Genomic DNA, 144,179 nt, shown 5'->3' on the forward strand with positions numbered 1-144,179 from the left:
AATGAACTTATTTCAGTCAGCTAGATCTTTCTTCTTCAAAGCAAAAAGATTTTATCTTAAAATACAAGAACTTTTCGTGGTTTTGTTGGTTTTCAGCAAATGAACAGATTTCAGCGAGCAAGAAGTTTTTTCTTTAATAGCGTAAGATTTTATCTTAAAATACAAGAACTTTTCGTGGTTCTTGTCAATTATTGTTCGTTTTCATCTAATGAACTTATTTCAGTCAGCTAGATCTTTCTTCTTCAAAGCAAAAAGATTTTATCTTCAAATACAAGAACTTTTCGTGGTTTGGATGGTTTTCAGTAAATGAACATATTTCAGCGAGCTGGAAGTTTTTTCCTTAATAGAGTAAGATTTTATCTTAAAATACAAGAACTTTTCGTGGTTCTTGTCAATTTTTGTTCGTTTTCATCTAATGAACTTATTTCAGTCAGCTAGATCTTTCTTCTTCAAAGCAAAAAGATTTTATCTTCAAATACAAGAACTTTTCGAGGTTTTGATGGTTTTCAGCAAATGAACATATTTCAGCGAGCTGGAAGTTTTTTCCTTAATAGAGTAAGATTTTATCTTAAAATACAAGAACTTTTCGTGGTTCTTGTCAATTTTTGTTGGTTTTCATCTAATGAACTTATTTCAGTCAGCTAGATCTTTCTTCTTCAAAGCAAAAAGATTTCATCTTCAAATACAAGAACTTTTCCTGGTTTTGTTGGTTTTCAGCAAATGAACAGATTTCAGCGAGCAAGAAGTTTTTTCTTTAATAGCGTAAGATTTTATCTTAAAATACAAGAACTTTTCGTGGTTCTTGTCAATTTTTGTTCGTTTTCATCCAATGAACTTATTTCAGTCAGCTAGATCTTTCTTCTTCAAAGCAAAAAGATTTTATCTTCAAATACAAGAACTTTTCGTGGTTCTTGTCAATTTTTGTTGGTTTTCATCTTATGAACTTATTTCACTCAGCAAGATCTTTCTTCTTCAAAGCAAAAAGATTTTATCTTCAAATACAAGAACTTTTCGTGGTTTTGTTGGTTTTCAGCAAATGAACAGATTTCAGCGAGCAAGAAGTTTTTTCTTTAATAGCGTAAGATTTTATCTTAAAATACAAGAACTTTTCGTGGTTCTTGTCAATTTTTGTTCGTTTTCATCCAATGAACTTATTTCAGTCAGCGAGATCTTTCTTCTTCAAAGCAAAAAGATTTTATCTTCAAATACAAGAACTTTTCGTGGTTTTGATGGTTTTCAGCAAATGAACATATTTCAGCGAGCTGGAAGTTTTTTCCTTAATAGCGTAAGATTTTATCTTAAAATACAAGAACTTTTCGTGGTTCTTGTCAATTTTTGTTCGTTTTCATCTAATGAACTTATTTCAGTCAGCTCGATCTTTCTTCTTCAAAGCAAAAAGATTTTATCTTAATATACAAGAACTTTTCGTGGTTTTGTTGGTTTTCAGCAAATGAACAGATTTCAGCGAGCAAGAAGTTTTTTCTTTAATAGCGTAAGATTTTATCTTAAAATACAAGAACTTTTCGTGGTTCTTGTCAATTTTTGTTCGTTTTCATCTAATGAACTTATTTCAGTCAGCTAGATCTTTCTTCTTCAAAGCAAAAAGATTTTATCTTCAAATAAAAGAACTTTTCGTGGTTTTGATGGTTTTCAGTAAATGAACATATTTCAGCGAGCTGGAAGTTTTTTCTTTAATAGAGTAAGATTTTATCTTAAAATACAAGAACTTTTCGTGGTTCTTGTCAATTTTTGTTCATTTTCATCCAATGAACTTATTTCAGTCAGCTAGATCTTTCTTCTTCAAAGCAAAAAGATTTTATCTTCAAATACAAGAACTTTTCGTGGTTTTGATGGTTTTCAGCAAATGAACATATTTCAGCGAGCTGGAAGTTTTTTCCTTAATAGAGTAAGATTTTATCTTAAAATACAAGAACTTTTCTTGGTTCTTGTCAATTTTTGTTGGTTTTCATCTTATGAACTTATTTCAGTCAGCTGGATCTTTCTTCTTCAAAGCAAAAAGATTTTATCTTCAAATACAAGAACTTTTCGTGGTTTTGTTGGTTTTCAGCAAATGAACAGATTTGAGCGAGCAAGAATTTTGTTCCTTAATAGCGTAAGATTTTATCTTAAAATACAAGAACTTTTCGTGATTCTTGTCAATTTTTGTTCGTTTTCATCTAATGAACTTATTTCAGTCAGCGAGATCTTTCTTCTTCAAAGCAAAAAGATTTTATCTTCAAATACAAGAACTTTTCGTGGTTTTGATGGTTTTCAGCAAATGAACATATTTCAGCGAGCTGGAAGTTTTTTCCTTAATAGAGTAAGATTTTATCTTAAAATACAAGAACTTTTCGTGGTTCTTGTCAATTTTTGTTCGTTTTCATCTAATGAACTTATTTCAGTCAGCTAGATCTTTCTTCTTCAAAGCAAAAAGATTTTATCTTCAAATACAAGAACTTTTCGAGGTTTTGATGGTTTTCAGCAAATGAACATATTTCAGCGAGCTGGAAGTTTTTTCCTTAATAGAGTAAGATTTTATCTTAAAATACAAGAACTTTTCGTGGTTCTTGTCAATTTTTGTTGGTTTTCATCCAATGAACTTATTTCAGTCAGCTAGATCTTTCTTCTTCAAAGGAAAAAGATTTCATCTTCAAATACAAGAACTTTTCGTGGTTTTGTTGGTTTTCAGCAAATGAACAGATTTCAGCGAGCAAGAAGTTCTTTCTTTAATAGCGTAAGATTTTATCTTAAAATACAAGAACTTTTCGTGGTTCTTGTCAATTTTTGTTCGTTTTCATCTCATGAACTTATTTCAGTCAGCTAGATCTTTCTTCTTCAAAGCGAAAAGATTTTATCTTCAAATACAAGAACTTTTCGTGGTTTTGATGGTTTTCAGCAAATGAACATATTTCAGCGAGCTGGAAGTTTTTTCCTTAATAGAGTAAGATTTTATCTTAAAATACAAGAACTTTTCGTGGTTCTTGTCAATTTTTGTTGGTTTTCATCTAATGAACTTATTTCAGTCAGCTAGATCTTTCTTCTTCAAAGCAAAAAGATTTTATCTTAAAATACAAGAACTTTTCGTGGTTTTGTTGGTTTTCAGCAAATGAACAGATTTCAGCGAGCAAGAAGTTTTTTCTTTAATAGCGTAAGATTTTATCTTAAAATACAAGAACTTTTCGTGGTTCTTGTCAATTTTTGTTCGTTTTCATCTAATGAACTTATTTCAGTCAGCTAGATCTTTCTTCTTCAAAGCAAAAAGATTTTATCTTCAAATAAAAGAACTTTTCGTGGTTTTGATGGTTTTCAGTAAATGAACATATTTCAGCGAGCTGGAAGTTTTTTCCTTAATAGAGTAAGATTTTATCTTAAAATACAAGAACTTTTCGTGGTTCTTGTCAATTTTTGTTCGTTTTCATCTAATGAACTTATTTCAGTCAGCTGGATCTTTCTTCTTCAAAGCAAAAAGATTTTATCTTCAAATACAAGAACTTTTCGAGGTTTTGATGGTTTTCAGCAAATGAACATATTTCAGCGAGCTGGAAGTTTTTTCCTTAATAGAGTAAGATTTTATCTTAAAATACAAGAACTTTTCGTGGTTCTTGTCAATTTTTGTTGGTTTTCATCTTATGAACTTATTTCAGTCAGCTGGATCTTTCTTCTTCAAAGCAAAAAGATTTCATCTTCAAATACAAGAACTTTTCGTGGTTTTGTTGGTTTTCAGCAAATGAACAGATTTCAGCGAGCAAGAAGTTTTTTCTTTAATAGCGTAAGATTTTATCTTAAAATACAAGAACTTTTCGTGGTTCTTGTCAATTTTTGTTCGTTTTCATCCAATGAACTTATTTCAGTCAGCTAGATCTTTCTTCTTCAAAGCAAAAAGATTTTATCTTCAAATACAAGAACTTTTCGTGGTTTTGATGGTTTTCAGCAAATGAACATATTTCAGCGAGCTGGAAGTTTGTTCCTTAATAGAGTAAGATTTTATCTTAAAATACAAGAACTTTTCGTGGTTCTTGTCATTTTTTGTTGGTTTTCATCTAATGAACTTATTTCAGTCAGCTAGATCTTTCTTCTTCAAAGCAAAAAGATTTCATCTTCAAATACAAGAACTTTTCGTGGTTTTGTTGGTTTTCAGCAAATGAACAGATTTCAGCGAGCAAGAAGTTTTTTCTTTAATAGCGTAAGATTTTATCTTAAAATACAAGAACTTTTCGTGGTTCTTGTCAATTTTTGTTCGTTTTCATCCAATGAACTTATTTCAGTCAGCTAGATCTTTCTTCTTCAAAGCAAAAAGATTTTATCTTCAAATACAAGAACTTTTCGTGGTTTTGATGGTTTTCAGCAAATGAACATATTTCAGCGAGCTGGAAGTTTGTTCCTTAATAGAGTAAGATTTTATCTTAAAATACAAGAACTTTTCGTGGTTCTTGTCATTTTTTGTTGGTTTTCATCTAATGAACTTATTTCAGTCAGCTAGATCTTTCTTCTTCAAAGCAAAAAGATTTTATCTTCAAATACAAGAACTTTTCGTGGTTTTGTTGGTTTTCAGCAAATGAACAGATTTCAGCGAGCAAGAAGTTTTTTCTTTAATAGCGTAAGATTTTATCTTAAAATACAAGAACTTTTCGTGGTTCTTGTCAATTTTTGTTCGTTTTCATCTAATGAACTTATTTCAGTCAGCTAGATCTTTCTTCTTCAAAGCAAAAAGATTTTATCTTCAAATACAAGAACTTTTCGTGGTTTTGATGGTTTTCAGCAAATGAACATATTTCAGCGAGCTGGAAGTTTTTTCCTTAATAGAGTAAGATTTTATCTTAAAATACAAGAACTTTTCGTGGTTCTTGTCAATTTTTGTTGGTTTTCATCTTATGAACTTATTTCAGTCAGCTAGATCTTTCTTCTTCAAAGCAAAAAGATTTTATCTTCAAAGACAAGAACTTTTCGTGGTTTTGTTGGTTTTCAGCAAATGAACAGATTTGAGCGAGCAAGAAGTTTTTTCTTTAATAGCATAAGATTTTATCTTAAAATACAAGAACTTTTCGTGGTTCTTGTCAATTTTTGTTCGTTTTCATCAAATGAACTTATTTCAGTCAGCGAGATCTTTCTTCTTCAAAGCAAAAAGATTTTATCTTCAAATACAAGAACTTTTCGTGGTTTTGATGGTTTTCAGCAAATGAACATATTTCAGCGAGCTGGAAGTTTTTTCCTTAATAGAGTAAGAGTTTATCTTAAAATACAAGAACTTTTCGTGGTTCTTGTCAATTTTTGTTCGTTTTCATCTAATGAACTTATTTCAGTCAGCTAGATCTTTCTTCTTCAAAGCAAAAAGATTTTATCTTCAAATACAAGAACTTTTCGAGGTTTTGATGGTTTTCAGCAAATGAACATATTTCAGCGAGCTGGAAGTTTTTTCCTTAATAGAGTAAGATTTTATCTTAAAATACAAGAACTTTTCGTGGTTCTTGTCAATTTTTGTTGGTTTTCATCAAATGAACTTATTTCAGTCAGCGAGATCTTTCTTCTTCAAAGCAAAAAGATTTTATCTTAAAATACAAGAACTTTTCGTGGTTTTGTTGGTTTTCAGCAAATGAACAGATTTCAGCGAGCAAGAAGTTTTTTCTTTAATAGCGTAAGATTTTATCTTAAAATACAAGAACTTTTCGTGGTTCTTGTCAATTTTTGTTCGTTTTCATCCAATGAACTTATTTCAGTCAGCTAGATCTTTCTTCTTCAAAGCAAAAAGATTTTATCTTCAAATAAAAGAACTTTTCGTGGTTTTGATGGTTTTCAGTAAATGAACATATTTCAGCGAGCTGGAAGTTTTTTCCTTAATAGAGTAAGATTTTATCTTAAAATACAAGAACTTTTCGTGGTTCTTGTCAATTTTTGTTCGTTTTCATCTAATGAACTTATTTCAGTCAGCTAGATCTTTCTTCTTCAAAGCAAAAAGATTTTATCTTCAAATACAAGAACTTTTCGAGGTTTTGATGGTTTTCAGCAAATGAACATATTTCAGCGAGCTGGAAGTTTTTTCCTTAATAGAGGAAGATTTTATCTTAAAATACAAGAACTTTTCGTGGTTCTTGTCAATTTTTGTTGGTTTTCATCTGATGAACTTATTTCAGTCAGCTCGATCTTTCTTCTTCAAAGCAAAAAGATTTCATCTTCAAATACAAGAACTTTTCGTGGTTTTGTTGGTTTTCAGCAAATGAACAGATTTCAGCGAGCAAGAAGTTTTTTCTTTAATAGCGTAAGATTTTATCTTAAAATACAAGAACTTTTCGTGGTTCTTGTCAATTTTTGTTCGTTTTCATCCAATGAACTTATTTCAGTCAGCTAGATCTTTCTTCTTCAAAGCAAAAAGATTTTATCTTCAAATACAAGAACTTTTCGTGGTTTTGATGGTTTTCAGCAAATGAACATATTTCAGCGAGCTGGAAGTTTTTTCCTTAATAGAGTAAGATTTTATCTTAAAATACAAGAACTTTTCGTGGTTCTTGTCAATTTTTGTTGGTTTTCATCTGATGAACTTATTTCAGTCAGATGGATCTTTCTTCTTCAAAGCAAAAAGATTTTATCTTCAAATACAAGAACTTTTCTTGGTTTTGTTGGTTTTCAGCAAATGAACAGATTTCAGCGAGCAAGAAGTTTTTTCTTTAATAGCGTAAGATTTTATCTTAAAATACAAGAACTTTTCGTGGTTCTTGTCAATTTTTGTTCGTTTTCATCTAATGAACTTATTTCAGTCAGCTAGATCTTTCTTCTTCAAAGCAAAAAGATTTTATCTTCAAATACAAGAACTTTTCGTGGTTTTGTTGGTTTTCAGCAAATGAACAGATTTGAGCGAGCAAGAAGTTTTTTCTTTAATAGCGTAAGATTTTATCTTAAAATACAAGAACTTTTCGTGGTTCTTGTCAATTTTTGTTGGTTTTCATCTTATGAACTTATTTCAGTCAGCTAGATCTTTCTTCTTCACAGCAAAAAGATTTTATCTTCAAATACAAGAACTTTTCTTGGTTTTGTTGGTTTTCAGCAAATGAACAGATTTCAGCGAGCAAGAAGTTTTTTCTTTAATAGCGTAAGATTTTATCTTAAAATACAAGAACTTTTCGTGGTTCTTGTCAATTTTTGTTCGTTTTCATCTCATGAACTTATTTCAGTAAGCTAGATCTTTCTTCTTCAAAGCAAAAAGATTTTATCTTCAAATACAAGAACTTTTCGTGGTTTTGATGGTTTTCAGCAAATGAACATATTTCAGCGAGCTGGAAGTTTTTTCCTTAATAGAGTAAGATTTTATCTTAAAATACAAGAACTTTTCGTGTTTCTTGTCAATTTTTGTTGGTTTTCATCTTATGAACTTATTTCAGTCAGCTAGATCTTTCTTCTTCAAAGCAAAAAGATTTTATCTTCAAATACAAGAACTTTTCGTGGTTTTGTTGGTTTTCAGCAAATGAACAGATTTGAGCGAGCAAGAAGTTTTTTCTTTAATAGCGTAAGATTTTATCTTAAAATACAAGAACTTTTCGTGGTTCTTGTCAATTTTTGTTCGTTTTCATCTAATGAACTTATTTCAGTCAGCGAGATCTTTCTTCTTCAAAGCAAAAAGATTTTATCTTCAAATACAAGAACTTTTCGTGGTTTTGATGGTTTTCAGCAAATGAACATATTTCAGCGAGCTGGAAGTTTTTTCCTTCATAGAGTAAGATTTTATCTTAAAATACAAGAACTTTGCGTGGTTCTTGTCAATTTTTGTTGGTTTTCATCTTATGAACTTATTTCAGTCAGCTAGATCTTTCTTCTTCAAAGCAAAAAGATTTTATCTTCAAATACAAGAACTTTTCGAGGTTTTGATGGTTTTCAGCAAATGAACAGATTTCAGCGAGCTGGGAGTTTTTTCTTTAATAGCGTCAGATTTTATCTTAAAATACAAGAACTTTTGGTGGTTCTTGTCAATTTTTGTTGGTTTTCATCTAATGAACTTATTTCAGTCAGCTAGATCTTTCTTCTTCACAGCAAAAAGATTTTATCTTCAAATACAAGAACTTTTCGTGGTTTTGTTGGTTTTCAGCAAATGAACAGATTTCAGCGAGCAAGAAGTTTTTTCTTTAATAGCGTAAGATTTTATCTTAAAATACAAGAACTTTTCGTGGTTCTTGTCAATTTTTGTTCGTTTTCATCTAATGAACTTATTTCAGTCAGCTAGATCTTTCTTCTTCAAAGCAAAAAGATTTTATCTTCAAATACAAGAACTTTTCGTGGTTTTGATGGTTTTCAGCAAATGAACATATTTCAGCGAGCTGGAAGTTTTTTCCTTAATAGAGTAAGATTTTATCTTAAAATACAAGAACTTTTCGTGGTTCTTGTCAATTTTTGTTCGTTTTCATCTTATGAACTTATTTCAGTCAGCTCGATCTTTCTTCTTCAAAGCAAAAAGATTTTATCTTCAAATACAAGAACTTTTCGTGGTTTTGTTGGTTTTCAGCAAATGAACAGATTTCAGCGAGCAAGAAGTTTTTTCTTTAATAGCGTAAGATTTTATCTTAAAATACAAGAACTTTTCGTGGTTCTTGTCAATTTTTGTTCGTTTTCATCTAATGAACTTATTTCACTCAGCTAGATCTTTCTTCTTCAAAGCAAAAAGATTTTATCTTCAAATACAAGAACTTTTCGAGGTTTTGATGGTTTTCAGCAAATGAACATATTTCAGCGAGCTGGCAGTTTTTTCCTTAATAGCGTCAGATTTGATCTTAAAAAACAAGAACTTTTCGTGGTTCTTGTCAATTTTTGTTGGTTTTCATCTAATGAACTTATTTCAGTCAGCTGGATCTTTCTTCTTCAAAGCAAAAAGATTTTATCATCAAATACAAGAACTTTTCGTGGTTTTGTTGGTTTTCAGCAAATGAACAGATTTCAGCGAGCAAGAAGTTTTTTCTTTAATAGCGTAAGATTTTATCTTAAAATACAAGAACTTTTCGAGGTTTTGATGGTTTTCAGCAAATGAACATATTTCAGCGAGCTGGAAGTTTTTTCCTTAATAGAGTAAGATTTTATCTTAAAATACAAGAACTTTTCGTGGTTCTTGTCAATTTTTGTTGGTTTTCATCTAATGAACTTATTTCAGTCAGCTAGATCTTTCTTCTTCAAAGGAAAAAGATTTCATCTTCAAATACAAGAACTTTTCGTGGTTTTGTTGGTTTTCAGCAAATGAACAGATTTCAGCGAGCAAGAAGTTTTTTCTTTAATAGCGTAAGATTTTATCTTAAAATACAAGAACTTTTCGTGGTTCTTGTCAATTTTTGTTCGTTTTCATCTAATGAACTTATTTCAGTCAGCTAGATCTTTCTTCTTCAAAGCAAAAAGATTTTATCTTCAAATAAAAGAACTTTTCGTGGTTTTGATGGTTTTCAGTAAATGAACATATTTCAGCGAGCTGGAAGTTTTTTCCTTAATAGAGTAAGATTTTATCTTAAAATACAAGAACTTTTCGTGGTTCTTGTCAATTTTTGTTCGTTTTCATCTAATGAACTTATTTCAGTCAGCTAGATCTTTCTTGTTCAAAGCAAAAAGATTTTATCTTCAAATACAAGAACTTTTCGAGGTTTTGATGGTTTTCAGCAAATGAACATATTTCAGCGAGCTGGAAGTTTTTTCCTTAATAGAGTAAGATTTTATCTTAAAATACAAGAACTTTTCGTGGTTCTTGTCAATTTTTGTTGGTTTTCATCTAATGAACTTATTTCAGTCAGCTCGATCTTTCTTCTTCAAAGCAAAAAGATTTTATCTTCAAATACAAGAACTTTTCGTGGTTTTGATGGTTTTCAGCAAATGAACAGATTTCAGCGAGCTGGAAGTTTTTTCCTTAATAGAGTAAGATTTTATCTTAAAATACAAGAACTTTTCGTGGTTCTTGTCAATTTTTGTTGGTTTTCATCTAATGAACTTATTTCAGTCAGCGAGATCTTTCTTCTTCACAGCAAAAAGATTTTATCTTCAAATACAAGAACTTTTCTTGGTTTTGTTGGTTTTCAGCAAATGAACAGATTTCAGCGAGCAAGAAGTTTTTTCTTTAATAGCGTAAGATTTTATCTTAAAATACAAGAACTTTTCGTGGTTCTTGTCAATTTTTGTTCGTTTTCATCTAATGAACTTATTTCAGTCAGCTAGATCTTTCTTCTTCAAAGCAAAAAGATTTTATCTTCAAATACAAGAACTTTTCGTGGTTTTGATGGTTTTCAGCAAATGAACATATTTCAGCGAGCTGGAAGTTTTTTCCTTAATAGAGTAAGATTTTATCTTAAAATACAAGAACTTTTCGTGGTTCTTGTCAATTTTTGTTCGTTTTCATCTTATGAACTTATTTCAGTCAGCTCGATCTTTCTTCTTCAAGGAAAAAGATTTTATCTTCAAATACAAGAACTTTTCGTGGTTTTGTTGGTTTTCAGCAAATGAACAGATTTCAGCGAGCAAGAAGTTTTTTCTTTAATAGCGTAAGATTTTATCTTAAAATACAAGAACTTTTCGTGGTTCTTGTCAATTTTTGTTCGTTTTCATCTGATGAACTTATTTCACTCAGCTAGATCTTTCTTCTTCAAAGCAAAAAGATTTTATCTTCAAATACAAGAACTTTTCGAGGTTTTGATGGTTTTCAGCAAATGAACATATTTCAGCGAGCTGGAAGTTTTTTCCTTAATAGAGTAAGATTTTATCTTAAAATACAAGAACTTTTCGTGGTTCTTGTCAATTTTTGTTGGTTTTCATCTTATGAACTTATTTCAGTCAGCTAGATCTTTCTTCTTCAAAGCAAAAAGATTTCATCTTCAAATACAAGAACTTTTCGTGGTTTTGTTGGTTTTCAGCAAATGAACAGATTTCAGTGAGCTGGGTGTTTTTTCTTTAATAGCGTAAGATTTTATCTTAAAATACAAGAACTTTTCGTGGTTCTTGACAATTTTTGTTGGTTTTCATCTTGTGAACTTATTTCAGTCAGCTAGATCTTTCTTCTTCAAAGCAAAAAGATTTTATCTTCAAATACAAGAACTTTTCGTGGTTTTGTTGGTTTTCAGCAAATGAACAGATTTCAGCGAGCAAGAAGTTTTTTCTTTAATAGCGTAAGATTTTATCTTAAAATACAAGAACTTTTCGTGGTTCTTGTCAATTTTTGTTCGTTTTCATCTAATGAACTTATTTCAGTCAGCTAGATCTTTCTTCTTCAAAGCAAAAAGATTTTATCTTCAAATACAAGAACTTTTCGAGGTTTTGATGGTTTTCAGCAAATGAACATATTTCAGCGAGCTGGAAGTTTTTTCCTTAATAGAGTAAGATTTTATCATAAAATACAAGAACTTTTCGTGGTTCTTGTCAATTTTTGTTCGTTTTCATCTAATGAACTTATTTCAGTCAGCGAGATCTTTCTTCTTCAAAGCAAAAAGATTTTATCTTCAAATACAAGAACTTTTCGTGGTTTTGATGGTTTTCAGCAAATGAACATATTTCAGTGAGCTGGAAGTTTTTTCCTTAATAGAGTAAGATTTTATCTTAAAATACAAGAACTTTTCGTGGTTCTTGTCAATTTTTGTTGGTTTTCATCTAATGAACTTATTTCAGTCAGCTAGATCTTTCTTCTTCAAAGCAAAAAGATTTTATCTTCAAATACAAGAACTTTTCGTGGTTTTGTTGGTTTTCAGCAAATGAACATATTTCAGCGAGCTGGGTGTTTTTTCTTTTATAGCGTAAGATTTTATCTTAAAATACAAGAACTTTTCGTGGTTCTTGACAATTTTTGTTGGTTTTCATCTTATGAACTTATTTCAGTCATCTAGATCTTTCTTGTTCAAAGCAAAAAGATTTTATCTTCAAATACAAGAACTTTTCGAGGTTTTGATGGTTTTCAGCAAATGAACATATTTCAGCGAGCTGGAAGTTTTTTCCTTAATAGAGTAAGATTTTATCTTAAAATACAAGAAGTTTTCGTGGTTCTTGTCAATTTTTGTTGGTTTTCATCTAATGAACTTATTTCAGTCAGCTAGATCTTTCTTCTTCAAAGCAAAAAGATTTCATCTTCAAATACAAGAACTTTTCGTGGTTTTGTTGGTTTTCAGCAAATGAACAGATTTCAGCGAGCTGGGTTTTTTTTCTTTAATAGCGTAAGATTTTATCTTAAAATACAAGAACTTTTCGTGGTTCTTGTCAATTTTTGTTCGTTTTCATCCAATGAACTTATTTCAGTCAGCTAGATCTTTCTTCTTCAAAGCAAAAAGATTTTATCTTCAAATACAAGAACTTTTCGTGGTTTTGATGGTTTTCAGCAAATGAACAGATTTCAGCGAGCAAGAAGTTTTTTCTTTAATAGCGTAAGATCTTATCTTAAAATACAAGAACTTTTCGTGGTTCTTGTCAATTTTTGTTCGTTTTCATCTAATGAACTTATTTCAGTCAGCTAGATCTTTCTTCTTCAAAGCAAAAAGATTTTATCTTCAAATACAAGAACTTTTCGTGGTTTTGTTGGTTTTCAGCAAATGAACAGATTTCAGCGAGCTGGAAGTTTTTTCCTTAATAGAGTAAGATTTTATCTTAAAATACAAGAACTTTTCGTGGTTCTTGTCAATTTTTGTTGGTTTTCATCTAATGAACTTATTTCAGTCAGCGAGATCTTTCTTCTTCACAGCAAAAAGATTTTATCTTCAAATACAAGAACTTTTCTTGGTTTTGTTGGTTTTCAGCAAATGAACAGATTTCAGCGAGCAAGAAGTTTTTTCTTCAATAGCGTAAGATTTTATCTTAAAATACAAGAACTTTTCGTGGTTCTTGTCAATTTTTGTTCGTTTTCATCTTATGAACTTATTTCAGTCAGCTAGATCTTTCTTCTTCAAAGCAAAAAGATTTTATCTTCAAATACAAGAACTTTTCGTGGTTTTGATGGTTTTCAGCAAATGAACATATTTCAGCGAGCTGGAAGTTTTTTCCTTAATAGAGTAAGATTTTATCTTAAAATACAAGAACTTTTCGTGGTTCTTGTCAATTTTTGTTCGTTTTCATCTTATGAACTTATTTCAGTCAGCTCGATCTTTCTTCTTCAAAGCAAAAAGATTTTATCTTCAAATACAAGAACTTTTCGTGGTTTTGTTGGTTTTCAGCAAATGAACAGATTTCAGCGAGCAAGAAGTTTTTTCTTTAATAGCGTAAGATTTTATCTTAAAATACAAGAACTTTTCGTGGTTCTTGTCAATTTTTGTTCGTTTTCATCTAATGAACTTATTTCACTCAGCTAGATCTTTCTTCTTCAAAGCAAAAAGATTTTATCTTCAAATACAAGAACTTTTCGTGGTTTTGTTGGTTTTCAGCAAATGAACAGATTTCAGTGAGCTGGGTGTTTTTTCTTTAATAGCGTAAGATTTTATCTTAAAATACAAGAACTTTTCGTGGTTCTTGACAATTTTTGTTGGTTTTCATCTTGTGAACTTATTTCAGTCAGCTAGATCTTTCTTCTTCAAAGCAAAAAGATTTTATCTTCAAATACAAGAACTTTTCGTGGTTTTGTTGGTTTTCAGCAAATGAACAGATTTCAGCGAGCAAGAAGTTTTTTCTTTAATAGCGTAAGATTTTATCTTAAAATACAAGAACTTTTCGTGGTTCTTGTCAATTTTTGTTCGTTTTCATCTAATGAACTTATTTCAGTCAGCTAGATCTTTCTTCTTCAAAGCAAAAAGATTTTATCTTCAAATACAAGAACTTTTCGAGGTTTTGATGGTTTTCAGCAAATGAACATATTTCAGCGAGCTGGAAGTTTTTTCCTTAATAGAGTAAGATTTTATCATAAAATACAAGAACTTTTCGTGGTTCTTGTCAATTTTTGTTCGTTTTCATCTAATGAACTTATTTCAGTCAGCTAGATCTTTCTTCTTCAAAGCAAAAAGATTTTATCTTCAAATACAAGAACTTTTCGTGGTTTTGATGGTTTTCAGCAAATGAACATATTTCAGTGAGCTGGAAGTTTTTTCCTTAATAGAGTAAGATTTTATCTTAAAATACAAGAACTTTTCGTGGTTCTTGTCAATTTTTGTTGGTTTTCATCTAATGAACTTATTTCAGTCAGCTAGATCTTTCTTCTTCAAAGCAAAAAGATTTTATCTTCAAATACAAGAACTTTTCGTGGTTTTGTTGGTTTTCAGCAAATGAACATATTTCAGCGAGCTGGGTGTTTTTTCTTTTATAGCGTAAGATTTTATCTTAAAATACAAGAACTTTTCGTGGTTCTTGACAATTTTTGTTGGTTTTCATCTTATGAACTTATTTCAGTCATCTAGATCTTTCTTGTTCAAAGCAAAAAGATTTTATCTTCAAATACAAGAACTTTTCGAGGTTTTGATGGTTTTCAGCAAATGAACAGATTTCAGCGAGCTGGGTGTTTTTTCTTTAATAGCGTAAGATTTTATCTTAAAATACAAGAACTTTTCGTGGTTCTTGTCAATTTTTGTTCGTTTTCATCCAATGAACTTATTTCAGTCAGCTAGATCTTTCTTCTTCAAAGCAAAAAGATTTTATCTTCAAATACAAGAACTTTTCGTGGTTTTGATGGTTTTCAGCAAATGAACAGATTTCAGCGAGCAAGAAGTTTTTTCTTAAATAGCGTAAGATCTTATCTTAAAATACAAGAACTTTTCGTGGTTCTTGTCAATTTTTGTTCGTTTTCATCTAATGAACTTATTTCAGTCAGCTAGATCTTTCTTCTTCAAAGCAAAAAGATTTTATCTTCAAATACAAGAACTTTTCGTGGTTTTGATGGTTTTCAGCAAATGAACAGATTTCAGCGAGCTGGAAGTTTTTTCCTTAATAGAGTAAGATTTTATCTTAAAATACAAGAACTTTTCGTGGTTCTTGTCAATTTTTGTTGGTTTTCATCTAATGAACTTATTTCAGTCAGCGAGATCTTTCTTCTTCACAGCAAAAAGATTTTATCTTCAAATACAAGAACTTTTCTTGGTTTTGTTGGTTTTCAGCAAATGAACAGATTTCAGCGAGCAAGAAGTTTTTTCTTTAATAGCGTAAGATTTTATCTTAAAATACAAGAACTTTTCGTGGTTCTTGTCAATTTTTGTTCGTTTTCATCTAATGAACTTATTTCAGTCAGCTCGATCTTTCTTCTTCAAAGCAAAAAGATTTCATCTTCAAATACAAGAACTTTTCGTGGTTTTGTTGGTTTTCAGCAAATGAACAGATTTCAGCGAGCTGGGTGTTTTTTCTTTAATAGCGTAAGATTTTATCTTAAAATACAAGAACTTTTCGTGGTTCTTGACAATTTTTGTTGGTTTTCATCTTGTGAACTTATTTCAGTCAGCTAGATCTTTCTTCTTCAAAGCAAAAAGATTTCATCTTCAAATACAAGAACTTTTCGTGGTTTTGTTGGTTTTCAGCAAATGAACAGATTTCAGCGAGCAAGAAGTTTTTTCTTTAATAGCGTAAGATTTTATCTTAAAATACAAGAACTTTTCGTGGTTCTTGTCAATTTTTGTTCGTTTTCATCTAATGAACTTATTTCAGTCAGCTAGATCTTTCTTCTTCAAAGCAAAAAGATTTTATCTTCAAATACAAGAACTTTTCGAGGTTTTGATGGTTTTCAGCAAATGAACATATTTCAGCGAGCTGGAAGTTTTTTCCTTAATAGAGTAAGATTTTATCTTAAAATACAAGAACTTTTCGTGGTTCTTGTCAATTTTTGTTCGTTTTCATCTAATGAACTTATTTCAGTCAGCTAGATCTTTCTTCTTCAAAGCAAAAAGATTTTATCTTCAAATACAAGAACTTTTCGTGGTTTTGTTGGTTTTCAGCAAATGAACATATTTCAGCGAGCTGGGTGTTTTTTCTTTTATAGCGTAAGATTTTATCTTAAAATACAAGAACTTTTCGTGGTTCTTGACAATTTTTGTTGGTTTTCATCTTATGAACTTATTTCAGTCAGCTAGATCTTTCTTCTTCAAAGCAAAAAGATTTTATCTTCAAATACAAGAACTTTTCGTGGTTTTGTTGGTTTTCAGCAAATGAACAGATTTGAGCGAGCAAGAAGTTTTTTCTTTAATAGCGTAAGATTTTATCTTAAAATACAAGAACTTTTCGTGGTTCTTGTCAATTTTTGTTGGTTTTCATCTTATGAACTTATTTCAGTCAGCTAGATCTTTCTTCTTCACAGCAAAAAGATTTTATCTTCAAATACAAGAACTTTTCTTGGTTTTGTTGGTTTTCAGCAAATGAACAGATTTCAGCGAGCAAGAAGTTTTTTCTTTAATAGCGTAAGATTTTATCTTAAAATACAAGAACTTTTCGTGGTTCTTGTCAATTTTTGTTCGTTTTCATCTAATGAACTTATTTCAGTCAGCTAGATCTTTCTTCTTCAAAGCAAAAAGATTTTATCTTCAAATACAAGAACTTTTCGTGGTTTTGATGGTTTTCAGCAAATGAACAGATTTCAGCGAGCTGGAAGTTTTTTCCTTAATAGAGTAAGATTTTATCTTAAAATACAAGAACTTTTCGTGGTTCTTGTCAATTTTTGTTCGTTTTCATCTTATGAACTTATTTCAGTCAGCTAGATCTTTCTTCTTCAAAGCAAAAAGATTTTATCTTCAAATACAAGAACTTTTCGAGGTTTTGATGGTTTTCAGCAAATGAACAGATTTCAGCGAGCTGGGAGTTTTTTCTTTAATAGCGTCAGATTTTATCTTAAAATACAAGAACTTTTGGTGGTTCTTGTCAATTTTTGTTGGTTTTCATCTAATGAACTTATTTCAGTCAGCTAGATCTTTCTTCTTCAAAGCAAAAAGATTTTATCTTCAAATACAAGAACTTTTCGTGGTTTTGTTGGTTTTCAGCAAATGAACAGATTTCAGCGAGCAAGAAGTTTTTTCTTTAATAGCGTAAGATTTTATCTTAAAATACAAGAACTTTTCGTGTTTCTTGTCAATTTTTGTTGGTTTTCATCTCATCGACTTATTTCAGTCAGCCAGATCTTTCTTCTTCAAAGCAAAAAGATTTTATCTTCAAATACAAGAACTTTTCGTGGTTTTGATGGTTTTCAGCAAATGAACAGATTTCAGTGAGCAAGAAGTTTTTTCTTTAATAGCGTAAGATTTTATCTTAAAATACAAGAACTTTTCGTGGTTCTTGTCAATTTTTGTTGGTTTTCATCCAATGAACTTATTTCAGTCAGCTAGATTTTTCTTCTCCACAGCAAAAAGATTTTATCTTCAAATACAAGAACTTTTCTTGGTTTTGTTGGTTTTCAGCAAATGAACATATTTCAGCGAGCTGGATGTTTTTTCCTTAATAGAGTAAGATTTTATCTTAAAATACAAGAACTTTTCGTGGTTCTTGTCAATTTTTGTTGGTTTTCATCCAATGAACTTATTTCAGTCAGCTAGATTTTTCTTCTCCACAGCAAAAAGATTTTATCTTCAAATACAAGAACTTTTCTTGGTTTTGTTGGTTTTCAGCAAATGAACATATTTCAGCGAGCTGGAAGTTTTTTCCTTAATAGAGTAAGATTTTATCTTAAAATACAAGAACTTTTCGTGGTTCTTGTCAATTTTTGTTGGTTTTCATCTTATGAACTTATTTCAGTCAGCTAGATCTTTCTTCTTCAAAGCAAAAAGATTTCATCTTCAAATACAAGAACTTTTCGTGGTTTTGTTGGTTTTCAGCAAATGAACAGATTTCAGTGAGCTGGGTGTTTTTTCTTTAATAGCGTAAGATTTTATCTTAAAATACAAGAACTTTTCGTGGTTCTTGACAATTTTTGTTGGTTTTCATCTTGTGAACTTATTTCAGTCAGCTAGATCTTTCTTCTTCAAAGCAAAAAGATTTTATCTTCAAATACAAGAACTTTTCGTGGTTTTGTTGGTTTTCAGCAAATGAACAGATTTCAGCGAGCAAGAAGTTTTTTCTTTAATAGCGTAAGATTTTATCTTAAAATACAAGAACTTTTCGTGGTTCTTGTCAATTTTTGTTCGTTTTCATCTAATGAACTTATTTCAGTCAGCTAGATCTTTCTTCTTCAAAGCAAAAAGATTTTATCTTCAAATACAAGAACTTTTCGTGGTTTTGATGGTTTTCAGCAAATGAACATATTTCAGCGAGCTGGAAGTTTTTTCCTTAATAGAGTAAGATTTTATCATAAAATACAAGAACTTTTCGTGGTTCTTGTCAATTTTTGTTCGTTTTCATCTAATGAACTTATTTCAGTCAGCAAGATCTTTCTTCTTCAAAGCAAAAAGATTTTATCTTCAAATACAAGAACTTTTCGTGGTTTTGATGGTTTTCAGCAAATGAACATATTTCAGTGAGCTGGAAGTTTTTTCCTTAATAGAGTAAGATTTTATCTTAAAATACAAGAACTTTTCGTGGTTCTTGTCAATTTTTGTTGGTTTTCATCTAATGAACTTATTTCAGTCAGCTAGATCTTTCTTGTTCAAAGCAAAAAGATTTTATCTTCAAATACAAGAACTTTTCGAGGTTTTGATGGTTTTCAGCAAATGAACATATTTCAGCGAGCTGGAAGTTTTTTCCTTAATAGCGTAAGATTTTATCTTAAAATACAAGAAGTTTTCGTGGTTCTTGTCAATTTTTGTTCGTTTTCATCTAATGAACTTATTTCAGTCAGCTAGATCTTTCTTCTTCAAAGCAAAAAGATTTTATCTTCAAATACAAGAACTTTTCGTGGTTTTGATGGTTTTCAGCAAAAGAACATATTTCAGCGAGCTGGAAGTTTTTTCCTTAATAGAGTAAGATTTTATCTTAAAATACAAGAACTTTTCGTGGTTCTTGTCAATTTTTGTTGGTTTTCATCTTATGAACTTATTTCAGTCAGCTAGATCTTTCTTCTTCAAAGCAAAAAGATTTTATCTTCAAATACAAGAACTTTTCGAGGTTTTGATGGTTTTCAGCAAATGAACAGATTTCAGCGAGCTGGGAGTTTTTTCTTTAATAGCGTCAGATTTTATCTGAAAATACAAGAACTTTTCGTGGTTCTTGTCAATTTTTGTTCGTTTTCATCTAATGAACTTATTTCAGTCAGCTAGATCTTTCTTCTTCAAAGCAAAAAGATTTTATCTTCAAATAAAAGAACTTTTCGTGGTTTTGATGGTTTTCAGTAAATGAACATATTTCAGCGAGCTGGAAGTTTTTTCCTTAATAGAGTAAGATTTTATCTTAAAATACAAGAACTTTTTGTGGTTCTTGTCAATTTTTGTTCGTTTTCATCTAATGAACTTATTTCAGTCAGCTAGATCTTTCTTGTTCAAAGCAAAAAGATTTTATCTTCAAATACAAGAACTTTTCGAGGTTTTGTTGGTTTTCAGCAAATGAACAGATTTCAGTGAGCTGGGTGTTTTTTCTTTAATAGCGTAAGATTTTATCTTAAAATACAAGAACTTTTCGTGGTTCTTGACAATTTTTGTTGGTTTTCATCTTGTGAACTTATTTCAGTCAGCTAGATCTTTCTTCTTCAAAGCAAAAAGATTTTATCTTCAAATACAAGAACTTTTCGTGGTTTTGTTGGTTTTCAGCAAATGAACAGATTTCAGCGAGCAAGAAGTTTTTTCTTTAATAGCGTAAGATTTTATCTTAAAATACAAGAACTTTTCGTGGTTCTTGTCAATTTTTGTTCGTTTTCATCTAATGAACTTATTTCAGTCAGCTAGATCTTTCTTCTTCAAAGCAAAAAGATTTTATCTTCAAATACAAGAACTTTTCGAGGTTTTGATGGTTTTCAGCAAATGAACATATTTCAGCGAGCTGGAAGTTTTTTCCTTAATAGAGTAAGATTTTATCATAAAATACAAGAACTTTTCGTGGTTCTTGTCAATTTTTGTTCGTTTTCATCTAATGAACTTATTTCAGTCAGCTAGATCTTTCTTCTTCAAAGCAAAAAGATTTTATCTTCAAATACAAGAACTTTTCGTGGTTTTGATGGTTTTCAGCAAATGAACATATTTCAGTGAGCTGGAAGTTTTTTCCTTAATAGAGTAAGATTTTATCTTAAAATACAAGAACTTTTCGTGGTTCTTGTCAATTTTTGTTGGTTTTCATCTAATGAACTTATTTCAGTCAGCTAGATCTTTCTTCTTCAAAGCAAAAAGATTTTATCTTCAAATACAAGAACTTTTCGTGGTTTTGTTGGTTTTCAGCAAATGAACATATTTCAGCGAGCTGGGTGTTTTTTCTTTTATAGCGTAAGATTTTATCTTAAAATACAAGAACTTTTCGTGGTTCTTGACAATTTTTGTTGGTTTTCATCTTATGAACTTATTTCAGTCAGCTAGATCTTTCTTGTTCAAAGCAAAAAGATTTTATCTTCAAATACAAGAACTTTTCGAGGTTTTGATGGTTTTCAGCAAATGAACATATTTCAGCGAGCTGGAAGTTTTTTCCTTAATAGAGTAAGATTTTATCTTAAAATACAAGAACTTTTCGTGGTTCTTGTCAATTTTTGTTCGTTTTCATCCAATGAACTTATTTCAGTCAGCTAGATCTTTCTTCTTCAAAGCAAAAGGATTTTATCTTCAAATACAAGAACTTTTCGTGGTTTTGATGGTTTTCAGCAAATGAACAGATTTCAGCGAGCAAGAAGTTTTTTCTTTAATAGCGTAAGATCTTATCTTAAAATACAAGAACTTTTCGTGGTTCTTGTCAATTTTTGTTCGTTTTCATCTAATGAACTTATTTCAGTCAGCTAGATCTTTCTTCTTCAAAGCAAAAAGATTTTATCTTCAAATACAAGAACTTTTCGTGGTTTTGATGGTTTTCAGCAAATGAACATATTTCAGCGAGCTGGAAGTTTTTTCCTTAATAGAGTAAGATTTTATCTTCAAATACAAGAACTTTTCGTGGTTCTTGTCAATTTTTGTTCGTTTTCATCTTATGAACTTATTTCAGTCAGCTCGATCTTTCTTCTTCAAAGCAAAAAGATTTTATCTTCAAATACAAGAACTTTTCGTGGTTTTGTTGGTTTTCAGCAAATGAACAGATTTCAGCGAGCAAGAAGTTTTTTCCTTAATAGAGTAAGATTTTATCTTAAAATACAAGAACTTTTCGTGGTTCTTGTCAATTTTTGTTGGTTTTCATCTAATGAACTTATTTCAGTCAGCGAGATCTTTCTCCTTCACAGCAAAAAGATTTTATCTTCAAATACAAGAACTTTTCTTGGTTTTGTTGGTTTTCAGCAAATGAACAGATTTCAGCGAGCAAGAAGTTTTTTCTTTAATAGCGTAAGATTTTATCTTAAAATACAAGAACTTTTCGTGGTTCTTGTCAATTTTTGTTCGTTTTCATCTAATGAACTTATTTCAGTCAGCTAGATCTTTCTTCTTCAAAGCAAAAAGATTTTATCTTCAAATACAAGAACTTTTCGTGGTTTTGATGGTTTTCAGCAAATGAACATATTTCAGCGAGCTGGAAGTTTTTTCCTTAATAGAGTAAGATTTTATCTTCAAATACAAGAACTTTTCGTGGTTCTTGTCAATTTTTGTTCGTTTTCATCTTATGAACTTATTTCAGTCAGCTCGATCTTTCTTCTTCAAAGCAAAAAGATTTTATCTTCAAATACAAGAACTTTTCGTGGTTTTGTTGGTTTTCAGCAAATGAACAGATTTCAGCGAGCAAGAAGTTTTTTCTTTAATAGCGTAAGATTTTATCTTAAAATACAAGAACTTTTCGTGGTTCTTGTCAATTTTTGTTGGTTTTCATCTTGTGAACTTATTTCAGTCAGCTAGATCTTTCTTCTTCAAAGCAAAAAGATTTTATCTTCAAATACAAGAACTTTTCGAGGTTTTGATGGTTTTCAGCAAATGAACATATTTCAGCGAGCTGGAAGTTTTTTCCTTAATAGAGTAAGATTTTATCTTAAAATACAAGAACTTTTCGTGGTTCTTGTCAATTTTTGTTCGTTTTCATCTAATGAACTTATTTCAGTCAGCTAGATCTTTCTTCTTCAAAGCAAAAAGATTTTATCTTCAAATACAAGAACTTTTCGTGGTTTTGATGGTTTTCAGCAAATGAACATATTTCAGTGAGCTGGAAGTTTTTTCCTTAATAGAGTAAGATTTTATCTTAAAATACAAGAACTTTTCGTGGTTCTTGTCAATTTTTGTTGGTTTTCATCTAATGAACTTATTTCAGTCAGCTAGATCTTTCTTCTTCAAAGCAAAAAGATTTTATCTTCAAATACAAGAACTTTTCGTGGTTTTGTTGGTTTTCAGCAAATGAACATATTTCAGCGAGCTGGGTGTTTTTTCTTTTATAGCGTAAGATTTTATCTTAAAATACAAGAACTTTTCGTGGTTCTTGACAATTTTTGTTGGTTTTCATCTTATGAACTTATTTCAGTCAGCTAGATCTTTCTTCTTCAAAGGAAAAAGATTTTATCTTCAAATACAAGAACTTTTCGTGGTTTTGTTGGTTTTCAGCAAATGAACAGATTTGAGCGAGCAAGAAGTTTTTTCTTTAATAGCGTAAGATTTTATCTTAAAATACAAGAACTTTTCGTGGTTCTTGTCAATTTTTGTTCGTTTTCATCTAATGAACTTATTTCAGTCAGCTAGATCTTTCTTCTTCAAAGCAAAAAGATTTTATCTTCAAATACAAGAACTTTTCGTGGTTTTGATGGTTTTCAGCAAAAGAACATATTTCAGCGAGCTGGAAGTTTTTTCCTTAATAGAGTAAGATTTTATCTTAAAATACAAGAACTTTTCGTGGTTCTTGTCAATTTTTGTTGGTTTTCATCTTATGAACTTATTTCAGTCAGCTAGATCTTTCTTCTTCAAAGCAAAAAGATTTTATCTTCAAATACAAGAACTTTTCGAGGTTTTGATGGTTTTCAGCAAATGAACAGATTTCAGCGAGCTGGGAGTTTTTTCTTTAATAGCGTCAGATTTTATCTTAAAATACAAGAACTTTTGGTGGTTCTTGTCAATTTTTGTTGGTTTTCATCTAATGAACTTATTTCAGTCAGCTAGATCTTTCTTCTTCAAAGCAAAAAGATTTTATCTTCAAATACAAGAACTTTTCGTGGTTTTGTTGGTTTTCAGCAAATGAACAGATTTCAGCGAGCAAGAAGTTTTTTCTTTAATAGCGTAAGAACTTTTCGTGGTTTTGTTGGTTTTCAGCAAATGAACATATTTCAGCGAGCTGGGTGTTTTTTCTTTTATAGCGTAAGATTTTATCTTAAAATACAAGAACTTTTCGTGGTTCTTGACAATTTTTGTTGCTTTTCATCTTATGAACTTATTTCAGTCAGCTAGATCTTTCTTCTTCAAAGCAAAAAGATTTTATCTTCAAATACAAGAACTTTTCGTGGTTTTGTTGGTTTTCAGCAAATGAACAGATTTCAGCGAGCAAGAAGTTTTTTCTTTAATAGCGTAAGATTTTATCTTAAAATACAAGAACTTTTCGTGGTTCTTGTCAATTTTTGTTGGTTTTCATCTAATGAACTTATTTCAGTCAGCTAGATTTTTCTTCTTCACAGCAAAAAGATTTTATCTTAAAATACAAGAACTTTTCGTGGTTCTTGTCAATTTTTGTTGGTTTTCATCTTATGAACTTATTTCAGTCAGCTCGATCTTTCTTCTTCAAAGCAAAAAGATTTTATCTTCAAATACAAGAACTTTTCGTGGTTTTGTTGGTTTTCAGCAAATGAACAGATTTCAGCGAGCAAGAAGTTTTTTCTTTAATAGCGTAAGATTTTATCTTAAAATACAAGAACTTTTCGTGGTTCTTGTCAATTTTTGTTCGTTTTCATCTCATGAACTTATTTCACTCAGCTAGATCTTTCTTCTTCAAAGCAAAAAGATTTTATCTTCAAATACAAGAACTTTTCGAGGTTTTGATGGTTTTCAGCAAATGAACAGATTTCAGCGAGCTGGGTGTTTTTTCTTTAATAGCGTAAGATTTTATCTTAAAATACAAGAACTTTTCGTGGTTCTTGACAATTTTTGTTGGTTTTCATCTTATGAACTTATTTCAGTCAGCTAGATCTTTCTTCTTCAAAGCAAAAAGATTTTATCTTCAAATACAGAACTTTTCGTGGTTTTGTTGGTTTTCAGCAAATGAACAGATTTCAGCGAGCAAGAAGTTTTTTCTTTAATAGCGTAAGATTTTATCTTAAAATACAAGAACTTTTCGTGGTTCTTGTCAATTTTTGTTCGTTTTCATCTAATGAACTTATTTCAGTCAGCTAGATCTTTCTTCTTCAAAGCAAAATGATTTTATCTTCAAATACAAGAACTTTTCGAGGTTTTGATGGTTTTCAGCAAATGAACATATTTCAGCGAGCTGGAAGTTTTTTCCTTAATAGAGTAAGATTTTATCTTAAAATACAAGAACTTTTCGTGGTTCTTGTCAATTTTTGTTCGTTTTCATCTAATGAACTTATTTCAGTCAGCTAGATCTTTCTTCTTCAAAGCAAAAAGATTTTATCTTCAAATACAAGAACTTTTCGTGGTTTTGTTGGTTTTCAGCAAATGAACATATTTCAGCGAGCTGGGTGTTTTTTCTTTTATAGCGTAAGATTTTATCTTAAAATACAAGAACTTTTCGTGGTTCTTGACAATTTTTGTTGGTTTTCATCTTATGAACTTATTTCAGTCAGCTTGATCTTTCTTCTTCAAAGCAAAAAGATTTTATCTTCAAATACAAGAACTTTTCGTGGTTTTGTTGGTTTTCAGCAAATGAACAGATTTCAGCGAGCAAGAAGTTTTTTCTTTAATAGCGTAAGATTTTATCTTAAAATACAAGAACTTTTCGTGGTTCTTGTCAATTTTTGTTGGTTTTCATCAAATGAACTTATTTCAGTCAGCTCGATTTTTCTTCTTCACAGCAAAAAGATTTTATCTTCAAATACAAGAACTTTTCTTGGTTTTGTTGGTTTTCAGCAAATGAACATATTTCAGCGAGCTGGAAGTTTTTTCCTTAATAGAGTAAGATTTTATCTTAAAATACAAGAACTTTTCGTGGTTCTTGTCAATTTTTGTTGGTTTTCATCTTATGAACTTATTTCAGTCAGCTCGATCTTTCTTCTTCAAAGCAAAAAGATTTTATCTTCAAATACAAGAACTTTTCGTGGTTTTGTTGGTTTTCAGCAAATGAACAGATTTCAGCGAGCAAGAAGTTTTTTCTTTAATAGCGTAAGATTTTATCTTAAAATACAAGAACTTTTCGTGGTTCTTGTCAATTTTTGTTGGTTTTTATCTTATGAACTTATTTCAGTCAGCTAGATCTTTCTTCTTCAAAGCAAAAAGATTTCATCTTCAAATACAAGAACTTTTCGTGGTTTTGTTGGTTTTCAGCAAATGAACAGATTTAGCGAGCTGGGTGTTTTTTCTTTAATAGCGTAAGATTTTATCTTAAAATACAAGAACTTTTCGTGGTTCTTGACAATTTTTGTTGGTTTTCATCTTATGAACTTATTTCAGTCAGCAAGATCTTTCTTCTTCAAAGCAAAAAGATTTTATCTTCAAATACAAGAACTTTTCGTGGTTTTGTTGGTTTTCAGCAAATGAACAGATTTCAGCGAGCAAGAAGTTTTTTCTTTAATAGCGTAAGATTTTATCTTAAAATACAAGAACTTTTCGTGGTTCTTGTCAATTTTTGTTGGTTTTCATCCAATGAACTTATTTCAGTCAGCTAGATTTTTCTTCTTCACAGCAAAAAGATTTTATCTTCAAATACAAGAACTTTTCGTGGTTTTGTTGGTTTTCAGCAAATGAACAGATTTCAGCGAGCAAGAAGTTTTTTCCTTAATAGCGTCAGATTTTATCTTAAAATACAAGAACTTTTGGTGGTTCTTGTCAATTTTTGTTGGTTTTCATCTAATGAACTTATTTCAGTCAGCTAGATCTTTCTTCTTCAAAGCAAAAAGATTTTATCTTCAAATACAAGAACTTTTCGTGGTTTTGTTGGTTTTCAGCAAATGAACAGATTTGAGCGAGCAAGAAGTTTTTTCTTTAATAGCGTAAGATTTTATCTTAAAATACAAGAACTTTTCGTGGTTCTTGTCAATTTTTGTTCGTTTTCATCTAATGAACTTATTTCAGTCAGCTAGATCTTTCTTCTTCAAAGCAAAAAGATTTTATCTTCAAATACAAGAACTTTTCGTGGTTTTGATGGTTTTCAGCAAAAGAACATATTTCAGCGAGCTGGAAGTTTTTTCCTTAATAGAGTAAGATTTTATCTTAAAATACAAGAACTTTTCGTGGTTCTTGTCAATTTTTGTTGGTTTTCATCTTATGAACTTATTTCAGTCAGCTAGATCTTTCTTCTTCAAAGCAAAAAGATTTTATCTTCAAATACAAGAACTTTTCGAGGTTTTGATGGTTTTCAGCAAATGAACAGATTTCAGCGAGCTGGGAGTTTTTTCTTTAATAGCGTCAGATTTTATCTTAAAATACAAGAACTTTTGGTGGTTCTTGTCAATTTTTGTTGGTTTTCATCTAATGAACTTATTTCAGTCAGCTAGATCTTTCTTCTTCAAAGCAAAAAGATTTTATCTTCAAATACAAGAACTTTTCGTGGTTTTGTTGGTTTTCAGCAAATGAACAGATTTCAGCGAGCAAGAAGTTTTTTCTTTAATAGCGTAAGAACTTTTCGTGGTTTTGTTGGTTTTCAGCAAATGAACATATTTCAGCGAGCTGGGTGTTTTTTCTTTTATAGCGTAAGATTTTATCTTAAAATACAAGAACTTTTCGTGGTTCTTGACAATTTTTGTTGCTTTTCATCTTATGAACTTATTTCAGTCAGCTAGATCTTTCTTCTTCAAAGCAAAAAGATTTTATCTTCAAATACAAGAACTTTTCGTGGTTTTGTTGGTTTTCAGCAAATGAACAGATTTCAGCGAGCAAGAAGTTTTTTCTTTAATAGCGTAAGATTTTATCTTAAAATACAAGAACTTTTCGTGGTTCTTGTCAATTTTTGTTGGTTTTCATCTAATGAACTTATTTCAGTCAGCTAGATTTTTCTTCTTCACAGCAAAAAGATTTTATCTTAAAATACAAGAACTTTTCGTGGTTCTTGTCAATTTTTGTTGGTTTTCATCTTATGAACTTATTTCAGTCAGCTCGATCTTTCTTCTTCAAAGCAAAAAGATTTTATCTTCAAATACAAGAACTTTTCGTGGTTTTGTTGGTTTTCAGCAAATGAACAGATTTCAGCGAGCAAGAAGTTTTTTCTTTAATAGCGTAAGATTTTATCTTAAAATACAAGAACTTTTCGTGGTTCTTGTCAATTTTTGTTCGTTTTCATCTCATGAACTTATTTCACTCAGCTAGATCTTTCTTCTTCAAAGCAAAAAGATTTTATCTTCAAATACAAGAACTTTTCGAGGTTTTGATGGTTTTCAGCAAATGAACAGATTTCAGCGAGCTGGGTGTTTTTTCTTTAATAGCGTAAGATTTTATCTTAAAATACAAGAACTTTTCGTGGTTCTTGACAATTTTTGTTGGTTTTCATCTTATGAACTTATTTCAGTCAGCTAGATCTTTCTTCTTCAAAGCAAAAAGATTTTATCTTCAAATACAGAACTTTTCGTGGTTTTGTTGGTTTTCAGCAAATGAACAGATTTCAGCGAGCAAGAAGTTTTTTCTTTAATAGCGTAAGATTTTATCTTAAAATACAAGAACTTTTCGTGGTTCTTGTCAATTTTTGTTCGTTTTCATCTAATGAACTTATTTCAGTCAGCTAGATCTTTCTTCTTCAAAGCAAAATGATTTTATCTTCAAATACAAGAACTTTTCGAGGTTTTGATGGTTTTCAGCAAATGAACATATTTCAGCGAGCTGGAAGTTTTTTCCTTAATAGAGTAAGATTTTATCTTAAAATACAAGAACTTTTCGTGGTTCTTGTCAATTTTTGTTCGTTTTCATCTAATGAACTTATTTCAGTCAGCTAGATCTTTCTTCTTCAAAGCAAAAAGATTTTATCTTCAAATACAAGAACTTTTCGTGGTTTTGTTGGTTTTCAGCAAATGAACATATTTCAGCGAGCTGGGTGTTTTTTCTTTTATAGCGTAAGATTTTATCTTAAAATACAAGAACTTTTCGTGGTTCTTGACAATTTTTGTTGGTTTTCATCTTATGAACTTATTTCAGTCAGCTTGATCTTTCTTCTTCAAAGCAAAAAGATTTTATCTTCAAATACAAGAACTTTTCGTGGTTTTGTTGGTTTTCAGCAAATGAACAGATTTCAGCGAGCAAGAAGTTTTTTCTTTAATAGCGTAAGATTTTATCTTAAAATACAAGAACTTTTCGTGGTTCTTGTCAATTTTTGTTGGTTTTCATCAAATGAACTTATTTCAGTCAGCTCGATTTTTCTTCTTCACAGCAAAAAGATTTTATCTTCAAATACAAGAACTTTTCTTGGTTTTGTTGGTTTTCAGCAAATGAACATATTTCAGCGAGCTGGAAGTTTTTTCCTTAATAGAGTAAGATTTTATCTTAAAATACAAGAACTTTTCGTGGTTCTTGTCAATTTTTGTTGGTTTTCATCTTATGAACTTATTTCAGTCAGCTCGATCTTTCTTCTTCAAAGCAAAAAGATTTTATCTTCAAATACAAGAACTTTTCGTGGTTTTGTTGGTTTTCAGCAAATGAACAGATTTCAGCGAGCAAGAAGTTTTTTCTTTAATAGCGTAAGATTTTATCTTAAAATACAAGAACTTTTCGTGGTTCTTGTCAATTTTTGTTGGTTTTTATCTTATGAACTTATTTCAGTCAGCTAGATCTTTCTTCTTCAAAGCAAAAAGATTTCATCTTCAAATACAAGAACTTTTCGTGGTTTTGTTGGTTTTCAGCAAATGAACAGATTTAGCGAGCTGGGTGTTTTTTCTTTAATAGCGTAAGATTTTATCTTAAAATACAAGAACTTTTCGTGGTTCTTGACAATTTTTGTTGGTTTTCATCTTATGAACTTATTTCAGTCAGCAAGATCTTTCTTCTTCAAAGCAAAAAGATTTTATCTTCAAATACAAGAACTTTTCGTGGTTTTGTTGGTTTTCAGCAAATGAACAGATTTCAGCGAGCAAGAAGTTTTTTCTTTAATAGCGTAAGATTTTATCTTAAAATACAAGAACTTTTCGTGGTTCTTGTCAATTTTTGTTGGTTTTCATCCAATGAACTTATTTCAGTCAGCTAGATTTTTCTTCTTCACAGCAAAAAGATTTTATCTTCAAATACAAGAACTTTTCGTGGTTTTGTTGGTTTTCAGCAAATGAACAGATTTCAGCGAGCAAGAAGTTTTTTCCTTAATAGCGTCAGATTTTATCTTAAAATACAAGAACTTTTGGTGGTTCTTGTCAATTTTTGTTGGTTTTCATCTAATGAACTTATTTCAGTCAGCTAGATCTTTCTTCTTCAAAGCAAAAAGATTTTATCTTCAAATACAAGAACTTTTCGTGGTTTTGTTGGTTTTCAGCAAATGAACAGATTTCAGCGAGCAAGAAGTTTTTTCTTTAATAGCGTAAGATTTTATCTTAAAATACAAGAACTTTTCGTGGTTCTTGTCAATTTTTGTTCGCTTTCATCTAATGAACTTATTTCAGTCAGCTAGATCTTTCTTGTTCAAAGCAAAAAGATTTTATCTTCAAATACAAGAACTTTTTGTGGTTTTGATGGTTGTCAGCAAATGAACATATTTCAGCGAGCTGGATGTTTTTTCCTTAATAGAGTAAGATTTTATCTTAAAATACAAGAACTTTTCGTGGTTCTTGTCAATTTTTGTTGGTTTTCATCCAATGAACTTATTTCAGTCAGCTCGATCTTTCTTCTTCAAAGCAAAAAGATTTTATCTTCAAATACAAGAACTTTTCGAGGTTTTGATGGTTTTCAGCAAATGAACATATTTCAGCGAGCTGGAAGTTTTTTCCTTAATAGAGTAAGATTTTATCTTAAAATACAAGAACTTTTCGTGGTTCTTGTCAATTTTTGTTCGTTTTCATCTAATGAACTTATTTCAGTCAGCTAGATCTTTCTTCTTCAAAGCAAAAAGATTTTATCTTCAAATACAAGAACTTTTCGTGGTTTTGATGGTTTTCAGCAAATGAACATATTTCAGCGAGCTGGAAGTTTTTTCCTTGATAGAGTAAGATTTTATCTTAAAATACAAGAACTTTTCGTGGTTCTTGTCAATTTTTGTTGGTTTTCATCTAATGAACGTATTTCAGTCAGCTAGATCTTTCTTCTTCAAAGCAAAAAGATTTTATCTTCAAATACAAGAACTTTTCGTGGTTTTGTTGGTTTTCAGCAAATGAACATATTTCAGCGAGCTGGGTGTTTTTTCTTTTATAGCGTAAGATTTTATCTTAAAATACAAGAACTTTTCGTGGTTCTTGACAATTTTTGTTGGTTTTCATCTTATGAACTTATTTCAGTCAGCTAGATCTTTCTTCTTCAAAGCAAAAAGATTTTATCTTCAAATACAAGAACTTTTCGAGGTTTTGTTGGTTTTCAGCAAATGAACAGATTTCAGCGAGCAAGAAGTTTTTTCTTTAATAGCGTAAGATTTTATCTTAAAATACAAGAACTTTTCGTGGTTCTTGTCAATTTTTGTTGGTTTTCATCTAATGAACTTATTTCAGTCAGCTAGATTTTTCTTCTTCACAGCAAAAAGATTTTATCTTCAAATACAAGAACTTTTCTTGGTTTTGTTGGTTTTCAGCAAATGAACATATTTCAGCGAGCTGGAAGTTTTTTCCTTAATAGAGTAAGATTTTATCTGAAAATACAAGAACTTTTCGTGGTTCTTGTCAATTTTTGTTGGTTTTCATCTTATGAACTTATTTCAGTCAGCTCGATCTTTCTTCTTCAAAGCAAAAAGATTTTATCTTCAAATACAAGAACTTTTCGTGGTTTTGTTGGTTTTCAGCAAATGAACAGATTTCAGCGAGCAAGAAGTTTTTTCTTTAATAGCGTAAGACTTTATCTTAAAATACAAGAACTTTTCGTGGTTCTTGTCAATTTTTGTTCGTTTTCATCTTATGAACTTATTTCAGTCAGCTAGATCTTTCTTCTTCAAAGCAAAAAGATTTTATCTTCAAATACAAGAACTTTTCGTGGTTTTGTTGGTTTTCAGCAAATGAACATATTTCAGCGAGCTGGGTGTTTTTTCTTTTATAGCGTAAGATTTTATCTTAAAATACAAGAACTTTTCGTGGTTCTTGACAATTTTTGTTGGTTTTCATCTTATGAACTTATTTCAGTCAGCAAGATCTTTCTTCTTCAAAGCAAAAAGATTTTATCTTCAAATACAAGAACTTTTCGTGGTTTTGTTGGTTTTCAGCAAATGAACAGATTTCAGCGAGCAAGAAGTTTTTTCTTTAATAGCGTAAGATTTTATCTTAAAATACAAGAACTTTTCGTGGTTCTTGTCAATTTTTGTTCGTTTTCATCTTATGAACTTATTTCAGTCAGCTAGATCTTTCTTCTTCAAAGCAAAAAGATTTTATCTTCAAATACAAGAACTTTTCGTGGTTTTGATGGTTTTCAGCAAATGAACATATTTCAGTGAGCTGGAAGTTTTTTCCTTAATAGAGTAAGATTTTATCTTTAAATACAAGAACTTTTCGTGGTTCTTGTCAATTTTTGTTGGTTTTCATCTAATGAACTTATTTCAGTCAGCTAGATCTTTCTTCTTCAAAGCAAAAAGATTTCATCTTCAAATACAAGAACTTTTCGTGGTTTTGTTGGTTTTCAGCAAATGAACAGATTTCAGCGAGCAAGAAGTTTTTTCTTTAATAGCGTAAGATTTTATCTTAAAACACAAGAACTTTTCGTGGTTCTTGTCAATTTTTGTTCATTTTCATCTAATGAACTTATTTCAGTCAGCTAGATCTTTCTTCTTCAAAGCAAAAAGATTTTATCTTCAAATACAAGAACTTTTCGTGGTTTTGTTGGTTTTCAGCAAATGAACATATTTCAGCGAGCTGGGTGTTTTTTCTTTTATAGCGTAAGATTTTATCTTAAAATACAAGAACTTTTCGTGGTTCTTGACAATTTTTGTTGGTTTTCATCTTATGAACTTATTTCAGTCAGCAAGATCTTTCTTCTTCAAAGCAAAAAGATTTTATCTTCAAATACAAGAACTTTTCGTGGTTTTGTTGGTTTTCAGCAAATGAACAGATTTCAGCGAGCAAGAAGTTTTTTCTTTAATAGCGTAAGATTTTATCTTAAAATACAAGAACTTTTCGTGGTTCTTGTCAATTTTTGTTGGTTTTCATCTAATGAACTTATTTCAGTCAGCTAGATTTTTCTTCTTCACAGCAAAAAGATTTTATCTTCAAACACAAGAACTTTTCTTGGTTTTGTTGGTTTTCAGCAAATGAACATATTTCAGCGAGCTGGAAGTTTTTTCCTTAATAGAGTAAGATTTTATCTTAAAATACAAGAACTTTTCGTGGTTCTTGTCAATTTTTGTTCGTTTTCATCTAATGAACTTATTTCAGTCAGCTAGATCTTTCTTCTTCAAAGCAAAAAGATTTTATCTTCAAATACATGAACTTTTCGTGGTTTTGATGGTTTTCAGCAAATGAACATATTTCAGCGAGCTGGAAGTTTTTTCCTTAATAGAGTAAGATTTTATCTTAAAATACAAGAACTTTTCGTGGTTCTTGTCAATTTTTGTTGGTTTTCATCTAATGAACTTATTTCAGTCAGCTAGATCTTTCTTCTTCAAAGCAAAAAGATTTTATCTTCAAATACATGAACTTTTCGAGGTTTTGATGGTTTTCAGCAAATGAACATATTTCAGCGAGCTGGAAGTTTTTTCCTTAATAGAGTAAGATTTTATCTTAAAATACAAGAACTTTTCGTGGTTCTTGTCAATTTTTGTTGGTTTTCATCTAATGAACTTATTTCAGTCAGCTAGATCTTTCTTCTTCAAAGCAAAAAGATTTCATCTTCAAATACAAGAACTTTTCGTGGTTTTGTTGGTTTTCAGCAAATGAACAGATTTCAGCGAGCAAGAAGTTTTTTCTTTAATAGCGTAAGATTTTATCTTAAAATACAAGAACTTTTCGTGGTTCTTGTCAATTTTTGTTCGTTTTCATCTAATGAACTTATTTCAGTCAGCTAGATCTTTCTTCTTCAAAGCAAAAAGATTTTATCTTCAAATACAAGAACTTTTCGTGGTTTTGTTGGTTTTCAGCAAATGAACATATTTCAGCGAGCTGGGTGTTTTTTCTTTTATAGCGTAAGATTTTATCTTAAAATACAAGAACTTTTCGTGGTTCTTGACAATTTTTGTTGGTTTTCATCTTATGAACTTATTTCAGTCAGCAAGATCTTTCTTCTTCAAAGCAAAAAGATTTTATCTTCAAATACAAGAACTTTTCGTGGTTTTGTTGGTTTTCAGCAAATGAACAGATTTCAGCGAGCAAGAAGTTTTTTCTTTAATAGCGTAAGATTTTATCTTAAAATACAAGAACTTTTCGTGGTTCTTGTCAATTTTTGTTGGTTTTCATCTAATGAACTTATTTCAGTCAGCTAGATTTTTCTTCTTCACAGCAAAAAGATTTTATCTTCAAATACAAGAACTTTTCTTGGTTTTGTTGGTTTTCAGCAAATGAACATATTTCAGCGAGCTGGAAGTTTTTTCCTTAATAGAGTAAGATTTTATCTTAAAATACAAGAACTTTTCGTGGTTCTTGTCAATTTTTGTTCGTTTTCATCTAATGAACTTATTTCAGTCAGCTAGATCTTTCTTCTTCAAAGCAAAAAGATTTTATCTTAAAATACAAGAACTTTTCGTGGTTCTTGTCAATTTTTGTTGGTTTTCATCTAATGAACTTATTTCAGTCAGTTAGATCTTTCTTCTTCAAAGCAAAAAGATTTTATCTTCAAATACAAGAACTTTTCGTGGTTTTGTTGGTTTTCAGCAAATGAACATATTTCAGCGAGCTGGGTGTTTTTTCTTTAATAGCGTAAGATTTTATCTTAAAATACAAGAACTTTTCGTGGTTCTTGACAATTTTTGTTGGTTTTCATCTTATGAACTTATTTCAGTCAGCGAGATCTTTCTTCTTCAAAGCAAAAAGATTTTATCTTCAAATACAAGAACTTTTCGTGGTTTTGTTGGTTTTCAGCAAATGAACAGATTTCAGCGAGCAAGAAGTTTTTTCTTTAATAGCGTAAGATTTTATCTTAAAATACAAGAACTTTTCGTGGTTCTTGTCAATTTTTGTTGGTTTTCATCTAATGAACATATTTCAGTCAGCGAGATTTTTCTTCTTCACAGCAAAAAGATTTTATCTTCAAATACAAGAACTTTTCTTGGTTTTGTTGGTTTTCAGCAAATGAACAGATTTCAGCAAGCAAGAAGTTTTTTCCTTAATAGAGTAAGATTTTATCTTAAAATACAAGAACTTTTCGTGGTTCTTGTCAATTTTTGTTGGTTTTCATCTAATGAACTTATTTCAGTCAGCAAGATCTTTCTTCTTCAAAGCAAAAAGATTTCATCTTCAAATACAAGAACTTTTCGTGGTTTTGTTGGTTTTCAGCAAATGAACAGATTTCAGCGAGCAAGAAGTTTTTTCTTTAATAGCGTAAGATTTTATCTTAAAATACAAGAACTTTTCGTGGTTCTTGTCAATTTTTGTTCGTTTTCATCCAATGAACTTATTTCAGTCAGCTAGATCTTTCTTCTTCAAAGCAAAAAGATTTTATCTTCAAATACAAGAACTTTTCGTGGTTTTGTTGGTTTTCAGCAAATGAACATATTTCAGCGAGCTGGGTGTTTTTTCTTTTATAGCGTAAGATTTTATCTTAAAATACAAGAACTTTTCGTGGTTCTTGACAATTTTTGTTGGTTTTCATCTTATGAACTTATTTCAGTCAGCAAGATCTTTCTTCTTCAAAGCAAAAAGATTTTATCTTCAAATACAAGAACTTTTCGTGGTTTTGTTGGTTTTCAGCAAATGAACATATTTCAGCGAGCTGGGTGTTTTTTCTTTAATAGCGTAAGATTTTATCTTAAAATACAAGAACTTTTCGTGGTTCTTGTCAATTTTTGTTGGTTTTCATCTAATGAACTTATTTCAGTCAGCTAGATCTTTCTTCTTCAAAGCAAAAAGATTTTATCTTCAAATACAAGAACTTTTCGTGGTTTTGATGGTTTTCAGCAAATGAACATATTTCAGCGAGCTGGAAGTTTTTTCTTGAATAGAGTAAGATTTTATCTTAAAATACAAGAACTTTTCGTGGTTCTTGTCAATTTTTGTTGGTTTTCATCTTATGAACTTATTTCAGTCAGCAAGATCTTTCTTCTTCAAAGCAAAAAGATTTTATCTTCAAATACAAGAACTTTTCTTGGTTTTGTTGGTTTTCAGCAAATGAACATATTTCAGCGAGCTGGAAGTTTTTTCCTTAATAGAGTAAGATTTTATCTTAAAATACAAGAACTTTTCGTGGTTCTTGTCAATTTTTGTTCGTTTTCATCTAATGAACTTATTTCAGTCAGCTAGATCTTTCTTCTTCAAAGCAAAAAGATTTTATCTTCAAATACAAGAACTTTTCGTGGTTTTGATGGTTTTCAGCAAATGAACATATTTCAGCGAGCTGGAAGTTTTTTCTTGAATAGAGTAAGATTTTATCTTAAAATACAAGAACTTTTCGTGGTTCTTGTCAATTTTTGTTGGTTTTCATCTAATGAACTTATTTCAGTCAGCTAGATCTTTCTTCTTCAAAGCAAAAAGATTTTATCTTCAAATACAAGAACTTTTTGTGGTTTTGTTGGTTTTCAGCAAATGAACATATTTCAGCGAGCTGGGTGTTTTTTCTTTAATAGCGTAAGATTTTATCTTAAAATACAAGAACTTTTCGTGGTTCTTGACTATTTTTGTTGGTTTTCATCTTATGAACTTATTTCAGTCAGCGAGATCTTTCTTCTTCAAAGCAAAAAGATTTTATCTTCAAATACAAGAACTTTTCGTGGTTTTGTTGGTTTTCAGCAAATGAACAGATTTCAGCGAGCAAGAAGTTTTTTCTTTAATAGCGTAAGATTTTATCTTAAAATACAAGAACTTTTCGTGGTTCTTGTCAATTTTTGTTGGTTTTCATCTAATGAACATATTTCAGTCAGCGAGATTTTTCTTCTTCACAGCAAAAAGATTTTATCTTCAAATACAAGAACTTTTCTTGGTTTTGTTGGTTTTCAGCAAATGAACAGATTTCAGCGAGCTGGAAGTTTTTTCCTTAATAGAGTAAGATTTTATCTTAAAATACAAGAACTTTTCGTGATTCTTGTCAATTTTTGTTGGTTTTCATCTAATGAACTTATTTCAGTCAGCTAGATCTTTCTTCTTCAAAGCAAAAAGATTTTATCTTCAAATACAAGAACTTTTCGAGGTTTTGATGGTTTTCAGCAAATGAACATATTTCAGCGAGCTGGAAGTTTTTTCCTTAATAGAGTAAGATTTTATCTTAAAATACAAGATCTTTTCGTGGTTCTTGTCAATTTTTGTTGGTTTTCATCTAATGAACTTATTTCAGTCAGCTAGATCTTTCTTCTTCAAAGCAAAAAGATTTCATCTTCAAATACAAGAACTTTTCGTGGTTTTGTTGGTTTTCAGCAAATGAACAGATTTCAGCGAGCAAGAAGTTTTTTCTTTAATAGCGTAAGATTTTATCTTAAAATACAAGAACTTTTCGTGGTTCTTGTCAATTTTTGTTCGTTTTCATCTAATGAACTTATTTCAGTCAGCTAGATCTTTCTTCTTCAAAGCAAAAAGATTTTATCTTCAAATACAAGAACTTTTCGTGGTTTTGTTGGTTTTCAGCAAATGAACATATTTCAGCGAGCTGGGTGTTTTTTCTTTTATAGCGTAAGATTTTATCTTAAAATACAAGAACTTTTCGTGGTTCTTGACAATTTTTGTTGGTTTTCATCTTATGAACTTATTTCAGTCAGCAAGATCTTTCTTCTTCAAAGCAAAAAGATTTTATCTTCAAATACAAGAACTTTTCGTGGTTTTGTTGGTTTTCAGCAAATGAACAGATTTCAGCGAGCAAGAAGTTTTTCTTTAATAGCGTAAGATTTTATCTTAAAATACAAGAACTTTTCGTGGTTCTTGTCAATTTTTGTTGGTTTTCATCTAATGAACTTATTTCAGTCAGCTAGATTTTTCTTCTTCACAGCAAAAAGATTTTATCTTCAAATACAAGAACTTTTCTTGGTTTTGTTGGTTTTCAGCAAATGAACATATTTCAGCGAGCTGGAAGTTTTTTCCTTAATAGAGTAAGATTTTATCTTAAAATACAAGAACTTTTCGTGGTTCTTGTCAATTTTTGTTCGTTTTCATCCAATGAACTTATTTCAGTCAGCTAGATCTTTCTTCTTCAAAGCAAAAAGATTTTATCTTCAAATACAAGAACTTTTCGTGGTTTTGATGGTTTTCAGCAAATGAACATATTTCAGCGAGCTGGAAGTTTTTTCTTTAATAGAGTAAGATTTTATCTTAAAATACAAGAACTTTTCGTGGTTCTTGTCAATTTTTGTTCGTTTTCATCTAATGAACTTATTTCAGTCAGCTAGATCTTTCTTCTTCAAAGCAAAAAGATTTTATCTTCAAATACAAGAACTTTTCGTGGTTTTGTTGGTTTTCAGCAAATGAACATATTTCAGCGAGCTGGGTGTTTTTTCTTTAATAGCGTAAGATTTTATCTTAAAATACAAGAACTTTTCGTGGTTCTTGACAATTTTTGTTGGTTTTCATCTTATGAACTTATTTCAGTCAGCGAGATCTTTCTTCTTCAAAGCAAAAAGATTTTATCTTCAAATACAAGAACTTTTCGTGGTTTTGTTGGTTTTCAGCAAATGAACAGATTTCAGCGAGCAAGAAGTTTTTTCTTTAATAGCGTAAGATTTTATCTTAAAATACAAGAACTTTTCGTGGTTCTTGTCAATTTTTGTTGGTTTTCATCTCATGAACATATTTCAGTCAGCGAGATTTTTCTTCTTCACAGCAAAAAGATTTTATCTTCAAGTACAAGAACTTTTCTTGGTTTTGTTGGTTTTCAGCAAATGAACAGATTTCAGCGAGCAAGAAGTTTTTTCTTTAATAGCGTAAGATTTTATCTTAAAATACAAGAACTTTTCGTGGTTCTTGTCAATTTTTGTTCGTTTTCATCTAATGAACTTATTTCAGTCAGCTAGATCTTTCTTCTTCAAAGCAAAAAGATTTTATCTTCAAATACAAGAACTTTTCGTGGTTTTGATGGTTTTCAGCAAATGAACATATTTCAGCGAGCTGGAAGTTTTTTCCTTAATAGAGTAAGATTTTATCTTAAAATACAAGAACTTTTCGTGGTTCTTGTCAATTTTTGTTGGTTTTCATCTTATGAACTTATTTCAGTCAGCTAGATCTTTCTTCTTCAAAGCAAAAAGATTTCATCTTCAAATACAAGAACTTTTCGTGGTTTTGTTGGTTTTCAGCAAATGAACAGATTTCAGCGAGCAAGAAGTTTTTTCTTTAATAGCGTAAGATTTTATCTTAAAATACAAGAACTTTTCGTGGTTCTTGTCAATTTTTGTTCGTTTTCATCTAATGAACTTATTTCAGTCAGCTAGATCTTTCTTCTTCAAAGCAAAAAGATTTTATCTTCAAATACAAGAACTTTTCGTGGTTTTGTTGGTTTTCAGCAAATGAACATATTTCAGCGAGCTGGGTGTTTTTTCTTTTATAGCGTAAGATTGTATCTTAAAATACAAGAACTTTTCGTGGTTCTTGACAATTTTTGTTGGTTTTTATCTTATGAACTTATTTCAGTCAGCAAGACCTTTCTTCTTCAAAGCAAAAAGATTTTATCTTCAAATACAAGAACTTTTCGTGGTTTTGTTGGTTTTCAGCAAATGAACAGATTTCAGCGAGCAAGAAGTTTTTTCTTTAATAGCGTAAGATTTTATCTTAAAATACAAGAACTTTTCGTGGTTCTTGTCAATTTTTGTTGGTTTTCATCTAATGAACTTATTTCAGTCAGCTAGATTTTTCTTCTTCACAGCAAAAAGATTTTATCTTCAAATACAAGAACTTTTCTTGGTTTTGTTGGTTTTCAGCAAATGAACATATTTCAGCGAGCTGGAAGTTTTTTCCTTAATAGAGTAAGATTTTATCTTAAAATACAAGAACTTTTCGTGGTTCTTGTCAATTTTTGTTCGTTTTCATCTTATGAACTTATTTCAGTCAGCTAGATCTTTCTTCTTCAAAGCAAAAAGATTTTATCTTCAAATACAAGAACTTTTCGTGGTTTTGTTGGTTTTCAGCAAATGAACATATTTCAGGGAGCTGGGTGTTTTTTCTTTAATAGCGTAAGATTTTATCTTAAAATACAAGAACTTTTCGTGGTTCTTGACAATTTTTGTTGGTTTTCATCTTATGAACTTATTTCAGTCAGCGAGATCTTTCTTCTTCAAAGCAAAAAGATTTTATCTTCAAATACAAGAACTTTTCGTGGTTTTGTTGGTTTTCAGCAAATGAACAGATTTCAGCGAGCAAGAAGTTTTTTCTTTAATAGCGTAAGATTTTATCTTAAAATACAAGAACTTTTCGTGGTTCTTGTCAATTTTTGTTCGTTTTCATCTAATGAACTTATTTCAGTCAGCTAGATCTTTCTTCTTCAAAGCAAAAAGATTTTATCTTCAAATACAAGAACTTTTCGTGGTTTTGTTGGTTTTCAGCAAATGAACATATTTCAGCGAGCTGGGTGTTTTTTCTTTTATAGCGTAAGATTTTATCTTAAAATACAAGAACTTTTCGTGGTTCTTGACAATTTTTGTTGGTTTTCATCTTATGAACTTATTTCAGTCAGCAAGATCTTTCTTCTTCAAAGCAAAAAGATTTTATCTTCAAATACAAGAACTTTTCGTGGTTTTGTTGGTTTTCAGCAAATGAACAGATTTCAGCGAGCAAGAAGTTTTTTCTTTAATAGCGTAAGATTTTATCTTAAAATACAAGAACTTTTCGTGGTTCTTGTCAATTTTTGTTGGTTTTCATCTAATGAACTTATTTCAGTCAGCTAGATTTTTCTTCTTCACAGCAAAAAGATTTTATCTTCAAATACAAGAACTTTTCTTGGTTTTGTTGGTTTTCAGCAAATGAACATATTTCAGCGAGCTGGAAGTTTTTTCCTTAATAGAGTAAGATTTTATCTTAAAATACAAGAACTTTTCGTGGTTCTTGTCAATTTTTGTTCGTTTTCATCTAATGAACTTATTTCAGTCAGCTAGATCTTTCTTCTTCAAAGCAAAAAGATTTTATCTTCAAATACAAGAACTTTTCGTGGTTTTGATGGTTTTCAGCAAATGAACATATTTCAGCGAGCTGGAAGTTTTTTCTTTAATAGAGTAAGATTTTATCTTAAAATACAAGAACTTTTCGTGGTTCTTGTCAATTTTTGTTGGTTTTCATCTAATGAACTTATTTCAGTCAGTTAGATCTTTCTTCTTCAAAGCAAAAAGATTTTATCTTCAAATACAAGAACTTTTCGTGGTTTTGTTGGTTTTCAGCAAATGAACATATTTCAGCGAGCTGGGTGTTTTTTCTTTAATAGCGTAAGATTTTATCTTAAAATACAAGAACTTTTCGTGGTTCTTGACAATTTTTGTTGGTTTTCATCTTATGAACTTATTTCAGTCAGCGAGATCTTTCTTCTTCAAAGCAAAAAGATTTTATCTTCAAATACAAGAACTTTTCGTGGTTTTGTTGGTTTTCAGCAAATGAACAGATTTCAGCGAGCAAGAAGTTTTTTCTTTAATAGCGTAAGATTTTATCTTAAAATACAAGAACTTTTCGTGGTTCTTGTCAATTTTTGTTGGTTTTCATCTAATGAACATATTTCAGTCAGCGAGATTTTTCTTCTTCACAGCAAAAAGATTTTATCTTCAAATACAAGAACTTTTCTTGGTTTTGTTGGTTTTCAGCAAATGAACAGATTTCAGCGAGCAAGAAGTTTTTTCCTTAATAGAGTAAGATTTTATCTTAAAATACAAGAACTTTTCGTGGTTCTTGTCAATTTTTGTTGGTTTTCATCTAATGAACTTATTTCAGTCAGCAAGATCTTTCTTCTTCAAAGCAAAAAGATTTCATCTTCAAATACAAGAACTTTTCGTGGTTTTGTTGGTTTTCAGCAAATGAACAGATTTCAGCGAGCAAGAAGTTTTTTCTTTAATAGCGTAAGATTTTATCTTAAAATACAAGAACTTTTCGTGGTTCTTGTCAATTTTTGTTCGTTTTCATCTAATGAACTTATTTCAGTCAGCTAGATCTTTCTTCTTCAAAGCAAAAAGATTTTATCTTCAAATACAAGAACTTTTCGTGGTTTTGATGGTTTTCAGCAAATGAACATATTTCAGCGAGCTGGAAGTTTTTTCTTTAATAGAGTAAGATTTTATCTTAAAATACAAGAACTTTTCGTGGTTCTTGTCAATTTTTGTTGGTTTTCATCTAATGAACTTATTTCAGTCAGTTAGATCTTTCTTCTTCAAAGCAAAAAGATTTTATCTTCAAATACAAGAACTTTTCGTGGTTTTGTTGGTTTTCAGCAAATGAACATATTTCAGCGAGCTGGGTGTTTTTTCTTAAATAGCGTAAGATTTTATCTTAAAATACAAGAACTTTTCGTGGTTCTTGACAATTTTTGTTGGTTTTCATCTTATGAACTTATTTCAGTCAGCGAGATCTTTCTTCTTCAAAGCAAAAAGATTTTATCTTCAAATACAAGAACTTTTCGTGGTTTTGTTGGTTTTCAGCAAATGAACAGATTTCAGCGAGCAAGAAGTTTTTTCTTTAATAGCGTAAGATTTTATCTTAAAATACAAGAACTTTTCGTGGTTCTTGTCAATTTTTGTTGGTTTTCATCTAATGAACATATTTCAGTCAGCGAGATTTTTCTTCTTCACAGCAAAAAGATTTTATCTTCAAATACAAGAACTTTTCTTGGTTTTGTTGGTTTTCAGCAAATGAACAGATTTCAGCGAGCAAGAAGTTTTTTCCTTAATAGAGTAAGATTTTATCTTAAAATACAAGAACTTTTCGTGGTTCTTGTCAATTTTTGTTGGTTTTCATCTAATGAACTTATTTCAGTCAGCAAGATCTTTCTTCTTCAAAGCAAAAAGATTTCATCTTCAAATACAAGAACTTTTCGTGGTTTTGTTGGTTTTCAGCAAATGAACAGATTTCAGCGAGCAAGAAGTTTTTTCTTTAATAGCGTAAGATTTTATCTTAAAATACAAGAACTTTTCGTGGTTCTTGTCAATTTTTGTTCGTTTTCATCTAATGAACTTATTTCAGTCAGCTAGATCTTTCTTCTTCAAAGCAAAAAGATTTTATCTTCAAATACAAGAACTTTTCGTGGTTTTGTTGGTTTTCAGCAAATGAACATATTTCAGCGAGCTGGGTGTTTTTTCTTTTATAGCGTAAGATTTTATCTTAAAATACAAGAACTTTTCGTGGTTCTTGACAATTTTTGTTGGTTTTCATCTTATGAACTTATTTCAGTCAGCAAGATCTTTCTTCTTCAAAGCAAAAAGATTTTATCTTCAAATACAAGAACTTTTCGTGGTTTTGTTGGTTTTCAGCAAATGAACAGATTTCAGCGAGCAAGAAGTTTTTTCTTTAATAGCGTAAGATTTTATCTTAAAATACAAGAACTTTTCGTGGTTCTTGTCAATTTTTGTTGGTTTTCATCTAATGAACTTATTTCAGTCAGCTAGATTTTTCTTCTTCACAGCAAAAAGATTTTATCTTCAAATACAAGAACTTTTCTTGGTTTTGTTGGTTTTCAGCAAATGAACATATTTCAGCGAGCTGGAAGTTTTTTCCTTAATAGAGTAAGATTTTATCTTAAAATACAAGAACTTTTCGTGGTTCTTGTCAATTTTTGTTCGTTTTCATCTAATGAACTTATTTCAGTCAGCTAGATCTTTCTTCTTCAAAGCAAAAAGATTTTATCTTCAAATACAAGAACTTTTCGTGGTTTTGATGGTTTTCAGCAAATGAACATATTTCAGCGAGCTGGAAGTTTTTTCTTTAATAGAGTAAGATTTTATCTTAAAATACAAGAACTTTTCGTGGTTCTTGTCAATTTTTGTTGGTTTTCATCTAATGAACTTATTTCAGTCAGCTAGATCTTTCTTCTTCAAAGCAAAAAGATTTTATCTTCAAATACAAGAACTTTTCGTGGTTTTGTTGGTTTTCAGCAAATGAACATATTTCAGCGAGCTGGGTGTTTTTTCTTTAATAGCGTAAGATTTTATCTTAAAATACAAGAACTTTTCGTGGTTCTTGACAATTTTTGTTGGTTTTCATCTTATGAACTTATTTCAGTCAGCGAGATCTTTCTTCTTCAAAGCAAAAAGATTTTATCTTCAAATACAAGAACTTTTCGTGGTTTTATTGGTTTTCAGCAAATGAACAGATTTCAGCGAGCAAGAAGTTTTTTCTTTAATAGCGTAAGATTTTATCTTAAAATACAAGAACTTTTCGTGGTTCTTGTCAATTTTTGTTGGTTTTCATCTAATGAACATATTTCAGTCAGCGAGATTTTTCTTCTTCACAGCAAAAAGATTTTATCTTCAAATACAAGAACTTTTCTTGGTTTTGTTGGTTTTCAGCAAATGAACAGATTTCAGCGAGCTGGAAGTTTTTTCCTTAATAGAGTAAGATTTTATCTTAAAATACAAGATCTTTTCGTGGTTCTTGTCAATTTTTGTTGGTTTTCATCTAATGAACTTATTTCAGTCAGCTAGATCTTTCTTCTTCAAAGCAAAAAGATTTCATCTTCAAATACAAGAACTTTTCGTGGTTTTGTTGGTTTTCAGCAAATGAACAGATTTCAGCGAGCAAGAAGTTTTTTCTTTAATAGCGTAAGATTTTATCTTAAAATACAAGAACTTTTCGTGGTTCTTGTCAATTTTTGTTCGTTTTCATCTAATGAACTTATTTCAGTCAGCTAGATCTTTCTTCTTCAAAGCAAAAAGATTTTATCTTCAAATACAAGAACTTTTCGTGGTTTTGTTGGTTTTCAGCAAATGAACATATTTCAGCGAGCTGGGTGTTTTTTCTTTTATAGCGTAAGATTTTATCTTAAAATACAAGAACTTTTCGTGGTTCTTGACAATTTTTGTTGGTTTTCATCTTATGAACTTATTTCAGTCAGCAAGATCTTTCTTCTTCAAAGCAAAAAGATTTTATCTTCAAATACAAGAACTTTTCGTGGTTTTGTTGGTTTTCAGCAAATGAACAGATTTCAGCGAGCAAGAAGTTTTTCTTTAATAGCGTAAGATTTTATCTTAAAATACAAGAACTTTTCGTGGTTCTTGTCAATTTTTGTTGGTTTTCATCTAATGAACTTATTTCAGTCAGCTAGATTTTTCTTCTTCACAGCAAAAAGATTTTATCTTCAAATACAAGAACTTTTCTTGGTTTTGTTGGTTTTCAGCAAATGAACATATTTCAGCGAGCTGGAAGTTTTTTCCTTAATAGAGTAAGATTTTATCTTAAAATACAAGAACTTTTCGTGGTTCTTGTCAATTTTTGTTCGTTTTCATCCAATGAACTTATTTCAGTCAGCTAGATCTTTCTTCTTCAAAGCAAAAAGATTTTATCTTCAAATACAAGAACTTTTCGTGGTTTTGATGGTTTTCAGCAAATGAACATATTTCAGCGAGCTGGAAGTTTTTTCTTTAATAGAGTAAGATTTTATCTTAAAATACAAGAACTTTTCGTGGTTCTTGTCAATTTTTGTTCGTTTTCATCTAATGAACTTATTTCAGTCAGCTAGATCTTTCTTCTTCAAAGCAAAAAGATTTTATCTTCAAATACAAGAACTTTTCGTGGTTTTGTTGGTTTTCAGCAAATGAACATATTTCAGCGAGCTGGGTGTTTTTTCTTTAATAGCGTAAGATTTTATCTTAAAATACAAGAACTTTTCGTGGTTCTTGACAATTTTTGTTGGTTTTCATCTTATGAACTTATTTCAGTCAGCGAGATCTTTCTTCTTCAAAGCAAAAAGATTTTATCTTCAAATACAAGAACTTTTCGTGGTTTTGTTGGTTTTCAGCAAATGAACAGATTTCAGCGAGCAAGAAGTTTTTTCTTTAATAGCGTAAGATTTTATCTTAAAATACAAGAACTTTTCGTGGTTCTTGTCAATTTTTGTTGGTTTTCATCTCATGAACATATTTCAGTCAGCGAGATTTTTCTTCTTCACAGCAAAAAGATTTTATCTTCAAATACAAGAACTTTTCTTGGTTTTGTTGGTTTTCAGCAAATGAACAGATTTCAGCGAGCAAGAAGTTTTTTCTTTAATAGCGTAAGATTTTATCTTAAAATACAAGAACTTTTCGTGGTTCTTGTCAATTTTTGTTCGTTTTCATCTAATGAACTTATTTCAGTCAGCTAGATCTTTCTTCTTCAAAGCAAAAAGATTTTATCTTCAAATACAAGAACTTTTCGTGGTTTTGATGGTTTTCAGCAAATGAACATATTTCAGCGAGCTGGAAGTTTTTTCCTTAATAGAGTAAGATTTTATCTTAAAATACAAGAACTTTTCGTGGTTCTTGTCAATTTTTGTTGGTTTTCATCTTATGAACTTATTTCAGTCAGCTAGATCTTTCTTCTTCAAAGCAAAAAGATTTTATCTTCAAATACAAGAACTTTTCGTGGTTTTGTTGGTTTTCAGCAAATGAACATATTTCAGCGAGCTGGGTGTTTTTTCTTTTATAGCGTAAGATTTTATCTTAAAATACAAGAACTTTTCGTGGTTCTTGTCAATTTTTGTTGGTTTTCATCTAATGAACTTATTTCAGTCAGCTAGATCTTTCTTCTTCAAAGCAAAAAGATTTCATCTTCAAATACAAGAACTTTTCGTGGTTTTGTTGGTTTTCAGCAAATGAACAGATTTCAGCGAGCAAGAAGTTTTTTCTTTAATAGCGTAAGATTTTATCTTAAAATACAAGAACTTTTCGTGGTTCTTGTCAATTTTTGTTCGTTTTCATCTAATGAACTTATTTCAGTCAGCTAGATCTTTCTTCTTCAAAGCAAAAAGATTTTATCTTCAAATACAAGAACTTTTCGTGGTTTTGTTGGTTTTCAGCAAATGAACATATTTCAGCGAGCTGGGTGTTTTTTCTTTTATAGCGTAAGATTGTATCTTAAAATACAAGAACTTTTCGTGGTTCTTGACAATTTTTCTTGGTTTTCATCTTATGAACTTATTTCAGTCAGCAAGATCTTTCTTCTTCAAAGCAAAAAGATTTTATCTTCAAATACAAGAACTTTTCGTGGTTTTGTTGGTTTTCAGCAAATGAACAGATTTCAGCGAGCAAGAAGTTTTTTCTTTAATAGCGTAAGATTTTATCTTAAAATACAAGAACTTTTCGTGGTTCTTGTCAATTTTTGTTGGTTTTCATCTAATGAACTTATTTCAGTCAGCTAGATTTTTCTTCTTCACAGCAAAAAGATTTTATCTTCAAATACAAGAACTTTTCTTGGTTTTGTTGGTTTTCAGCAAATGAACATATTTCAGCGAGCTGGAAGTTTTTTCCTTAATAGAGTAAGATTTTATCTTAAAATACAAGAACTTTTCGTGGTTCTTGTCAATTTTTGTTCGTTTTCATCTTATGAACTTATTTCAGTCAGCTAGATCTTTCTTCTTCAAAGCAAAAAGATTTTATCTTCAAATACAAGAACTTTTCGTGGTTTTGTTGGTTTTCAGCAAATGAACATATTTCAGGGAGCTGGGTGTTTTTTCTTTAATAGCGTAAGATTTTATCTTAAAATACAAGAACTTTTCGTGGTTCTTGACAATTTTTGTTGGTTTTCATCTTATGAACTTATTTCAGTCAGCGAGATCTTTCTTCTTCAAAGCAAAAAGATTTTATCTTCAAATACAAGAACTTTTCGTGGTTTTGTTGGTTTTCAGCAAATGAACAGATTTCAGCGAGCAAGAAGTTTTTTCTTTAATAGCGTAAGATTTTATCTTAAAATACAAGAACTTTTCGTGGTTCTTGTCAATTTTTGTTCGTTTTCATCTAATGAACTTATTTCAGTCAGCTAGATCTTTCTTCTTCAAAGCAAAAAGATTTTATCTTCAAATACAAGAACTTTTCGTGGTTTTGATGGTTTTCAGCAAATGAACATATTTCAGCGAGCTGGAAGTTTTTTCCTTAATAGAGTAAGATTTTATCTTCAAATACAAGAACTTTTCGTGGTTCTTGTCAATTTTTGTTGGTTTTCATCTAATGAACATATTTCAGTCAGCGAGATTTTTCTTCTTCACAGCAAAAAGATTTTATCTTCAAATACAAGAACTTTTCTTGGTTTTGTTGGTTTTCAGCAAATGAACAGATTTCAGCGAGCAAGAAGTTTTTTCTTTAATAGCGTAAGATTTTATCTTAAAATACAAGAACTTTTCGTGGTTCTTGTCAATTTTTGTTCGTTTTCATCCAATGAACTTATTTCAGTCAGCTAGATCTTTCTTCTTCAAAGCAAAAAGATTTTATCTTCAAATACAAAAACTTTTCGTGGTTTTGATGGTTTTCAGCAAATGAACATATTTCAGCGAGCTGGAAGTTTTTTCCTTAATAGAGTAAGATTTTATCTTAAAATACAAGAACTTTTCGTGGTTCTTGTCAATTTTTGTTGGTTTTCATCTTATGAACTTATTTCAGTCAGCTAGATCTTTCTTCTTCAAAGCAAAAAGATTTTATCTTCAAATAGAAGAACTTTTCGTGGTTTTGTTGGTTTTCAGCAAATGAACAGATTTGAGCGAGCAAGAAGTTTTTTCTTTAATAGCGTAAGATTTTATCTTAAAATACAAGAACTTTTCGTGGTTCTTGTCAATTTTTGTTCGTTTTCATCGAATGAACTTATTTCAGTCAGTGAGATCTTTCTTCTTCAAAGCGAAAAGATTTTATCTTCAAATACAAGAACTTTTCGTGGTTTTGATGGTTTTCAGCAAATGAACATATTTCAGCGAGCTGGAAGTTTTTTCCTTAATAGAGTAAGATTTTATCTTAAAATACAAGAACTTTTCGTGGTTCTTGTCAATTTTTGTTGGTTTTCATCTAATGAACTTATTTCAGTCAGCTAGATCTTTCTTCTTCAAAGCAAAAAGATTTTATCTTCAAATACAAGAACTTTTCGTGGTTTTGTAGGTTTTCAGCAAATGAACAGATTTCAGCGAGCAAGAAGTTTTTTCTTTAATAGCGTAAGATTTTATCTTAAAATACAAGAACTTTTCGTGGTTCTTGTCAATTTTTGTTGGTTTTCATCTAATGAACTTATTTCAGTCAGCTAGATCTTTCTTCTTCAAAGCAAAAAGATTTTATCTTCAAATACAAGAACTTTTCGTGGTTTTGATGGTTTTCAGTAAATGAACATATTTCAGCGAGCTGGAAGTTTTTTCCTTAATAGAGTAAGATTTTATCTTAAAATACAAGAACTTTTCGTGGTTCTTGTCAATTTTTGTTCGTTTTCATCTAATGAACTTATTTCAGTCAGCTAGATCTTTCTTCTTCAAAGCAAAAAGATTTTATCTTCAAATACAAGAACTTTTCGAGGTTTTGATGGTTTTCAGCAAATGAACATATTTCAGCGAGCTGGAAGTTTTTTCCTTAATAGAGTAAGATTTTATCTTAAAATACAAGAACATTTCGTGGTTCTTGTCAATTTTTGTTGGTTTTCATCCAATGAACTTATTTCAGTCAGCTAGATCTTTCTTCTTCAAAGCAAAAAGATTTCATCTTCAAATACAAGAACTTTTCGTGGTTTTGTTGGTTTTCAGCAAATGAACAGATTTCAGCGAGCAAGAAGTTTTTTCTTTAATAGCGTAAGATTTTATCTTAAAATACAAGAACTTTTCGTGGTTCTTGTCAATTTTTGTTCGTTTTCATCTAATGAACTTATTTCAGTCAGCGAGATCTTTCTTCTTCAAAGCAAAAAGATTTTATCTTCAAATACAAGAACTTTTCGTGGTTTTGATGGTTTTCAGCAAATGAACATATTTCAGCGAGCTGGAAGTTTTTTCCTTAATAGAGTAAGATTTTATCTTAAAATACAAGAACTTTTCGTGGTTCTTGTCAATTTTTGTTGGTTTTCATCTAATGAACTTATTTCAGTCAGCGAGATCTTTCTTCTTCAAAGCAACAAGATTTTATCTTCAAATACAAGAACTTTTCGAGGTTTTGATGGTTTTCAGCAAATGAACAGATTTCAGCGAGCAAGAAGTTTTTTCTTTAATAGCGTAAGATTTTATCTTAAAATACAAGAACTTTTCGTGGTTCTTGTCAATTTTTGTTGGTTTTCATCTAATGAACATACTTCAGTCAGCGAGATTTTTCTTCTTCACAGCAAAAAGATTTTATCTTCAAATACAAGAACTTTTCTTGGTTTTGTTGGTTTTCAGCAAATGAACAGATTTCAGCGAGCAAGAAGTTTTTTCTTTAATAGCGTAAGATTTTATCTTAAAATACAAGAACTTTTCGTGGTTCTTGTCAATTTTTGTTCGTTTTCATCTAATGAACTTATTTCAGTCAGCTAGATCTTTCTTCTTCAAAGCAAAAAGATTTTATCTTCAAATACAAGAACTTTTCGTGGTTTTGATGGTTTTCAGCAAATGAACATATTTCAGCGAGCTGGAAGTTTTTTCCTTAATAGAGGAAGATTTTATCTTAAAATACAAGAACTTTTCGTGGTTCTTGTCAATTTTTGTTGGTTTTCATCTTATGAACTTATTTCAGTCAGCTAGATCTTTCTTCTTCAAAGCAAAAAGATTTTATCTTCAAATACAAGAACTTTTCGTGGTTTTGTTGGTTTTCAGCAAATGAACATATTTCAGCGAGCTGGGTGTTTTTTCTTTTATAGCGTAAGATTTTATCTTAAAATACAAGAACTTTTCGTGGTTCTTGACAATTTTTGTTGGTTTTCATCTTATGAACTTATTTCAGTCAGCAAGATCTTTCTTCTTCAAAGCAAAAAGATTTTATCTTCAAATACAAGAACTTTTCGTGGTTTTGTTGGTTTTCAGCAAATGAACAGATTTCAGCGAGCAAGAAGTTTTTTCTTTAATAGCGTAAGATTTTATCTTAAAATACAAGAACTTTTCGTGGTTCTTGTCAATTTTTGTTGGTTTTCATCTAATGAACTTACTTCAGTCAGCTAGATTTTTCTTCTTCACAGCAAAAAGATTTTATCTTCAAATACAAGAACTTTTCTTGGTTTTGTTGGTTTTCAGCAAATGAACATATTTCAGCGAGCTGGAAGTTTTTTCCTTAATAGAGTAAGATTTTATCTTAAAATACAAGAACTTTTCGTGGTTCTTGTCAATTTTTGTTCGTTTTCATCTAATGAACTTATTTCAGTCAGCTGGATCTTTCTTCTTCAAAGCAAAAAGATTTTATCTTCAAATACAAGAACTTTTCGTGGTTTTGATGGTTTTCAGCAAATGAACATATTTCAGCGAGCTGGAAGTTTTTTCTTTAATAGAGTAAGATTTTATCTTAATATACAAGAACTTTTCGTGGTTCTTGTCAATTTTTGTTGGTTTTCATCTAATGAACTTATTTCAGTCAGCTAGATCTTTCTTCTTCAAAGCAAAAAGATTTTATCTTCAAATACAAGAACTTTTCGTGGTTCTTGACAATTTTTGTTGGTTTTCATCTTATGAACTTATTTCAGTCAGCGAGATCTTTCTTCTTCAAAGCAAAAAGATTTTATCTTCAAATACAAGAACTTTTCGTGGTTTTGTTGGTTTTCAGCAAATGAACAGATTTCAGCGAGCAAGAAGTTTTTTCTTTAATAGCGTAAGATTTTATCTTAAAATACAAGAACTTTTCGTGGTTCTTGTCAATTTTTGTTGGTTTTCATCTAATGAACATATTTCAGTCAGCGAGATTTTTCTTCTTCACAGCAAAAAGATTTTATCTTCAAATACAAGAACTTTTCTTGGTTTTGTTGGTTTTCAGCAAATGAACAGATTTCAGCGAGCAAGAAGTTTTTTCTTTAATAGCGTAAGATTTTATCTTAAAATACAAGAACTTTTCGTGGTTCTTGTCAATTTTTGTTCGTTTTCATCTAATGAACTTATTTCAGTCAGTGAGATCTTTCTTCTTCAAAGCGAAAAGATTTTATCTTCAAATGCAAGAACTTTTCGTGGTTTTGATGGTTTTCAGCAAATGAACATATTTCAGCGAGCTGGAAGTTTTTTCCTTAATAGAGTAAGATTTTATCTTAAAATACAAGAACTTTTCGTGGTTCTTGTCAATTTTTGTTGGTTTTCATCTAATGAACTTATTTCAGTCAGCTAGATCTTTCTTCTTCAAAGCAAAAAGATTTTATCTTCAAATAGAAGAACTTTTCGTGGTTTTGTTGGTTTTCAGCAAATGAACAGATTTGAGCGAGCAAGAAGTTTTTTCTTTAATAGCGTAAGATTTTATCTTAAAATAAAAGAACTTTTCGTGGTTCTTGTCAATTTTTGTTGGTTTTCATCGAATGAACTTATTTCAGTCAGTGAGATCTTTCTTCTTCAAAGCAAAAAGATTTTATCTTCAAATACAAGAACTTTTCGTGGTTTTGATGGTTTTCAGCAAATGAACATATTTCAGCGAGCTGGAAGTTTTTTCCTTAATAGAGTAAGATTTTATCTTAAAATACAAGAACTTTTCGTGGTTCTTGTCAATTTTTGTTGGTTTTCATCTAATGAACTTATTTCAGTCAGCTAGATCTTTCTTCTTCAAAGCAAAAAGATTTTATCTTCAAATACAAGAACTTTTCGTGGTTTGGATGGTTTTCAGTAAATGAACATATTTCAGCGAGCTGGAAGTTTTTTCCTTAATAGAGTAAGATTTTATCTTAAAATACAAGAACTTTTCGTGGTTCTTGTCAATTTTTGTTCGTTTTCATCTAATGAACTTATTTCAGTCAGCGAGATCTTTCTTCTTCAAAGCAAAAAGATTTTATCTTCAAACACAAGAACTTTTCGTGGTTTTGATGGTTTTCAGCAAATGAACATATTTCAGCGAGCTGGAAGTTTTTTCCTTAATAGAGTAAGATTTTATCTTAAAATACAAGAACTTTTCGTGGTTCTTGTCAATTATTGTTGGTTTTCATCTAATGAACTTATTTCAGTCAGCGAGATCTTTCTTCTTCAAAGCAACAAGATTTTATCTTCAAATACAAGAACTTTTCGAGGTTTTGATGGTTTTCAGCAAATGAACATATTTCAGCGAGCTGGAAGTTTTTTCCTTAATAGAGTAAGATTTTATCTTAAAATACAAGAACTTTTCGTGGTTCTTGTCAATTTTTGTTGGTTTTCATCTAATGAACTTATTTCAGTCAGCTAGATCTTTCTTCTTCAAAGCAAAAAGATTTCATCTTCAAATACAAGAACTTTTCGTGGTTTTGTTGGTTTTCAGCAAATGAACAGATTTCAGCAAGCAAGAAGTTTTTTCTTTAATAGCGTAAGATTTTATCTTAAAATACAAGAACTTTTCGTGGTTCTTGTCAATTTTTGTTGGTTTTCATCGAATGAACTTATTTCAGTCAGCTAGATCTTTCTTCTTCAAAGCAAAAAGATTTTATCTTCAAATACAAGAACTTTTCGTGGTTTTGATGGTTTTCAGCAAATGAACATATTTCAGCGAGCCGAAAGTTTTTTCCTTAATAGAGTAAGATTTTATCTTAAAATACAAGAACTTTTCGTGGTTCTTGTCAATTTTTGTTGGTTTTCATCTAATGAACTTATTTCAGTCAGCGAGATCTTTCTTCTTCAAAGCAAAAAGATTTCATCTTCAAATACAAGAACTTTTCGTGGTTTTGTTGGTTTTCAGCAAATGAACAGATTTCAGCGAGCAAGAAGTTTTTTCTTTAATAGCGTAAGATTTTATCTTAAAATACAAGAACCTTTCGTGGTTCTTGTCAATTTTTGTTCGTTTTCATCTAATGAACTTATTTCAGTCAGCTAGATCTTTCTTCTTCAAAGCAAAAAGATTTTATCTTCAAATACAAGAACTTTTCGTGGTTTTGATGGTTTTCAGCAAATGAACATATTTCAGCGAGCTGGAAGTTTTTTCCTGAATAGAGTAAGATTTTATCTTAAAATACAAGAACTTTTCGTGGTTCTTGTCAATTTTTGTTGGTTTTCATCTTATGAACTTATTTCAGTCAGCTAGATCTTTCTTCTTCAAAGCAAAAAGATTTTATCTTCAAATACAAGAACTTTTCGTGGTTTTGTTGGTTTTCAGCAAATGAACACATTTGAGCGAGCAAGAAGTTTTTTCTTTAATAGCGTAAGATTTTATCTTAAAATACAAGAACTTTTCGTGGTTCTTGTCAATTTTTGTTCGTTTTCATCTAATGAACTTATTTCAGTCAGCGAGATCTTTCTTCTTCAAAGCGAAAAGATTTTATCTTCAAATACAAGAACTTTTCGTGGTTTTGATGGTTTTCAGCAAATGAACATATTTCAGCGAGCTGGAAGTTTTTTCCTTAATAGAGTAAGATTTTATCTTAAAATACAAGAACATTTCGTGGTTCTTGTCAATTTTTGTTGGTTTTCATCTAATGAACTTATTTCAGTCAGCGAGATCTTTCTTCTTCAAAGCAAAAAGATTTTATCTTCAAATACAAGAACTTTTCGTGGTTTTGTTGGTTTTCAGCAAATGAACAGATTTCAGCGAGCAAGAAGTTTTTTCTTTAATAGCGTAAGATTTTATCTTAAAATACAAGAACTTTTCGTGGTTCTTGTCAATTTTTGTTCGTTTTCATCTAATGAACTTATTTCAGTCAGCAAGATCTTTCTTCTTCAAAGCAAAAAGATTTTATCTTCAAATACAAGAACTTTTCGTGGTTTTGATGGTTTTCAGTAAATGAACATATTTCAGCGAGCTGGAAGTTTTTTCCTTAATAGAGTAAGATTTTATCTTAAAATACAAGAACTTTTCGTGGTTCTTGTCAATTTTTGTTCGTTTTCATCTAATGAACTTATTTCAGTCAGCAAGATCTTTCTTCTTCAAAGCAAAAAGATTTTATCTTCAAATACAAGAACTTTTCGAGGTTTTCATGGTTTTCAGCAAATGAACATATTTCAGCGAGCTGGAAGTTTTTTCCTTAATAGAGTGAGATTTTATCTTAAAATACAAGAACTTTTCGTGGTTCTTGTCAATTTTTGTTGGTTTTCATCCAATGAACTTATTTCAGTCAGCTAGATCTTTCTTCTTCAAAGCAAAAGGATTTCATCTTCAAATACAAGAACTTTTCGTGGTTTTGTTGGTTTTCAGCAAATGAACAGATTTCAGCGAGCAAGAAGTTTTTTCTTTAATAGCGTAAGATTTTATCTTAAAATACAAGAACTTTTCGTGGTTCTTGTCAATTTTTGTTCGTTTTCATCCAATGAACTTATTTCAGTCAGCTAGATCTTTCTTCTTCAAAGCAAAAAGATTTTATCTTCTAATACAAGAACTTTTCGTGGTTTTGATGGTTTTCAGCAAATGAACATATTTCAGCGAGCTGGAAGTTTTTTCCTTAATAGAGTAAGATTTTATCTTAAAATACAAGAACTTTTCGTGGTTCTTGTCAATTTTTGTTGGTTTTCATCTAATGAACTTATTTCAGTCAGCTAGATCTTTCTTCTTCAAAGCAAAAAGATTTTATCTTCAAATACAAGAACTTTTCGTGGTTTTGTTGGTTTTCAGCAAATGAACATATTTCAGCGAGCTGGGTGTTTTTTCTTTAATAGCGTAAGATTTTATCTTAAAATACAAGAACTTTTCGTGGTTCTTGACAATTTTTGTTGGTTTTCATCTTATGAACTTATTTCAGTCAGCTAGATCTTTCTTCTTCAAAGCAAAAAGATTTTATCTTCAAATACAAGAACTTTTCGTGGTTTTGTTGGTTTTCAGCAAATGAACAGATTTCAGCGAGCAAGAAGTTTTTTCTTTAATAGCGTAAGATTTTATCTTAAAATACAAGAACTTTTCGTGGTTCTTGTCAATTTTTGTTGGTTATCATCTCATGAACTTATTTCAGTCAGCTAGATTTTTCTTCTTCACAGCAAAAAGATTTTATCTTCAAATACAAGAACTTTTCTTGGTTTTGTTGGTTTTCAGCAAATGAACAGATTTCAGCGAGCAAGAAGTTTTTTCTTTAATAGCGTAAGATTTTATCTTAAAATACAAGAACTTTTCGTGGTTCTTGTCAATTTTTGTTCGTTTTCATCTAATGAACTTATTTCAGTCAGCTAGATCTTTCTTCTTCAAAGCAAAAAGATTTTATCTTCAAATACAAGAACTTTTCGTGGTTTTGATGGTTTTCAGCAAATGAACATATTTCAGCGAGCTGGAAGTTTTTTCCTGAATAGAGTAAGATTTTATCTTAAAATACAAGAACTTTTCGTGGTTCTTGTCAATTTTTGTTGGTTTTCATCTTATGAACTTATTTCAGTCAGCTGGATCTTTCTTCTTCAAAGCAAAAAGATTTTATCTTCAAATACAAGAACTTTTCGTGGTTTTGTTGGTTTTCACCAAATGAACACATTTGAGCGAGCAAGAAGTTTTTTCTTTAATAGCGTAAGATTTTATCTTAAAATACAAGAACTTTTCGTGGTTCTTGTCAATTTTTGTTCGTTTTCATCTAATGAACTTATTTCAGTCAGCGAGATCTTTCTTCTTCAAAGCGAAAAGATTTTATCTTCAAATACAAGAACTTTTCGTGGTTTTGATGGTTTTCAGCAAATGAACATATTTCAGCGAGCTGGAAGTTTTTTCCTTAATAGAGTAAGATTTTATCTTAAAATACAAGAACTTTTCGTGGTTCTTGTCAATTTTTGTTGGTTTTCATCTAATGAACTTATTTCAGTCAGCGAGATCTTTCTTCTTCAAAGCAAAAAGATTTTATCTTCAAATACAAGAACTTTTCGTGGTTTTGTTGGTTTTCAGCAAATGAACAGATTTCAGCGAGCAAGAAGTTTTTTCTTTAATAGCGTAAGATTTTATCTTAAAATACAAGAACTTTTCGTGGTTCTTGTCAATTTTTGTTCGTTTTCATCTAATGAACTTATTTCAGTCAGCAAGATCTTTCTTCTTCAAAGCAAAAAGATTTTATCTTCAAATACAAGAACTTTTCGTGGTTTTGATGGTTTTCAGTAAATGAACATATTTCAGCGAGCTGGAAGTTTTTTCCTTAATAGAGTAAGATTTTATCTTAAAATACAAGAACTTTTCGTGGTTCTTGTCAATTTTTGTTGGTTTTCATCCAATGAACTTATTTCAGTCAGCTAGATCTTTCTTCTTCAAAGCAAAAAGATTTCATCTTCAAATACAAGAACTTTTCGTGGTTTTGTTGGTTTTCAGCAAATGAACAGATTTCAGCGAGCAAGAAGTTTTTTCTTTAATAGCGTAAGATTTTATCTTAAAATACAAGAACTTTTCGTGGTTCTTGTCAATTTTTGTTCGTTTTCATCCAATGAACTTATTTCAGTCAGCTAGATCTTTCTTCTTCAAAGCAAAAAGATTTTATCTTCTAATACAAGAACTTTTCGTGGTTTTGATGGTTTTCAGCAAATGAACATATTTCAGCGAGCTGGAAGTTTTTTCCTTAATAGAGTAAGATTTTATCTTAAAATACAAGAACTTTTCGTGGTTCTTGTCAATTTTTGTTGGTTTTCATCTGATGAACTTATTTCAGTCAGCTAGATCTTTCTTCTTCAAAGCAAAAAGATTTTATCTTCAAATACAAGAACTTTTCGTGGTTTTGTTGGTTTTCAGCAAATGAACAGATTTCAGCGAGCAAGAAGTTTTTTCTTTAATAGCGTAAGATTTTATCTTAAAATACAAGAACTTTTCGTGGTTCTTGTCAATTTTTGTTGGTTATCATCTCATGAACTTATTTCAGTCAGCTAGATTTTTCTTCTTCACAGCAAAAAGATTTTATCTTCAAATACAAGAACTTTTCTTGGTTTTGTTGGTTTTCAGCAAATGAACAGATTTCAGCGAGCAAGAAGTTTTTTCTTTAATAGCGTAAGATTTTATCTTAAAATACAAGAACTTTTCGTGGTTCTTGTCAATTTTTGTTCGTTTTCATCTCATGAACTTATTTCAGTCAGCTAGATCTTTCTTCTTCAAAGCAAAAAGATTTTATCTTCAAATACAAGAACTTTTCGTGGTTTTGATGGTTTTCAGCAAATGAACATATTTCAGCGAGCTGGAAGTTTTTTCCTTAATAGAGTAAGATTTTATCTTAAAATACAAGAACTTTTCGTGGTTCTTGTCAATTTTTGTTGGTTTTCATCTTATGAACTTATTTCAGTCAGCTAGATCTTTCTTCTTCAAAGCAAAAAGATTTTATCTTCAAATACAAGAACTTTTCGTGGTTTTGTTGGTTTTCAGCAAATGAACAGATTTGAGCGAGCAAGAAGTTTTTTCTTTAATAGCGTAAGATTTTATCTTAAAATACAAGAACTTTTCGTGGTTCTTGTCAATTTTTGTTCGTTTTCATCTAATGAACTTATTTCAGTCAGCGAGATCTTTCTTCTTCAAAGCAAAAAGATTTTATCTTCAAATACAAGAACTTTTCGTGGTTTTGATGGTTTTCAGCAAATGAACATGTTTCAGCGAGCTGGAAGTTTTTTCCTTAATAGCGTCAGATTTTATCTTAAAATACAAGAACTTTTGGTTGTTCTTGTCAATTTTTGTTGGTTTTCATCTAATGAACTTATTTCAGTCAGCTAGATCTTTCTTCTTCAAAGCAAAAAGATTTTATCTTCAAATACAAGAACTTTTCGTGGTTTTGTTGGTTTTCAGCAAATGAACAGATTTCAGCGAGCAAGAAGTTTTTTCTTTAATAGCGTAAGATTTTATCTTAAAATACAAGAACTTTTCGTGGTTCTTGTCAATTTTTGTTCGCTTTCATCTAATGAACTTATTTCAGTCAGCTAGATCTTTCTTCTTCAAAGCAAAAAGATTTTACCTTCAAATAAAAGAACTTTTCGTGGTTTTGATGGTTTTCAGCAAATGAACATATTTCAGCGAGCTGGAAGTTTTTTCTTTAATAGCGTCAGATTTTATCTTAAAATACAAGAACTTTTCGTGGTTCTTGTCAATTTTTGTTGGTTTTCATCGAATTAACTTATTTCAGTCAGCAAGATCTTTCTTCTTCAAATCAAAAATATTTTATCTTCAAATACAAGAACTTTTCGTGGTTTTGTTGGTTTTCAGCAAATGAACAGATTTCAGCGAGCTGGGAGTTTTTTCTTTAATAGCGTCAGATTTTATCTTAAAATACAAGAACTTTTGGTGGTTCTTGTCAATTTTTGTTGGTTTTCATCTAATGAACTTATTTCAGTCAGCTAGATCTTTCTTCTTCAAAGCAAAAAGATTTTATCTTCAAATACAAGAACTTTTCGTGGTTTTGTTGGTTTTCAGCAAATGAACAGATTTCAGCGAGCAAGAAGTTTTTTCTTTAATAGCGTAAGATTTTATCTTAAAATACAATAACTTTTCGTGGTTCTTGTCAATTTTTGTTCGCTTTCATCTAATGAACTTATTTCAGTCAGCTAGATCTTTCTTGTTCAAAGCAAAAAGATTTTATCTTCAAATACAAGAACTTTTCGTGGTTTTGATGGTTTTCAGCAAATGAACATATTTCAGCGAGCTGGATGTTTTTTCCTTAATAGAGTAAGATTTTATCTTAAAATACAAGAACTTTTCGTGGTTCTTGTCAATTTTTGTTGGTTTTCATCTGATGAACTTATTTCAGTCAGCTCGATCTTTCTTCTTCAAAGCAAAAAGATTTTATCTTCAAATACAAGAACTTTTCGTGGTTTTGTTGGTTTTCAGCAAATGAACAGATTTCAGCGAGCAAGAAGTTTTTTCTTTAATAGCGTAAGATTTTATCTTAAAATACAAGAACTTTTCGTGGTTCTTGTCAATTTTTGTTCGCTTTCATCTAATGAACTTATTTCAGTCAGCTGGATCTTTCTTCTTCAAAGCAAAAGGATTTTATCTTCAAATACAAGAACTTTTCGTGGTTTTGATGGTTTTCAGCAAATGAACATATTTCAGCGAGCTGGAAGTTTTTTCCTTAATAGCGTCAGATTTGATCTTAAAAAACAAGAACTTTTCGTGGTTCTTGTCAATTTTTGTTGGTTTTCATCTAATGAACTTATTTCAGTCAGCTGGATCTTTCTTCTTCAAAGCAAAAAGATTTTATCATCAAATACAAGATCTTTTCGTGGTTTTGTTGGTTTTCAGCAAATGAACAGATTTCAGCGAGCAAGAAGTTTTTTCTTTAATAGCGTAAGATTTTATCTTAAAATACAAGAACTTTTCGTGTTTCTTGTCAATTTTTGTTGGTTTTCATCTCATCGACTTATTTCAGTCAGCCAGATCTTTCTTCTTCAAAGCAAAAAGATTTTATCTTCAAATACAAGAACTTTTCGTGGTTTTGATGGTTTTCAGCAAATGAACAGATTTCAGCGAGCTGGAAGTTTTTTCCTTAATAGCGTAAGATTTTATCTTAAAATACAAGAACTTTTCGTGGTTCTTGTCAATTTTTGTTGGTTTTCATCTAATGAACTTATTTCAGTCAGCTAGATTTTTCTTCTTCACAGCAAAAAGATTTTATCTTCAAATACAAGAACTTTTCTTGGTTTTGTTGGTTTTCAGCAAATGAACAGATTTCAGCGAGCAAGAAGTTTTTTCCTTAATAGAGTAAGATTTTATCTTAAAATACAAGAACTTTTCGTGGTTCTTGTCAATTTTTGTTCGTTTTCATCGAATGAACTTATTTCAGTCAGCTAGATCTTTCTTCTTCAAAGCAAAAAGATTTCATCTTCAAATACAAGAACTTTTCGTGGTTTTGTTGGTTTTCAGCAAATGAACAGATTTCAGCGAGCAAGAAGTTTTTTCTTTAATAGCGTAAGATTTTATCTTAAAATACAAGAACTTTTCGTGGTTCTTGTCAATTTTTGTTCGCTTTCATCTAATGAACTTATTTCAGTCAGCTAGATCTTTCTTCTTCAAAGCAAAAAGATTTTACCTTCAAATAAAAGAACTTTTCGTGGTTTTGATGGTTTTCAGCAAATGAACATATTTCAGCGAGCTGGAAGTTTTTTCCTTAATAGAGTAAGATTTTATCTGAAAATACAAGAACTTTTCGTGGTTCTTGTCAATTTTTGTTGGTTTTCATCGAATGAACTTATTTCAGTCAGCAAGATCTTTCTTCTTCAAATCAAAAATATTTTATCTTCAAATACAAGAACTTTTCGTGGTTTTGTTGGTTTTCAGCAAATGAACAGATTTCAGCGAGCTGGGAGTTTTTTCTTTAATAGCGTCAGATTTTATCTGAAAATACAAGAACTTTTGGTGGTTCTTGTCAATTTTTGTTGGTTTTCATCTAATGAACTTATTTCAGTCAGCTAGATCTTTCTTCTTCAAAGCAAAAAGATTTTATCTTCAAATACAAGAACTTTTCGTGGTTTTGTTGGTTTTCAGCAAATGAACAGATTTCAGCGAGCAAGAAGTTTTTTCTTTAATAGCGTAAGATTTTATCTTAAAATACAATAACTTTTCGTGGTTCTTGTCAATTTTTGTTCGCTTTCATCTAATGAACTTATTTCAGTCAGCTAGATCTTTCTTGTTCAAAGCAAAAAGATTTTATCTTCAAATACAAGAACTTTTCGTGGTTTTGATGGTTTTCAGCAAATGAACATATTTCAGCGAGCTGGATGTTTTTTCCTTAATAGAGTAAGATTTTATCTTAAAATACAAGAACTTTTCGTGGTTCTTGTCAATTTTTGTTGGTTTTCATCTGATGAACTTATTTCAGTCAGCTCGATCTTTCTTCTTCAAAGCAAAAAGATTTTATCTTCAAATACAAGAACTTTTCGTGGTTTTGTTGGTTTTCAGCAAATGAACAGATTTCAGCGAGCAAGAAGTTTTTTCTTTAATAGCGTAAGATTTTATCTTAAAATACAAGAACTTTTCGTGGTTCTTGTCAATTTTTGTTCGCTTTCATCTAATGAACTTATTTCAGTCAGCTGGATCTTTCTTCTTCAAAGCAAAAGGATTTTATCTTCAAATACAAGAACTTTTCGTGGTTTTGATGGTTTTCAGCAAATGAACATATTTCAGCGAGCTGGAAGTTTTTTCCTTAATAGCGTCAGATTTGATCTTAAAAAACAAGAACTTTTCGTGGTTCTTGTCAATTTTTGTTGGTTTTCATCTAATGAACTTATTTCAGTCAGCTGGATCTTTCTTCTTCAAAGCAAAAAGATTTTATCATCAAATACAAGATCTTTTCGTGGTTTTGTTGGTTTTCAGCAAATGAACAGATTTCAGCGAGCAAGAAGTTTTTTCTTTAATAGCGTAAGATTTTATCTTAAAATACAAGAACTTTTCGTGTTTCTTGTCAATTTTTGTTGGTTTTCATCTCATCGACTTATTTCAGTCAGCCAGATCTTTCTTCTTCAAAGCAAAAAGATTTTATCTTCAAATACAAGAACTTTTCGTGGTTTTGATGGTTTTCAGCAAATGAACAGATTTCAGCGAGCTGGAAGTTTTTTCCTTAATAGCGTAAGATTTTATCTTAAAATACAAGAACTTTTCGTGGTTCTTGTCAATTTTTGTTGGTTTTCATCTAATGAACTTATTTCAGTCAGCTAGATTTTTCTTCTTCACAGCAAAAAGATTTTATCTTCAAATACAAGAACTTTTCTTGGTTTTGTTGGTTTTCAGCAAATGAACAGATTTCAGCGAGCAAGAAGTTTTTTCTTTAATAGCGTAAGATTTTATCTTAAAATACAAGAACATTTCGTGGTTCTTGTCAATTTTTGTTCGTTTTCATCTAATGAACTTATTTCAGTCAGCTAGATCTTTCTTCTTCAAAGCAAAAAGATTTTATCTTCAAATACAAGAACTTTTCGTGGTTTTGTTGGTTTTCAGCAAATGAACATATTTCAGCGAGCTGGGTGTTTTTTCTTTAATAGCGTAAGATTTTATCTTAAAATACAAGAACTTTTCGTGGTTCTTGACAATTTTTGTTGGTTTTCATCTTATGAACTTATTTCAGTCAGCTAGATCTTTCTTCTTCAAAGCAAAAAGATTTTATCTTCAAATACAAGAACTTTTCGTGGTTTTGTTGGTTTTCAGCAAATGAACAGATTTCAGCGAGCAAGAAGTTTTTTCTTTAATAGCGTAAGATTTTATCTTAAAATACAAGAACTTTTCGTGGTTCTTGTCAATTTTTGTTGGTTATCATCTCATGAACTTATTTCAGTCAGCTAGATTTTTCTTCTTCACAGCAAAAAGATTTTATCTTCAAATACAAGAACTTTTCTTGGTTTTGTTGGTTTTCAGCAAATGAACAGATTTCAGCGAGCAAGAAGTTTTTTCTTTAATAGCGTAAGATTTTATCTTAAAATACAAGAACTTTTCGTGGTTCTTGTCAATTTTTGTTCGTTTTCATCTCATGAACTTATTTCAGTCAGCTAGATCTTTCTTCTTCAAAGCAAAAAGATTTTATCTTCAAACACAAGAACTTTTCGTGGTTTTGATGGTTTTCAGCAAATGAACATATTTCAGCGAGCTGGAAGTTTTTTCCTTAATAGAGTAAGATTTTATCTTAAAATACAAGAACTTTTCGTGGTTCTTGTCAATTTTTGTTGGTTTTCATCTTATGAACTTATTTCAGTCAGCTAGATCTTTCTTCTTCAAAGCAAAAAGATTTTATCTTCAAATACAAGAACTTTTCGTGGTTTTGTTGGTTTTCAGCAAATGAACAGATTTGAGCGAGCAAGAAGTTTTTTCTTTAATAGCGTAAGATTTTATCTTAAAATACAAGAACTTTTCGTGGTTCTTGTCAATTTTTGTTCGTTTTCATCTAATGAACTTATTTCAGTCAGCGAGATCTTTCTTCTTCAAAGCAAAAAGATTTTATCTTCAAATACAAGAACTTTTCGTGGTTTTGATGGTTTTCAGCAAATGAACATGTTTCAGCGAGCTGGAAGTTTTTTCCTTAATAGCGTCAGATTTTATCTTAAAATACAAGAACTTTTGGTTGTTCTTGTCAATTTTTGTTCGTTTTCATCTAATGAACTTATTTCAGTCAGCTAGATCTTTCTTCTTCAAAGCAAAAAGATTTTATCTTCAAATACAAGAACTTTTCGTGGTTTTGTTGGTTTTCAGCAAATGAACAGATTTCAGCGAGCTGGGAGTTTTTTCTTTAATAGCGTCAGATTTTATCTTAAAATACAAGAACTTTTGGTGGTTCTTGTCAATTTTTGTTGGTTTTCATCTAATGAACTTATTTCAGTCAGCTAGATCTTTCTTCTTCAAAGCAAAAAGATTTTATCTTCAAATACAAGAACTTTTCGTGGTTTTGTTGGTTTTCAGCAAATGAACAGATTTCAGCGAGCAAGAAGTTTTTTCTTTAATAGCGTAAGATTTTATCTTAAAATACAAGAACTTTTCGTGGTTCTTGTCAATTTTTGTTCGCTTTCATCTAATGAACTTATTTCAGTCAGCTAGATCTTTCTTGTTCAAAGCAAAAAGATTTTATCTTCAAATACAAGAACTTTTCATGGTTTTGATGGTTTTCAGCAAATGAACATATTTCAGCGAGCTGGATGTTTTTTCCTTAATAGAGTAAGATTTTATCTTAAAATACAAGAACTTTTCGTGGTTCTTGTCAATTTTTGTTGGTTTTCATCTGATGAACTTATTTCAGTCAGCTCGATCTTTCTTCTTCAAAGCAAAAAGATTTTATCTTCAAATACAAGAACTTTTCGTGGTTTTGTTGGTTTTCAGCAAATGAACAGATTTCAGCGAGCAAGAAGTTTTTTCTTTAATAGCGTAAGATTTTATCTTAAAATACAAGAACTTTTCGTGGTTCTTGTCAATTTTTGTTCGCTTTCATCTAATGAACTTATTTCAGTCAGCTGGATCTTTCTTCTTCAAAGCAAAAGGATTTTATCTTCAAATACAAGAACTTTTCGTGGTTTTGATGGTTTTCAGCAAATGAACATATTTCAGCGAGCTGGAAGTTTTTTCCTTAATAGCGTCAGATTTGATCTTAAAAAACAAGAACTTTTCGTGGTTCTTGTCAATTTTTGTTGGTTTTCATCTAATGAACTTATTTCAGTCAGCTGGATCTTTCTTCTTCAAAGCAAAAACATTTTATCATCAAATACAAGATCTTTTCGTGGTTTTGTTGGTTTTCAGCAAATGAACAGATTTCAGCGAGCAAGAAGTTTTTTCTTTAATAGCGTAAGATTTTATCTTCAAATACAAGAACTTTTCGTGTTTCTTGTCAATTTTTGTTGGTTTTCATCTCATCGACTTATTTCAGTCAGCCAGATCTTTCTTCTTCAAAGCAAAAAGATTTTATCTTCAAATACAAGAACTTTTCGTGGTTTTGATGGTTTTCAGCAAATGAACAGATTTCAGCGAGCTGGAAGTTTTTTCCTTAATAGCGTAAGATTTTATCTTAAAATACAAGAACTTTTCGTGGTTCTTGTCAATTTTTGTTGGTTTTCATCTAATGAACTTATTTCAGTCAGCTAGATTTTTCTTCTTCACAGCAAAAAGATTTTATCTTCAAATACAAGAACTTTTCTTGGTTTTGTTGGTTTTCAGCAAATGAACAGATTTCAGCGAGCAAGAAGTTTTTTCCTTAATAGAGTAAGATTTTATCTTAAAATACAAGAACTTTTCGTGGTTCTTGTCAATTTTTGTTCGTTTTCATCGAATGAACTTATTTCAGTCAGCTAGATCTTTCTTCTTCAAAGCAAAAAGATTTCATCTTCAAATACAAGAACTTTTCGTGGTTTTGTTGGTTTTCAGCAAATGAACAGATTTCAGCGAGCAAGAAGTTTTTTCTTTAATAGCGTAAGATTTTATCTTAAAATACAAGAACATTTCGTGGTTCTTGTCAATTTTTGTTCGTTTTCATCTAATGAACTTATTTCAGTCAGCGAGATCTTTCTTCTTCAAAGCAAAAAGATTTTATCTTCAAATGCAAGAACTTTTCGTGGTTTTGATGGTTTTCAGCAAATGAACATATTTCAGCGAGCTGGAAGTTTTTTCCTTAATAGAGTATGATTTTATCTTAAAATACAAGAACTTTTCGTGGTTCTTGTCAATTTTTGTTGGTTTTCATCTAATGAACTTATTTCAGTCAGCTAGATCTTTCTTCTTCAAAGCAAAAAGATTTTATCTTCAAATACAAGAACTTTTCGTGGTTTTGATGGTTTTCAGCAAATGAACATATTTCAGCGAGCTGGATGTTTTTTCCTGAATAGAGTAAGATTTTATCTTAAACTACAAGAACTTTTCGTGGTTCTTGTCAATTTTTGTTGGTTTTCATCTAATGAACTTATTTCAGTCAGCTGGATCTTTCTTCTTCAAAGCAAAAAGATTTTATCTTCAAATACAAGAACTTTTCGTGGTTTTGTTGGTTTTCAGCAAATGAACATATTTCAGCGAGCTGGGTGTTTTTTCTTTTATAGCGTAAGATTTTATCTTAAAATACAAGAACTTTTCGTGGTTCTTGACAATTTTTGTTGGTTTTCATCTTATGAACTTATTTCAGTCAGCTCGATCTTTCTTCTTCAAAGCAAAAAGATTTTATCTTCAAATACAAGAACTTTTCGTGGTTTTGTTGGTTTTCAGCAAATGAACAGATTTCAGCGAGCAAGAAGTTTTTTCTTTAATAGCGTAAGATTTTATCTTAAAATACAAGAACTTTTCGTGGTTCTTGTCAATTTTTGTTCGTTTTCATCTTATGAACTTATTTCAGTCAGCTAGATCTTTCTTCTTCAAAGCAAAAAGATTTTATCTTCAAATACAAGAACTTTTCGTGGTTTTGATGGTTTTCAGCAAATGAACATATTTCAGTGAGCTGGAAGTTTTTTCCTTAATAGAGTAAGATTTTATCTTAAAATACAAGAACTTTTCGTGGTTCTTGTCAATTTTTGTTGGTTTTCATCGAATGAACTTATTTCAGTCAGCTAGATCTTTCTTCTTCAAAGCAAAAAGATTTCATCTTCAAATACAAGAACTTTTCGTGGTTTTGTTGGTTTTCAGCAAATGAACAGATTTCAGCGAGCAAGAAGTTTTTTCTTTAATAGCGTACGATTTTATCTTAAAATACAAGAACTTTTCGTGGTTCTTGTCAATTTTTGTTCGTTTTCATCTAATGAACTTATTTCAGTCAGCTAGATCTTTCTTCTTCAAAGCAAAAAGATTTTATCTTCAAATACAAGAACTTTTCGTGGTTTTGTTGGTTTTCAGCAAATGAACAGATTTCAGCGAGCAAGAAGTTTTTTCCTTAATAGCGTAAGATTTTATCTTAAATTACAAGAACTTTTCGTGGTTCTTGTCAATTTTTGTTGGTTTTCATCTAATGAACTTATTTCAGTCAGCTAGATTTTTCTTCTTCACAGCAAAAAGATTTTATCTTCAAATACAAGAACTTTTCTTGGTTTTGTTGGTTTTCAGCAAATGAACATATTTCAGCGAGCTGGAAGTTTTTTCCTTAATAGAGTAAGATTTTATCTTAAAATACAAGAACTTTTCGTGGTTCTTGTCAATTTTTGTTGGTTTTCATCTTATGAACTTATTTCAGTCAGCTAGATCTTTCTTCTTCAAAGCAAAAAGATTTTATCTTCAAATACAAGAACTTTTCGTGGTTTTGTTGGTTTTCAGCAAATGAACAGATTTCAGCGAGCAAGAAGTTTTTTCTTTAATAGCGTAAGATTTTATCTTAAAATACAAGAACTTTTCGTGGTTCTTGTCAATTTTTGTTCGTTTTCATCTAATGAACTTATTTCAGTCAGCGAGATCTTTCTTCTTCAAAGCAAAAAGATTTTATCTTCAAATACAAGAACTTTTCGTGGTTTTGATGGTTTTCAGCAAATGAACATATTTCAGCGAGCTGGAAGTTTTTTCCTTAATAGAGTAAGATTTTATCTTAAAATACAAGAACTTTTCGTGGTTCTTGTCAATTTTTGTTGGTTTTCATCCAATGAACTTATTTCAGTCAGCTAGATCTTTCTTCTTCAAAGCAAAAAGATTTTATCTTCAAATACAAGAACTTTTCGTGGTTTTGTTGGTTTTCAGCAAATGAACAGATTTCAGCGAGCAAGAAGTTTTTTCTTTAATAGCGTAAGATTTTATCTTAAAATACAAGAACTTTTCGTGGTTCTTGTCAATTTTTGTTCGTTTTCATCTAATGAACTTATTTCAGTCAGCTAGATCTTTCTTCTTCAAAGCAAAAAGATTTTATCTTCAAATACAAGAACTTTTCGTGGTTTTGTTGGTTTTCAGCAAATGAACAGATTTCAGCGAGCAAGAAGTTTTTTCTTTAATAGCGTAAGATTTTATCTTAAAATACAAGAACTTTTCGTGGTTCTTGTCAATTTTTGTTCGTTTTCATCTAATGAACTTATTTCAGTCAGCGAGATCTTTCTTCTTCAAAGCAAAAAGATTTTATCTTCAAATACAAGAACTTTCCGTGGTTTTGATGGTTTTCAGCAAATGAACATATTTCAGCGAGCTGGAAGTTTTTTCCTTAATAGAGTATGATTTTATCTTAAAATACAAGAACTTTTCGTGGTTCTTGTCAATTTTTGTTGGTTTTCATCTAATGAACTTATTTCAGTCAGCTAGATCTTTCTTCTTCAAAGCAAAAAGATTTTATCTTCAAATACAAGAACTTTTCGTGGTTTTGTTGGTTTTCAGCAAATGAACATATTTCAGCGAGCTGGGTGTTTTTTCTTTTATAGCGTAAGATTTTATCTTAAAATACAAGAACTTTTCGTGGTTCTTGACAATTTTTGTTGGTTTTCATCTTATGAACTTATTTCAGTCAGCTCGATCTTTCTTCTTCAAAGCAAAAAGATTTTATCTTCAAATACAAGAACTTTTCGTGGTTTTGTTGGTTTTCAGCAAATGAACAGATTTCAGCGAGCAAGAAGTTTTTTCTTTAATAGCGTAAGATTTTATCTTAAAATACAAGAACTTTTCGTGGTTCTTGTCAATTTTTGTTCGTTTTCATCTTATGAACTTATTTCAGTCAGCTAGATCTTTCTTCTTCAAAGCAAAAAGATTTTATCTTCAAATACAAGAACTTTTCGTGGTTTTGATGGTTTTCAGCAAATGAACATATTTCAGTGAGCTGGAAGTTTTTTCCTTAATAGAGTAAGATTTTATCTTAAAATACAAGAACTTTTCGTGGTTCTTGTCAATTTTTGTTGGTTTTCATCTAATGAACTTATTTCAGTCAGCTAGATCTTTCTTCTTCAAAGCAAAAAGATTTCATCTTCAAATACAAGAACTTTTCGTGGTTTTGTTGGTTTTCAGCAAATGAACAGATTTCAGCGAGCAAGAAGTTTTTTCTTTAATAGCGTACGATTTTATCTTAAAATACAAGAACTTTTCGTGGTTCTTGTCAATTTTTGTTCGTTTTCATCTAATGAACTTATTTCAGTCAGCTAGATCTTTCTTCTTCAAAGCAAAAAGATTTTATCTTCAAATACAAGAAAGTTTCGTGGTTTTGTTGGTTTTCAGCAAATGAACAGATTTCAGTGAGCTGGGTGTTTTTTCTTTTATAGCGTAAGATTTTATCTTAAAATACAAGAACTTTTCGTGGTTCTTGACAATTTTTGTTGGTTTTCATCTTATGAACTTATTTCAGTCAGCAAGATCTTTCTTCTTCAAAGCAAAAAGATTTTATCTTCAAATACAAGAACTTTTCGTGGTTTTGTTGGTTTTCAGCAAATGAACAGATTTCAGCGAGCAAGAAGTTTTTTCCTTAATAGCGTAAGATTTTATCTTAAAATACAAGAACTTTTCGTGGTTCTTGTCAATTTTTGTTGGTTTTCATCTAATGAACTTATTTCAGTCAGCTGGATTTTTCTTCTTCACAGCAAAAAGATTTTATCTTCAAATACAAGAACTTTTCTTGGTTTTGTTGGTTTTCAGCAAATGAACATATTTCAGCGAGCTGGAAGTTTTTTCCTTAATAGAGTAAGATTTTTATCTTAAAATACAAGAACTTTTCGTGGTTCTTGTCAATTTTTGTTGGTTTTCATCTTATGAACTTATTTCAGTCAGCTAGATCTTTCTTCTTCAAAGCAAAAAGATTTTATCTTCAAATACAAGAACTTTTCGTGGTTTTGTTGGTTTTCAGCAAATGAACAGATTTCAGCGAGCAAGAAGTTTTTTCTTTAATAGCGTAAGATTTTATCTTAAAATACAAGAACTTTTCGTGGTTCTTGTCAATTTTTGTTCGTTTTCATCTAATGAACTTATTTCAGTCAGCGAGATCTTTCTTCTTCAAAGCAAAAAGATTTTATCTTCAAATACAAGAACTTTTCGTGGTTTTGATGGTTTTCAGCAAATGAACATATTTCAGCGAGCTGGAAGTTTTTTCCTTAATAGAGTAAGATTTTATCTTAAAATACAAGAACTTTTCGTGGTTCTTGTCAATTTTTGTTGGTTTTCATCCAATGAACTTATTTCAGTCAGCTAGATCTTTCTTCTTCAAAGCAAAAAGATTTTATCTTCAAATACAAGAACTTTTCGTGGTTTTGTTGGTTTTCAGCAAATGAACAGATTTCAGCGAGCAAGAAGTTTTTTCTTTAATAGCGTAAGATTTTATCTTAAAATACAAGAACTTTTCGTGGTTCTTGTCAATTTTTGTTCGTTTTCATCTAATGAACTTATTTCAGTCAGCGAGATCTTTCTTCTTCAAAGCAAAAAGATTTTATCTTCAAATACAAGAACTTTCCGTGGTTTTGATGGTTTTCAGCAAATGAACATATTTCAGCGAGCTGGAAGTTTTTTCCTTAATAGAGTATGATTTTATCTTAAAATACAAGAACTTTTCGTGGTTCTTGTCAATTTTTGTTGGTTTTCATCTAATGAACTTATTTCAGTCAGCTAGATCTTTCTTCTTCAAAGCAAAAAGATTTTATCTTCAAATACAAGAACTTTTCGTGGTTTTGTTGGTTTTCAGCAAATGAACATATTTCAGCGAGCTGGGTGTTTTTTCTTTTATAGCGTAAGATTTTATCTTAAAATACAAGAACTTTTCGTGGTTCTTGACAATTTTTGTTGGTTTTCATCTTATGAACTTATTTCAGTCAGCTCGATCTTTCTTCTTCAAAGCAAAAAGATTTTATCTTCAAATACAAGAACTTTTCGTGGTTTTGTTGGTTTTCAGCAAATGAACAGATTTCAGCGAGCAAGAAGTTTTTTCTTTAATAGCGTAAGATTTTATCTTAAAATACAAGAACTTTTCGTGGTTCTTGTCAATTTTTGTTCGTTTTCATCTTATGAACTTATTTCAGTCAGCTAGATCTTTCTTCTTCAAAGCAAAAAGATTTTATCTTCAAATACAAGAACTTTTCGTGGTTTTGATGGTTTTCAGCAAATGAACATATTTCAGTGAGCTGGAAGTTTTTTCCTTAATAGAGTAAGATTTTATCTTAAAATACAAGAACTTTTCGTGGTTCTTGTCAATTTTTGTTGGTTTTCATCTAATGAACTTATTTCAGTCAGCTAGATCTTTCTTCTTCAAAGCAAAAAGATTTCATCTTCAAATACAAGAACTTTTCGTGGTTTTGTTGGTTTTCAGCAAATGAACAGATTTCAGCGAGCAAGAAGTTTTTTCTTTAATAGCGTACGATTTTATCTTAAAATACAAGAACTTTTCGTGGTTCTTGTCAATTTTTGTTCGTTTTCATCTAATGAACTTATTTCAGTCAGCTAGATCTTTCTTCTTCAAAGCAAAAAGATTTTATCTTCAAATACAAGAAAGTTTCGTGGTTTTGTTGGTTTTCAGCAAATGAACAGATTTCAGTGAGCTGGGTGTTTTTTCTTTTATAGCGTAAGATTTTATCTTAAAATACAAGAACTTTTCGTGGTTCTTGACAATTTTTGTTGGTTTTCATCTTATGAACTTATTTCAGTCAGCAAGATCTTTCTTCTTCAAAGCAAAAAGATTTTATCTTCAAATACAAGAACTTTTCGTGGTTTTGTTGGTTTTCAGCAAATGAACAGATTTCAGCGAGCAAGAAGTTTTTTCCTTAATAGCGTAAGATTTTATCTTAAAATACAAGAACTTTTCGTGGTTCTTGTCAATTTTTGTTCGTTTTCATCTAATGAACTTATTTCAGTCAGCTGGATTTTTCTTCTTCACAGCAAAAAGATTTTATCTTCAAATACAAGAACTTTTCTTGGTTTTGTTGGTTTTCAGCAAATGAACATATTTCAGCGAGCTGGAAGTTTTTTCCTTAATAGAGTAAGATTTTTATCTTAAAATACAAGAACTTTTCGTGGTTCTTGTCAATTTTTGTTGGTTTTCATCTTATGAACTTATTTCAGTCAGCTAGATCTTTCTTCTTCAAAGCAAAAAGATTTTATCTTCAAATACAAGAACTTTTCGTGGTTTTGTTGGTTTTCAGCAAATGAACAGATTTCAGCGAGCAAGAAGTTTTTTCTTTAATAGCGTAAGATTTTATCTTAAAATACAAGAACTTTTCGTGGTTCTTGTCAATTTTTGTTCGTTTTCATCTAATGAACTTATTTCAGTCAGCGAGATCTTTCTTCTTCAAAGCAAAAAGATTTTATCTTCAAATACAAGAACTTTTCGTGGTTTTGATGGTTTTCAGCAAATGAACATATTTCAGCGAGCTGGAAGTTTTTTCCTTAATAGAGTAAGATTTTATCTTAAAATACAAGAACTTTTCGTGGTTCTTGTCAATTTTTGTTGGTTTTCATCCAATGAACTTATTTCAGTCAGCTAGATCTTTCTTCTTCAAAGCAAAAAGATTTTATCTTCAAATACAAGAACTTTTCGTGGTTTTGTTGGTTTTCAGCAAATGAACAGATTTCAGCGAGCAAGAAGTTTTTTCTTTAATAGCGTACGATTTTATCTTAAAATACAAGAACTTTTCGTGGTTCTTGTCAATTTTTGTTCGTTTTCATCTAATGAACTTATTTCAGTCAGCTAGATCTTTCTTCTTCAAAGCAAAAAGATTTTATCTTCAAATACAAGAACTTTTCGTGGTTTTGATGGTTTTCAGTAAATGAACATATTTCAGCGAGCTGGAAGTTTTTTCCTTAATAGAGTAAGATTTTATCTTAAAATACAAGAACTTTTCGTGGTTCTTGTCAATGTTTGTTCGTTTTCATGTAATGAACTTATTTCAGTCAGTTAGATCTTTCTTCTTCAAAGCAAAAAGATTTTATCTTCAAATACAAGAACTTTTCGAGGTTTTGATGGTTTTCAGCAAATGAACATATTTCAGCGAGCTGGAAGTTTTTTCCTTAATAGAGCAAGATTTTATCTTAAAATACAAGAACTTTTCGTGGTTCTTGTCAATTTTTGTTGGTTTTCATCCAATGAACTTATTTCAGTCAGCTAGATCTTTCTTCTTCAAAGCAAAAAGATTTCATCTTCAAATACAAGAACTTTTCGTGGTTTTGTTGGTTTTCAGCAAATGAACAGATTTCAGCGAGCAAGAAGTTTTTTCTTCAATAGCGTAAGATTTTATCTTAAAATACAAGAACTTTTCGTGGTTCTTGTCAATTTTTGTTCGTTTTCATCTAATGAACTTATTTCAGTCAGCTAGATCTTTCTTCTTCAAAGCAAAAAGATTTTATCTTCAAATACAAGAACTTTTCGTGGTTTTGATGGTTTTCAGCAAATGAACATATTTCAGCGAGCTGGAAGTTTTTTCCTTAATAGAGTAAGATTTTATCTTAAAATACAAGAACTTTTCGTGGTTCGTGTCAATTTTTGTTGGTTTTCATCTTATGAACTTATTTCAGTCAGCTAGATCTTTCTTCTTCAAAGCAAAAAGATTTTATCTTCAAATACAAGAACTTTTCGTGGTTTTGTTGGTTTTCAGCAAATGAACAGATTTGAGCGAGCAAGAAGTTTTTTCTTTAATAGCGTAAGATTTTATCTTAAAATACAAGAACTTTTCGTGGTTCTTGTCAATTTTTGTTCGTTTTCATCGAATGAACTTATTTCAGTCAGCTAGATCTTTCTTCTTCACAGCAAAAAGATTTTATCTTCAAATACAAGAACTTTTCGTGGTTTTGTTGGTTTTCAGCAAATGAACAGATTTCAGCGAGCAAGAAGTTTTTTATTTAATAGCGTAAGATTTTATCTTAAAATACAAGAACTTTTCGTGGTTCTTGTCAATTTTTGTTCGCTTTCATCTAATGAACTTATTTCAGTCAGCTAGATCTTTCTTCTTCAAAGCAAAAAGATTTTATCTTCAAATAAAAGAACTTTTCGTGGTTTTGATGGTTTTCAGCAAATGAACATATTTCAGCGAGCTGGAAGTTTTTTCCTTAATAGAGTAAGATTTTATCTGAAAATACAAGAACTTTTCGTGGTTCTTGTCAATTTTTGTTGGTTTTCATCCAATGAACTTATTTCAGTCAGCTAGATCTTTCTTCTTCAAATCAAAAATATTTTATCTTCAAATACAAGAACTTTTCGTGGTTTTGTTGGTTTTCAGCAAATGAACAGATTTCAGCGAGCTGGGAGTTTTTTCTTTAATAGCGTCAGATTTTATCTTAAAATACAAGAACTTTTGGTGGTTCTTGTCAATTTTTGTTGGTTTTCATCTAATGAACTTATTTCAGTCAGCTAGATCTTTCTTCTTCAAAGCAAAAAGATTTTATCTTCAAATACAAGAACTTTTCGTGGTTTTGTTGGTTTTCAGCAAATGAACAGATTTCAGCGAGGAAGAAGTTTTTTCTTTAATAGCGTAAGATTTTATCTTAAAATACAAGAACTTTTCGTGGTTCTTGTCAATTTTTGTTCGCTTTCATCTAATGAACTTATTTCAGTCAGCTGGATCTTTCTTGTTCAAAGCAAAAAGATTTAATCTTCAAATACAAGAACTTTTCGTGGTTTTGATGGTTTTCAGCAAATGAACATATTTCAGCGAGCTGGATGTTTTTTCCTTAATAGAGTAAGATTTTATCTTAAAATACAAGAACTTTTCGTGGTTCTTGTCAATTTTTGTTGGTTTTCATCTGATGAACTTATTTCAGTCAGCTCGATCTTTCTTCTTCAAAGCAAAAAGATTTTATCTTCAAATACAAGAACTTTTCGTGGTTTTGTTGGTTTTCAGCAAATGAACAGATTTCAGCGAGCAAGAAGTTTTTTCTTTAATAGCGTAAGATTTTATCTTAAAATACAAGAACTTTTCGTGGTTCTTTTCAATTTTTGTTCGCTTTCATCTAATGAACTTATTTCAGTCAGCTGGATCTTTCTTCTTCAAAGCAAAAGGATTTTATCTTCAAATACAAGAACTTTTCGTGGTTTTGATGGTTTTCAGCAAATGAACATATTTCAGCGAGCTGGAAGTTTTTTCCTTAATAGCGTCAGATTTGATCTTAAAAAACAAGAACTTTTCGTGGTTCTTGTCAATTTTTGTTGGTTTTCATCTAATGAACTTATTTCAGTCAGCTGGATCTTTCTTCTTCAAAGCAAAAAGATTTTATCATCAAATACAAGAACTTTTCGTGGTTTTGTTGCTTTTCAGCAAATGAACAGATTTCAGCGAGCAAGAAGTTTTTTCTTTAATAGCGTAAGATTTTATCTTAAAATACAAGAACTTTTCGTGTTTCTTGTCAATTTTTGTTGGTTTTCATCTCATCGACTTATTTCAGTCAGCCAGATCTTTCTTCTTCAAAGCAAAAAGATTTTATCTTCAAATACAAGAACTTTTCGTGGTTTTGATGGTTTTCAGCAAATGAACAGATTTCAGCGAGCTGGAAGTTTTTTCCTTAATAGCGTAAGATTTTATCTTAAAATACAAGAACTTTTCGTGGTTCTTGTCAATTTTTGTTGGTTTTCATCCAATGAACTTATTTCAGTCAGCTAGATCTTTCTTCTTCAAAGCAAAAAGATTTCATCTTCAAATACAAGAACTTTTCGTGGTTTTGTTGGTTTTCAGCAAATGAACAGATTTCAGCGAGCAAGAAGTTTTTTCTTTAATAGCGTAAGATTTTATCTTAAAATACAAGAACTTTTCGTGGTTCTTGTCAATTTTTGTTCGTTTTCATCTAATGAACTTATTTCAGTCAGCGAGATCTTTCTTCTTCAAAGCAAAAAGATTTTATCTTCAAATACAAGAACTTTTCGTGGTTTTGTTGGTTTTCAGCAAATGAACATATTTCAGCGAGCTGGAAGTTTTTTCCTTAATAGAGTATGATTTTATCTTAAAATACAAGAACTTTTCGTGGTTCTTGTCAATTTTTGTTGGTTTTCATCTTATGAACTTATTTCAGTCAGCTAGATCTTTCTTCTTCAAAGCAAAAAGATTTTATCTTCAAATACAAGAACTTTTCGTGGTTTTGTTGGTTTTCAGCAAATGAACATATTTCAGCGAGCTGGGTGTTTTTTCTTTTATAGCGTAAGATTTTATGTTAAAATACAAGAACTTTTCGTGGTTCTTGACAATTTTTGTTGGTTTTCATCTTATGAACTTATTTCAGTCAGCTCGATCTTTCTTCTTCAAAGCAAAAAGATTTTATCTTCAAATACAAGAACTTTTCGTGGTTTTGTTGGTTTTCAGCAAATGAACAGATTTCAGCGAGCAAGAAGTTTTTTCTTTAATAGCGTAAGATTTTATCTTAAAATACAAGAACTTTTCGTGGTTCTTGTCAATTTTTGTTCGTTTTCATCTTATGAACTTATTTCAGTCAGCTAGATCTTTCTTCTTCAAAGCAAAAAGATTTTATCTTCAAATACAAGAACTTTTCGTGGTTTTGATGGTTTTCAGCAAATGAACATATTTCAGTGAGCTGGAAGTTTTTTCCTTAATAGAGTAAGATTTTATCTTAAAATACAAGAACTTTTCGTGGTTCTTGTCAATTTTTGTTCGTTTTCATCTAATGAACTTATTTCAGTCAGCTAGATCTTTCTTCTTCAAAGCAAAAAGATTTTATCTTCAAATACAAGAACTTTTCGTGGTTTTGTTGGTTTTCAGCAAATGAACAGATTTCAGCGAGCAAGAAGTTTTTTCTTTAATAGCGTAAGATTTTATCTTAAAATACAAGAACTTTTCGTGGTTCTTGTCAATTTTTGTTGGTTTTCATCTAATGAACTTATTTCAGTCAGCTAGATTTTTCTTCTTCACAGCAAAAAGATTTTATCTTCAAATACAAGAACTTTTCTTGGTTTTGTTGGTTTTCAGCAAATGAACATATTTCAGCGAGCTGGAAGTTTTTTCCTTAATAGAGTAAGATTTTATCTTAAAATACAAGAACTTTTCGTGGTTCTTGTCAATTTTTGTTGGTTTTCATCTTATGAACTTATTTCAGTCAGCTAGATCTTTCTTCTTCAAAGCGAAAAGATTTTATCTTCAAATACAAGAACTTTTCGTGGTTTTGTTGGTTTTCAGCAAATGAACAGATTTCAGCGAGCAAGAAGTTTTTTCTTTAATAGCGTAAGATTTTATCTTAAAATACAAGAACTTTTCGTGGTTCTTGTCAATTTTTGTTCGTTTTCATCTAATGAACTTATTTCAGTCAGCGAGATCTTTCTTCTTCAAAGCAAAAAGATTTTATCTTCAAATACAAGAACTTTTCGTGGTTTTGATGGTTTTCAGCAAATGAACATATTTCAGCGAGCTGGAAGTTTTTTCCTTAATAGAGTAAGATTTTATCTTAAAATACAAGAACTTTTCGTGGTTCTTGTCAATTTTTGTTGGTTTTCATCTAATGAACTTATTTCAGTCAGCTAGATCTTTCTTCTTCAAAGCAAAAAGATTTTATCTTCAAATACAAGAACTTTTCGTGGTTTTGTTGGTTTTCAGCAAATGAACAGATTTCAGCGAGCAAGAAGTTTTTTCTTTAATAGCGTAAGATTTTATCTTAAAATACAAGAACTTTTCGTGGTTCTTGTCAATTTTTGTTCGTTTTCATCTAATGAACTTATTTCAGTCAGCTAGATCTTTCTTCTTCAAAGCAAAAAGATTTTATCTTCAAATACAAGAACTTTTCGTGGTTTTGATGGTTTTCAGTAAATGAACATATTTCAGCGAGCTGGAAGTTTTTTCCTTAATAGAGTAAGATTTTATCTTAAAATACAAGAACTTTTCGTGGTTCTTGTCAATTTTTGTTCGTTTTCATCTAATGAACTTATTTCAGTCAGCTAGATCTTTCTTCTTCAAAGCAAAAAGATTTTATCTTCAAATACAAGAACTTTTCGTGGTTTTGTTGGTTTTCAGCAAATGAACATATTTCAGCGAGCTGGAAGTTTTTTCCTTAATAGAGTAAGATTTTATCTTAAAATACAAGAACTTTTCGTGGTTCTTGTCAATTTTTGTTGGTTTTCATCTTATGAACTTATTTCAGTCAGCTAGATCTTTCTTCTTCAAAGCAAAAAGATTTTATCTTCAAATACAAGAACTTTTCGTGGTTTTGTTGGTTTTCAGCAAATGAACAGATTTGAGCGAGCAAGAAGTTTTTTCTTTAATAGCGTAAGATTTTATCTTAAAATACAAGAACTTTTCGTGGTTCTTGTCAATTTTTGTTCGTTTTCATCGAATGAACTTATTTCAGTCAGCTAGATCTTTCTTCTTCAAAGCAAAAAGATTTTATCTTCAAATACAAGAACTTTTCGTGGTTTTGTTGGTTTTCAGCAAATGAACAGATTTCAGCGAGCAAGAAGTTTTTTATTTAATAGCGTAAGATTTTATCTTAAAATACAAGAACTTTTCGTGGTTCTTGTCAATTTTTGTTCGCTTTCATCTAATGAACTTATTTCAGTCAGCTAGATCTTTCTTCTTCAAAGCAAAAAGATTTTATCTTCAAATAAAAGAACTTTTCGTGGTTTTGATGGTTTTCAGCAAATGAACATATTTCAGCGAGCTGGAAGTTTTTTCCTTAATAGAGTAAGATTTTATCTGAAAATACAAGAACTTTTCGTGGTTCTTGTCAATTTTTGTTGGTTTTCATCCAATGAACTTATTTCAGTCAGCTAGATCTTTCTTCTTCAAATCAAAAATATTTTATCTTCAAATACAAGAACTTTTCGTGGTTTTGTTGGTTTTCAGCAAATGAACAGATTTCAGCGAGCTGGGAGTTTTTTCTTTAATAGCGTCAGATTTTATCTTAAAATACAAGAACTTTTGGTGGTTCTTGTCAATTTTTGTTGGTTTTCATCTAATGAACTTATTTCAGTCAGCTAGATCTTTCTTCTTCAAAGCAAAAAGATTTTATCTTCAAATACAAGAACTTTTCGTGGTTTTGTTGGTTTTCAGCAAATGAACAGATTTCAGCGAGGAAGAAGTTTTTTCTTTAATAGCGTAAGATTTTATCTTAAAATACAAGAACTTTTCGTGGTTCTTGTCAATTTTTGTTCGCTTTCATCTAATGAACTTATTTCAGTCAGCGAGATCTTTCTTCTTCAAAGCAAAAAGATTTTATCTTCAAATGCAAGAACTTTTCGTGGTTTTGATGGTTTTCAGCAAATGAACATATTTCAGCGAGCTGGAAGTTTTTTCCTTAATAGAGTATGATTTTATCTTAAAATACAAGAACTTTTCGTGGTTCTTGTCAATTTTTGTTGGTTTTCATCTAATGAACTTATTTCAGTCAGCTAGATCTTTCTTCTTCAAAGCAAAAAGATTTTATCTTCAAATACAAGAACTTTTCGTGGTTTTGATGGTTTTCAGCAAATGAACATATTTCAGCGAGCTGGATGTTTTTTCCTGAATAGAGTAAGATTTTATCTTAAACTACAAGAACTTTTCGTGGTTCTTGTCAATTTTTGTTGGTTTTCATCTAATGAACTTATTTCAGTCAGCTGGATCTTTCTTCTTCAAAGCAAAAAGATTTTATCTTCAAATACAAGAACTTTTCGTGGTTTTGTTGGTTTTCAGCAAATGAACATATTTCAGCGAGCTGGGTGTTTTTTCTTTTATAGCGTAAGATTTTATCTTAAAATACAAGAACTTTTCGTGGTTCTTGACAATTTTTGTTGGTTTTCATCTTATGAACTTATTTCAGTCAGCTCGATCTTTCTTCTTCAAAGCAAAAAGATTTTATCTTCAAATACAAGAACTTTTCGTGGTTTTGTTGGTTTTCAGCAAATGAACAGATTTCAGCGAGCAAGAAGTTTTTTCTTTAATAGCGTAAGATTTTATCTTAAAATACAAGAACTTTTCGTGGTTCTTGTCAATTTTTGTTCGTTTTCATCTTATGAACTTATTTCAGTCAGCTAGATCTTTCTTCTTCAAAGCAAAAAGATTTTATCTTCAAATACAAGAACTTTTCGTGGTTTTGATGGTTTTCAGCAAATGAACATATTTCAGTGAGCTGGAAGTTTTTTCCTTAATAGAGTAAGATTTTATCTTAAAATACAAGAACTTTTCGTGGTTCTTGTCAATTTTTGTTGGTTTTCATCGAATGAACTTATTTCAGTCAGCTAGATCTTTCTTCTTCAAAGCAAAAAGATTTCATCTTCAAATACAAGAACTTTTCGTGGTTTTGTTGGTTTTCAGCAAATGAACAGATTTCAGCGAGCAAGAAGTTTTTTCTTTAATAGCGTACGATTTTATCTTAAAATACAAGAACTTTTCGTGGTTCTTGTCAATTTTTGTTCGTTTTCATCTAATGAACTTATTTCAGTCAGCTAGATCTTTCTTCTTCAAAGCAAAAAGATTTTATCTTCAAATACAAGAACTTTTCGTGGTTTTGTTGGTTTTCAGCAAATGAACAGATTTCAGCGAGCAAGAAGTTTTTTCCTTAATAGCGTAAGATTTTATCTTAAATTACAAGAACTTTTCGTGGTTCTTGTCAATTTTTGTTGGTTTTCATCTAATGAACTTATTTCAGTCAGCTAGATTTTTCTTCTTCACAGCAAAAAGATTTTATCTTCAAATACAAGAACTTTTCTTGGTTTTGTTGGTTTTCAGCAAATGAACATATTTCAGCGAGCTGGAAGTTTTTTCCTTAATAGAGTAAGATTTTATCTTAAAATACAAGAACTTTTCGTGGTTCTTGTCAATTTTTGTTGGTTTTCATCTTATGAACTTATTTCAGTCAGCTAGATCTTTCTTCTTCAAAGCAAAAAGATTTTATCTTCAAATACAAGAACTTTTCGTGGTTTTGTTGGTTTTCAGCAAATGAACAGATTTCAGCGAGCAAGAAGTTTTTTCTTTAATAGCGTAAGATTTTATCTTAAAATACAAGAACTTTTCGTGGTTCTTGTCAATTTTTGTTCGTTTTCATCTAATGAACTTATTTCAGTCAGCGAGATCTTTCTTCTTCAAAGCAAAAAGATTTTATCTTCAAATACAAGAACTTTTCGTGGTTTTGATGGTTTTCAGCAAATGAACATATTTCAGCGAGCTGGAAGTTTTTTCCTTAATAGAGTAAGATTTTATCTTAAAATACAAGAACTTTTCGTGGTTCTTGTCAATTTTTGTTGGTTTTCATCCAATGAACTTATTTCAGTCAGCTAGATCTTTCTTCTTCAAAGCAAAAAGATTTTATCTTCAAATACAAGAACTTTTCGTGGTTTTGTTGGTTTTCAGCAAATGAACAGATTTCAGCGAGCAAGAAGTTTTTTCTTTAATAGCGTAAGATTTTATCTTAAAATACAAGAACTTTTCGTGGTTCTTGTCAATTTTTGTTCGTTTTCATCTAATGAACTTATTTCAGTCAGCTAGATCTTTCTTCTTCAAAGCAAAAAGATTTTATCTTCAAATACAAGAACTTTTCGTGGTTTTGTTGGTTTTCAGCAAATGAACAGATTTCAGCGAGCAAGAAGTTTTTTCTTTAATAGCGTAAGATTTTATCTTAAAATACAAGAACTTTTCGTGGTTCTTGTCAATTTTTGTTCGTTTTCATCTAATGAACTTATTTCAGTCAGCGAGATCTTTCTTCTTCAAAGCAAAAAGATTTTATCTTCAAATACAAGAACTTTCCGTGGTTTTGATGGTTTTCAGCAAATGAACATATTTCAGCGAGCTGGAAGTTTTTTCCTTAATAGAGTATGATTTTATCTTAAAATACAAGAACTTTTCGTGGTTCTTGTCAATTTTTGTTGGTTTTCATCTAATGAACTTATTTCAGTCAGCTAGATCTTTCTTCTTCAAAGCAAAAAGATTTTATCTTCAAATACAAGAACTTTTCGTGGTTTTGTTGGTTTTCAGCAAATGAACATATTTCAGCGAGCTGGGTGTTTTTTCTTTTATAGCGTAAGATTTTATCTTAAAATACAAGAACTTTTCGTGGTTCTTGACAATTTTTGTTGGTTTTCATCTTATGAACTTATTTCAGTCAGCTCGATCTTTCTTCTTCAAAGCAAAAAGATTTTATCTTCAAATACAAGAACTTTTCGTGGTTTTGTTGGTTTTCAGCAAATGAACAGATTTCAGCGAGCAAGAAGTTTTTTCTTTAATAGCGTAAGATTTTATCTTAAAATACAAGAACTTTTCGTGGTTCTTGTCAATTTTTGTTCGTTTTCATCTTATGAACTTATTTCAGTCAGCTAGATCTTTCTTCTTCAAAGCAAAAAGATTTTATCTTCAAATACAAGAACTTTTCGTGGTTTTGATGGTTTTCAGCAAATGAACATATTTCAGTGAGCTGGAAGTTTTTTCCTTAATAGAGTAAGATTTTATCTTAAAATACAAGAACTTTTCGTGGTTCTTGTCAATTTTTGTTGGTTTTCATCTAATGAACTTATTTCAGTCAGCTAGATCTTTCTTCTTCAAAGCAAAAAGATTTCATCTTCAAATACAAGAACTTTTCGTGGTTTTGTTGGTTTTCAGCAAATGAACAGATTTCAGCGAGCAAGAAGTTTTTTCTTTAATAGCGTACGATTTTATCTTAAAATACAAGAACTTTTCGTGGTTCTTGTCAATTTTTGTTCGTTTTCATCTAATGAACTTATTTCAGTCAGCTAGATCTTTCTTCTTCAAAGCAAAAAGATTTTATCTTCAAATACAAGAAAGTTTCGTGGTTTTGTTGGTTTTCAGCAAATGAACAGATTTCAGTGAGCTGGGTGTTTTTTCTTTTATAGCGTAAGATTTTATCTTAAAATACAAGAACTTTTCGTGGTTCTTGACAATTTTTGTTGGTTTTCATCTTATGAACTTATTTCAGTCAGCAAGATCTTTCTTCTTCAAAGCAAAAAGATTTTATCTTCAAATACAAGAACTTTTCGTGGTTTTGTTGGTTTTCAGCAAATGAACAGATTTCAGCGAGCAAGAAGTTTTTTCCTTAATAGCGTAAGATTTTATCTTAAAATACAAGAACTTTTCGTGGTTCTTGTCAATTTTTGTTGGTTTTCATCTAATGAACTTATTTCAGTCAGCTGGATTTTTCTTCTTCACAGCAAAAAGATTTTATCTTCAAATACAAGAACTTTTCTTGGTTTTGTTGGTTTTCAGCAAATGAACATATTTCAGCGAGCTGGAAGTTTTTTCCTTAATAGAGTAAGATTTTTATCTTAAAATACAAGAACTTTTCGTGGTTCTTGTCAATTTTTGTTGGTTTTCATCTTATGAACTTATTTCAGTCAGCTAGATCTTTCTTCTTCAAAGCAAAAAGATTTTATCTTCAAATACAAGAACTTTTCGTGGTTTTGTTGGTTTTCAGCAAATGAACAGATTTCAGCGAGCAAGAAGTTTTTTCTTTAATAGCGTAAGATTTTATCTTAAAATACAAGAACTTTTCGTGGTTCTTGTCAATTTTTGTTCGTTTTCATCTAATGAACTTATTTCAGTCAGCGAGATCTTTCTTCTTCAAAGCAAAAAGATTTTATCTTCAAATACAAGAACTTTTCGTGGTTTTGATGGTTTTCAGCAAATGAACATATTTCAGCGAGCTGGAAGTTTTTTCCTTAATAGAGTAAGATTTTATCTTAAAATACAAGAACTTTTCGTGGTTCTTGTCAATTTTTGTTGGTTTTCATCCAATGAACTTATTTCAGTCAGCTAGATCTTTCTTCTTCAAAGCAAAAAGATTTTATCTTCAAATACAAGAACTTTTCGTGGTTTTGTTGGTTTTCAGCAAATGAACAGATTTCAGCGAGCAAGAAGTTTTTTCTTTAATAGCGTAAGATTTTATCTTAAAATACAAGAACTTTTCGTGGTTCTTGTCAATTTTTGTTCGTTTTCATCTAATGAACTTATTTCAGTCAGCGAGATCTTTCTTCTTCAAAGCAAAAAGATTTTATCTTCAAATACAAGAACTTTCCGTGGTTTTGATGGTTTTCAGCAAATGAACATATTTCAGCGAGCTGGAAGTTTTTTCCTTAATAGAGTATGATTTTATCTTAAAATACAAGAACTTTTCGTGGTTCTTGTCAATTTTTGTTGGTTTTCATCTAATGAACTTATTTCAGTCAGCTAGATCTTTCTTCTTCAAAGCAAAAAGATTTTATCTTCAAATACAAGAACTTTTCGTGGTTTTGTTGGTTTTCAGCAAATGAACATATTTCAGCGAGCTGGGTGTTTTTTCTTTTATAGCGTAAGATTTTATCTTAAAATACAAGAACTTTTCGTGGTTCTTGACAATTTTTGTTGGTTTTCATCTTATGAACTTATTTCAGTCAGCTCGATCTTTCTTCTTCAAAGCAAAAAGATTTTATCTTCAAATACAAGAACTTTTCGTGGTTTTGTTGGTTTTCAGCAAATGAACAGATTTCAGCGAGCAAGAAGTTTTTTCTTTAATAGCGTAAGATTTTATCTTAAAATACAAGAACTTTTCGTGGTTCTTGTCAATTTTTGTTCGTTTTCATCTTATGAACTTATTTCAGTCAGCTAGATCTTTCTTCTTCAAAGCAAAAAGATTTTATCTTCAAATACAAGAACTTTTCGTGGTTTTGATGGTTTTCAGCAAATGAACATATTTCAGTGAGCTGGAAGTTTTTTCCTTAATAGAGTAAGATTTTATCTTAAAATACAAGAACTTTTCGTGGTTCTTGTCAATTTTTGTTGGTTTTCATCTAATGAACTTATTTCAGTCAGCTAGATCTTTCTTCTTCAAAGCAAAAAGATTTCATCTTCAAATACAAGAACTTTTCGTGGTTTTGTTGGTTTTCAGCAAATGAACAGATTTCAGCGAGCAAGAAGTTTTTTCTTTAATAGCGTACGATTTTATCTTAAAATACAAGAACTTTTCGTGGTTCTTGTCAATTTTTGTTCGTTTTCATCTAATGAACTTATTTCAGTCAGCTAGATCTTTCTTCTTCAAAGCAAAAAGATTTTATCTTCAAATACAAGAAAGTTTCGTGGTTTTGTTGGTTTTCAGCAAATGAACAGATTTCAGTGAGCTGGGTGTTTTTTCTTTTATAGCGTAAGATTTTATCTTAAAATACAAGAACTTTTCGTGGTTCTTGACAATTTTTGTTGGTTTTCATCTTATGAACTTATTTCAGTCAGCAAGATCTTTCTTCTTCAAAGCAAAAAGATTTTATCTTCAAATACAAGAACTTTTCGTGGTTTTGTTGGTTTTCAGCAAATGAACAGATTTCAGCGAGCAAGAAGTTTTTTCCTTAATAGCGTAAGATTTTATCTTAAAATACAAGAACTTTTCGTGGTTCTTGTCAATTTTTGTTCGTTTTCATCTAATGAACTTATTTCAGTCAGCTGGATTTTTCTTCTTCACAGCAAAAAGATTTTATCTTCAAATACAAGAACTTTTCTTGGTTTTGTTGGTTTTCAGCAAATGAACATATTTCAGCGAGCTGGAAGTTTTTTCCTTAATAGAGTAAGATTTTTATCTTAAAATACAAGAACTTTTCGTGGTTCTTGTCAATTTTTGTTGGTTTTCATCTTATGAACTTATTTCAGTCAGCTAGATCTTTCTTCTTCAAAGCAAAAAGATTTTATCTTCAAATACAAGAACTTTTCGTGGTTTTGTTGGTTTTCAGCAAATGAACAGATTTCAGCGAGCAAGAAGTTTTTTCTTTAATAGCGTAAGATTTTATCTTAAAATACAAGAACTTTTCGTGGTTCTTGTCAATTTTTGTTCGTTTTCATCTAATGAACTTATTTCAGTCAGCGAGATCTTTCTTCTTCAAAGCAAAAAGATTTTATCTTCAAATACAAGAACTTTTCGTGGTTTTGATGGTTTTCAGCAAATGAACATATTTCAGCGAGCTGGAAGTTTTTTCCTTAATAGAGTAAGATTTTATCTTAAAATACAAGAACTTTTCGTGGTTCTTGTCAATTTTTGTTGGTTTTCATCCAATGAACTTATTTCAGTCAGCTAGATCTTTCTTCTTCAAAGCAAAAAGATTTTATCTTCAAATACAAGAACTTTTCGTGGTTTTGTTGGTTTTCAGCAAATGAACAGATTTCAGCGAGCAAGAAGTTTTTTCTTTAATAGCGTACGATTTTATCTTAAAATACAAGAACTTTTCGTGGTTCTTGTCAATTTTTGTTCGTTTTCATCTAATGAACTTATTTCAGTCAGCTAGATCTTTCTTCTTCAAAGCAAAAAGATTTTATCTTCAAATACAAGAACTTTTCGTGGTTTTGATGGTTTTCAGTAAATGAACATATTTCAGCGAGCTGGAAGTTTTTTCCTTAATAGAGTAAGATTTTATCTTAAAATACAAGAACTTTTCGTGGTTCTTGTCAATGTTTGTTCGTTTTCATGTAATGAACTTATTTCAGTCAGTTAGATCTTTCTTCTTCAAAGCAAAAAGATTTTATCTTCAAATACAAGAACTTTTCGAGGTTTTGATGGTTTTCAGCAAATGAACATATTTCAGCGAGCTGGAAGTTTTTTCCTTAATAGAGCAAGATTTTATCTTAAAATACAAGAACTTTTCGTGGTTCTTGTCAATTTTTGTTGGTTTTCATCCAATGAACTTATTTCAGTCAGCTAGATCTTTCTTCTTCAAAGCAAAAAGATTTCATCTTCAAATACAAGAACTTTTCGTGGTTTTGTTGGTTTTCAGCAAATGAACAGATTTCAGCGAGCAAGAAGTTTTTTCTTCAATAGCGTAAGATTTTATCTTAAAATACAAGAACTTTTCGTGGTTCTTGTCAATTTTTGTTCGTTTTCATCTAATGAACTTATTTCAGTCAGCTAGATCTTTCTTCTTCAAAGCAAAAAGATTTTATCTTCAAATACAAGAACTTTTCGTGGTTTTGATGGTTTTCAGCAAATGAACATATTTCAGCGAGCTGGAAGTTTTTTCCTTAATAGAGTAAGATTTTATCTTAAAATACAAGAACTTTTCGTGGTTCGTGTCAATTTTTGTTGGTTTTCATCTTATGAACTTATTTCAGTCAGCTAGATCTTTCTTCTTCAAAGCAAAAAGATTTTATCTTCAAATACAAGAACTTTTCGTGGTTTTGTTGGTTTTCAGCAAATGAACAGATTTGAGCGAGCAAGAAGTTTTTTCTTTAATAGCGTAAGATTTTATCTTAAAATACAAGAACTTTTCGTGGTTCTTGTCAATTTTTGTTCGTTTTCATCGAATGAACTTATTTCAGTCAGCTAGATCTTTCTTCTTCACAGCAAAAAGATTTTATCTTCAAATACAAGAACTTTTCGTGGTTTTGTTGGTTTTCAGCAAATGAACAGATTTCAGCGAGCAAGAAGTTTTTTATTTAATAGCGTAAGATTTTATCTTAAAATACAAGAACTTTTCGTGGTTCTTGTCAATTTTTGTTCGCTTTCATCTAATGAACTTATTTCAGTCAGCTAGATCTTTCTTCTTCAAAGCAAAAAGATTTTATCTTCAAATAAAAGAACTTTTCGTGGTTTTGATGGTTTTCAGCAAATGAACATATTTCAGCGAGCTGGAAGTTTTTTCCTTAATAGAGTAAGATTTTATCTGAAAATACAAGAACTTTTCGTGGTTCTTGTCAATTTTTGTTGGTTTTCATCCAATGAACTTATTTCAGTCAGCTAGATCTTTCTTCTTCAAATCAAAAATATTTTATCTTCAAATACAAGAACTTTTCGTGGTTTTGTTGGTTTTCAGCAAATGAACAGATTTCAGCGAGCTGGGAGTTTTTTCTTTAATAGCGTCAGATTTTATCTTAAAATACAAGAACTTTTGGTGGTTCTTGTCAATTTTTGTTGGTTTTCATCTAATGAACTTATTTCAGTCAGCTAGATCTTTCTTCTTCAAAGCAAAAAGATTTTATCTTCAAATACAAGAACTTTTCGTGGTTTTGTTGGTTTTCAGCAAATGAACAGATTTCAGCGAGGAAGAAGTTTTTTCTTTAATAGCGTAAGATTTTATCTTAAAATACAAGAACTTTTCGTGGTTCTTGTCAATTTTTGTTCGCTTTCATCTAATGAACTTATTTCAGTCAGCTGGATCTTTCTTGTTCAAAGCAAAAAGATTTAATCTTCAAATACAAGAACTTTTCGTGGTTTTGATGGTTTTCAGCAAATGAACATATTTCAGCGAGCTGGATGTTTTTTCCTTAATAGAGTAAGATTTTATCTTAAAATACAAGAACTTTTCGTGGTTCTTGTCAATTTTTGTTGGTTTTCATCTGATGAACTTATTTCAGTCAGCTCGATCTTTCTTCTTCAAAGCAAAAAGATTTTATCTTCAAATACAAGAACTTTTCGTGGTTTTGTTGGTTTTCAGCAAATGAACAGATTTCAGCGAGCAAGAAGTTTTTTCTTTAATAGCGTAAGATTTTATCTTAAAATACAAGAACTTTTCGTGGTTCTTTTCAATTTTTGTTCGCTTTCATCTAATGAACTTATTTCAGTCAGCTGGATCTTTCTTCTTCAAAGCAAAAGGATTTTATCTTCAAATACAAGAACTTTTCGTGGTTTTGATGGTTTTCAGCAAATGAACATATTTCAGCGAGCTGGAAGTTTTTTCCTTAATAGCGTCAGATTTGATCTTAAAAAACAAGAACTTTTCGTGGTTCTTGTCAATTTTTGTTGGTTTTCATCTAATGAACTTATTTCAGTCAGCTGGATCTTTCTTCTTCAAAGCAAAAAGATTTTATCATCAAATACAAGAACTTTTCGTGGTTTTGTTGCTTTTCAGCAAATGAACAGATTTCAGCGAGCAAGAAGTTTTTTCTTTAATAGCGTAAGATTTTATCTTAAAATACAAGAACTTTTCGTGTTTCTTGTCAATTTTTGTTGGTTTTCATCTCATCGACTTATTTCAGTCAGCCAGATCTTTCTTCTTCAAAGCAAAAAGATTTTATCTTCAAATACAAGAACTTTTCGTGGTTTTGATGGTTTTCAGCAAATGAACAGATTTCAGCGAGCTGGAAGTTTTTTCCTTAATAGCGTAAGATTTTATCTTAAAATACAAGAACTTTTCGTGGTTCTTGTCAATTTTTGTTGGTTTTCATCCAATGAACTTATTTCAGTCAGCTAGATCTTTCTTCTTCAAAGCAAAAAGATTTCATCTTCAAATACAAGAACTTTTCGTGGTTTTGTTGGTTTTCAGCAAATGAACAGATTTCAGCGAGCAAGAAGTTTTTTCTTTAATAGCGTAAGATTTTATCTTAAAATACAAGAACTTTTCGTGGTTCTTGTCAATTTTTGTTCGTTTTCATCTAATGAACTTATTTCAGTCAGCGAGATCTTTCTTCTTCAAAGCAAAAAGATTTTATCTTCAAATACAAGAACTTTTCGTGGTTTTGATGGTTTTCAGCAAATGAACATATTTCAGCGAGCTGGAAGTTTTTTCCTTAATAGAGTATGATTTTATCTTAAAATACAAGAACTTTTCGTGGTTCTTGTCAATTTTTGTTGGTTTTCATCTTATGAACTTATTTCAGTCAGCTAGATCTTTCTTCTTCAAAGCAAAAAGATTTTATCTTCAAATACAAGAACTTTTCGTGGTTTTGTTGGTTTTCAGCAAATGAACATATTTCAGCGAGCTGGGTGTTTTTTCTTTTATAGCGTAAGATTTTATGTTAAAATACAAGAACTTTTCGTGGTTCTTGACAATTTTTGTTGGTTTTCATCTTATGAACTTATTTCAGTCAGCTCGATCTTTCTTCTTCAAAGCAAAAAGATTTTATCTTCAAATACAAGAACTTTTCGTGGTTTTGTTGGTTTTCAGCAAATGAACAGATTTCAGCGAGCAAGAAGTTTTTTCTTTAATAGCGTAAGATTTTATCTTAAAATACAAGAACTTTTCGTGGTTCTTGTCAATTTTTGTTCGTTTTCATCTTATGAACTTATTTCAGTCAGCTAGATCTTTCTTCTTCAAAGCAAAAAGATTTTATCTTCAAATACAAGAACTTTTCGTGGTTTTGATGGTTTTCAGCAAATGAACATATTTCAGTGAGCTGGAAGTTTTTTCCTTAATAGAGTAAGATTTTATCTTAAAATACAAGAACTTTTCGTGGTTCTTGTCAATTTTTGTTCGTTTTCATCTAATGAACTTATTTCAGTCAGCTAGATCTTTCTTCTTCAAAGCAAAAAGATTTTATCTTCAAATACAAGAACTTTTCGTGGTTTTGTTGGTTTTCAGCAAATGAACAGATTTCAGCGAGCAAGAAGTTTTTTCTTTAATAGCGTAAGATTTTATCTTAAAATACAAGAACTTTTCGTGGTTCTTGTCAATTTTTGTTGGTTTTCATCTAATGAACTTATTTCAGTCAGCTAGATTTTTCTTCTTCACAGCAAAAAGATTTTATCTTCAAATACAAGAACTTTTCTTGGTTTTGTTGGTTTTCAGCAAATGAACATATTTCAGCGAGCTGGAAGTTTTTTCCTTAATAGAGTAAGATTTTATCTTAAAATACAAGAACTTTTCGTGGTTCTTGTCAATTTTTGTTGGTTTTCATCTTATGAACTTATTTCAGTCAGCTAGATCTTTCTTCTTCAAAGCGAAAAGATTTTATCTTCAAATACAAGAACTTTTCGTGGTTTTGTTGGTTTTCAGCAAATGAACAGATTTCAGCGAGCAAGAAGTTTTTTCTTTAATAGCGTAAGATTTTATCTTAAAATACAAGAACTTTTCGTGGTTCTTGTCAATTTTTGTTCGTTTTCATCTAATGAACTTATTTCAGTCAGCGAGATCTTTCTTCTTCAAAGCAAAAAGATTTTATCTTCAAATACAAGAACTTTTCGTGGTTTTGATGGTTTTCAGCAAATGAACATATTTCAGCGAGCTGGAAGTTTTTTCCTTAATAGAGTAAGATTTTATCTTAAAATACAAGAACTTTTCGTGGTTCTTGTCAATTTTTGTTGGTTTTCATCTAATGAACTTATTTCAGTCAGCTAGATCTTTCTTCTTCAAAGCAAAAAGATTTTATCTTCAAATACAAGAACTTTTCGTGGTTTTGTTGGTTTTCAGCAAATGAACAGATTTCAGCGAGCAAGAAGTTTTTTCTTTAATAGCGTAAGATTTTATCTTAAAATACAAGAACTTTTCGTGGTTCTTGTCAATTTTTGTTCGTTTTCATCTAATGAACTTATTTCAGTCAGCTAGATCTTTCTTCTTCAAAGCAAAAAGATTTTATCTTCAAATACAAGAACTTTTCGTGGTTTTGATGGTTTTCAGTAAATGAACATATTTCAGCGAGCTGGAAGTTTTTTCCTTAATAGAGTAAGATTTTATCTTAAAATACAAGAACTTTTCGTGGTTCTTGTCAATTTTTGTTCGTTTTCATCTAATGAACTTATTTCAGTCAGCTAGATCTTTCTTCTTCAAAGCAAAAAGATTTTATCTTCAAATACAAGAACTTTTCGTGGTTTTGTTGGTTTTCAGCAAATGAACATATTTCAGCGAGCTGGAAGTTTTTTCCTTAATAGAGTAAGATTTTATCTTAAAATACAAGAACTTTTCGTGGTTCTTGTCAATTTTTGTTGGTTTTCATCTTATGAACTTATTTCAGTCAGCTAGATCTTTCTTCTTCAAAGCAAAAAGATTTTATCTTCAAATACAAGAACTTTTCGTGGTTTTGTTGGTTTTCAGCAAATGAACAGATTTGAGCGAGCAAGAAGTTTTTTCTTTAATAGCGTAAGATTTTATCTTAAAATACAAGAACTTTTCGTGGTTCTTGTCAATTTTTGTTCGTTTTCATCGAATGAACTTATTTCAGTCAGCTAGATCTTTCTTCTTCAAAGCAAAAAGATTTTATCTTCAAATACAAGAACTTTTCGTGGTTTTGTTGGTTTTCAGCAAATGAACAGATTTCAGCGAGCAAGAAGTTTTTTATTTAATAGCGTAAGATTTTATCTTAAAATACAAGAACTTTTCGTGGTTCTTGTCAATTTTTGTTCGCTTTCATCTAATGAACTTATTTCAGTCAGCTAGATCTTTCTTCTTCAAAGCAAAAAGATTTTATCTTCAAATAAAAGAACTTTTCGTGGTTTTGATGGTTTTCAGCAAATGAACATATTTCAGCGAGCTGGAAGTTTTTTCCTTAATAGAGTAAGATTTTATCTGAAAATACAAGAACTTTTCGTGGTTCTTGTCAATTTTTGTTGGTTTTCATCCAATGAACTTATTTCAGTCAGCTAGATCTTTCTTCTTCAAATCAAAAATATTTTATCTTCAAATACAAGAACTTTTCGTGGTTTTGTTGGTTTTCAGCAAATGAACAGATTTCAGCGAGCTGGGAGTTTTTTCTTTAATAGCGTCAGATTTTATCTTAAAATACAAGAACTTTTGGTGGTTCTTGTCAATTTTTGTTGGTTTTCATCTAATGAACTTATTTCAGTCAGCTAGATCTTTCTTCTTCAAAGCAAAAAGATTTTATCTTCAAATACAAGAACTTTTCGTGGTTTTGTTGGTTTTCAGCAAATGAACAGATTTCAGCGAGGAAGAAGTTTTTTCTTTAATAGCGTAAGATTTTATCTTAAAATACAAGAACTTTTCGTGGTTCTTGTCAATTTTTGTTCGCTTTCATCTAATGAACTTATTTCAGTCAGCTGGATCTTTCTTGTTCAAAGCAAAAAGATTTAATCTTCAAATACAAGAACTTTTCGTGGTTTTGATGGTTTTCAGCAAATGAACATATTTCAGCGAGCTGGATGTTTTTTCCTTAATAGAGTAAGATTTTATCTTAAAATACAAGAACTTTTCGTGGTTCTTGTCAATTTTTGTTGGTTTTCATCTGATGAACTTATTTCAGTCAGCTCGATCTTTCTTCTTCAAAGCAAAAAGATTTTATCTTCAAATACAAGAACTTTTCGTGGTTTTGTTGGTTTTCAGCAAATGAACAGATTTCAGCGAGCAAGAAGTTTTTTCTTTAATAGCGTAAGATTTTATCTTAAAATACAAGAACTTTTCGTGGTTCTTGTCAATTTTTGTTCGCTTTCATCTAATGAACTTATTTCAGTCAGCTGGATCTTTCTTCTTCAAAGCAAAAGGATTTTATCTTCAAATACAAGAACTTTTCGTGGTTTTGATGGTTTTCAGCAAATGAACATATTTCAGCGAGCTGGAAGTTTTTTCCTTAATAGCGTCAGATTTGATCTTAAAAAACAAGAACTTTTCGTGGTTCTTGTCAATTTTTGTTGGTTTTCATCTAATGAACTTATTTCAGTCAGCTGGATCTTTCTTCTTCAAAGCAAAAAGATTTTATCATCAAATACAAGAACTTTTCGTGGTTTTGTTGCTTTTCAGCAAATGAACAGATTTCAGCGAGCAAGAAGTTTTTTCTTTAATAGCGTAAGATTTTATCTTAAAATACAAGAACTTTTCGTGTTTCTTGTCAATTTTTGTTGGTTTTCATCTCATCGACTTATTTCAGTCAGCCAGATCTTTCTTCTTCAAAGCAAAAAGATTTTATCTTCAAATACAAGAACTTTTCGTGGTTTTGATGGTTTTCAGCAAATGAACAGATTTCAGCGAGCTGGAAGTTTTTTCCTTAATAGCGTAAGATTTTATCTTAAAATACAAGAACTTTTCGTGGTTCTTGTCAATTTTTGTTGGTTTTCATCCAATGAACTTATTTCAGTCAGCTAGATCTTTCTTCTTCAAAGCAAAAAGATTTCATCTTCAAATACAAGAACTTTTCGTGGTTTTGTTGGTTTTCAGCAAATGAACAGATTTCAGCGAGCAAGAAGTTTTTTCTTTAATAGCGTAAGATTTTATCTTAAAATACAAGAACTTTTCGTGGTTCTTGTCAATTTTTGTTCGTTTTCATCTAATGAACTTATTTCAGTCAGCGAGATCTTTCTTCTTCAAAGCAAAAAGATTTTATCTTCAAATACAAGAACTTTTCGTGGTTTTGATGGTTTTCAGCAAATGAACATATTTCAGCGAGCTGGAAGTTTTTTCCTTAATAGAGTATGATTTTATCTTAAAATACAAGAACTTTTCGTGGTTCTTGTCAATTTTTGTTGGTTTTCATCTTATGAACTTATTTCAGTCAGCTAGATCTTTCTTCTTCAAAGCAAAAAGATTTTATCTTCAAATACAAGAACTTTTCGTGGTTTTGTTGGTTTTCAGCAAATGAACATATTTCAGCGAGCTGGGTGTTTTTTCTTTTATAGCGTAAGATTTTATGTTAAAATACAAGAACTTTTCGTGGTTCTTGACAATTTTTGTTGGTTTTCATCTTATGAACTTATTTCAGTCAGCTCGATCTTTCTTCTTCAAAGCAAAAAGATTTTATCTTCAAATACAAGAACTTTTCGTGGTTTTGTTGGTTTTCAGCAAATGAACAGATTTCAGCGAGCAAGAAGTTTTTTCTTTAATAGCGTAAGATTTTATCTTAAAATACAAGAACTTTTCGTGGTTCTTGTCAATTTTTGTTCGTTTTCATCTTATGAACTTATTTCAGTCAGCTAGATCTTTCTTCTTCAAAGCAAAAAGATTTTATCTTCAAATACAAGAACTTTTCGTGGTTTTGATGGTTTTCAGCAAATGAACATATTTCAGTGAGCTGGAAGTTTTTTCCTTAATAGAGTAAGATTTTATCTTAAAATACAAGAACTTTTCGTGGTTCTTGTCAATTTTTGTTCGTTTTCATCTAATGAACTTATTTCAGTCAGCTAGATCTTTCTTCTTCAAAGCAAAAAGATTTTATCTTCAAATACAAGAACTTTTCGTGGTTTTGTTGGTTTTCAGCAAATGAACAGATTTCAGCGAGCAAGAAGTTTTTTCTTTAATAGCGTAAGATTTTATCTTAAAATACAAGAACTTTTCGTGGTTCTTGTCAATTTTTGTTGGTTTTCATCTAATGAACTTATTTCAGTCAGCTAGATTTTTCTTCTTCACAGCAAAAAGATTTTATCTTCAAATACAAGAACTTTTCTTGGTTTTGTTGGTTTTCAGCAAATGAACATATTTCAGCGAGCTGGAAGTTTTTTCCTTAATAGAGTAAGATTTTATCTTAAAATACAAGAACTTTTCGTGGTTCTTGTCAATTTTTGTTGGTTTTCATCTTATGAACTTATTTCAGTCAGCTAGATCTTTCTTCTTCAAAGCAAAAAGATTTTATCTTCAAATACAAGAACTTTTCGTGGTTTTGTTGGTTTTCAGCAAATGAACAGATTTCAGCGAGCAAGAAGTTTTTTCTTTAATAGCGTAAGATTTTATCTTAAAATACAAGAACTTTTCGTGGTTCTTGTCAATTTTTGTTCGTTTTCATCTAATGAACTTATTTCAGTCAGCGAGATCTTTCTTCTTCAAAGCAAAAAGATTTTATCTTCAAATACAAGAACTTTTCGTGGTTTTGATGGTTTTCAGCAAATGAACATATTTCAGCGAGCTGGAAGTTTTTTCCTTAATAGAGTAAGATTTTATCTTAAAATACAAGAACTTTTCGTGGTTCTTGTCAATTTTTGTTGGTTTTCATCTAATGAACTTATTTCAGTCAGCTAGATCTTTCTTCTTCAAAGCAAAAAGATTTTATCTTCAAATACAAGAACTTTTCGTGGTTTTGTTGGTTTTCAGCAAATGAACAGATTTCAGCGAGCAAGAAGTTTTTTCTTTAATAGCGTAAGATTTTATCTTAAAATACAAGAACTTTTCGTGGTTCTTGTCAATTTTTGTTCGTTTTCATCTAATGAACTTATTTCAGTCAGCTAGATCTTTCTTCTTCAAAGCAAAAAGATTTTATCTTCAAATACAAGAACTTTTCGTGGTTTTGATGGTTTTCAGTAAATGAACATATTTCAGCGAGCTGGAAGTTTTTTCCTTAATAGAGTAAGATTTTATCTTAAAATACAAGAACTTTTCGTGGTTCTTGTCAATTTTTGTTCGTTTTCAACTAATGAACTTATTTCAGTCAGCTAGATCTTTCTTCTTCAAAGCAAAAAGATTTTATCTTCAAATACAAGAACTTTTCGTGGTTTTGTTGGTTTTCAGCAAATGAACATATTTCAGCGAGCTGGAAGTTTTTTCCTTAATAGAGTAAGATTTTATCTTAAAATACAAGAACTTTTCGTGGTTCTTGTCAATTTTTGTTGGTTTTCATCGAATGAACTTATTTCAGTCAGCTAGATCTTTCTTCTTCAAAGCAAAAAGATTTTATCTTCAAATACAAGAACTTTTCGTGGTTTTGTTGGATTTCAGCAAATGAACAGATTTCAGCGAGCAAGAAGTTTTTTCTTTAATAGCGTAAGATTTTATCTTAAAATACAAGAACTTTTCGTGGTTCTTGTCAATTTTTGTTCGTTTTCATCTAATGAACTTATTTCAGTCAGCTAGATTTTTCTTCTTCACAGCAAAAAGATTTTATCTTCAAATACAAGAACTTTTCTTGGTTTTGTTGGTTTTCAGCAAAGGAACATATTTCAGCGAGCTGGAAGTTCTTTCCTTAATAGAGTAAGATTTTATCTTCAAATACAAGAACTTTTCGTGGTTTTGATGGTTTTCAGTAAATGAACATATTTCAGCGAGCTGGAAGTTTTTTCCTTAATAGAGTAAGATTTTATCTTAAAATACAAGAACTTTTCGTGGTTCTTGTCAATTTTTGTTCGTTTTCATCTAATGAACTTATTTCAGTCAGCTAGATCTTTCTTCTTCAAAGCAAAAAGATTTTATCTTCAAATACAAGAACTTTTCGAGGTTTTGATGGTTTTCAGCAAATGAACATATTTCAGCGAGCTGGAAGTTTTTTCCTTAATAGAGTAAGATTTTATCTTAAAATACAAGAACTTTTCGTGGTTCTTGTCAATTTTTGTTGGTTTTCATCTAATGAACTTATTTCAGTCAGCTAGATCTTTCTTCTTCAAAGCAAAAAGATTTCATCTTCAAATACAAGAACTTTTCGTGGTTTTGTTGGTTTTCAGCAAATGAACAGATTTCAGCGAGCAAGAAGTTTTTTCTTTAATAGCGTAAGATTTTATCTTAAAATACAAGAACTTTTCGTGGTTCTTGTCAATTTTTGTTCGTTTTCATCTAATGAACTTATTTCAGTCAGCTAGATCTTTCTTCTTCAAAGCAAAAAGATTTTATCTTCAAATACAAGAACTTTTCGTGGTTTTGATGGTTTTCAGCAAATGAACATATTTCAGCGAGCTGGAAGTTTTTTCCTTAATAGAGTAAGATTTTATCTTAAAATACAAGAACTTTTCGTGGTTCTTGTCAATTTTTGTTGGTTTTCATCTAATGAACTTATTTCAGTCAGCGAGATCTTTCTTCTTCAAAGCAAAAAGATTTTATCTTCAAATACAAGAACTTTTCGTGGTTTTGTTGGTTTTCAGCAAATGAACATATTTCAGCGAGCTGGGTGTTTTTTCTTTAATAGCGTAAGATTTTATCTTAAAATACAAGAACTTTTCGTGGTTCTTGACAATTTTTGTTGGTTTTCATCTTATGAACTTATTTCAGTCAGCTAGATCTTTCTTCTTCAAAGCAAAAAGATTTTATCTTCAAATACAAGAACTTTTCGTGGTTTTGTTGGTTTTCAGCAAATGAACAGATTTCAGCGAGCAAGAAGTTTTTTCTTTAATAGCGTAAGATTTTATCTTAAAATACAAGAACTTTTCGTGGTTCTTGTCAATTTTTGTTGGTTTTCATCTAATGAACTTATTTCAGTCAGCTAGATTTTTCTTCTTCACAGCAAAAAGATTTTATCTTCAAATACAAGAACTTTTCTTGGTTTTGTTGGTTTTCAGCAAATGAACAGATTTCAGCGAGCAAGAAGTTTTTTCTTTAATAGCGTAAGATTTTATCTTAAAATACAAGAACTTTTCGTGGTTCTTGTCAATTTTTGTTCGTTTTCATCTAATGAACTTATTTCAGTCAGCTAGATCTTTCTTCTTCAAAGCAAAAAGATTTTATCTTCAAATACAAGAACTTTTCGTGGTTTTGATGGTTTTCAGCAAATGAACATATTTCAGCGAGCTGGAAGTTTTTTCTTTAATAGCGTAAGATTTTATCTTAAAATACAAGAACTTTTCGTGGTTCTTGTCAATTTTTGTTCGTTTTCATCTGATGAACTTATTTCAGTCAGCGAGATCTTTCTTCTTCAAAGCAAAAAGATTTTATCTTCAAATACAAGATCTTTTCGTGGTTTTGATGGTTTTCAGCAAATGAACATATTTCAGCGAGCTGGAAGTTTTTTCCTTCATCGAGTAAGATTTTATCTTAAAATACAAGAACTTTTCGTGGTTCTTGTCAATTTTTGTTCGTTTTCATCTAATGAACTTATTTCAGTCAGCTAGATCTTTCTTCTTCAAAGCAAAAAGATTTTATCTTCAAATACAAGAACTTTTCGAGGTTTTGATGGTTTTCAGCAAATGAACATATTTCAGCGAGCTGGAAGTTTTTTCCTTAATAGAGTAAGATTTTATCTTAAAATACAAGAACTTTTCGTGGTTCTTGTCAATTTTTGTTGGTTTTCATCTAATGAACTTATTTCAGTCAGCTAGATCTTTCTTCTTCAAAGCAAAAAGATTTCATCTTCAAATACAAGAACTTTTCGTGGTTTTGTTGGTTTTCAGCAAATGAACAGATTTCAGCGAGCAAGAAGTTTTTTCTTTAATAGCGTAAGATTTTATCTTAAAATACAAGAACTTTTCGTGGTTCTTGTCAATTTTTGTTCGTTTTCATCTCATGAACTTATTTCAGTCAGCTAGATCTTTCTTCTTCAAAGCAAAAAGATTTTATCTTCAAATACAAGAACTTTTCGTGGTTTTGATGGTTTTCAGCAAATGAACATATTTCAGCGAGCTGGAAGTTTTTTCCTTAATAGAGTAAGATTTTATCTTAAAATGCAAGAACTTTTCGTGGTTCTTGTCAATTTTTGTTGGTTTTCATCTAATGAACTTATTTCAGTCAGCTAGATCTTTCTTCTTCAAAGCAAAAAGATTTTATCTTCAAATACAAGAACTTTTCGTGGTTTTGATGGTTTTCAGTAAATGAACATATTTCAGCGAGCTGGAAGTTTTTTCCTTAATAGAGTAAGATTTTATCTTAAAATACAAGAACTTTTCGTGGTTCTTGTCAATTTTTGTTCGTTTTCATCTAATGAACTTATATCAGTCAGCTAGATCTTTCTTCTTCAAAGCAAAAAGATTTTATCTTCAAATACAAGAACTTTTCGTGGTTTTGTTGGTTTTCAGCAAATGAACAGATTTCAGCGAGCAAGAAGTTTTTTCTTTAATAGCGTAAGATTTTATCTTAAAATACAAGAACTTTTCGTGGTTCTTGTCAATTTTTGTTCGTTTTCATCTAATGAACTTATTTCAGTCAGCTAGATTTTTCTTCTTCACAGCAAAAAGATTTTATCTTCAAATACAAGAACTTTTCTTGGTTTTGTTGGTTTTCAGCAAATGAACATATTTCAGCGAGCATGAAGTTTTTTCTTTAATAGCGTAAGATTTTATCTTAAAATACAAGAACTTTTCGTGGTTCTTGTCAATTTTTGTTCGTTTTCATCTAATGAACTTATTTCAGTCAGCTAGATCTTTCTTCTTCAAAGCAAAAAGATTTTATCTTCAAATACAAGAATTTTTCGTGGTTTTGATGGTTTTCAGCAAATGAACATATTTCAGCGAGCTGGAAGTTCTTTCCTTAATAGAGTAAGATTTTATCTTCAAATACAAGAACTTTTCGTGGTTTTGATGGTTTTCAGCAAATGAACAGATTTCAGCGAGCAAGAAGTTTTTTCTTTAATAGCGTAAGATTTTATCTTAAAATACAAGAACTTTTCGTGGTTCTTGTCAATTTTTGTTCGTTTTCATCTAATGAACTTATTTCAGTCAGCTAGATCTTTCTTCTTCAAAGCAAAAAGATTTTATCTTCAAATACAAGAACTTTTCGTGGTTTTGATGGTTTTCAGCAAATGAACATATTTCAGCGAGCTGGAAGTTTTTTCCTTAATAGAGTAAGATTTTATCTTAAAATACAAGAACTTTTCGTGGTTCTTGTCAATTTTTGTTCGTTTTCATCTAATGAACTTATTTCAGTCAGCTAGATCTTTCTTCTTCAAAGCAAAAAGATTTTATCTTCAAATACAAGAACTTTTCGTGGTTTTGTTGGTTTTCAGCAAATGAACATATTTCAGCGAGCTGGGTGTTTTTTCTTTAATAGCGTAAGATTTTATCTTAAAATACAAGAACTTTTCGTGGTTCTTGACAATTTTTGTTGGTTTTCATCTTATGAACTTATTTCAGTCAGCTAGATCTTTCTTCTTCAAAGCAAAAAGATTTTATCTTCAAATACAAGAACTTTTCGTGGTTTTGTTGGTTTTCAGCAAATGAACAGATTTCAGCGAGCAAGAAGTTTTTTCTTTAATAGCGTAAGATTTTATCTTAAAATACAAGAACTTTTCGTGGTTCTTGTCAATTTTTGTTGGTTTTCATCTAATGAACTTATTTCAGTCAGCTAGATTTTTCTTCTTCACAGCAAAAAGATTTTATCTTCAAATACAAGAACTTTTCTTGGTTTTGTTGGTTTTCAGCAAATGAACAGATTTCAGCGAGCAAGAAGTTTTTTCTTTAATAGCGTAAGATTTTATCTTAAAATACAAGAACTTTTCGTGGTTCTTGTCAATTTTTGTTCGTTTTCATCTAATGAACTTATTTCAGTCAGCTAGATCTTTCTTCTTCAAAGCAAAAAGATTTTATCTTCAAATACAAGAACTTTTCGTGGTTTTGATGGTTTTCAGCAAATGAACATATTTCAGCGAGCTGTAAGTTTTTTCCTGAATAGAGTAAGATTTTATCTTAAAATACAAGAACTTTTCGTGGTTCTTGTCAATTTTTGTTGGTTTTCATCTTATGAACTTATTTCAGTCGGCTAGATCTTTCTTCTTCAAAGCAAAAAGATTTTATCTTCAAATACAAGAACTTTTCGTGGTTTTGTTGGTTTTCAGCAAATGAACAGATTTGAGCGAGCAAGAAGTTTTTTCTTTAATAGCGTAAGATTTTATCTTAAAATACAAGAACTTTTCGTGGTTCTTGTCAATTTTTGTTCGTTTTCATCTGATGAACTTATTTCAGTCAGCGAGATCTTTCTTCTTCAAAGCAAAAAGATTTTATCTTCAAATACAAGAACTTTTCGTGGTTTTGATGGTTTTCAGCAAATGAACATATTTCAGCGAGCTGGAAGTTTTTTCCTTAATAGAGTAAGATTTTATCTTAAAATACAAGAACTTTTCGTGGTTCTTGTCAATTTTTGCTCGTTTTCATCTAATGAACTTATTTCAGTCAGCTAGATCTTTCTTCTTCAAAGCAAAAAGATTTTATCTTCAAATACAAGAACTTTTCGAGGTTTTGATGGTTTTCAGCAAATGAACATATTTCAGCGAGCTGGAAGTTTTTTCCTTAATAGAGTAAGATTTTATCTTAAAATGCAAGAACTTTTCGTGGTTCTTGTCAATTTTTGTTCGTTTTCATCTAATGAACTTATTTCAGTCAGCTAGATCTTTCTTCTTCAAAGCGAAAAGATTTTATCTTCAAATACAAGAACTTTTCGTGGTTTTGATGGTTTTCAGCAAATGAACATATTTCAGCGAGCTGGAAGTTTTTTCCTTAATAGAGTAAGATTTTATCTTAAAATACAAGAACTTTTCGTGGTTCTTGTCAATTTTTGTTGGTTTTCATCTTATGAACTTATTTCAGTCAGCTAGATCTTTCTTCTTCAAAGCAAAAAGATTTTATCTTCAAATACAAGAACTTTTCGTGGTTTTGTTGGTTTTCAGCAAATGAACAGATTTGAGCGAGCAAGAAGTTTTTTCTTTAATAGCGTAAGATTTTATCTTAAAATACAAGAACTTTTCGTGGTTCTTGTCAATTTTTGTTCGTTTTCATCTGATGAACTTATTTCAGTCAGCGAGATCTTTCTTCTTCAAAGCAAAAAGATTTTATCTTCAAATACAAGAACTTTTCGTGGTTTTGATGGTTTTCAGCAAATGAACATATTTCAGCGAGCTGGAAGTTTTTTCCTTAATAGAGAAGATTTTATCTTAAAATACAAGAACTTTTCGTGGTTCTTGTCAATTTTTGTTCGTTTTCATCTAATGAACTTATTTCAGTCAGCTAGATCTTTCTTCTTCAAAGCAAAAAGATTTTATCTTCAAATACAAGAACTTTTCGAGGTTTTGATGGTTTTCAGCAAATGAACATATTTCAGCGAGCTGGAAGTTTTTTCCTTAATAGAGTAAGATTTTATCTTAAAATACAAGAACTTTTCGTGGTTCTTGTCAATTTTTGTTGGTTTTCATCTAATGAACTTATTTCAGTCAGCTGGATCTTTCTTCTTCAAAGCAAAAAGATTTCATCTTCAAATACAAGAACTTTTCGTGGTTTTGTTGGTTTTCAGCAAATGAACAGATTTCAGCGAGCAAGAAGTTTTTTCTTTAATAGCGTAAGATTTTATCTTAAAATACAAGAACTTTTCGTGGTTCTTGTCAATTTTTGTTCGTTTTCATCTCATGAACTTATTTCAGTCAGCTAGATCTTTCTTCTTCAAAGCAAAAAGATTTTATCTTCAAATACAAGAACTTTTCGTGGTTTTGTTGGTTTTCAGCAAATGAACATATTTCAGCGAGCTGGGTGTTTTTTCTTTAATAGCTTAAGATTTTATCTTAAAATACAAGAACTTTTCGTGGTTCTTGACAATTTTTGTTGGTTTTCATCTTATGAACTTATTTCAGTCAGCTAGATCTTTCTTCTTCAAAGCAAAAAGATTTTATCTTCAAATACAAGAACTTTTCGTGGTTTTGTTGGTTTTCAGCAAATGAACAGATTTCAGCGCGCAAGAAGTTTTTTCTTTAATAGCGTAAGATTTTATCTTAAAATACAAGAACTTTTCGTGGTTCTTGTCAATTTTTGTTCGTTTTCATCTAATGAACTTATTTCAGTCAGCGAGATCTTTCTTCTTCAAAGCAAAAAGATTTTATCTTCAAATACAAGAACTTTTCGTGGTTTTGATGGTTTTCAGCAAATAAACATATTTCAGCGAGCTGGAAGTTTTTTCCTTAATAGAGTAAGATTTTATCTTAAAATACAAGAACTTTTTGTGGTTCTTGTCAATTTTTGTTGGTTTTCATCTTATGAACTTATTTCAGTCAGCGAGATCTTTCTTCTTCAAAGCAAAAAGATTTTATCTTCAAATACAAGAACTTTTCGTGGTTTTGTTGGTTTTCAGCAAATGAACAGATTTGAGCGAGCAAGAAGTTTTTTCTTTAATAGCGTAAGATTTTATCTTAAAATACAAGAACTTTTCGTGGTTCTTGTCAATTTTTGTTCGTTTTCATCTGATGAACTTATTTCAGTCAGCGAGATCTTTCTTCTTCAAAGCAAAAAGATTTTATCTTCAAATACAAGAACTTTTCGTGGTTTTGATGGTTTTCAGCAAATGAACATATTTCAGCGAGCTGGAAGTTTTTTCCTTAATAGAGTAAGATTTTATCTTAAAATACAAGAACTTTTCGTGGTTCTTGTCAATTTTTGTTCGTTTTCATCTAATGAACTTATTTCAGTCAGCTAGATCTTTCTTCTTCAAAGCAAAAAGATTTTATCTTCAAATACAAGAACTTTTCGAGGTTTTGATGGTTTTCAGCAAATGAACATATTTCAGCGAGCTGGAAGTTTTTTCCTTAATAGAGTAAGATTTTATCTTAAAATACAAGAACTTTTCGTGGTTCTTGTCAATTTTTGTTGGTTTTCATCTCATGAACTTATTTCAGTCAGCTAGATCTTTCTTCTTCAAAGCAAAAAGATTTCATCTTCAAATACAAGAACTTTTCGTGGTTTTGTTGGTTTTCAGCAAATGAACAGATTTCAGCGAGCAAGAAGTTTTTTCTTTAATAGCGTAAGATTTTATCTTAAAATACAAGAACTTTTCGTGGTTCTTGTCAATTTTTGTTCGTTTTCATCTCATGAACTTATTTCAGTCAGCTAGATCTTTCTTCTTCAAAGCAAAAAGATTTTATCTTCAAATACAAGAACTTTTCGTGGTTTTGATGGTTTTCAGCAAATGAACATATTTCAGCGAGCTGGAAGTTTTTTCCTTAATAGAGTAAGATTTTATCTTAAAATGCAAGAACTTTTCGTGGTTCTTGTCAATTTTTGTTGGTTTTCATCTAATGAACTTATTTCAGTCAGCTAGATCTTTCTTCTTCAAAGCAAAAAGATTTTATCTTCAAATACAAGAACTTTTCGTGGTTTTGTTGGTTTTCAGCAAATGAACAGATTTCAGCGAGCAAGAAGTTTTTTCTTTAATAGCGTAAGATTTTATCTTAAAATACAAGAACTTTTCGTGGTTCTTGTCAATTTTTGTTCGTTTTCATCTAATGAACTTATTTCAGTCAGCGAGATCTTTCTTCTTCAAAGCAAAAAGATTTTATCTTCAAATACAAGAACTTTTCGAGGTTTTGATGGTTTTCAGTAAATGAACATATTTCAGCGAGCAAGAAGTTTTTTCCTTAATAGCGTCAGATTTGATCTTAAAATACAAGAACTTTTCGTGGTTCTTGTCAATTTTTGTTCGTTTTCATCGAATGAACTTATTTCAGTCAGCTAGATCTTTCTTCTTCAAAGCGAAAAGATTTTATCTTCAAATACAAGAACTTTTCGTGGTTTTGATGGTTTTCAGCAAATGAACATATTTCAGCGAGCTGGAAGTTTTTTCCTTAATAGAGTAAGATTTTATCTTAAAATACAAGAACTTTTCGTGGTTCTTGTCAATTTTTGTTGGTTTTCATCGAATGAACTTATTTCAGTCAGCTAGATCTTTCTTCTTCAAAGCAAAAAGATTTTATCTTCAAATACAAGAACTTTTCGTGGTTTTGTTGGTTTTCAGCAAATGAACATATTTCAGCGAGCTGGGTGTTTTTTCTTTAATAGCTTAAGATTTTATCTTAAAATACAAGAACTTTTCGTGGTTCTTGACAATTTTTGTTGGTTTTCATCTTATGAACTTATTTCAGTCAGCTAGATCTTTCTTCTTCAAAGCAAAAAGATTTTATCTTCAAATACAAGAACTTTTCGTGGTTTTGTTGGTTTTCAGCAAATGAACAGATTTCAGCGCGCAAGAAGTTTTTTCTTTAATAGCGTAAGATTTTATCTTAAAATACAAGAACTTTTCGTGGTTCTTGTCAATTTTTGTTCGTTTTCATCTTATGAACTTATTTCAGTCAGCGAGATCTTTCTTCTTCAAATCAAAAAGATTTTATCTTCAAATACAAGAACTTTTCGTGGTTTTGATGGTTTTCAGCAAATGAACATATTTCAGCGAGCTGGAAGTTTTTTCCATAATAGAGTAAGATTTTATCTTAAAATACAAGAACTTTTCGTGGTTCTTGTCAATTTTTGTTGGTTTTCATCGAATGAACTTATTTCAGTCAGCTAGATCTTTCTTCATCAAAGCAAAAAGATTTTATCTTCAAATACAAGAACTTTTCGTGGTTTTGTTGGTTTTCAGCAAATGAACAGATTTCAGCGAGCAAGAAGTTTTTTCTTTAATAGCGTAAGATTTTATCTTAAAATACAAGAACTTTTCGTGGTTCTTGTCAATTTTTGTTCGTTTTCATCTAATGAACTTATTTCAGTCAGCTAGATCTTTCTTCTTCAAAGCAAAAATATTTTATCTTCAAATACAAGAACTTTTCGTGGTTTTGATGGTTTTCAGCAAATGAACATATTTCAGCGAGCTGGAAGTTTTTTCCATAATAGAGTAAGATTTTATCTTAAAATACAAGAACTTTTCGTGGTTCTTGTCAATTTTTGTTGGTTTTCATCGAATGAACTTATTTCAGTCAGCTAGATCTTTCTTCATCAAAGCAAAAAGATTTTATCTTCAAATACAAGAACTTTTCGTGGTTTTGTTGGTTTTCAGCAAATGAACAGATTTCAGCGAGCAAGAAGTTTTTTCTTTAATAGCGTAAGATTTTATCTTAAAATACAAGAACTTTTCGTGGTTCTTGTCAATTTTTGTTGGTTTTCATCTGATGAACTTATTTCAGTCAGCTAGATCTTTCTTCTTCAAAGCAAAAAGATTTTATCTTCAAATACAAGAACTTTTCTTGGTTTTGTTGGTTTTCAGCAAATGAACAGATTTCAGCGAGCAAGAAGTTTTTTCTTTAATAGCGTAAGATTTTATCTTAAAATACAAGAACTTTTCATGGTTCTTGTCAATTTTTGTTCGCTTTCATCTAATGAACTTATTTCAGTCAGCTGGATCTTTCTTCTTCAAAGCAAAAAGATTTTATCTTCAAATACAAGAACTTTTCGTGGTTTTGTTGGTTTTCAGCAAATGAACAGATTTCAGCGAGCAAGAAGTTTTTTCTTTAATAGCGTAAGATTTTATCTTAAAATACAAGAACTTTTCGTGGTTCTTGTCAATTTTTGTTCGTTTTCATCTAATGAACTTATTTCAGTCAGCTAGATCTTTCTTCTTCAAAGCAAAAAGATTTTATTTTCAAATACAAGAACTTTTCGAGGTTTTGATGGTTTTCAGCAAATGAACATATTTCAGCGAGCTGGAAATTTTTTCCTTAATAGAGTAAGATTTTATCTTAAAATACAAGAACTTTTCGTGGTTCTTGTCAATTTTTGTTGGTTTTCATCTAATGAACTTATTTCAGTCAGCTAGATCTTTCTTCTTCAAAGCAAAAAGATTTTATCTTCAAATCCAAGAACTTTTCTTGGTTTTGTTGGTTTTCAGCAAATGAACAGATTTCAGCGAGCAAGAAGTTTTTTCTTTAATAGCGTAAGATTTTATCTTAAAATACAAGAACTTTTCGTGGTTCTTGTCAATTTTTGTTGGTTTTCATCTAATGAACTTATTTCAGTCAGCTAGATTTTTCTTCTTCACAGCAAAAAGATTTTATCTTCAAATACAAGAACTTTTCTTGGTTTTGTTGGTTTTCAGCAAATGAACAGATTTCAGCGAGCAAGAAGTTTTTTCTTTAATAGCGTAAGATTTTATCTTAAAATACAAGAACTTTTCGTGGTTCTTGTCAATTTTTGTTCGTTTTCATCTAATGAACTTATTTCAGTCAGCTAGATCTTTCTTCTTCAAAGCAAAAAGATTTTATCTTCAAATACAAGAACTTTTCGTGGTTTTGTTGGTTTTCAGCAAATGAACAGAATTGAGCGAGCAAGAAGTTTTTTCTTTAATAGCGTAAGATTTTATCTTAAAATACAAGAACTTTTCGTGGTTCTTGTCAATTTTTGTTCGTTTTCATCTAATGAACTTATTTCAGTCAGCGAGATCTTTCTTCTTCAAAGCAAAAAGATTTTATCTTCAAATACAAGAACTTTTCGTGGTTTTGATGGTTTTCAGCAAATGAACATATTTCAGCGAGCTGGAAGTTTTTTCCTTCATAGAGTAAGATTTTATCTTAAAATACAAGAACTTTTCGTGGTTCTTGTCAATTTTTGTTGGTTTTCATCTTATGAACTTATTTCAGTCAGCTAGATCTTTCTTCTTCAAAGCAAAAAGATTTTATCTTCAAATACAAGAACTTTTCGAGGTTTTGATGGTTTTCAGCAAATGAACAGATTTCAGCGAGCTGGGAGTTTTTTCTTTAATAGCGTCAGATTTTATCTTAAAATACAAGAACTTTTGGTGGTTCTTGTCAATTTTTGTTGGTTTTCATCTAATGAACTTATTTCAGTCAGCTAGATCTTTCTTCTTCAAAGCAAAAAGATTTTATCTTCAAATCCAAGAACTTTTCGTGGTTTTGTTGGTTTTCAGCAAATGAACAGATTTCAGCGAGCAAGAAGTTTTTTCTTTAATAGCGTAAGATTTTATCTTAAAATACAAGAACTTTTCGTGGTTCTTGTCAATTTTTGTTCGCTTTCATCTAATGAACTTATTTCAGTCAGCTAGATCTTTCTTGTTCAAAGCAAAAAGATTTTATCTTCAAATACAAGAACTTTTCGTGGTTTTGATGGTTTTCAGCAAATGAACATATTTCAGCGAGCTGGATGTTTTTTCCTTAATAGAGTAAGATTTTATCTTAAAATACAAGAACTTTTCGTGGTTCTTGTCAATTTTTGTTGGTTTTCATCTAATGAACTTATTTCAGTCAGCTCGATCTTTCTTCTTCAAAGCAAAAAGATTTTATCTTCAAATACAAGAACTTTTCGTGGTTTTGTTGGTTTTCAGCAAATGAACAGATTTCAGCGAGCAAGAAGTTTTTTCTTTAATAGCGTAAGATTTTATCTTAAAATACAAGAACTTTTCGTGGTTCTTGTCAATTTTTCTTCGCTTTCATCCAATCAACTTATTTCAGTTAGCTGGATCTTTCTTCTTCAAAGCAAAAGGATTTTATCTTCAAATACAAGAACTTTTCGTGGTTTTGATGGTTTTCAGCAAATGAACATATTTCAGCGAGCTGGAAGTTTTTTCCTTAATAGCGTCAGATTTGATCTTAAAAAACAAGAACTTTTCGTGGTTCTTGTCAATTTTTGTTGGTTTTCATCTAATGAACTTATTTCAGTCAGCTGGATCTTTCTTCTTCAAAGCAAAAAGATTTTATCATCAAATACAAGAACTTTTCGTGGTTTTGTTGGTTTTCAGCAAATGAACAGATTTCAGCGAGCAAGAAGTTTTTTCTTTAATAGCGTAAGATTTTATCTTAAAATACAAGAACTTTTCGTGTTTCTTGTCAATTTTTGTTGGTTTTCATCTCATCGACTTATTTCAGTCAGCCAGATCTTTCTTCTTCAAAGCAAAAAGATTTTATCTTCAAATACAAGAACTTTTCGTGGTTTTGATGGTTTTCAGCAAATGAACATATTTCAGCGAGCTGGAAGTTTTTTCCTTAATAGCGTAAGATTTTATCTTAAAATACAAGAACTTTTCGTGGTTCTTGTCAATTTTTGTTGGTTTTCATCTCATGAACTCATTTCAGTAAGCTAGATTTTTCTTCTTCACAGCAAAAAGATTTTATCTTCAAATACAAGAACTTTTCTTGGTTTTGTTGGTTTTCAGCAAATGAACAGATTTCAGCGAGCAAGAAGTTTTTTCTTTAATAGCGTAAGATTTTATCTTAAAATACAAGAACTTTTCGTGGTTCTTGTCAATTTTTGTTCGTTTTCATCGAATGAACTTATTTCAGTCAGCTCGATCTTTCTTCTTCAAAGCAAAAAGATTTTATCTTCAAATACAAGAACTTTTCGAGGTTTTGATGGTTTTCAGCAAATGAACATATTTCAGCGAGCTGGAAGTTTTTTCCTTAATAGAGTAAGATTTTATCTTAAAATACAAGAACTTTTCGTGGTTCTTGTCAATTTTTGTTGGTTTTCATCTAATGAACTTATTTCAGTCAGCTGGATCTTTCTTCTTCAAAGCAAAAAGATTTCATCTTCAAATACAAGAACTTTTCGTGGTTTTGTTGGTTTTCAGCAAATGAACAGATTTCAGCGAGCTGGGTGTTTTTTCTTTAATAGCGTAAGATTTTATCTTAAAATACAAGAACTTTTCGTGGTTCTTGACAATTTTTGTTGGTTTTCATCTTATGAACTTATTTCAGTCAGCTAGATCTTTCTTCTTCAAAGCAAAAAGATTTTATCTTCAAATACAAGAACTTTTCGTGGTTTTGTTGGTTTTCAGCAAATGAACAGATTTCAGCGAGCAAGAAGTTTTTTCTTTAATAGCGTAAGATTTTATCTTAAAATACAAGAACTTTTCGTGGTTCTTGTCAATTTTTTTGGTTTTCATCTAATGAACTTATTTCAGTCAGCTAGATTTTTCTTCTTCACAGCAAAAAGATTTTATCTTCAAATACAAGAAATTTTCTTGGTTTTGTTGGTTTTCAGCAAATGAACATATTTCAGCGAGCTGGAAGTTTTTTCCTTAATAGAGTAAGATTTTATCTTAAAATACAAGAACTTTTCGTGGTTCTTGTCAATTTTTGTTGGTTTTCATCTTGTGAACTTATTTCAGTCAGCTCGATCTTTCTTCTTCAAAGCAAAAAGATTTTATCTTCAAATACAAGAACTTTTCGTGGTTTTGTTGGTTTTCAGCAAATGAACAGATTTCAGCGAGCAAGAAGTTTTTTCTTTAATAGCGTAAGATTTTATCTTAAAATACAAGAACTTTTCGTGGTTCTTGTCAATTTTTGTTGGTTTTCATCTAATGAACTTATTTCAGTCAGCTAGATCTTTCTTCTTCAAAGCAAAAAGATTTTATCTTCAAATACAAGAACTTTTCGTGGTTTTGATGGTTTTCAGCAAATGAACATATTTCAGCGAGCTGGAAGTTTTTTCCTTAATAGCGTCAGATTTTATCTTAAAATACAAGAACTTTTGGTGGTTCTTGTCAATTTTTGTTCGCTTTCATCTAATGAACTTATTTCAGTCAGCTAGATCTTTCTTGTTCAAAGCAAAAAGATTTTATCTTCAAATACAAGAACTTTTCATGGTTTTGATGGTTTTCAGCAAATGAACATATTTCAGCGAGCTGGATGTTTTTTCCTTAATAGAGTAAGATTTTATCTTAAAATACAAGAACTTTTCGTGGTTCTTGTCAATTTTTGTTGGTTTTCATCTAATGAACTTATTTCAGTCAGCTCGATCTTTCTTCTTCAAAGCAAAAAGATTTTATCTTCAAATACAAGAACTTTTCGAGGTTTTGATGGTTTTCAGCAAATGAACATATTTCAGCGAGCTGGAAGTTTTTTCCTTACTAGAGTAAGATTTTATCTTAAAATACAAGAACTTTTCGTGGTTCTTGTCAATTTTTGTTCGTTTTCATCGAATGAACTTATTTCAGTCAGCTGGATCTTTCTTCTTCAAAGCAAAAAGATTTTATCTTCAAATACAAGAACTTTTCGTGGTTTTGATGGTTTTCAGCAAATGAACATATTTCAGCGAGCTGGAAGTTTTTTCCTTGATAGAGTAAGATTTTATCTTAAAATACAAGAACTTTTCGTGGTTCTTGTCAATTTTTGTTGGTTTTCATCTAATGAACTTATTTCAGTCAGCTAGATCTTTCTTCTTCAAAGCAAAAAGATTTTATCTTCAAATACAAGAACTTTTCGTGGTTTTGTTGGTTTTCAGCAAATGAACATATTTCAGCGAGCTGGGTGTTTTTTCTTTTATAGCGTAAGATTTTATCTTAAAATACAAGAACTTTTCGTGGTTCTTGACAATTTTTGTTGGTTTTCATCTTATGAACTTATTTCAGTCAGCTAGATCTTTCTTCTTCAAAGCAAAAAGATTTTATCTTCAAATACAAGAACTTTTCGTGGTTTTGTTGGTTTTCAGCAAATGAACAGATTTCAGCGAGCAAGAAGTTTTTTCTTCAATAGCTTAAGATTTTATCTTAAAATACAAGAACTTTTCGTGGTTCTTGTCAATTTTTGTTGGTTTTCATCTAATGAACTTATTTCAGTCAGCTAGATTTTTCTTCTTCACAGCAAAAAGATTTTATCTTCAAATACAAGAACTTTTCTTGGTTTTGTTGGTTTTCAGCAAATGAACATTTTTCAGCGAGCTGGAAGTTTTTTCCTTAATAGAGTAAGATTTTATCTTAAAATACAAGAACTTTTCGTGGTTCTTGTCAATTTTTGTTGGTTTTCATCTTGTGAACTTATTTCAGTCAGCTCGATCTTTCTTCTTCAAAGCAAAAAGATTTTATCTTCAAATACAAGAACTTTTCGTGGTTTTGTTGGTTTTCAGCAAATGAACAGATTTCAGCGAGCAAGAAGTTTTTTCTTTAATAGCGTAAGATTTTATCTTAAAATACAAGAACTTTTCGTGGTTCTTGTCAATTTTTGTTCGTTTTCATCTAATGAACTTATTTCAGTCAGCTAGATCTTTCTTCTTCAAAGCAAAAAGATTTTATCTTCAAATACAAGAACTTTTCGTGGTTTTGTTGGTTTTCAGCAAATGAACAGATTTCAGCGAGCAAGAAGTTTTTTCTTTAATAGCGTAAGATTTTATCTTACAATACAAGAACTTTTCGTGGTTCTTGTCAATTTTTGTTGGATTTCATCTAATGAACTTATTTCAGTCAGCTAGATCTTTCTTCTTCAAAGCAAAAAGATTTTATCTTCAAATACAAGAACTTTTCGTGCTTTTGATGGTTTTCAGCAAATGAACATATTTCAGCGAGCTGGAAGTTTTTTCCTTAATAGCGTCAGATTTTATCTTAAAATACAAGAACTTTTGGTGGTTCTTGTCAATTTTTGTTCGCTTTCATCTAATGAACTTATTTCAGTCAGCTAGATCTTTCTTGTTCAAAGCAAAAAGATTTTATCTTCAAATACAAGAACTTTTCATGGTTTTGATGGTTTTCAGCAAATGAACATATTTCAGCGAGCTGGATGTTTTTTCCTTAATAGAGTAAGATTTTATCTTAAAATACAAGAACTTTTCGTGGTTCTTGTCAATTTTTGTTGGTTTTCATCTAATGAACTTATTTCAGTCAGCTCGATCTTTCTTCTTCAAAGCAAAAAGATTTTATCTTCAAATACAAGAACTTTTCGAGGTTTTGATGGTTTTCAGCAAATGAACATATTTCAGCGAGCTGGAAGTTTTTTCCTTACTAGAGTAAGATTTTATCTTAAAATACAAGAACTTTTCGTGGTTCTTGTCAATTTTTGTTCGTTTTCATCGAATGAACTTATTTCAGTCAGCTGGATCTTTCTTCTTCAAAGCAAAAAGATTTTATCTTCAAATACAAGAACTTTTCGTGGTTTTGATGGTTTTCAGCAAATGAACATATTTCAGTGAGCTGGAAGTTTTTTCCTTGATAGAGTAAGATTTTATCTTAAAATACAAGAACTTTTCATGGTTCTTGTCAATTTTTGTTGGTTTTCATCTAATGAACTTATTTCAGTCAGCTAGATCTTTCTTCTTCAAAGCAAAAAGATTTTATCTTCAAATACAAGAACTTTTCGTGGTTTTGTTGGTTTTCAGCAAATGAACATATTTCAGCGAGCTGGGTGTTTTTTCTTTTATAGCGTAAGATTTTATCTTAAAATACAAGAACTTTTCGTGGTTCTTGACAATTTTTGTTGGTTTTCATCTTATGAACTTATTTCAGTCAGCTAGATCTTTCTTCTTCAAAGCAAAAAGATTTTATCTTCAAATACAAGAACTTTTCGTGGTTTTGTTGGTTTTCAGCAAATGAACAGATTTCAGCGAGCAAGAAGTTTTTTCTTTAATAGCTTAAGATTTTATCTTAAAATACAAGAACTTTTCGTGGTTCTTGTCAATTTTTGTTGGTTTTCATCTAATGAACTTATTTCAGTCAGCTAGATTTTTCTTCTTCACAGCAAAAAGATTTTATCTTCAAATACAAGAACTTTTCTTGGTTTTGTTGGTTTTCAGCAAATGAACATATTTCAGCGAGCTGGAAGTTTTTTCCTTAATAGAGTAAGATTTTATCTTAAAATACAAGAACTTTTCGTGGTTCTTGTCAATTTTTGTTGGTTTTCATCTCATGAACTTATTTCAGTCAGCTAGATCTTTCTTCTTCAAAGCAAAAAGATTTCATCTTCAAATACAAGAACTTTTCGTGGTTTTGTTGGTTTTCAGCAAATGAACAGATTTCAGCGAGCTGGGTGTTTTTTCTTTAATAGCGTAAGATTTTATCTTAAAATACAAGAACTTTTCATGGTTCTTGACAATTTTTGTTGGTTTTCATCTTATGAACTTATTTCAGTCAGCCAGATCTTTCTTCTTCAAAGCAAAAAGATTTTATCTTCAAATACAAGAACTTTTCGTGGTTTTGTTGGTTTTCAGCAAATGAACAGATTTCAGCGAGCAAGAAGTTTTTTCTTCAATAGCATAAGATTTTATCTTAAAATACAAGAACTTTTCGTGGTTCTTGTCAATTTTTTTGGTTTTCATCTAATGAACTTATTTCAGTCAGCTAGATTTTTCTTCTTCACAGCAAAAAGATTTTATCTTCAAATACAAGAAATTTTCTTGGTTTTGTTGGTTTTCAGCAAATGAACATATTTCAGCGAGCTGGAAGTTTTTTCCTTAATAGAGTAAGATTTTATCTTAAAATACAAGAACTTTTCGTGGTTCTTGTCAATTTTTGTTGGTTTTCATCTTGTGAACTTATTTCAGTCAGCTCGATCTTTCTTCTTCAAAGCAAAAAGATTTTATCTTCAAATACAAGAACTTTTCGTGGTTTTGTTGGTTTTCAGCAAATGAACAGATTTCAGCGAGCAAGAAGTTTTTTCTTTAATAGCGTAAGATTTTATCTTAAAATACAAGAACTTTTCGTGGTTCTTGTCAATTTTTGTTCGTTTTCATCTAATGAACTTATTTCAGTCAGCTAGATCTTTCTTCTTCAAAGCAAAAAGATTTTATCTTCAAATACAAGAACTTTTCGTGGTTTTGTTGGTTTTCAGCAAATGATCAGATTTCAGCGAGCAAGAAGTTTTTTCTTTAATAGCGTAAGATTTTATCTTAAAATACAAGAACTTTTCGTGGTTCTTGTCAATTTTTGTTGGTTTTCATCTAATGAACTTATTTCAGTCAGCTAGATCTTTCTTGTTCAAAGCAAAAAGATTTTATCTTCAAATACAAGAACTTTTCGTGGTTTTGATGGTTTTCAGCAAATGAACATATTTCAGCGAGCTGGATGTTTTTTCCTTAATAGAGTAAGATTTTATCTTAAAATACAAGAACTTTTCGTGGTTCTTGTCAATTTTTGTTGGTTTTCATCTAATGAACTTATTTCAGTCAGCTCGATCTTTCTTCTTCAAAGCAAAAAGATTTTATCTTCAAATACAAGAACTTTTCGAGGTTTTGATGGTTTTCAGCAAATGAACATATTTCAGCGAGCTGGAAGTTTTTTCCTTAATAGAGTAAGATTTTATCTTAAAATACAAGAACTTTTCGTGGTTCTTGTCAATTTTTGTTCGTTTTCATCTAATGAACTTATTTCAGTCAGCTGGATCTTTCTTCTTCAAAGCAAAAAGATTTTATCTTCAAATACAAGAACTTTTCGTGGTTTTGATGGTTTTCAGCAAATGAACATATTTCAGCGAGCTGGAAGTTTTTTCCTTGATAGAGTAAGATTTTATCTTAAAATACAAGAACTTTTCGTGGTTCTTGTCAATTTTTGTTGGTTTTCATCTAATGAACTTATTTCAGTCAGCTAGATCTTTCTTCTTCAAAGCAAAAAGATTTTATCTTCAAATACAAGAACTTTTCATGGTTTTGTTGGTTTTCAGCAAATGAACATATTTCAGCGAGCTGGGTGTTTTTTCTTTTATAGCGTAAGATTTTATCTTAAAATACAAGAACTTTTCGTGGTTCTTGACAATTTTTGTTGGTTTTCATCTTATGAACTTATTTCAGTCAGCTAGATCTTTCTTCTTCAAAGCAAAAAGATTTTATCTTCAAATACAAGAACTTTTCGTGGTTTTGTTGGTTTTCAGCAAATGAACAGATTTCAGCGAGCAAGAAGTTTTTTCTTTAATAGCGTAAGATTTTATCTTAAAATACAAGAACTTTTCGTGGTTCTTGTCAATTTTTGTTGGTTTTCATCTTATGAACTTATTTCAGTCAGCTAGATTTTTCTTCTTCACAGCAAAAAGATTTTATCTTCAAATACAAGAACTTTTCTTGGTTTTGTTGGTTTTCAGCAAATGAACATATTTCAGCGAGCTGGAAGTTTTTTCCTTAATAGAGTAAGATTTTATCTTAAAATACAAGAACTTTTCGTGGTTCTTGTCAATTTTTGTTGGTTTTCATCTTATGAACTTATTTCAGTCAGCTCGATCTTTCTTCTTCAAAGCAAAAAGATTTTATCTTCAAATACAAGAACTTTTCGTGGTTTTGTTGGTTTTCAGCAAATGAACAGATTTCAGCGAGCAAGAAGTTTTTTCTTTAATAGCGTAAGATTTTATCTTAAAATACAAGAACTTTTCGTGGTTCTTGTCAATTTTTGTTCGTTTTCATCTTATGAACTTATTTCAGTCAGCTAGATCTTTCTTCTTCAAAGCAAAAAGATTTTATCTTCAAACACAAGAACTTTTCGTGGTTTTGTTGGTTTTCAGCAAATGAACATATTTCAGCGAGCTGGGTGTTTTTTCTTTTATAGCGTAAGATTTTATCTTAAAATACAAGAACTTTTCGTGGTTCTTGACAATTTTTGTTGGTTTTCATCTTATGAACTTATTTCAGTCAGCTAGATCTTTCTTCTTCAAAGCAAAAAGATTTTATCTTCAAATACAAGAACTTTTCGTGGTTTTGATGGTTTTCAGCAAATGAACATATTTCAGTGAGCTGGAAGTTTTTTCCTTAATAGAGTAAGATTTTATCTTAAAATACAAGAACTTTTCGTGGTTCTTGTCAATTTTTGTTGGTTTTCATCTAATGAACTTATTTCAGTCAGCTAGATCTTTCTTCTTCAAAGCAAAAAGATTTCATCTTCAAATACAAGAACTTTTCGTGGTTTTGTTGGTTTTCAGCAAATGAACAGATTTCAGCGAGCAAGAAGTTTTTTCTTTAATAGCGTAAGATTTTATCTTAAAATACAAGAACTTTTCGTGGTTCTTGTCAATTTTTGTTGGTTTTCATCTAATGAACTTATTTCAGTCAGCTAGATTTTTCTTCTTCACAGCAAAAAGATTTTATCTTCAAATACAAGAACTTTTCTTGGTTTTGTTGGTTTTCAGCAAATGAACATATTTCAGCGAGCTGGAAGTTTTTTCCTTAATAGAGTAAGATTTTATCTTAAAATACAAGAACTTTTCGTGGTTCTTGTCAATTTTTGTTGGTTTTCATCTTATGAACTTATTTCAGTCAGCTCGATCTTTCTTCTTCAAAGCAAAAAGATTTTATCTTCAAATACAAGAACTTTTCGTGGTTTTGTTGGTTTTCAGCAAATGAACAGATTTCAGCGAGCTGGGTGTTTTTTCTTTTATAGCGTAAGATTTTATCTTAAAATACAAGAACTTTTCGTGGTTCTTGACAATTTTTGTTGGTTTTCATCTTATGAACTTATTTCAGTCAGCTAGATCTTTCTTCTTCAAAGCGAAAAGATTTTATCTTCAAATACAAGAACTTTTCGTGGTTTTGTTGGTTTTCAGCAAATGAACAGATTTCAGCGAGCAAGAAGTTTTTTCTTTAATAGCTTAAGATTTTATCTTAAAATACAAGAACTTTTCGTGGTTCTTGTCAATTTTTGTTGGTTTTCATCTAATGAACTTATTTCAGTCAGCTAGATTTTTCTTCTTCACAGCAAAAAGATTTTATCTTCAAATACAAGAACTTTTCTTGGTTTTGTTGGTTTTCAGCAAATGAACATATTTCAGCGAGCTGGAAGTTTTTTCCTTAATAGAGTAAGATTTTATCTTAAAATACAAGAACTTTTCGTGGTTCTTGTCAATTTTTGTTGGTTTTCATCTCATGAACTTATTTCAGTCAGCTAGATCTTTCTTCTTCAAAGCAAAAAGATTTCATCTTCAAATACAAGAACTTTTCGTGGTTTTGTTGGTTTTCAGCAAATGAACAGATTTCAGCGAGCTGGGTGTTTTTTCTTTAATAGCGTAAGATTTTATCTTAAAATACAAGAACTTTTCATGGTTCTTGACAATTTTTGTTGGTTTTCATCTTATGAACTTATTTCAGTCAGCCAGATCTTTCTTCTTCAAAGCAAAAAGATTTTATCTTCAAATACAAGAACTTTTCGTGGTTTTGTTGGTTTTCAGCAAATGAACAGATTTCAGCGAGCAAGAAGTTTTTTCTTCAATAGCATAAGATTTTATCTTAAAATACAAGAACTTTTCGTGGTTCTTGTCAATTTTTTTGGTTTTCATCTAATGAACTTATTTCAGTCAGCTAGATTTTTCTTCTTCACAGCAAAAAGATTTTATCTTCAAATACAAGAAATTTTCTTGGTTTTGTTGGTTTTCAGCAAATGAACATATTTCAGCGAGCTGGAAGTTTTTTCCTTAATAGAGTAAGATTTTATCTTAAAATACAAGAACTTTTCGTGGTTCTTGTCAATTTTTGTTGGTTTTCATCTTGTGAACTTATTTCAGTCAGCTCGATCTTTCTTCTTCAAAGCAAAAAGATTTTATCTTCAAATACAAGAACTTTTCGTGGTTTTGTTGGTTTTCAGCAAATGAACAGATTTCAGCGAGCAAGAAGTTTTTTCTTTAATAGCGTAAGATTTTATCTTAAAATACAAGAACTTTTCGTGGTTCTTGTCAATTTTTGTTCGTTTTCATCTAATGAACTTATTTCAGTCAGCTAGATCTTTCTTCTTCAAAGCAAAAAGATTTTATCTTCAAATACAAGAACTTTTCGTGGTTTTGTTGGTTTTCAGCAAATGATCAGATTTCAGCGAGCAAGAAGTTTTTTCTTTAATAGCGTAAGATTTTATCTTAAAATACAAGAACTTTTCGTGGTTCTTGTCAATTTTTGTTGGTTTTCATCTAATGAACTTATTTCAGTCAGCTAGATCTTTCTTGTTCAAAGCAAAAAGATTTTATCTTCAAATACAAGAACTTTTCGTGGTTTTGATGGTTTTCAGCAAATGAACATATTTCAGCGAGCTGGATGTTTTTTCCTTAATAGAGTAAGATTTTATCTTAAAATACAAGAACTTTTCGTGGTTCTTGTCAATTTTTGTTGGTTTTCATCTAATGAACTTATTTCAGTCAGCTCGATCTTTCTTCTTCAAAGCAAAAAGATTTTATCTTCAAATACAAGAACTTTTCGAGGTTTTGATGGTTTTCAGCAAATGAACATATTTCAGCGAGCTGGAAGTTTTTTCCTTAATAGAGTAAGATTTTATCTTAAAATACAAGAACTTTTCGTGGTTCTTGTCAATTTTTGTTCGTTTTCATCTAATGAACTTATTTCAGTCAGCTGGATCTTTCTTCTTCAAAGCAAAAAGATTTTATCTTCAAATACAAGAACTTTTCGTGGTTTTGATGGTTTTCAGCAAATGAACATATTTCAGCGAGCTGGAAGTTTTTTCCTTGATAGAGTAAGATTTTATCTTAAAATACAAGAACTTTTCGTGGTTCTTGTCAATTTTTGTTGGTTTTCATCTAATGAACTTATTTCAGTCAGCTAGTTCTTTCTTCTTCAAAGCAAAAAGATTTTATCTTCAAATACAAGAACTTTTCATGGTTTTGTTGGTTTTCAGCAAATGAACATATTTCAGCGAGCTGGGTGTTTTTTCTTTTATAGCGTAAGATTTTATCTTAAAATACAAGAACTTTTCGTGGTTCTTGACAATTTTTGTTGGTTTTCATCTTATGAACTTATTTCAGTCAGCTAGATCTTTCTTCTTCAAAGCAAAAAGATTTTATCTTCAAATACAAGAACTTTTCGTGGTTTTGTTGGTTTTCAGCAAATGAACAGATTTCAGCGAGCAAGAAGTTTTTTCTTTAATAGCGTAAGATTTTATCTTAAAATACAAGAACTTTTCGTGGTTCTTGTCAATTTTTGTTGGTTTTCATCTTATGAACTTATTTCAGTCAGCTAGATTTTTCTTCTTCACAGCAAAAAGATTTTATCTTCAAATACAAGAACTTTTCTTGGTTTTGTTGGTTTTCAGCAAATGAACATATTTCAGCGAGCTGGAAGTTTTTTCCTTAATAGAGTAAGATTTTATCTTAAAATACAAGAACTTTTCGTGGTTCTTGTCAATTTTTGTTGGTTTTCATCTTATGAACTTATTTCAGTCAGCTCGATCTTTCTTCTTCAAAGCAAAAAGATTTTATCTTCAAATACAAGAACTTTTCGTGGTTTTGTTGGTTTTCAGCAAATGAACAGATTTCAGCGAGCAAGAAGTTTTTTCTTTAATAGCGTAAGATTTTATCTTAAAATACAAGAACTTTTCGTGGTTCTTGTCAATTTTTGTTCGTTTTCATCTTATGAACTTATTTCAGTCAGCTAGATCTTTCTTCTTCAAAGCAAAAAGATTTTATCTTCAAACACAAGAACTTTTCGTGGTTTTGTTGGTTTTCAGCAAATGAACATATTTCAGCGAGCTGGGTGTTTTTTCTTTTATAGCGTAAGATTTTATCTTAAAATACAAGAACTTTTCGTGGTTCTTGACAATTTTTGTTGGTTTTCATCTTATGAACTTATTTCAGTCAGCTAGATCTTTCTTCTTCAAAGCAAAAAGATTTTATCTTCAAATACAAGAACTTTTCATGGTTTTGATGGTTTTCAGCAAATGAACATATTTCAGTGAGCTGGAAGTTTTTTCCTTAATAGAGTAAGATTTTATCTTAAAATACAAGAACTTTTCGTGGTTCTTGTCAATTTTTGTTGGTTTTCATCTAATGAACTTATTTCAGTCAGCTAGATCTTTCTTCTTCAAAGCAAAAAGATTTCATCTTCAAATACAAGAACTTTTCGTGGTTTTGTTGGTTTTCAGCAAATGAACAGATTTCAGCGAGCAAGAAGTTTTTTCTTTAATAGCGTAAGATTTTATCTTAAAATACAAGAACTTTTCGTGGTTCTTGTCAATTTTTGTTGGTTTTCATCTAATGAACTTATTTCAGTCAGCTAGATTTTTCTTCTTCACAGCAAAAAGATTTTATCTTCAAATACAAGAACTTTTCTTGGTTTTGTTGGTTTTCAGCAAATGAACATATTTCAGCGAGCTGGAAGTTTTTTCCTTAATAGAGTAAGATTTTATCTTAAAATACAAGAACTTTTCGTGGTTCTTGTCAATTTTTGTTGGTTTTCATCTTATGAACTTATTTCAGTCAGCTCGATCTTTCTTCTTCAAAGCAAAAAGATTTTATCTTCAAATACAAGAACTTTTCGTGGTTTTGTTGGTTTTCAGCAAATGAACAGATTTCAGCGAGCAAGAAGTTTTTTCTTTAATAGCGTAAGATTTTATCTTAAAATACAAGAACTTTTCGTGGTTCTTGTCAATTTTTGTTCGTTTTCATCTTATGAACTTATTTCAGTCAGCTAGATCTTTCTTCTTCAAAGCAAAAAGATTTCATCTTCAAATACAAGAACTTTTCGTGGTTTTGATGGTTTTCAGCAAATGAACATATTTCAGTGAGCTGGAAGTTTTTTCCTTAATAGAGTAAGATTTTATCTTAAAATACAAGAACTTTTCGTGGTTCTTGTCAATTTTTGTTGGTTTTCATCTAATGAACTTATTTCAGTCAGCTAGATCTTTCTTCTTCAAAGCAAAAAGATTTCATCTTCAAATACAAGAACTTTTCGTGGTTTTGTTGGTTTTCAGCAAATGAACAGATTTCAGCGAGCAAGAAGTTTTTTCTTTAATAGCGTAAGATTTTATCTTAAAATACAAGAACTTTTCGTGGTTCTTGTCAATTTTTGTTCGTTTTCATCCAATGAACTTATTTCAGTCAGCTAGATCTTTCTTCTTCAAAGCAAAAAGATTTTATCTTCAAATACAAGAACTTTTCGTGGTTTTGTTGGTTTTCAGCAAATGAACATATTTCAGCGAGCTGGGTGTTTTTTCTTTTATAGCGTAAGATTTTATCTTAAAATACAAGAACTTTTCGTGGTTCTTGTCAATTTTTGTTGGTTTTCATCTTATGAACTTATTTCAGTCAGCAAGATCTTTCTTCTTCAAAGCAAAAAGATTTTATCTTCAAATACAAGAACTTTTCGTGGTTTTGTTGGTTTTCAGCAAATGAACAGATTTCAGCGAGCAAGAAGTTTTTTCTTTAATAGCGTAAGATTTTATCTTAAAATACAAGAACCTTTCGTGGTTCTTGTCAATTTTTGTTGGTTTTCATCCAATGAACTTATTTCAGTCAGCTAGATTTTTCTTCTTCACAGCAAAAAGATTTTATCTTCAAATACAAGAACTTTTCTTGGTTTTGTTGGTTTTCAGCAAATGAACATATTTCAGCGAGCTGGAAGTTTTTTCCTTAATAGAGTAAGATTTTATCTTAAAATACAAGAACTTTTCGTGGTTCTTGTCAATTTTTGTTCGTTTTCATCTAATGAACTTATTTGAGTCAGCTAGATCTTTCTTCTTCAAAGCAAAAAGATTTTATCTTCAAATACAAGAACTTTTCGTGGTTTTGTTGGTTTTCAGCAAATCAACAGATTTCAGCGAGCAAGAAGTTTTTTCTTTAATAGCGTAAGATTTTATCTTAAAATACAAGAACTTTTCGTGGTTCTTGTCAATTTTTGTTCGTTTTCATCTAATGAACTTATTTCAGTCAGCGAGATCTTTCTTCTTCAAAGCAAAAAGATTTTATCTTCAAATACAAGAACTTTTCGTGGTTTTGATGGTTTTCAGCAAATGAACATATTTCAGCGAGCTGGAAGTTTTTTCCTTAATAGAGTAAGATTTTATCTTAAAATACAAGAACTTTTCGTGGTTCTTGTCAATTTTTGTTCGTTTTCATCTAATGAACTTATTTCATTCAGCTCGATCTTTCTTCTTCAAAGCAAAAAGATTTTATCTTCAAATACAAGAACTTTTCGTGGTTTTGTTGGTTTTCAGCAAATGAACATATTTCAGCGAGCTGGGTGTTTTTTCTTTTATAGCGTAAGATTTTATCTTAAAATACAAGAACTTTTCGTGGTTCTTGACAATTTTTGTTGGTTTTCATCTTATGAACTTATTTCAGTCAGCAAGATCTTTCTTCTTCAAAGCAAAAAGATTTTATCTTCAAATACAAGAACTTTTCGTGGTTTTGTTGGTTTTCAGCAAATGAACAGATTTCAGCGAGCAAGAAGTTTTTTCTTTAATAGCGTAAGATTTTATCTTAAAATACAAGAACTTTTCGTGGTTCTTGTCAATTTTTGTTCGTTTTCATCTTATGAACTTATTACAGTCAGCTAGATCTTTCTTCTTCAAAGCAAAAAGATTTTATCTTCAAATACAAGAACTTTTCGTGGTTTTGATGGTTTTCAGCAAATGAACATATTTCAGCGAGCTGGAAGTTTTTTCCTTGATAGAGTAAGATTTTATCTTAAAATACAAGAACTTTTCGTGGTTCTTGTCAATTTTTGTTGGTTTTCATCTAATGAACTTATTTCAGTCAGCTAGATCTTTCTTCTTCAAAGCAAAAAGATTTTATCTTCAAATACAAGAACTTTTCGTGGTTTTGTTGGTTTTCAGCAAATGAACATATTTCAGCGAGCTGGGTGTTTTTTCTTTTATAGCGTAAGATTTTATCTTAAAATACAAGAACTTTTCGTGGTTCTTGACAATTTTTGTTGGTTTTCATCTTATGAACTTATTTCAGTCAGCTCGATCTTTCTTCTTCAAAGCAAAAAGATTTTATCTTCAAATACAAGAACTTTTCGTGGTTTTGTTGGTTTTCAGCAAATGAACAGATTTCAGCGAGCAAGAAGTTTTTTCTTTAATAGCGTAAGATTTTATCTTAAAATACAAGAACTTTTCGTGGTTCTTGTCAATTTTTGTTGGTTTTCATCTCATGAACTTATTTCAGTCAGCTAGATTTTTCTTCTTCACAGCAAAAAGATTTTATCTTCAAATACAAGAACTTTTCTTGGTTTTGTTGGTTTTCAGCAAATGAACATATTTCAGCGAGCTGGAAGTTTTTTCCTTAATAGAGTAAGATTTTATCTTAAAATACAAGAACTTTTCGTGGTTCTTGTCAATTTTTGTTGGTTTTCATCTTATGAACTTATTTCAGTCAGCTCGATCTTTCTTCTTCAAAGCAAAAAGATTTTATCTTCAAATACAAGAACTTTTCGTGGTTTTGTTGGTTTTCAGCAAATGAACAGATTTCAGCGAGCAAGAAGTTTTTTCTTTAATAGCGTAAGATTTTATCTTAAAATACAAGAACTTTTCGTGGTTGTTGTCAATTTTTGTTCGTTTTCATCTTATGAACTTATTTCAGTCAGCTAGATCTTTCTTCTTCAAAGCAAAAAGATTTTATCTTCAAATACAAGAACTTTTCGTGGTTTTGATGGTTTTCAGCAAATGAACATATTTCAGTGAGCTGGAAGTTTTTTCCTTAATAGAGTAAGATTTTATCTTAAAATACAAGAACTTTTCGTGGTTCTTGTCAATTTTTGTTGGTTTTCATCTGATGAACGTATTTCAGTCAGCTAGATCTTTCTTCTTCAAAGCAAAAAGATTTCATCTTCAAATACAAGAACTTTTCGTGGTTTTGTTGGTTTTCAGCAAATGAACAGATTTCAGCGAGCAAGAAGTTTTTTCCTTAATAGAGTAAGATTTTATCTTAAAATACAAGAACTTTTCGTGGTTCTTGTCAATTTTTGTTGGTTTTCATCTTATGAACTTATTTCAGTCAGCTCGATCTTTCTTCTTCAAAGCAAAAAGATTTTATCTTCAAATACAAGAACTTTTCGTGGTTTTGTTGGTTTTCAGCAAATGAACAGATTTCAGCGAGCAAGAAGTTTTTTCTTTAATAGCGTAAGATTTTATCTTAAAATACAAGAACTTTTCGTGGTTCTTGTCAATTTTTGTTCGTTTTCATCTTATGAACTTATTTCAGTCAGCTAGATCTTTCTTCTTCAAAGCAAAAAGATTTTATCTTCAAATACAAGAACTTTTCGTGGTTTTGATGGTTTTCAGCAAATGAACATATTTCAGTGAGCTGGAAGTTTTTTCCTTAATAGAGTAAGATTTTATCTTAAAATACAAGAACTTTTCGTGGTTCTTGTCAATTTTTGTTGGTTTTCATCTAATGAACTTATTTCAGTCAGCTGGATCTTTCTTCTTCAAAGCAAAAAGATTTCATCTTCAAATACAAGAACTTTTCGTGGTTTTGTTGGTTTTCAGCAAATGAACAGATTTCAGCGAGCAAGAAGTTTTTTCTTTAATAGCGTAAGATTTTATCTTAAAATACAAGAACTTTTCGTGTTTCTTGTCAATTTTTGTTCATTTTCATCTTATGAACTTATTTCAGTCAGCTAGATCTTTCTTCTTCAAAGCAAAAAGATTTTATCTTCAAATACAAGAACTTTTCGTGGTTTTGTTGGTTTTCAGCAAATGAACAGATTTCAGCGAGCTGGGTGTTTTTTCTTTTATAGCGTAAGATTTTATCTTAAAATACAAGAACTTTTCGTGGTTCTTGACAATTTTTGTTGGTTTTCATCTTATGAACTTATTTCAGTCAGCTCGATCTTTCTTCTTCAAAGCAAAAAGATTTTATCTTCAAATACAAGAACTTTTCGTGGTTTTGTTGGTTTTCAGCAAATGAACAGATTTCAGCGAGCAAGAAGTTTTTTCTTTAATAGCGTAAGATTTTATCTTAAAATACAAGAACTTTTCGTGGTTCTTGTCAATTTTTGTTGGTTTTCATCTAATGAACTTATTTCAGTCAGCTAGATTTTTCTTCTTCACAGCAAAAAGATTTTATCTTCAAATACAAGAACTTTTCTTGGTTTTGTTGGTTTTCAGCAAATGAACATATTTCAGCGAGCTGGAAGTTTTTTCCTTAATAGAGTAAGATTTTATCTTAAAATACAAGAACTTTTCGTGGTTCTTGTCAATTTTTGTTGGTTTTCATCTTATGAACTTATTTCAGTCAGCTCGATCTTTCTTCTTCAAAGCAAAAAGATTTTATCTTCAAATACAAGAACTTTTCGTGGTTTTGTTGGTTTTCAACAAATGAACAGATTTCAGCGAGCAAGAAGTTTTTTCTTTAATAGCGTAAGATTTTATCTTAAAATGCAAGAACTTTTCGTGGTTCTTGTCAATTTGTGTTCGTTTTCATCTTATGAACTTATTTCAGTCAGCTAGATCTTTCTTCTTCAAAGCAAAAAGATTTTATCTTCAAATACAAGAACTTTTCGTGGTTTTGTTGGTTTTCAGCAAATGAACATATTTCAGCGAGCTGGGTGTTTTTTCTTTTATAGCGTAAGATTTTATCTTAAAATACAAGAACTTTTCGTGGTTCTTGACAATTTTTGTTGGTTTTCATCTTATGAACTTATTTCAGTCAGCTAGATCTTTCTTCTTCAAAGCAAAAAGATTTTATCTTCAAATACAAGAACTTTTCGTGGCTTTGATGGTTTTCAGCAAATGAACATATTTCAGTGAGCTGGAAGTTTTTTCCTTAATAGAGTAAGATTTTATCTTAAAATACAAGAACTTTTCGTGGTTCTTGTCAATTTTTGTTGGTTTTCATCTAATGAACTTATTTCAGTCAGCTAGATCTTTCTTCTTCAAAGCAAAAAGATTTCATCTTCAAATACAAGAACTTTTCGTGGTTTTGTTGGTTTTCAGCAAATGAACAGATTTCAGCGAGCAAGAAGTTTTTTCTTTAATAGCGTAAGATTTTATCTTAAAATACAAGAACTTTTCGTGGTTCTTGTCAATTTTTGTTGGTTTTCATCTAATGAACTTATTTCAGTCAGCTAGATTTTTCTTCTTCACAGCAAAAAGATTTTATCTTCAAATACAAGAACTTTTCTTGGTTTTGTTGGTTTTCAGCAAATGAACATATTTCAGCGAGCTGGAAGTTTTTTCCTTAATAGAGTAAGATTTTATCTTAAAATACAAGAACTTTTCGTGGTTCTTGTCAATTTTTGTTGGTTTTCATCTTATGAACTTATTTCAGTCAGCTCGATCTTTCTTCTTCAAAGCAAAAAGATTTTATCTTCAAATACAAGAACTTTTCGTGGTTTTGTTGGTTTTCAGCAAATGAACAGATTTCAGCGAGCAAGAAGTTTTTTCTTTAATAGCGTAAGATTTTATCTTAAAATACAAGAACTTTTCGTGGTTTTTGTCAATTTTTGTTCGTTTTCATCTTATGAACTTATTTCAGTCAGCTAGATCTTTCTTCTTCAAAGCAAAAAGATTTTATCTTCAAATACAAGAACTTTTCGTGGTTTTGATGGTTTTCAGCAAATGAACATATTTCAGTGAGCTGGAAGTTTTTTCCTTAATAGAGTAAGATTTTATCTTAAAATACAAGAACTTTTCGTGGTTCTTGTCAATTTTTGTTGGTTTTCATCTGATGAACTTATTTCAGTCAGCTAGATCTTTCTTCTTCAAAGCAAAAAGATTTCATCTTCAAATACAAGAACTTTTCGTGGTTTTGTTGGTTTTCAGCAAATGAACAGATTTCAGCGAGCAAGAAGTTTTTTCCTTAATAGAGTAAGATTTTATCTTAAAATACAAGAACTTTTCGTGGTTCTTGTCAATTTTTGTTGGTTTTCATCTTATGAACTTATTTCAGTCAGCTCGATCTTTCTTCTTCAAAGCAAAAAGATTTCATCTTCAAATACAAGAACTTTTCGTGGTTTTGTTGGTTTTCAGCAAATGAACAGATTTCAGCGAGCAAGAAGTTTTTTCTTTAATAGCGTAAGATTTTATCTTAAAATACAAGAACTTTTCGTGGTTCTTGTCAATTTTTGTTCGTTTTCATCTTATGAACTTATTTCAGTCAGCTAGATCTTTCTTCTTCAAAGCAAAAAGATTTTATCTTCAAATACAAGAACTTTTCGTGGTTTTGATGGTTTTCAGCAAATGAACATATTTCAGTGAGCTGGAAGTTTTTTCCTTAATAGAGTAAGATTTTATCTTAAAATACAAGAACTTTTCGTGGTTCTTGTCAATTTTTGTTGGTTTTCATCTAATGAACTTATTTCAGTCAGCTAGATCTTTCTTCTTCAAAGCAAAAAGATTTCATCTTCAAATACAAGAACTTTTCGTGGTTTTGTTGGTTTTCAGCAAATGAACAGATTTCAGCGAGCAAGAAGTTTTTTCTTTAATAGCGTAAGATTTTATCTTAAAATACAAGAACTTTTCGTGTTTCTTGTCAATTTTTGTTCATTTTCATCTTATGAACTTATTTCAGTCAGCTAGATCTTTCTTCTTCAAAGCAAAAAGATTTTATCTTCAAATACAAGAACTTTTCGTGGTTTTGTTGGTTTTCAGCAAATGAACAGATTTCAGCGAGCTGGGTGTTTTTTCTTTTATAGCGTAAGATTTTATCTTAAAATACAAGAACTTTTCGTGGTTCTTGACAATTTTTGTTGGTTTTCATCTTATGAACTTATTTCAGTCAGCTCGATCTTTCTTCTTCAAAGCAAAAAGATTTCATCTTCAAATACAAGAACTTTTCGTGGTTTTGTTGGTTTTCAGCAAATGAACAGATTTCAGCGAGCAAGAAGTTTTTTCTTTAATAGCGTAAGATTTTATCTTAAAATACAAGAACTTTTCGTGTTTCTTGTCAATTTTTGTTCATTTTCATCTTATGAACTTATTTCAGTCAGCTAGATCTTTCTTCTTCAAAGCAAAAAGATTTTATCTTCAAATACAAGAACTTTTCGTGGTTTTGTTGGTTTTCAGCAAATGAACAGATTTCAGCGAGCTGGGTGTTTTTTCTTTTATAGCGTAAGATTTTATCTTAAAATACAAGAACTTTTCGTGGTTCTTGACAATTTTTGTTGGTTTTCATCTTATGAACTTATTTCAGTCAGCTCGATCTTTCTTCTTCAAAGCAAAAAGATTTTATCTTCAAATACAAGAACTTTTCGTGGTTTTGTTGGTTTTCAGCAAATGAACAGATTTCAGCGAGCAAGAAGTTTTTTCTTTAATAGCGTAAGATTTTATCTTAAAATACAAGAACTTTTCGTGGTTCTTGTCAATTTTTGTTGGTTTTCATCTAATGAACTTATTTCAGTCAGCTAGATTTTTCTTCTTCACAGCAAAAAGATTTTATCTTCAAATACAAGAACTTTTCTTGGTTTTGTTGGTTTTCAGCAAATGAACATATTTCAGCGAGCTGGAAGTTTTTTCCTTAATAGAGTAAGATTTTATCTTAAAATACAAGAACTTTTCGTGGTTCTTGTCAATTTTTGTTGGTTTTCATCTTATGAACTTATTTCAGTCAGCTCGATCTTTCTTCTTCAAAGCAAAAAGATTTTATCTTCAAATACAAGAACTTTTCGTGGCTTTGATGGTTTTCAGCAAATGAACATATTTCAGTGAGCTGGAAGTTTTTTCCTTAATAGAGTAAGATTTTATCTTAAAATACAAGAACTTTTCGTGGTTCTTGTCAATTTTTGTTGGTTTTCATCTAATGAACTTATTTCAGTCAGCTAGATCTTTCTTCTTCAAAGCAAAAAGATTTCATCTTCAAATACAAGAACTTTTCGTGGTTTTGTTGGTTTTCAGCAAATGAACAGATTTCAGCGAGCAAGAAGTTTTTTCTTTAATAGCGTAAGATTTTATCTTAAAATACAAGAACTTTTCGTGGTTCTTGTCAATTTTTGTTGGTTTTCATCTAATGAACTTATTTCAGTCAGCTAGATTTTTCTTCTTCACAGCAAAAAGATTTTATCTTCAAATACAAGAACTTTTCTTGGTTTTGTTGGTTTTCAGCAAATGAACATATTTCAGCGAGCTGGAAGTTTTTTCCTTAATAGAGTAAGATTTTATCTTAAAATACAAGAACTTTTCGTGGTTCTTGTCAATTTTTGTTGGTTTTCATCTTATGAACTTATTTCAGTCAGCTCGATCTTTCTTCTTCAAAGCAAAAAGATTTTATCTTCAAATACAAGAACTTTTCGTGGTTTTGTTGGTTTTCAGCAAATGAACAGATTTCAGCGAGCAAGAAGTTTTTTCTTTAATAGCGTAAGATTTTATCTTAAAATACAAGAACTTTTCGTGGTTTTTGTCAATTTTTGTTCGTTTTCATCTTATGAACTTATTTCAGTCAGCTAGATCTTTCTTCTTCAAAGCAAAAAGATTTTATCTTCAAATACAAGAACTTTTCGTGGTTTTGATGGTTTTCAGCAAATGAACATATTTCAGTGAGCTGGAAGTTTTTTCCTTAATAGAGTAAGATTTTATCTTAAAATACAAGAACTTTTCGTGGTTCTTGTCAATTTTTGTTGGTTTTCATCTGATGAACTTATTTCAGTCAGCTAGATCTTTCTTCTTCAAAGCAAAAAGATTTCATCTTCAAATACAAGAACTTTTCGTGGTTTTGTTGGTTTTCAGCAAATGAACAGATTTCAGCGAGCAAGAAGTTTTTTCCTTAATAGAGTAAGATTTTATCTTAAAATACAAGAACTTTTCGTGGTTCTTGTCAATTTTTGTTGGTTTTCATCTTATGAACTTATTTCAGTCAGCTCGATCTTTCTTCTTCAAAGCAAAAAGATTTCATCTTCAAATACAAGAACTTTTCGTGGTTTTGTTGGTTTTCAGCAAATGAACAGATTTCAGCGAGCAAGAAGTTTTTTCTTTAATAGCGTAAGATTTTATCTTAAAATACAAGAACTTTTCGTGGTTCTTGTCAATTTTTGTTCGTTTTCATCTTATGAACTTATTTCAGTCAGCTAGATCTTTCTTCTTCAAAGCAAAAAGATTTTATCTTCAAATACAAGAACTTTTCGTGGTTTTGATGGTTTTCAGCAAATGAACATATTTCAGTGAGCTGGAAGTTTTTTCCTTAATAGAGTAAGATTTTATCTTAAAATACAAGAACTTTTCGTGGTTCTTGTCAATTTTTGTTGGTTTTCATCTAATGAACTTATTTCAGTCAGCTAGATCTTTCTTCTTCAAAGCAAAAAGATTTCATCTTCAAATACAAGAACTTTTCGTGGTTTTGTTGGTTTTCAGCAAATGAACAGATTTCAGCGAGCAAGAAGTTTTTTCTTTAATAGCGTAAGATTTTATCTTAAAATACAAGAACTTTTCGTGGTTCTTGACAATTTTTGTTGGTTTTCATCTTATGAACTTATTTCAGTCAGCTCGATCTTTCTTCTTCAAAGCAAAAAGATTTTAACTTCAAATACAAGAACTTTTTGTGGTTTTGTTGGTTTTCAGCAAATGAACAGATTTCAGCGAGCAAGAAGTTTTTTCTTTAATAGCGTAAGATTTTATCTTAAAATACAAGAACTTTTCGTGGTTCTTGTCAATTTTTGTTGGTTTTCATCTAATGAACTTATTTCAGTCAGCTAGATTTTTCTTCTTCACAGCAAAAAGATTTTATCTTCAAATACAAGAACTTTTCTTGGTTTTGTTGGTTTTCAGCAAATGAACATATTTCAGCGAGCTGGAAGTTTTTTCCTTAATAGAGTAAGATTTTATCTTAAAATACAAGAACTTTTCGTGGTTCTTGTCAATTTTTGTTGGTTTTCATCTTATGAACTTATTTCAGTCAGCTCGATCTTTCTTCTTCAAAGCAAAAAGATTTTATCTTCAAATACAAGAACTTTTCGTGGTTTTGTTGGTTTTCAGCAAATGAACAGATTTCAGCGAGCAAGAAGTTTTTTCTTTAATAGCGTAAGATTTTATCTTAAAATGCAAGAACTTTTCGTGGTTCTTGTCAATTTTTGTTCGTTTTCATCTTATGAACTTATTTCAGTCAGCTAGATCTTTCTTCTTCAAAGCAAAAAGATTTTATCTTCAAATACAAGAACTTTTCGTGGTTTTGTTGGTTTTCAGCAAATGAACATATTTCAGCGAGCTGGGTGTTTTTTCTTTTATAGCGTAAGATTTTATCTTAAAATACAAGAACTTTTCGTGGTTCTTGACAATTTTTGTTGGTTTTCATCTCATGAACTTATTTCAGTCAGCTAGATCTTTCTTCTTCAAAGCAAAAAGATTTTATCTTCAAATACAAGAACTTTTCGTGGCTTTGATGGTTTTCAGCAAATGAACATATTTCAGTGAGCTGGAAGTTTTTTCCTTAATAGAGTAAGATTTTATCTTAAAATACAAGAACTTTTCGTGGTTCTTGTCAATTTTTGTTGGTTTTCATCTAATGAACTTATTTCAGTCAGCTAGATCTTTCTTCTTCAAAGCAAAAAGATTTCATCTTCAAATACAAGAACTTTTCGTGGTTTTGTTGGTTTTCAGCAAATGAACAGATTTCAGCGAGCAAGAAGTTTTTTCTTTAATAGCGTAAGATTTTATCTTAAAATACAAGAACTTTTCGTGGTTCTTGTCAATTTTTGTTGGTTTTCATCTAATGAACTTATTTCAGTCAGCTAGATTTTTCTTCTTCACAGCAAAAAGATTTTATCTTCAAATACAAGAACTTTTCTTGGTTTTGTTGGTTTTCAGCAAATGAACATATTTCAGCGAGCTGGAAGTTTTTTCCTTAATAGAGTAAGATTTTATCTTAAAATACAAGAACTTTTCGTGGTTCTTGTCAATTTTTGTTGGTTTTCATCTTATGAACTTATTTCAGTCAGCTCGATCTTTCTTCTTCAAAGCAAAAAGATTTTATCTTCAAATACAAGAACTTTTCGTGGTTTTGTTGGTTTTCAGCAAATGAACAGATTTCAGCGAGCAAGAAGTTTTTTCTTTAATAGCGTAAGATTTTATCTTAAAATGCAAGAACTTTTCGTGGTTCTTGTCAATTTTTGTTCGTTTTCATCTTATGAACTTATTTCAGTCAGCTAGATCTTTCTTCTTCAAAGCAAAAAGATTTTATCTTCAAATACAAGAACTTTTCGTGGTTTTGTTGGTTTTCAGCAAATGAACATATTTCAGCGAGCTGGGTGTTTTTTCTTTTATAGCGTAAGATTTTATCTTAAAATACAAGAACTTTTCGTGGTTCTTGACAATTTTTGTTGGTTTTCATCTCATGAACTTATTTCAGTCAGCTAGATCTTTCTTCTTCAAAGCAAAAAGATTTTATCTTCAAATACAAGAACTTTTCGTGGCTTTGATGGTTTTCAGCAAATGAACATATTTCAGTGAGCTGGAAGTTTTTTCCTTAATAGAGTAAGATTTTATCTTAAAATACAAGAACTTTTCGTGGTTCTTGTCAATTTTTGTTGGTTTTCATCTAATGAACTTATTTCAGTCAGCTAGATCTTTCTTCTTCAAAGCAAAAAGATTTCATCTTCAAATACAAGAACTTTTCGTGGTTTTGTTGGTTTTCAGCAAATGAACAGATTTCAGCGAGCAAGAAGTTTTTTCTTTAATAGCGTAAGATTTTATCTTAAAATACAAGAACTTTTCGTGGTTCTTGTCAATTTTTGTTGGTTTTCATCTAATGAACTTATTTCAGTCAGCTAGATTTTTCTTCTTCACAGCAAAAAGATTTTATCTTCAAATACAAGAACTTTTCTTGGTTTTGTTGGTTTTCAGCAAATGAACATATTTCAGCGAGCTGGAAGTTTTTTCCTTAATAGAGTAAGATTTTATCTTAAAATACAAGAACTTTTCGTGGTTCTTGTCAATTTTTGTTGGTTTTCATCTTATGAACTTATTTCAGTCAGCTCGATCTTTCTTCTTCAAAGCAAAAAGATTTTATCTTCAAATACAAGAACTTTTCGTGGTTTTGTTGGTTTTCAGCAAATGAACATATTTCAGCGAGCAAGAAGTTTTTTCTTTAATAGCGTAAGATTTTATCTTAAAATACAAGAACTTTTCGTGGTTCTTGTCAATTTTTGTTGGTTTTCATCTCATGAACTTATTTCAGTCAGCTAGATTTTTCTTCTTCACAGCAAAAAGATTTTATCTTCAAATACAAGAACTTTCCTTGGTTTTGTTGGTTTTCAGCAAATGAACATATTTCAGCGAGCTGGAAGTTTTTTCCTTAATAGAGTAAGATTTTATCTTAAAATACAAGAACTTTTCGTGGTTCTTGTCAATTTTTGTTGGTTTTCATCTAATGAACTTATTTCAGTCAGCTAGATCTTTCTTCTTCAAAGCAAAAAGATTTTATCTTCAAATACAAGAACTTTTCGAGGTTTTGATGGTTTTCAGCAAATGAACAGATTTCAGCGAGCAAGAAGTTTTTTCTTTAATAGCGTAAGATTTTATCTTAAAATACAAGAACTTTTCGTGGTTCTTGTCAATTTTTGTTCGTTTTCATCTAATGAACTTATTTCAGTCAGCTGGATCTTTCTTCTTCAAAGCAAAAAGATTTTATCTTCAAATACAAGAACTTTTCGTGGTTTTGTTGGTTTTCAGCAAATGAACATATTTCAGCGAGCTGGGTGTTTTTTCTTTTATAGCGTAAGATTTTATCTTAAAATACAAGAACTTTTCGTGGTTCTTGACAATTTTTGTTGGTTTTCATCTTATGAACTTATTTCAGTCAGCAAGATCTTTCTTCTTCAAAGCAAAAAGATTTTATCTTCAAATACAAGAACTTTTCGTGGTTTTGTTGGTTTTCAGCAAATGAACAGATTTCAGCGAGCAAGAAGTTTTTTCTTTAATAGCGTAAGATTTTATCTTAAAATACAAGAACTTTTCGTGGTTCTTGTCAATTTTTGTTCGTTTTCATCTTATGAACTTATTACAGTCAGCTAGATCTTTCTTCTTCAAAGCAAAAAGATTTTATCTTCAAATACAAGAACTTTTCGTGGTTTTGATGGTTTTCAGCAAATGAACATATTTCAGCGAGCTTGAAGTTTTTTCCTTGATAGAGTAAGATTTTATCTTAAAATACAAGAACTTTTCGTGGTTCTTGTCAATTTTTGTTGGTTTTCATCTAATGAACTTATTTCAGTCAGCTAGATTTTTCTTCTTCACAGCAAAAAGATTTTATCTTCAAATACAAGAACTTTTCGTGGTTTTGATGGTTTTCAGCAAATGAACATATTTCAGTGAGCTGAAAGTTTTTTCCTTAATAGAGTGAGATTTTATCTTAAAATACAAGAACTTTTCGTGGTTCTTGTCAATTTTTGTTGGTTTTCATCTAATGAACTTATTTCAGTCAGCTAGATCTTACTTCTTCAAAGCAAAAAGATTTCATCTTCAAATACAAGAACTTTTCGTGGTTTTGTTGGTTTTCAGCAAATGAACAGATTTCAGCGAGCAAGAAGTTTTTTCCTTAATAGAGTAAGATTTTATCTTAAAATACAAGAACTTTTCGTGGTTCTTGTCAATTTTTGTTGGTTTTCATCTTATGAACTTATTTCAGTCAGCTCGATCTTTCTTCTTCAAAGCAAAAAGATTTTATCTTCAAATACAAGAACTTTTCGTGGTTTTGTTGGTTTTCAGCAAATGAACAGATTTCAGCGAGCAAGAAGTTTTTTCTTTAATAGCGTAAGATTTTATCTTAAAATACAAGAACTTTTCGTGGTTCTTGTCAATTTTTGTTCGTTTTCATCTTATGAACTTATTTCAGTCAGCTAGATCTTTCTTCTTCAAAGCAAAAAGATTTTATCTTCAAATACAAGAACTTTTCGTGGTTTTGATGGTTTTCAGCAAATGAACATATTTCAGTGAGCTGGAAGTTTTTTCCTTAATAGAGTAAGATTTTATCTTAAAATACAAGAACTTTTCGTGGTTCTTGTCAATTTTTGTTGGTTTTCATCTAATGAACTTATTTCAGTCAGCTAGATCTTTCTTCTTCAAAGCAAAAAGATTTCATCTTCAAATACAAGAACTTTTCGTGGTTTTGTTGGTTTTCAGCAAATGAACAGATTTCAGCGAGCAAGAAGTTTTTTCCTTAATAGCGTAAGATTTTATCTTAAAATACAAGAACTTTTCGTGGTTCTTGTCAATTTTTGTTCGTTTTCATCTTATGAACTTATTTCAGTCAGCTAGATCTTTCTTCTTCAAAGCAAAAAGATTTTATCTTCAAATACAAGAACTTTTCGTGGTTTTGATGGTTTTCAGCAAATGAACATATTTCAGTGAGCTGGAAGTTTTTTCCTTAATAGAGTAAGATTTTATCTTAAAATACAAGAACTTTTCGTGGTTCTTGTCAATTTTTGTTGGTTTTCATCTAATGAACTTATTTCACTCAGCTAGATCTTTCTTCTTCAAAGCAAAAAGATTTCATCTTCAAATACAAGAACTTTTCGTGGTTTTGTTGGTTTTCAGCAAATGAACAGATTTCAGCGAGCAAGAAGTTTTTTCTTTAATAGCGTAAGATTTTATCTTAAAATACAAGAACTTTTCGTGGTTCTTGTCAATTTTTGTTCATTTTCATCTCATGAACTTATTTCAGTCAGCTAGATCTTTCTTCTTCAAAGCAAAAAGATTTTATCTTCAAATACAAGAACTTTTCGTGGTTTTGTTGGTTTTCAGCAAATGAACATATTTCAGCGAGCTGGGTGTTTTTTCTTTTATAGCGTAAGATTTTATCTTAAAATACAAGAACTTTTCGTCGTTCTTGACAATTTTTGTTGGTTTTCATCTTATGAACTTATTTCAGTCAGCTCGATCTTTCTTCTTCAAAGCAAAAAGATTTTATCTTCAAATACAAGAACTTTTCGTGGTTTTGTTGGTTTTCAGCAAATGAACAGATTTCAGCGAGCAAGAAGTTTTTTCTTTAATAGCGTAAGATTTTATCTTAAAATACAAGAACTTTTCGTGGTTCTTGTCAATTTTTGTTGGTTTTCATCTGATGAACTTATTTCAGTCAGCTCGATTTTTCTTCTTCACAGCAAAAAGATGTTATCTTCAAATACAAGAACTTTTCTTGGTTTTGTTGGTTTTCAGCAAATGAACATATTTCAGCGAGCTGGAAGTTTTTTCCTTAATAGCGTAAGACTTTATCTTAAAATACAAGAACTTTTCGTGGTTCTTGACAATTTTTGTTGGTTTTCATCTTATGAACTTATTTCAGTCAGCAAGATCTTTCTTCTTCAAAGCAAAAAGATTTTATCTTCAAATACAAGAACTTTTCGTGGTTTTGTTGGTTTTCAGCAAATGAACAGATTTCAGCGAGCAAGAAGTTTTTTCTTTAATAGCGTAAGATTTTATCTTAAAATACAAGAACTTTTCGTGGTTCTTGTCAATTTTTGTTGGTTTTCATCTAATGAACTTATTTCAGTCAGCTAGATTTTTCTTCTTCAAAGCAAAAAGATTTTATCTTCAAATACAAGAACTTTTCTTGGTTTTGTTGGTTTTCAGCAAATGAACATATTTCAGCGAGCTGGGAGTTTTTTCCTTAATAGAGTATGATTTTATCTTAAAATACAAGAACTTTTCGTGGTTCTTGTCAATTTTTGTTGGTTTTCATCTTATGAACTTATTTCAGTCAGCTCGATCTTTCTTCTTCAAAGCAAAAAGATTTTATCTTAAAATACAAGAACTTTTCGTGGTTCTTGTCAATTTTTGTTCGTTTTCATCTTATGAACTTATTTCAGTCAGCTAGATCTTTCTTCTTCAAAGCAAAAAGATTTTATCTTCAAATACAAGAACTTTTCGTGGTTTTGATGGTTTTCAGCAAATGAACATATTTCAGTGAGCTGGAAGTTTTTTCCTTAATAGAGTAAGATTTTATCTTAAAATACAAGAACTTTTCGTGGTTCTTGTCAATTTTTGTTGGTTTTCATCTCATGAACTTATTTCAGTCAGCTAGATCTTTCTTCTTCAAAGCAAAAAGATTTCATCTTCAAATACAAGAACTTTTCGTGGTTTTGTTGGTTTTCAGCAAATGAACAGATTTCAGCGAGCAAGAAGTTTTTTCTTTAGTAGCGTAAGATTTTATCTTAAAATACAAGAACTTTTCGTGTTTCTTGTCAATTTTTGTTCATTTTCATCTTATGAACTTATTTCAGTCAGCTAGATCTTTCTTCTTCAAAGCAAAAAGATTTTATCTTCAAATACAAGAACTTTTCGTGGTTTTGTTGGTTTTCAGCAAATGAACATATTTCAGCGAGCTGGGTGTTTTTTCTTTTATAGCGTAAGATTTTATCTTAAAATACAAGAACTTTTCGTGGTTCTTGACAATTTTTGTTGGTTTTCATCTTATGAACTTATTTCAGTCAGCTAGATCTTTCTTCTTCAAAGCAAAAAGATTTTATCTTCAAATACAAGAACTTTTCGTGGTTTTGTTGGTTTTCAGCAAATGAACAGATTTCAGCGAGCAAGAAGTTTTTTCTTTAATAGCGTAAGATTTTATCTTAAAATACAAGAACTTTTCGTGGTTCTTGTCAATTTTTGTTGGTTTTCATCTAATGAACTTATTTCAGTCAGCTAGATTTTTCTTCTTCACAGCAAAAAGATTTTATCTTCAAATACAAGAACTTTTCTTGGTTTTGTTGGTTTTCAGCAAATGAACATATTTCAGCGAGCTGGAAGTTTTTTCCTTAATAGAGTAAGATTTTATCTTAAAATACAAGAACTTTTCGTGGTTCTTGTCAATTTTTGTTGGTTTTCATCTAATGAACTTATTTCAGTCGGCTAGATCTTTCTTCTTCAAAGTAAAAAGATTTCATCTTCAAATACAAGAACTTTTCGTGGTTTTGTTGGTTTTCAGCAAATGAACAGATTTCAGCGAGCAAGAAGTTTTTTCTTTAATAGCGTAAGATTTTATCTTAAAATACAAGAACTTTTCGTGGTTCTTGTCAATTTTTGTTCGTTTTCATCTAATGAACTTATTTCAGTCAGCTAGATCTTTCTTCTTCAAAGCAAAAAGATTTTATCTTCAAATACAAGAAATTTTCGCGGTTTTGTTGGTTTTCAGCAAATGAACATATTTCAGCGAGCTGGGTGTTTTTTCTTTTATAGCGTAAGATTTTATCTTAAAATACAAGAACTTTTCGTGGTTCTTGACAATTTTTGTTGGTTTTCATCTTATGAACTTATTTCAGTCAGCAAGATCTTTCTTCTTCAAAGCAAAAAGATTTTATCTTCAAATACAAGAACTTTTCGTGGTTTTGTTGGTTTTCAGCAAATGAACAGATTTCAGCGAGCAAGAAGTTTTTTCTTTAATAGCGTAAGATTTTATCTTAAAATACAAGAACTTTTCGTGGTTCTTGTCAATTGTTGTTGGTTTTCATCTCATGAACTTATTTCAGTCAGCTAGATTTTTCTTCTTCACAGCAAAAAGATTTTATCTTCAAATACAAGAACTTTCCTTGGTTTTGTTGGATTTCAGCAAATGAACATATTTCAGCGAGCTGGAAGTTTTTTCCTTAATAGAGTAAGATTTTATCTTAAAATACAAGAACTTTTCGTGGTTCTTGTCAATTTTTGTTGGTTTTCATCTAATGAACTGATTTCAGTCAGCTAGATCTTTCTTCTTCAAAGCAAAAAGATTTTATCTTCAAATACAAGAACTTTTCGAGGTTTTGATGGTTTTCAGCAAATGAACATATTTCAGCGAGCTGGAAGTTTTTTCCTTAATAGAGTAAGATTTTATCTTAAAATACAAGAACTTTTCGTGGTTCTTGTCAATTTTTGTTGGTTTTCATCTAATGAACTTATTTCAGTCAGCTAGATCTTTCTTCTTCAAAGCAAAAAGATTTCATCTTCAAATACAAGAACTTTTCGTGGTTTTGTTGGTTTTCAGCAAATTAACAGATTTCAGCGAGCAAGAAGTTTTTTCTTTAATAGCGTAAGATTTTATCTTAAAATACAAGAACTTTTCGTGGTTCTTGTCAATTTTTGTTGGTTTTCATCCAATGAACTTATTTCAGTCAGCTAGATCTTTCTTCTTCAAAGCAAAAAGATTTTATCTTCAAATACAAGAACTTTTCGTGGTTTTGTTGGTTTTCAGCAAATGAACATATTTCAGCGAGCTGGGTGTTTTTTCTTTTATAGCGTAAGATTTTATCTTAAAATACAAGAACTTTTCGTGGTTCTTGACAATTTTTGTTGGTTTTCATCTTATGAACTTATTTCAGTCAGCAAGATCTTTCTTCTTCAAAGCAAAAAGATTTTATCTTCAAATACAAGAACTTTTCGTGGTTTTGTTGGTTTGCAGCAAATGAACATATTTCAGCGAGCTGGAAGTTTTTTCCTTAATAGAGTAAGATTTTATCTTAAAATACAAGAACTTTTCGTGGTTCTTGTCAATTTTTGTTGGTTTTCATCTTATGAACTTATTTCAGTCAGCGAGATCTTTCTTCTTCAAAGCAAAAAGATTTTATCTTCAAATACAAGAACTTTTCGTGGTTTTGTTGGTTTTCAGCAAATGAACAGATTTGAGCGAGCAAGAAGTTTTTTCTTTAATAGCGTAAGATTTTATCTTAAAATACAAGAACTTTTCGTGGTTCTTGTCAATTTTTGTTCGTTTTCATCTAATGAACTTATTTCAGTCAGCGAGATCTTTCTTCTTCAAAGCGAAAAGATTTTATCTTCAAATACAAGAACTTTTCGTGGTTTTGATGGTTTTCAGCAAATGAACATATTTCAGCGAGCTGGAAGTTTTTTCCTTAATAGAGTAAGATTTTATCTTAAAATACAAGAACTTTTCGTGGTTCTTGTCAATTTTTGTTGGTTTTCATCTAATGAACTTATTTCAGTCAGCTAGATCTTTCTTCTTCAAAGCAAAAAGATTTTATCTTCAAATACAAGAACTTTTCGTGGTTTTGTTGGTTTTCAGCAAATGAACAGATTTCAGCGAGCAAGAAGTTTTTTCTTTAATAGCGTAAGATTTTATCTTAAAATACAAGAACTTTTCGTGGTTCTTGTCAATTTTTGTTCGTTTTCATCTAATGAACTTATTTCAGTCAGCTAGATCTTTCTTCTTCAAAGCAAAAAGATTTTATCTTCAAATACAAGAACTTTTCGTGGTTTTGATGGTTTTCAGCAAATGAACATATTTCAGCGAGCTGGAAGTTTTTTCCTTAATAGAGTAAGATTTTATCTTAAAATACAAGAACTTTTCATGGTTCTTGTCAATTTTTGTTGGTTTTCATCTAATGAACTTATTTCAGTCAGCTAGATCTTTCTTCTTCAAAGCAAAAAGATTTTATCTTCAAATACAAGAACTTTTCGAGGTTTTGATGGTTTTCAGCAAATGAACATATTTCAGCGAGCTGGAAGTTTTTTCCTTAATAGAGTAAGATTTTATCTTAAAATACAAGAACTTTTCGTGGTTCTTGTCAATTTTTGTTGGTTTTCATCGAATGAACTTATTTCAGTCAGCTAGATCTTTCTTCTTCAAAGCAAAAAGATTTCATCTTCAAATACAAGAACTTTTCGTGGTTTTGTTGGTTTTCAGCAAATGAACAGATTTCAGCGAGCAAGAAGTTTTTTCTTTAATAGCGTAAGATTTTATCTTAAAATACAAGAACTTTTCGTGGTTCTTGTCAATTTTTGTTCGTTTTCATCTAATGAACTTATTTCAGTCAGCTCGATCTTTCTTCTTCAAAGCAAAAAGATTTTATCTTCAAATACAAGAACTTTTCGTGGTTTTGTTGGTTTTCAGCAAATGAACAGATTTCAGCGAGCAAGAAGTTTTTTCTTTAATAGCGTAAGATTTTATCTTAAAATACAAGAACTTTTCGTGGTTCTTGTCAATTTTTGTTCGTTTTCATCTTATGAACTTATTTCAGTCAGCTAGATCTTTCTTCTTCAAAGCAAAAAGATTTTATCTTCAAATACAAGAACTTTTCGTGGTTTTGATGGTTTTCAGCAAATGAACATATTTCAGCGAGCTGGAAGTTTTTTCCTTAATAGAGTAAGATTTTATCTTAAAATACAAGAACTTTTCATGGTTCTTGTCAATTTTTGTTGGTTTTCATCTAATGAACTTATTTCAGTCAGCTGGATTTTTCTTCTTCAAAGCAAAAAGATTTTATCTTCAAATACAAGAACTTTTCGAGGTTTTGATGGTTTTCAGCAAATGAACATATTTCAGCGAGCTGGAAGTTTTTTCCTTAATAGAGTAAGATTTTATCTTAAAATACAAGAACTTTTCGTGGTTCTTGTCAATTTTTGTTGGTTTTCATCTAATGAACTTATTTCAGTCAGCTAGATCTTTCTTCTTCAAAGCAAAAAGATTTCATCTTCAAATACAAGAACTTTTCGTGGTTTTGTTGGTTTTCAGCAAATGAACAGATTTCAGCGAGCAAGAAGTTTTTTCTTTAATAGCGTAAGATTTTATCTTAAAATACAAGAACTTTTCGTGGTTCTTGTCAATTTTTGTTCGTTTTCATCTAATGAACTTATTTCAGTCAGCTCGATCTTTCTTCTTCAAAGCAAAAAGATTTTATCTTCAAATACAAGAACTTTTCGTGGTTTTGATGGTTTTCAGCAAATGAACATATTTCAGCGAGCTGGAAGTTTTTTCCTTAATAGAGTAAGATTTTATCTTAAAATACAAGAACTTTTCGTGGTTCTTGTCAATTTTTGTTGGTTTTCATCTAATGAACTTATTTCAGTCAGCTAGATCTTTCTTCTTCAAAGCAAAAAGATTTTATCTTCAAATACAAGAACTTTTCGTGGTTTTGTTGGTTTTCAGCAAATGAACATATTTCAGCGAGCTGGGTGTTTTTTCTTTAATAGCGTAAGATTTTATCTTAAAATACAAGAACTTTTCGTGGTTCTTGACAATTTTTGTTGGTTTTCATCTTATGAACTTATTTCAGTCAGCTAGATCTTTCTTCTTCAAAGCAAAAAGATTTTATCTTCAAATACAAGAACTTTTCGTGGTTTTGTTGGTTTTCAGCAAATGAACAGATTTCAGCGAGCAAGAAGTTTTTTCTTTAATAGCGTAAGATTTTATCTTAAAATACAAGAAGTTTTCGTGGTTCTTGTCAATTTTTGTTGGTTTTCATCTAATGAACTTATTTCAGTCAGCTAGATCTTTCTTGTTCAAAGCAAAAAGATTTTATCTTCAAATACAAGAACTTTTCGTGGTTTTGATGGTTTTCAGCAAATGAACATATTTCAGCGAGCTGGAAGTTTTTTCCTTAATAGAGTAAGATTTTATCTTAAAATACAAGAACTTTTCGTGGTTCTTGTCAATTTTTGTTGGTTTTCATCTTATGAACTTATTTCAGTCAGCTAGATCTTTCTTCTTCAAAGCAAAAAGATTTTATCTTCAAATACAAGAACTTTTCGTGGTTTTGTTGGTTTTCAGCAAATGAACAGATTTGAGCGAGCAAGAAGTTTTTTCTTTAATAGCGTAAGATTTTATCTTAAAATACAAGAACTTTTCGTGGTTCTTGTCAATTTTTGTTCGTTTTCATCTAATGAACTTATTTCAGTCAGCGAGATCTTTCTTCTTCAAAGCGAAAAGATTTTATCTTCAAATACAAGAACTTTTCGTGGTTTTGATGGTTTTCAGCAAATGAACATATTTCAGCGAGCTGGAAGTTTTTTCCTTAATAGAGTAAGATTTTATCTTAAAATACAAGAACTTTTCGTGGTTCTTGTCAATTTTTGTTGGTTTTCATCTAATGAACTTATTTCAGTCAGCTAGATCTTTCTTCTTCAAAGCAAAAAGATTTTATCTTCAAATACAAGAACTTTTCGAGGTTTTGTTGGTTTTCAGCAAATGAACAGATTTCAGCGAGCAAGAAGTTATTTCTTTAATAGCGTAAGATTTTATCTTAAAATACAAGAACTTTTCGTCGTTCTTGTCAATTTTTGTTCGTTTTCATCTAATGAACTTATTTCATCCAGCTAGATCTTTCTTCTTCAAAGCAAAAAGACTTCATCTTCAAATACAAGAACTTTTCGTGGTTTTGTTGGTTTTCAGCAAATGAACAGATTTCAGCGAGCAAGAAGTTTTTTCCTTAATAGAGTAAGATTTTATCTTAAAATACAAGAACTTTTCGTGGTTCTTGTCAATTTTTGTTGGTTTTCATCTAATGAACTTATTTCAGTCAGCTAGATTTTTCTTCTTCACATCAAAAAGATTTTATCTTCAAATACAAGAACTTTTCTTGGTTTTGTTGGTTTTCAGCAAATGAACATATTTCAGCGAGCTGGAAGTTTTTTCCTTAATAGAGTAAGATTTTATCTTAAAATACAAGAACTTTTCGTGGTTCTTGTCAATTTTTGTTGGTTTTCATCTAATGAACTTATTTCAGTCAGCTCGATCTTTCTTCTTCAAAGCAAAAAGATTTTATCTTCAAATACAAGAACTTTTCGTGGTTTTGTTGGTTTTCAGCAAATGAACAGATTTCAGCGAGCAAGAAGTTTTTTCTTTAATAGCGTAAGATTTTATCTTAAAATACAAGAACTTTTCGTGGTTCTTGTCAATTTTTGTTCGTTTTCATCTTATGAACTTATTTCAGTCAGCTAGATCTTTCTTCTTCAAAGCAAAAAGATTTTATCTTCAAATACAAGAACTTTTCGTGGTTTTGATGGTTTTCAGCAAATGAACATATTTCAGTGAGCTGGAAGTTTTTTCCTTAATAGAGTAAGATTTTATCTTAAAATACAAGAACTTTTCGTGGTTCTTGTCAATTTTTGTTGGTTTTCATCTAATGAACTTATTTCAGTCAGCTAGATCTTTCTTCTTCAAAGCAAAAAGATTTCATCTTCAAATACAAGAACTTTTCGTGGTTTTGTTGGTTTTCAGCAAATGAACAGATTTCAGCGAGCAAGAAGTTTTTTCTTTAATAGCGTAAGATTTTATCTTAAAATACAAGAACTTTTCGTGGTTCTTGTCAATTTTTGTTCATTTTCATCTGATGAACTTATTTCAGTCAGCGAGATCTTTCTTCTTCAAAGCAAAAAGATTTTATCTTCAAATACAAGAACTTTTCGTGGTTTTGTTGGTTTTCAGCAAATGAACATATTTCAGCGAGCTGGGTGTTTTTTCTTTTATAGCGTAAGATTTTATCTTAAAATACAAGAACTTTTCGTGGTTCTTGTCAATTTTTGTTGGTTTTCATCTTATGAACTTATTTCAGTCAGCTCGATCTTTCTTCTTCAAAGCAAAAAGATTTTATCTTCAAATACAAGAACTTTTCGTGGTTTTGTTGGTTTTCAGCAAATGAACAGATTTCAGTGAGCAAGAAGTTTTTTCTTTAATAGCGTAAGCTTTTATCTTAAAATACAAGAACTTTTCGTGGTTCTTGTCAATTTTTGTTCGTTTTCATCTAATGAACTTATTTCAGTCAGCTAGATCTTTCTTCTTCAAAGCAAAAAGATTTTATCTTCAAATACAAGAACTTTTCGTGGTTTTGATGGTTTTCAGCAAATGAACATATTTCAGTGAGCTGGAAGTTTTTTCCTTAATAGAGTAAGATTTTATCTTAAAATACAAGAACTTTTCGTGGTTCTTGTCAATTTTTGTTGGTTTTCATCTAATGAACTTATTTCAGTCAGCAAGATCTTTCTTCTTCAAAGCAAA

Source organism: Heptranchias perlo, chromosome 9 (assembly GCF_035084215.1).
Source record: "Heptranchias perlo isolate sHepPer1 chromosome 9, sHepPer1.hap1, whole genome shotgun sequence".
NCBI lineage: Eukaryota > Metazoa > Chordata > Chondrichthyes > Hexanchiformes > Hexanchidae > Heptranchias > Heptranchias perlo.